Source organism: Falco peregrinus, chromosome 6 (assembly GCF_023634155.1).
Source record: "Falco peregrinus isolate bFalPer1 chromosome 6, bFalPer1.pri, whole genome shotgun sequence".
NCBI lineage: Eukaryota > Metazoa > Chordata > Aves > Falconiformes > Falconidae > Falco > Falco peregrinus.
In genome coordinates this window covers 36646967-36784883 of record NC_073726.1, presented here as the reverse complement: position 1 = coordinate 36784883, position 137917 = coordinate 36646967, and the positions used below count along the sequence as shown (strand labels likewise).

The following is a 137917-nucleotide window of genomic DNA, read 5'->3' as shown; positions in this document are numbered from 1 at the left end:
TAAATTCAGAGTCCTTCATATCACTGAAAAATTTACATCCCCTTCTACTTGGAAATGCAAGATGCTTGCATAAGATATTCAGTTTTTTCTTTTTTTCCTTTTCTTTCCTTTGTTTTAGATAAATATGAAGTAGGATGCTAGACAAAAAACACTAGTCTGAAAACACCTCCAGGTTTTTGCCCTGTCCTGTTCCACCCACCTCCCTTGTCTCCTTAGCGGAGCTAACTTGAAGCCTCTAAAATGCTTCCCCACCGTGCACTTAAAAAGGCTGTATCTACACTGAGACAAGTTCTCTCAAGGGCCACAGATCTTGTGTATTCTATTACAGGTTTGGTTGGCTGGGTAGTTTTAAAGCATGCATGCTGCCTTCTTAATTTCTCCTCAGCCTTATTTCTTTTGCTTTGTTCTCATCTGTTGTTACTCTGAATAAACTTTAGGCAGCATGCAAAGGAAGCGTTTTCTCTGGCGTCATTGCATCTCTCATTTGTCTACACTTCTGCCCTGAGAAAGGGCTAGCCCAAGAGTGTGAGCTGCCGGTGAAGAACTGAACCAGATATTATTTTGTGCGTTAGTCTCCTTGAATTTCCCACTGCGCTACAGAGACAATAGTGCTACGCTTTTTTGTGAGGCTAGGTCAAGAGGTAAATTCTATTAAATATGTCATAGTGACTTAGGATACAATAGTTCCTTTAATATTCTTTTAGTTTTCTGCCATAACGAAGGCTGTTACCTTCGCTTGTGCTTTCATGAATAGCCTCCATGATAGAAGGACAACTTCATTTTTTTTTACATCCCAAACTAAATTTCCTGAGTGACTAATCTACTGTCTAAGGGTCTTCTGCTTGCTTGTGTTCTTGCGTACCCGACCTTCAGCGGGCCCCTCCGCTGTCCCTGGCACAGCTGCCCCAGGCTGGGCTCTCCAGCAGCCTCCCAGAGGCGCCAGGCTCGGCTGCCACAGCATTTTATCATCTTAAGCAAGCTGTGGGACTTGAGGCAACGTCTCGCAGTTCTGAGGCATTTTGTAGCTGTTCTCAGACCTATGCCTTTGCATGCGGAATTTAAATGCTTTATTTCCTCGAAGCACCCCCTTGTAGCTGTAGCCCCAAATACACCCGAGACTTGCAAGCGTGTTTCGGAACTTGTCTACACGAAAAACGCAGTTTGGGCAGTTTTCCTTGTACTAGAGCGCAAGTGGATGAACTACTGTCAGTAGCAGCGCTTTGTGCTGCTAAAAGTAGTGTTTCCCTGCAGTTAAAAAGCGCGCACAGGCCGCGTGGCGGAGGGGGCGGCACTCGGTACCGCTCTGCCCGGGCGGAGCGCTCCCCGGGCTGGGTGCCGGTGTGCCCCGTAACGCTGGGGCCAGCAGTCCGGGTTACACCGGGGGGAACGGGCATAAGTTTGTCACTGGTGAAAACAAACTCCTCGTCGCGCAGGCCGGGAGGCGGGCTGCTCGAGCGGAGCGCCTGAGGAAACACTGAAAACGCATCGCTCGTCCGTCTCTGCGCGATGCGGTAACGCACGCAGCGGTTTTAAAAACGGGGTGGTTTTAAGCTTTGTCGCTGGAGGCAGGATCCTGCTGCCCGGGGACCGGCGAGCAGAGGCGCCGCGGGCTGGGCGGGGAGCCGGCGCCCCCCTCAACACCGGGGCCCGCCCCCGCCCCCGGGCTCCCCCGGCTCCCCCGGCCCCTGCGGCGCATGCGCGGCGCGCGGGCGGAAGCTGTCCCCTCTCCTTCCGGGCCGCGGGCCGGCACTGGCGGAGGCGGGAACGCTCGATCCCGGGCTGCGCCGGGCCCGCGGCCGCCATGGAGAGGTGGGAGCCGCGGGGTGGGGGGCCGGCCCGTGCCGGTGGGGCCTCCCGGGGGGTGTGGTCCCCCCGCGGGGTGAGGTGGGGTGACGCGCCCCCCTGGAGCGGCGTGTACGCGGTGCGGGCTACGGAACGCGGCGAGGCAGGGGCAGTTTTTGAGGGGGTGTCGAAGGCTTTTCTGTCACCCGGGAGCTTTAAATCTGCGTGATTCCTTTGGGGACGTGTTTGTACATTAAACTTGAGTTGTTTATTAGGCCGGAGTCGCTGAGCCGGGCCTTGGCAGGGTGCTGTGCGGGCCGGCCTGCGGGGCAGGCTCAGCCGCGGCCTTCACGGCCCACCTGTAGCTTCTCCTTTGCTTTTTAGTAATTGTTAACGATTTTTTCCTCGTCTGGAAGACATGCGAACTTTCTCGGTCAGAGGTGGTTTTGTGTTTCTGAAGAAAAAAAATCAAACGGTGAAATCACGTTATGCTTTCAATTGAATTATTCAGTCCAAAATTTCATACTGTTGCACCTCTTACTAGCTTGCTTTTTTTGTTTTAATAAGAAAATATCTCTTGTATAGGAGGAACAAAGCATGAGTTTTCAGACGAACTGATTTTTCTAAGCTGATGAGTGATACTAGATGTTCTGTGGAGAAGACTGGACATCAGTACTAGAATTGGAGATGACTTACGCTTTGAGTTTCCCAGTTGTGGAGTTACTTGAAGCAGCAAAACAATCTTGTTGTATGTTCTGCTTGGATTCACTTGCTTACTTTGTGTCTATGTTGCTGTTCCTCTAGAAATGGTTTCGGAGACCCGTTATCCCCCTGTGATGCAGAGGTGGCCAGACCTGGGTGGAAGCAAAGCTCTCAGAAAAAAGTTTCCAGTATCCTTTTTCTGTAAAGGCTATTTGTCTTCTCTTTAAGTGTTGCTTGCAGTGGTCACAAGCTGTGTGTAGTTTTACTACTGCTTTGATTTTGAGCATGTTGAGAATAGTTTTCTAATACACAGCAAGTTGCTCTTTGTTTTATACTCATTTAAAGTGAAGAAGGTATGAATGTAACGTGGAATTGTTATCTGATTTGTGAGGTGTTTGCAGTCAAAATTTTGCTATTGCACTATCTCATATTTTTCCCTTCTGTAGTCTGTTTTCTATATGGTATTTTCATGCCTTAAGAAGGAAAAAACTTCAAAAACAAAACTATGATTGCAGTATCTAAAAAACTAGTAGGGAGAGAGATGAATGACTGACTGAAAGAGTGACTAGGAAATCCAGATGAGTTTCATTAGAAAAATACTCTGTTTTCAAAAACATGGGACACTTCTTAGCCTTTACAGAAGAATTTCGGAATAAGCCAAAAGATGCAATTCTTTGCCTTTTTGTAGAATAGTATTTCCTCTGGATGGAATTTTCTCTTTCCCTTCCTTTTCCCCACATTGTAATATCAAACCATGTCAAAGCTGTTGTAGTGATGGTTCAGAACATATTAGTCAGTAGAACTCAGGGAAGGCAAGAAATTGTTGAAATGCTCGTACAGCAATTCATGACTATATTTAGATAATTACTTTGATTGTGGGTTAAATATGGTTGCAAGGGTATTGCATTGCCTATTCTCTGAGCTTGTGCAGTCACATTTGCATAGTGTAGTGTTTTACAGTTTTTCATGGGCTTATGAACTCAGGTTGACGTCAGCCCAGAGAACTGTGTGAGCCATAGCTGACTTGATCTCAGAGTTTTTGAAAAAAAAATTGAAGTTTTCTTCACTCCATTGTACTTTAATTTTATGGGTTTATGCTCTGCATGTATTATATTATCAGGGTATTGTGTGTATAACTTCCTCTTACTGTTACTGTGGATAGAAGCGCACAGATGTAGATTTAAATACTCGCTGAATTTACACACACACACACACGTATTTACAATAAGAAGAAAATACCATGTAATTTGACAGCTAATGTAATTGTATTTTTCTGGTTATGATAGCAAAGGAATCCAGTATATATGTTTGTCCTTCAGTTTTTTGCAAGCAAGATAAAACTAGTGAGATACTGGCCCTAGTTATGTTGTCCTTAAGAATCGTGGTGTTCTTGGACACTGATATAACATAGGATACTGAAACTTTTATGCAACTACTTCTTAGTAAACCATACCTAGAGCACTGAACCTAGTTGCTGACAAGAAAAAGCAAAGCAGAGCAACAGAGACTTTTTTTGTTAGTCATCAGCACCCTGGAATAGAGAAAGAACTTTTTTTAAAAAATGTGTTCAGTCTCGGGTTTTCTTTTATTTTTATGTAGCATAGTATTCTTTTACTGTTTATGTAGCATAAAGCAGCTCCTTATGGGGCAAAAATACTCTTTTTTGATCTGACTGGTTATGAGGAGTCCCAGATCTGTTGTGCTCATACATTGCAGTGTCCCTTTTAGCCCTTCAGCTTTTAAGTTTCTGCTGAAATGTTTTGTGATCTAATTCAGTCTTATGAATGAGACTTTCTGCTTTAGTCTGAAAGAAAAGATGTGTAATCTTCATAATATTTGAGCTACCGCAAAATATTTTTCCTTTCCAAGTATTGACAATTGTTTTGAATAGAGCCAAAAGCATGCTTAGGAGAGTGTTTCTTAACTTGCTTATTAATCAGTTCTTACATCCCTGGATGACACTGTTGGAAACATGACGCCCAGAGGACAGTTACTTTCCCGAACTCCTTGTTCATTGCTTCGCCAGCCAGGTAAGACTACTTTCTTTCTCTAGTGTTTAGTTAAAAGAATGATATGCTTGGACTTCATAATTGATAACAATGCATAAGGAGAAAGACGCAGATGCGCTGTACTGGGTCCGGTGAAGGACTGCAAAGTTGGTTAGGGAACTGGAGTATCTGACATATGGGGAGAGGCTGCAAAGGGCTTGGATTGTTTAGCCTGAGACAGAGAAGGCTCAGGGGGATCTTGTTAATGTATGTAAACACCTGATGGGAGGGAGTAAAAAGACAGCCAAGCTCTTCTTGGTGGTGCCCAGTGGAAAGACAAGAGGCAGTAGGCACAACAGGACGTAGTGGGAATTCTGCTTAAACGTGAGAATAAGCTTTTACTGTAAGGGTGATTGAATGCTAGAACTGGTTGCCCAGATAGTCTGTGGAATCTCCGTCCTTGGAGATAACCAAAGCTGCCTGGACAAGGTCCTGAGCAACCTTTTCTAGTTGACACTCCCTTGGGAAGGGGGGGTGGACCAGATGATCTCCAGAGGTTCCTTCCAACCTCAGCATGGTGGGTTGGTCCTGACTGGATGCCAGCTGCCTGCTAAGCTGCTCCATCACTTCTCTCCTCAGCAGGACAAGGTAACGCCTTCCTGCCACCCTTCCGTTCTTCCTGAGCTCAACTTCACTCCAGATTTCCCTACCTCCTCCCCTAAGCAGCACATAGGGACAGGAAATGGGGGTTGTGGTCAGTTCATCACACGTTGTCTCTGCTGCTCCTTCCTCCTGACACTCTTCCCTTGCTCCAGCATTGGGATCCCTCCCATGGGAGACAGGTCTCCACAAGATTCTCCACCAGGAGTCCTTCCCACGGACTACAGTTTTTCACAAACTGCTCCAGCATGGGTCCCTTCTGTGGGGTGCAACCCTTCAGGAACAGACTGCCCCAGCGTGGGTCCCCCACGGGGTCGCAAGTCCTGCCAGCAAACCTGCTCCAGTGTGAGCTCTTCTTTCCACAGGGCCACAGGTCCTGCCAGGATCCTGTTCCGGCGCAGGCTTCCTGCAGGCCACAACCTCCTTTGGGCATCCACCTGCTCTGGCATGGGGTCCTCCATGGGCTGCAGGTGGATATCTTCCACCATCATGGACCCCCATGGGCTGCAGGGTCACAGCCTGCCTCACCAAGGGCTTCACCACAGCCTGCAGGGGAATCTCTGCTCCAGCACCTCATCCCCCTCCTGCCCTGACCTGGGTGTCTGCAGAGTTGTTGCTTTCACCTGTTCTTACTCCTCTCTTCAGCTGCAGTTGCCCTTGCACATTCCCCACCCCACGCCCCTTCTTAAATATCTCATTCAGAGGTGCTACTACCATCACTGATGGGCTCAGTCTTGGCCAGGGGTGGTTCCATCTTGGAGCTGGCTGGCATTGGCTCTACGCAGACATAGGGGAAGCTTCTGGCAGCTTCTTACAGTAGCCCTGCCCACACACACCCCCCAAAACCTGGCCATGCAAGCGTGATACACTCAACTAGTTGGTGATTCTGAAGTTAAATGCATTTATAAATACGGAAAAACCCCACCTAGTAGCAGTCAGCATACATGTTCATATGTTACATATTTATGCTGTTAATTAATACCAATGGATTTTTGCCTTTAATTTTTAAACGGTATTTGAACTTAATTTTCTTTTTTTGGCACAAGAGTATGTCCAGTATCATTTCAGTTTCTCTCAAGTACCATGTTGAAACTGATTCTTGCCTTACTAGTCAGCAGTCTAGTTTGTTGTGTTGCCTTTTTTTGCAGTTCTTTTGGTTTTTGCAGTAGCTTTTAGTTCTTCAAGATGTCTGTCACATAGTGTCTCCTCAGATATTTTTTCTGTTGTTTTTGTGTCAGATTAATTCTGTTGCTGACCTTTCTACCAGGTTTATTTATTGGTTGCATTGGTAAATGATTTTCCTCTCCACTAGCAGGAGAGAAATTAGATGGCACACCTCACAGAAAGGCTGTGGTACTGCACACGGTGGCTGGGGTCAGGTTGCCCTGAAACCTTCCAGTCTCAGCCCCTGTGTGTTCTGCACCAGTGGACCCATATTAGGAGTGTGTTGGGGGTTCTTCCCATACTGGCACTGCTGCAAAGATACGAAGTTCCAGAGAGACTGTTTCTTCATGGTTTCTCGGGGTTCCTAGCAATTTCTGTGTAGTCCCTGCTTGTTCTCATTTAGTGTAATACCTAGTGCCTTCTGTTTGGGTGGCCAGCAGCAAGATAAATGATGTTAGTGTCAGCCACCTTCTCAAGCACAAATTGCTTGTGTGTCAGCATTGACAGCTGTCACAGTCAAACTGCAGGTTGTTCTTAGTGTTGACTTGACACTAAACATACTGTGAAAAGGTCTGTAATGCTTTTAGAGCCTCCATCACTGGTTGTGGCTGAAATAATGAAACATGCCCTTTCCTTATGTCTCATTGTCATCACCAAGACTTACCTCCCTTTTCCTTGACTCAGTCTCTTCCTGTAGTCTCTATTTTGTTATCATTCTGGCATTCATATAGGGATTCCTCTTTTTTTGTCATCATCTAGCCAGTGTGTTTTCCGTCAAGCTCCAGGTGGATGGTTGCACCTTCTGCTGCTCCACATCCTCTTTTAAGGACTGCTTGGAGATGGGTGAACTGTTAGTTGTTTTAAGAGAGGAGCATTGTGTGTCATACCGTGATGATCAGATAGCTCTTCAAAATCAAATAGCTCTTGGCCACTTTTATCTTCAGATTGTAACATGTGTATACCATGTTGACCCCTATCTGCCTTCAGCAAAGATCTTTATTTCAATTAGCATCTTGATTTCAGTTAGTGTGTGTGATGGCAAGTTAGCTTGCCATGATTTTGTCACTATGAAGTTTCTGTTTTGTCTATTTTTCAGAAAGCTCAACAGTATAGAATTTCAGTAAGAGGTACCATGCAGTTCGCTTTTGGAGCAGCTGCCTCCAAACCATATAGAGAGTTGATGTCAGGTGAAACTAGAGATTACAGATGCAAAATACTCTGATCAAGAAAGTTTAGTGTTGAGCAGCAGTTCATTTGTATGGCCAGTCAGCATAGAGATGCCACATCAGGAGATGTTACTAGCCAGCATATACTCTATAAACCTACCATCTGTTTTTTAACAGACCTCAGAAGGAGACTTGCTAGTTTCTGAATAATGATTCTCTCTGTAAACTTCCCTAAACACAGCTGACAGCCATCCACATGTGTGGCTATGGTTCACAATAAACTTCCCTGCAACAGCATTATGAGTGGACAGGCAGTCCTTAAAAAGGTTTGCTATTTGATGTTCCTGCACTATTTAATTCAAAGACTTCTTCGTTACAGCTCTGCATCTTTCCTTGGCATTATGGCTTTCTTCTGTTTTACCTCTGCCACAGCATCATCAAATTTTGAGTCACAGGTGTCATCTGGTACATAGGCTAGAGCTACTTCTCTTTCAAACTGTCTGAAGGTTCTGCAACAAACAGAGATCAGCATTTCCACTGCTGTTTCTGTTCCTGTTGTACAGCCCTATTCCTACAGTGGAACATTTAAAGTGTTCTTATGAAGTGCATCCATTATCTCCTCTCCCGAGGAAAAGGTTTTTGCTTCCTTTGATGTCAGTTGTTCCTAATTGTTGATTTGGGGGTATTTGATAACTATTCAACATAGTTCTTTTCTGCCACCCTGTAGTGTGTTGTATCATATGGGTAGAGGGGGTTATAGCAGTTAGTTTCTGGTACCGTAGAGGAGGATGACCCATCAACAATTTAAGTGCTTTGATCTGCAACTTCAGAGTCAAACTGTTAATGTTAGTAGCTGTAATTCTAGTTCTACAGATTGAAAATTGATTTGTCTCTTTGATCTTCAGTATGCCTGACTTTCATGTCTCAAGAGTTTAAGGGAAATTTATTAGTGATGATTTAAGATATGTGCTAATACAAGGACATAAAGCTTGGGACAAACCTTTCATTCTTCAGTTTTCTCAATCTGTGTGAAACTGATGCATGGAAAACTAAATCTACCTGTTGATACGAAGGCTTCTAGAGTCCCTGTACCTGTTTGCAATTATGTTGTCCCCTTATAATTTGGGGGTGTCAGCAATCTGACAAGATACACTCGTGGCAATCTTCAGGACTGGGAGCACTGCAAGAAAGTTCTGTTTACCTCAGGCACTGGGCAGGGAAGTGCCATAGGGATTTGATCTTCTGCTTCCAAACTGCATGGAGTCTGATGGAGACCCAGGGCATGCTCTTTATTTTGTGGTTGTATATGCTGGTGTGGACAGATTCCAGCAGTCCTCAAGTCCAAAGGAAACCATTAATGATCTCAATGCTGATTGAAGTTGCCTTGTTATCAAGAACTGCTGTTGAGGGTCGTACAAGCACTTCTGTCTCCAAATTTGCTAACAAAATGTTGGGACTGTGTCCTTCCTTCTTTACCACTGTTGACACAGCTCCTGATTTGGCTATCACTGTCCTGATGCAACCAATGTTTTTAGATGCTTCGCAGGCTGTTTGTGATTGATAAGGGGACCAAAGCAGCTGTTGTCTTGATGCAAATTCTGTGGTCTTTGGGCTGTATGAAGGTCTGTTGTGCTGTAGCTCCCTGTTGTTACAGGATGTGGCATTTATCATCTTGCAAAGCAGCGTCCCTGTTTTTAACATTGGTCAGATATTCCTGGAACATTAGCCACTGCAGTGATGTGTGGGAGTATCTGGAGCAGATGTAGTGCTTGGTAGAGCAGACTTGTGATTGCCTTTTGCTTTAAGGGTTCAGAGACTAGTTTCCAAGAAAGAGTGACTGGAGATTTATTGCTGTTTATGCTCATGGTGTGTATTTGCTGCTGTAGTTAAACCAAAGGTGTGTCACACATTTGGTGCATATACACACTCGCATTCAACCTGGCTTCAGACTTCTATCTGGAATGCTGCTGGATTTGATGAGGAACTGAAATGGCAATAGGTAGGCTTTGTCTTTAAGTTTGGACATGCCCTACTTGAAAAACTAGGCCTTGAATATGACTCAGGCTTGGTTAACAGGGTGTTTGTATAACTTATAACTAGATGTGTAGATTATTAAGATCCATTATTGATAATTAACCTCCTTCCTTCTAAGTGTCATTGGGCCTAAGACTTGTTTTTCTTTTATAATTGGCATTTGTGGGTTTGGTAAAAGCCGTCTGATGGAAGAAGAATGAAAATGGACAGAAGCAGGTTACTTCTCTATCAGGCTGGTTTGCCTGTTTCTTGTGTGACAGAGCAGGGTTTCCTAAATACTTCAGTCTCTGTTGTAAGATTTCCTTTGGCCTCCTTAGAGGAAAGAAGGGACAAGGGCAGTGATCGTCCCCCTGTACTTGGCACTGATGAGGCTGCACCTCAAATACAGTGTTCAGCTTTGGGCCCCTCACTACAAGAAAGACATTGAGGTGCTGGAGCATGTCCAGAGACAGGCAGTGAAGCTGGTGAAGGGTCTGGAGCACAAGTTTTACGAGGAAAGGCTGAGGGAACTGGGGTTATTTAGCCTGGAGAGGAGGAGGCTCAGCGGGGACCTTATTGCTGTCTACAAGGAAGTTTGTAGGCAGGTGGAGTAGGTGTCTTCTCCCAGATAACAAGCAACAGGACAAGAGATGGTCTCAAGTTATGCCAGGGGAGGTTTAGATTGGATATTAGGAAAAATTTCTTCACTGAAAGGGTGGTCAAGCATTGGAACAGGCTGCCCAGGTAGGTGGTGGAATCCACATCCCTGGAGGTGTTTTAAAAATGCGTAGATGTGGTGCTTAAGAACCTAGTTTAGTGGTAGACTTGGCAGTCCTGGGTTAACAGTTGAACTTGATGATCTTAAAGGTCTTTTCCAATCTAAATGATTCTATGATTTCTGTTCTATGATAGAGCATAGTGGTCTTAAATACTTTTTCTCAGAAAAGGCGCTTTCTCTTTCAGTTACTGCACTGACTCGAAGTTCGATGAAGCAATCAGATGTGTCTGCCCTTCTGGGAACAGGAGGGAAATCTCCTCTGATTCTACCAACTTCTGGACTTTTTGGCAATCTGTCAATGGTAAGATGGTTAGAGGACCTTTTTCTCTTTTGTTCCTGTGAAACTTAGAAGAAACTACAAGTTTACTGTGTTTCAGTGTTGTTTGCACCAATGACAAACTAGGTGGTACAAGCTTGCTAGTACTACTGTTGCTGCTTGCAACTAGTATTATTTATTACTGTGGTGTTCTTTGAGATGATGCAGTGAGGAATAAGAGGGTTTAAAGGGCTTGCTAAATAGAACCATAGAATCATAGAATGGTTTGGGTTGGAAGGAACATAAAGATCATCTAGTTCCAGCCCCTCTGCCATGGGTAGGGAATACACCATGTGTGTTAAGCTAGTCCTTGTAACATCAGCTGGTGACTGCAAAAATCCTGACTTTGCTTGTTTACAAATTCAAAGCAATTCACCAAAAAGGCTGAAAGACAGGTAAATGGTTCTGATTCAAATTGCTTAATTTTTCACAGCTGCTTTACAGCCTAGTCAATGTTACTCTTTTTTTACTTTGAAAGACAAAATACTAAGTAAACATTTAGCGTAATTGAATATGAAAGTTTAGAGTGATTTACTTGTTTTAAGAGAAAAAGTGATACATGGTGTTGTAAAGTAACCAGTCTTATTAGATTAGCTTCTACTTCAGTTATTTCTGAAAAAAAAATAATAAATGATGATTTCCTTTTTCCAGATTAAGATTTACCTTTTCGGAGCTGTTTATTAAAGGCATAGTTGCACCTTATCTAAAGGCAGTTATTTAACTATTAGTTGTTTAGGATTGCTCTGTTTATACGGTTCATATAGAAGGAAAAAGCTTGGAGGTAGGCTTGTAATAGTTTGAGATTGCTATTTATTTTCCTTATGTTGTTCTTATGCATTTAGTTGGATGAAAGTAGCTGGACAATGGCGCTCTCACCTCAGCAGACAGGCATATTTGTAAATCTGGACACATCCAATATGACAGAAGATGTCACTATGAGCGCTGTACTGTTGCGTGAGGATGATCCTGGGGAAGCTGGTGAGACATTCTGAAGTTTTCATAATAACTGATCTATTTTTATTTGTGGGATATAAATATACAAGGTGGGTTTTTTTCTGTGTTATTTGCTGACACTTCTTTGTCAAAACCAGTCTAGTTTAAAGAGTTCAGAAAGTTAATCTCTTGAAGCTATTGGTGTTCTGAGAGTTTGTCTTCTGTGGAAGCTGATGGCACAAATGGGATGCTCTGGTGATCTAAGACGCAAACTGGATTAGTTTTGTGGAGATAAGCAAATGAATTTGTCGTTAAAACTTCTACAGATGACAGGTTTACAACAAAAATTTTATAATTATTTGACTTGACTCGTAGCTTCTGTGTGTCTTACTATTTTAGCTGATAAGTTTGTCTGACTTCATGGGTTATAAATAGGTTCATATCATCATTGTCTTCATTTAGATTTGCAAAAGATGAGATGCCTTGTCATCAGATGTGTTTTTTTGTAGTCTGGGATTTTGTTGTGTTGACTAATACGGGTGTTTCTTCTTGAATCTGTTCTAGCTACTATGAGCATGTACTCAGACTTTCTGCATTCCTTCCTGAAACATACATCAACGACCATTTTTGAACTTGTGGATGAGTACGAAAGTATTTGTAACAGTCAGGTAAGTAGTTTGCTTGGGTTTTTATTACTTTATATTACAGTCCCTACCCAAAGTAGTATTGCTTTTTTTCTTTAAGCTGAGAAGCCTCAGTGCTTAACATAGATACTTTAAATCTTCTGGCTGGTTGCAGTCTTATGAGTCACTCAGCGCTAGCACTGAATAGCATCTCTGTTTCCTCATACACCACTTTGGCACAGGAATACCCATTGTGTAGCTTGCTTAATACTAAAAATGTCATCTGGCTGCCATTCCACTACAAGTGTCAAGTGACAGTAAACATTAGCAGATGTATAGATTTTTTTTGTTAATAATAACATGTGTTAAAATGCACTTATTTCTCTTGCGTATAAATAAAATCATTTTATTATGATGCTTTAAGAGTTCTCTGCTATATTGCTAACAGGCTGGCAGTAGAGGGCTCAACGTTAGCTTTAATGTGTCTCTGCTTTTAGACATGTTTTTTTATTTGATTGGCTATTGACTGACAGTTCAGGATCAGCAGGGATTTAGTATGAAAGAAAGAAATTATGAATCTTCTATCAGTAAGTGTTGATCACAAGAGAGGTGGGCAGGTATTTTTCTTAAGAGACTTCATACCTGTGTCTGTTAAAATGCATTCTTGGTAGGAGCTTGCTCACCCTGTGTTGTGCAAATTTGTTGTTGGGGCTGAGTTGGAGAACACTGAGATCTTTAATGAGACACATACCACAATTGTGTTCCCAAGTGGGAAGCAGACAAGAGAAGGAAAATAAATGTGAAATGTATTGTTTTGTGAGATGGTGGAATTTCCAAGCTGAAATGGAAAAGAAAGTCTGTTCCATTCCTCCTGTTTGAGAATATGGATACTATCTACAAGATCATGGAATACTGGGTGGTTGTTTTAAGCCATGTGGAACTGGGGGGAGCTGACTGTTGCCAAGGACCTACAAAAGCAGAGTGAAAGATGCTGCTCCAAGGATTGGCTTGGATGTTGCTGACAGGGCTTGGGATGGGGGTGGAGGGACAGCCCTGAGCGCTCATGCTGTCTCTCAGCTGTACTCTGAGATCAGCCTCGTGGCTCCTAGCAGCCACAAACTCTTTTCATATTTGCTGGGAAGTAATAGAAGGGAGCAGAGATCATGCTTCTCTCTTGCATCATGATGGTACACCTCATTCTTTTCTCCAAACCTGTTGTCCACCTCTCACTTGAAAACTGATTAATATATTGATGCCTGACAAATTGGGTACTCGAGAAGACTTTATTGTCTAAGTTTTCTTCATAATAAATAAAGGAAAAGATTAGTTTCTTTTTGTTGATACTGTGAATTCTGTGGTAACCCACAGTTTGAGTTTCCTCGTTTAACAGAGCTAGAAAGGAAAGAGTATCTTTTAGGCACTGATAAATGCATAAATGCTGTCGCAAGTACCAGTAGGACTGACTTTGTTTGATAATGATGTATATGGGAGAAAAGTTGGGGTTTTTGGTTGTTTGGTTTTAGTTTGTTGAGTTGGGGTTTTATTTCCCCAGTGGTTGCTTTCTCTCCTTCCCAGTCTTCTGGTGCTTTTAAATTGATCAACATAAGCTGGTTTTATCCTAGGTTTTTACGGTACATTGCAAAACAAAGCTACTCTCTTGGTTTATGGCCTCTAGCTGTGTTAATATTATTTTTATTAATAATTAAAGGAATTGATGATGTGGAGTATCATCTACCTATTTTGAAGAGATGGTAATCAAACTTGGTTGTTGAAAGCGTTCAGGATAGTGAAGAGATTGCTGTAATGGCTTAGAAAAAAATATAATGATGGGCAATATTAACTATGTATAAATTTATTTACCTCAGGTGAATATACTAGGGAAAATAGTTTATCGGGCAACTCCTGGACAGCAAAAGTTTTCAAAAACTGCCAGTGTCTTGTGGCTTCTCAAGCAGGAGATGGTAACTTGGAGACTGTTGTCCTCACTTTATAGGTAATTCTTTTGAAAAACATGTTATGTTTTTGCACTGAGCTGACTTTCTTGGAAATATTTTTTTTTATGAGTTTGTAGATATGGAGTGAAACAATTAAGTGCCTATTAATAATCTGTTTATGGAACTAGGTACTGATATGTCTAATTATTATCTGTTTACAGAAATGAAAGTTGTAAACAGGCCTATTCTTACTATCGCAACTTCTATTATTTTTTAAAAGAACATTTTTGCAAAGGTATTTTGAAGTACTTTCACTTTTGCATTCTGCTGAATTTTCTTAGCTTATTTTAATCATTAGCGTTTTGCACTTTTATTTCTAGAGACAGAATACAGTCTGCACTGGAAGATGAAACTGCATTTGATATCACAGTAAGCTTGGACTATTTGGTTGTTGGTTTTTTTTTTTTTAAGCGATGTAAGAAGCTAAATAAGCTAAATGTTGGGGGGGGTGAGAGTGTGAAACTAGATGATCTTTAAGGTCCCTTCCAACCTAAACCATTCCATGGTTCTAAATACAAGCTAAATGCTTGTATTTTGTTTTTACAATCTCAGTATTGCAGCCACTCAAAATTCAGAAGTGAAAGAATAAAAAGAGACTGATACGATTTTTATCAAGACAGATACTAAAATTATTTCATATATTGTGAAAAGTGAATTTAAATAGTCAGCTCTAAAGAGAAAATGCTAGTGTAAAAAAGTATTATACACTGTACTTCATGTTTTATTAAGTATTCCACATACACTTGGAAAACCAACTAGAAATAACTATTTATTTCGTTTTAAAAGTTACATCCATAGCTGTAATGTTCCCATAGGTCAGAGATAATTCTGCTTTGCCAAAAAGGAGAGCATGCAGTCTCAAGCTGTCTAGGCTTTGCAATCATGATTCCGATTTATCTGAAAAGAAATCCAAATTTTTTAGCATTCTTGTTTCAGCTGTAGTCGTCTTGTCTGTGTCAATACAGCGCTTCCAGCCTTTGCTGCCAGAATATGCTTAGGAAAACAACAATAAGTAAATTGACTCCGCCTTTATAACATTTATGATTGCAGTTGCTTTTTTCTCAGTCATATAATAGTTTCCTCTAGGATTCCCACTGCTACGTTGTTGCTATTAAATTAAACACTGCTGTGCCAAAACCCAATATCCTTCTACCTGTGTTTTTTAGGAAAATTCATCTTCTGTTCTTTTTTTATTGCGAGTCTATTTAAGGCCAACTTAATGCAGGACAGCAGATAGAAGGATCAGGGTTCTGGGTGGGGTATTTTGGGGGGTTTGGGTGGGTTTTTTTCTTCACTTGTTTAAGTGTGCATATGATCTTGAAAAATGTAAATTTTTTTATATATGCAGTAATAAATGGGATTTAGGGTAATATGAGTGCAGTCAGTGTAATCAGTGGATCTACTGTGTAGAATCTTTCTGTGTTCATACATTTGTGAATTATATTTGGAGTCTTATTTTTACAGTTTTTAGTGTCACTGGATGTAAAAGATCACCCAAATAAAACAAATGCATAGCGTCATCCATTTTTAAAGAAGGGGTAGGGGAGATGTAGCATAACGAACTTGTAGAAAGTTCATGAGTTAGTGTGCGTGCAGTTTGGTATTTGTGGTTTTGTGGCAAGTTTTCTTTTCCATGAAGTAATAATAATAATTTTTTTCTTAAACAGGTTTTAACTGCTAGTGAAAAAACAAATGTAGACAACTTGTTTCAGAAAGATTCACTTGTTCGACAAAGCCAGGTATGATGGGAAGTTTGTAAGATGAGAATGGAAATAGGTCAGTAGACAAATATTTATAACACTAATGTTCTACACACTTTTAAAAGATGTTTCTAATACTTATTTTTTTATATTCACTGAAATGTATTATTCTTTGTATGTGTAAAAATAAAGCTTTTTAGTCTCTAAAGATCAGAAATGTTTTTCAGGCTAGCTTGGAGAGGCTTAGGAAGGCTGAGAGCTATTCCCATTTGGAGCATCTGTTACTGTTGATGATGATTAATAAATTATTAAGTAGCACTGTAGTAACTGCAGCATCTAGTGAGAAATAAGAGATCAAGCACCTAAACAACCTTCATATTGGATAGTTAAAGTGGAATAGTCTTCATGGTACACCTTTGCTTACCATGTAGATAACGAGTAGGTCCAAGATGAGAGGAAGGCAATTAAAATATTATTTGTTACCTGTTTGTTTTAAAAATGCAATTTAATTTTATTCCAGCTGGTGGTAGATTGGCTAGAGAGTATTGCCAAGGATGAAATTGGGGACTTCTCCGATAATATTGAGTTTTATGCAAAATCAGTCTACTGGTGAGTTTAGACTTTCTTTGATTGTATACATGCTCCCATAAAGTGTAAGGTGCACAGACAAAGAATTGCTCTGAAAAAGTGGATTTTTAAAAAAGAAAAAATAGATGTAAAAATTAATATTTCCTACCCCTCTGCTGAAGTATATCTTCTCAAAAGTCAGTTACTGCATTTGAGGAGGCAAGAATGGGACAAAAACCATCAAAGCAGCTTAATTTAATCTTTAACTTATTATTTTTCATAATAAGACACAGTAAAAGATGGTCACCTGCTGATCTGTCTGTTATTTATGCTGGATAAAACAATTTCTATTACGTGTTTATCAGGTGGTCACTTCTTTGTCTGGCTTTAATTTTTGCCTGTTAAAGTTCTTGTCATCACTTTGTGTCATTGGCCCTTCACCAGAAGCTGTTATTGTCATCTTTATTATCAGTGATGGGGTTTATGGCAGAAAAGACCAAAGACTACCTACCTTTCATGGTAGATACCTAGAATAAACCTGCTTTTAATGGCCAGTGGATCACGCTTTTCAGACCACATGTTCATCCTAAGCTGAATTTGTGTCCCAGACTGACTTTATAGTGAATGCTAATGAGCAGTTTTGCTCATGCAGAAACCAGTTCATAGTTAAATACATGAATGGTTGAAATAATGGGTGCTTTGGAAAGAAACTGAAGATACGTGAATTGATTCTAATACTGTACTACTTGTGAAATGTTGCATTTTCACAACAGTAGCACAGACCATTGATAATCCAACCAAACCAAGTTTGTCTGTTCTGTAACTGTATTCCATGTAACAAAAAATACATTTCAATATTTGTGTTTTATTGAAAGATGCTTGCCAAAAAAACATTTTTCTGAAAAACATTTCACTGCTTTCAGGGAGAACACACTACATACCCTGAAGCAGCGACAGTTAAATACATACATTGGAAGCTCTCGAGCTTTGGTAACAGAGTTGGTAAGTATTATTTTAAAATAAGGTTTGGTTTAAGGCTGGGTTTCAGAATTGGTTAGAGAGCATATATGATGTTTTCATAGCCTTCCACCAATTTTTAGGTAGTTGTACTATCCAAAAGTAGTTGAATTATCTGAATATTAGTACAGAAATTATGAGGCAGGACACCTCTGGAGTTTGTTTTGGGATAGGTGAACTTCTGTTTTCTTTCAGCAGTCACTTCCATACCCCACCCCACCCCCCATCACAAGTACCTGTGGTCTATTTGGTGAACTAAATGTCTTTATTGGTACTTTTTATGTCTGAAACAAACTCATGTTCCTAACCAGAAAAGCTTATAAAACTGTTTGGAAGCCCTTGCATATAGGGGCATGCTGTCTTTACACAGTAGCTAGTACAATGAAACCAAGTCCTGATGGGATTCCTTGAGAGCTCTATAATTTTATTTTACTTTATTACTTTTATATTTATTAATTTAATACTTTGATTTATTAATAATTTTACTATATTAGTAAAAGTAGTAGGAGGGGAGTGAAGGAAAAGGACTGTCCAGTAGAACGAGGTAATGAACTGTCTCAGTGACAGCAAAGCAGTCATAGAAGATTAATTAAATTGGGGAGTGATCTGAGGTATTGATTGGCTTGAGAAAATGTTTGGATTACACAGAAGCAAGTACAGCTGTTGTGAAAAGCCTTCTTAGAAGGTGGAGGAGGAGAAACAGTCTGATAGGTAGAGAGGCAGAAGGAGAAAGGATGTTTGAAGGTGAGAACTGGAAGATGAGAAGTTCAGGGCAAAAAACAAGGTGGTGGAGTAAATATAGAGAAATTGCAATGGCTCCTTCTGATAGAAGCAGTGACAGAACAGGAATAAAATAAATGAGAGAGGAAAAACAGGGAGCTATCATGCTAGGTATTACATGGGTTGTACAGATTATTGGGCCAATGTGAAAAAATTATGCCAAATTATAAAACGGGGCAGGAAATCATTGGAAGATGCATATAGGCATTGTGTGGGTGGATGGTGAATTATTTCCTTGCAGGATCCAGATGCTCCTATAAGACAGAAACTGCCACTTGATGATTTGGACCGAGAAGATGATGCAAGGTTATTGAAGTATCTCTTCACTCTCATCAGAGCAGGAATGACAGATGAGGTAAGCTGCAGAAAGTTGTAGTATCTGCGTTAACTAGCTTAACCCATTTTAGATCTTGCTATTAAAGTTAATGAAAAGCTGTGTACTAAAATGTCAGTTTAAGTTTGGTTTGTAATGATTTAATTTTCAATATATTATCAGTTCTGACAGTGATGGACTGCTAAATTAGTATTTGAATAAAATCTTGCATTTAGTTAAATAATCTGGAGTGTAGAATAGATGTTATGGAAAAAATGATGTATCTTTGGGGTTTTTTGTTGCTTGACTTTTTTTTACTGTAGAGGCTTGATATTAAATAATGTCAGACAAACACACAGAATGTTTCAAAGATCTTTCTAACTGCATTTATAATGATCAGTGGATTATCATACAGGCTTCCTTCTAGATTTAGATCAGATATTAGGAGGAAATTCTTTACTGAGAGAGTGGTGAGGCACTGGAACAGGTTGCCCAGAGAAGCTGTGGATGCCCCATCCTTGGAAGTGTTCAGGGTCTTTAAGGTGCTTTCCACCCCAAATAATTCTGATATTAGACTGGAACGTGCTTGCAATTTTAATGAGAGAGAGAGGGCTTTTCTTAGAAATAGCATTAAATTAAGCAAACTTCATTGTTCAGCTCCTCTAATGTTCCCTTGGATATATGCTGTGAGCGGAGTTGAGGGAGAGAGTAGGGCCTGTTTTTATCACCTTGTATGAACGTTTGCAATGGCACATTTGGAGGTGTGTCCCGGGACTGAGAGCTGGGGACCAGTGCACCAGCTCCATAGGCTAATACTGCCATCAGAAGAAACAGTTTTTTACAGCAGTTACTCTTAACTAGTTAAAATAACTTTTCTTTCTTGCTTTCTACCCTTTGTTTTCTTACCTTTATTGTTTGGCAGGGTCTTCAGCAGTGAGAACTCTGATAGAATTTATCTGAGTATTCTAGAAAGCACATTATTATTCTCCCTTATCTCTTTCACTGTTAGTCTGCTTGTTCCCCCACCTTAGAGAATATATGATGCATATACTTTGCATTAATCCTTAGCTGAGTAACATCCAGGCAATTTTGGTCTTAAAGCTGTTCTGAATAACAATTCCCAGTTGTGAAGTGGCTTTCATGATTTAATCATGTAAATACTTGTGTTGTCTAAAGGCCTCAGCTGGAAACTGATTCCTTATAATTGGCTGTATGTATATATAAAGACATTAATGAGGGGGGCGGGAAAGGGACTTCAGATTCTTGTGCCCAAGACCTTAGACTTAGGAATATGGTTACTTGCTAGTATTCTGTTCCCATATGGTCTACATCTATTCATTTTCTGATAGTACGGGCACATGAGCACATTGCTACAGGGTGATATGAATATAAATTTGCAGCATCAGTTGTTCTGCATTTGCTGTGATGATGTCCCTACTGTGATAAGTATGAAGTGGGTTATTCACTACTGAAAGAGTAAGATAAAATACTTTGAGTTAACTTTGAATTGAGAATGAACCTCTACTCATTTAATACACAGCAGGTAAGCTAGAACAACTTGTCTGTTCTTTAATTTTAGTGTTTGTCACCATTCCCAAAATAGCTGAAGGTGTGCAGCCTTCTAGTGTAAAAAGAAAAAGATTTAGCTAAACAAAACCAAGACTGCATGTTGCAGTTTCTCTCATACTGTTTTATCAGTCCTGGAACACTACATAATCTTTAGCTGACTCTTTTTTTTTTTTTTTTTTTTTTTTTTTTAGGGTATAGGATTGGAAGAATTGTAGGCAAGCTTTTTTTGTAGTTTCTGTGCTACTTTCCATGCTATTCAAAATAGCTTTGAATTAAACCTGTTTGTACTAGCACACAGACTATTGAATATCATTATGGGAAAGGTGGGATTGATATTTTTAATTAAAAGTGCATGAGGGATTTGGAAGGCAAAGTCAATTGGAAAAGTAGATGTCTGTGTGAAGAGATGGATTATATATCTAAGCAACAAGATGACACCTTAAACGTTTAGATCAGAAGGATGCCTAAAGCTTTTTAAACTAGCAAAGATGAGAGCATATTTCTCACATTACTTTTTCAGTCAGTATTTATAGCAAAATGTTTAGTGAAAAAAAACCCACCAATGATTGTTTTGTTTTATTTACTTTGAGATCTTCCAGTAATTTTGAATTTAATATTCTTTGTGCTTATTTTTTGCATAGTAGCATCTCCACGCAAATAAACTATTACAATAGCGTTCACATTTTTAAAGGAGAAACTGATGGTTTTCCTGCCTTGAAGTCTGTTGCTGAGAAAATCAATTCTTTTTTAGGCACAGCGCTTATGCAAGCGATGTGGTCAGGCCTGGAGAGCTGCAACTTTGGAAGGATGGAAATTGTATCATGATCCCAACATAAATGGAGGTATCTACTTCAAAGTGCATTTGAGACACATGTAAAAATAGGGCAGAGGGCTTTCTCTTGAAGATTTCTCTCTGTGGCAAAGAGAAATAGCTCACTCTTTTCACCTTAAGGGCCTGTTTTGTATCTAAAATATTTTACCATGTCTGTTGAATGTGTAAAAACTAATATGAAATTATTTTAGTTGAAGGTATGAGTTCACTGAATCCACTTAACATTATAAAGTCACTTTCTTTTTGAAAATCAAGCATAATCACTAGGAAATAAATGTCTCTGTATGCCAGTCAGATCTTCTCCACCTCCATATAATATTTCAGTCCGTATATTCTCAACATCTGACTTCCACCACCTAGCAAACACTTTGTTGCTTACAGACTCAAAGTTGGACTCTATATCCAGCTTCAGAAAGGTAGAATAGGACTGGAGTTCAGCAAATGTAAATGCAGGAAAACTACATGCTTTTAAAATATTTGAAAATATTTCTTCTTAGTTCTGGGGTTCCTTGCGCGTGGTCCTATTTATAACACAGTACTTTTCTTTATGCTTAGGGCATTGCAGGTTTTAGCAAAGAATTTAAGAACATGTGGAAGTGTTGTACGTAGCCAGGTCTGGAGGGTTTAATGCTTTCCTACTTTTCAAATCCTGGTAGCCTGTTACTTTTATCTGCATGCTTCACCAGTCCTTGCCTTGTTTTGAGTGTACCTACCTAGCCTGCTCTTAGGTGGGTTTTAATTCCATGCTGCATGCCCTCAGGCAGGTGTGTACAGAACAGCAGCACTGAAGTAGTGACGTTTTTTAAAAGTTTGTATTCCTTAAGATACAAAATTCCTTTTCTCCTTGTGTTTTCCAAATGTAAACATTGTAGATGTGTTATGGTCAAAAACATTATTTCCTTCAAAGCTAGATAGCAGCTAAGCTTTCAAAATATTGTAACTTTAAGATGTGCATTTACTGAACTTCCCAGAAAAGCCACCTTGTGGTCCAGTCAAAAGCATCAAAATGCTTTGGGAAGAATTCCAAAGAGATTGAAATTGGGTTTAATAATAGCGAATAGGCTTTCTCTTGTTACTGGTTTCTCTCATTTTTCAATAGCACTTCTTTTTGGTTGTCTCCCCACCCACCTCTTTTTTTTTTTTTTTTTTTTTTTCCCTTGCATATAGGAAAAGAGCTGGAGCCTGTTCAAGGAAATCCATACAGGTGCATTTGGAAAATAAGTTGTTGGCGTATGGCTGAAGAGGTGAGATAATGCTGATTTGCTTGATATTGATATAGAAATCTGAACTTTTCCAAACTCTGTAATGTGAAATTAAGTTAACCTACTGGCTCTGTTTGCTGCTTATAGGATTTGCAATTAATGTTTCTAAGAGGACTTCTGAAATAACGTATTTATGTCTTGCAGTGAGAAATCTACATAATCAGCACTAATTCTTAGGCCTCGGAAGTGTCTGGCTTTTTTTTATTTGGTTGAAAGTGAAACTGCTGACACTAACTTTGACTTTCATCTTGACTTAATTGAATGGGAAAAGAAAAATGTTGCTTTCTTTCCAGGTCAATATAATTTTTTTCTGGTAAGTTACAAGGGGGTGCCAGTGAAGGGAAAATCACTTGCTATTCCTGTGTTGGCTCCTGATAATGTCCTGTGATTTTTCCAGCTTTTCTTGGAAACTGTTAGATGCAACATTTTCTAATAGATTAATCTCTAATAAAATATAAAGTGACTAGAAAACTTACATGCTTTGTAATTAAAAGTTATAATTTTTTACTGATTATTTTAGGAGCAGTTTAATAGATATGAGAGAGCAATCTATGCAGCGCTGAGTGGAAACCTCAAACAGGTATGCCAAGCCTCCTAGTTAAGTGGTGTTTGGTAGCTGTGCATTTTCTCATATGTGACAGTGATATAATCAGAAATACTGCAATTACTGGACATTGTGCTTTTAAAGATCTAGTAAGCAGGGCAATAGCAAACATTGCTGTTTTAGTAGACGTGTTCCTTGTAGGATTTACGTGCCTTAATTAAATACGCAGTAGATTTTTCTTAATGTTATTCCTGCTGACTTTCAGTACAAACAGTTCTAATGTTGTTGGTTTACTTCTTTTCTAGTTTATTATTATTTAAGAGCTTATATAGCTCTTGTATTCCTGCTTATGCAGCATAGTCTTATGGATGAGTTGCTCTATCCAAAGATTGTTCTGTACACAAATTTCATTATCGATAGGTTTTCTACTGTAAACTTCACAAAAATATACTTTTATCTTTAAGTAGTTCTCTCTTTTTATTACTTTTAATCCTCCAGATGTTTTTGCACTCTCCCATTCCTAATTGATTTAAATGTATTTATTTATTTATTTTTAAGAACAGTGAGCAACACTGCAAACTATCATAAAAATTTTCTTGCTGTTACAGTAATCAGTGGTAAGCTCCTACTTCAGGAGCTTGATTCCTCTCTCCCACCCCCATCTTGGTATGATGTAGTAGAAATAAAGATAATGCAGAAAATAAAAAGAAGGGGAATAGGGAATGTTTTCAGGTTTTATTCATTGAAATTTAAAATCACTTATTTTACAAGAAAAAAAGCATTGTAAAATTATACAGACTTCTAGAACAGAAGATGCTTACCTTCTTGTGACATCACAGAGACATTTAATGAAATGAAGCTTCAGTAATTTCAGTAAAATTCTGTAAATTCAAAATTACTGTAAGAGAGAAGTGTCATGAAATGCAGTGTTTTCTCTGGAACTTGTCTCAGGGTTTCACTGCTGAAAGAGCCTAGCAAGATTCAGAGAAGAACTGGATATAAAATACTTCATATCACCACAGCGGCAGTACTTTTTCTCCTACCCTTCATCACTCGCTACTGCACCAAGACTTGTGCAACCATGACATAAACTAGTAAAGCCAAGTGAACCCGCTGAAAAGTGATTGGGCAGAAAAGTGGATAGTCTTCATCTGGACTGGTTTCCTGAGGTTGTACACAAGAGGGGGGAGTGATGCTGCCTCTGGAAGGAGGATAGGACAATTTGTATTGACTACCTTTGATATAAAATAATCAAGGAACTAGAGCATTATTCAGTGAAAGGACTTTTTTCGTATCCTGCTTTGATAAAGGAAAGGCTGCTGTTGAAGATAGTTGTTAGTCTGCTTTGGTGCCCAGAAATATGATCGTAAATTGCTGTTGCTCTGTTCAGATTCTGATAGTTCTCCATCACTTACAAATTTTGTGGTGTTTTGTGTTTGTTTTTTTTTTAATATGTAGCTTCTTCCAGTTTGTGATACATGGGAAGATACTGTTTGGGCATATTTCAGAGTCATGGTGGACACTCTTGTTGAGCAGGAAATCCGAACTTCAGTAATAACTGCAGAGGAGATGGAAGAGCTGCCTAGAGATTATTTAGAAACAAAGTAAGTTTTAAGTGAAATTATGTTTCTGCACTCAACAAAGTATCCTGTATAGTCTGTTTGGAATATTCAAGGTAACGTATTTTGCCTTTTCTTTCCTATTTGAAGCTGGACCTCTGAAAAAGTTTTTGAAGAGCTTCAGGCAACAGACAAAAAGGTACAAAATAATTACAGTGTTTCTCCTCACTGTTTACCATTTTTAACTATTCACTAGGTTCTACTTTTACTACACTATTTAATGAAATGCTCAAATATGCACAGTGACCAATTTATTTTAGGTTTTCTATGTCTGTAATGTAATTTCTCCATTCAAATAGATGTTTCTATATGCTGCCACCTTTTAATGATGAGAAAGATACAGGTTTTGTCTTTCCCCATATCTGCCAAACTAGCTGAGTGTGCTAAAGAAACAACTGACTGTAAAGTGTTGTCAGACTTACAAAGCAGTCAGAGTAAATCAGCTATTTACAGTTTGATAAAATGTGTAAAGATTGATGACATACCATTTTCTTTATAGGAGGTTTCAGTTTTCCTTATGGGAGGTTTGTGTGCATATTTCAAAACGTTTGAAAAATTTGAAGACATATTTCAAAATTATAAAGCATGTTCGCTTAAACAGAGTGTGTTTCTTTGTTACTTTTAACACCCAGGATACTTACTTCATTTAAGATGGCATCTATAACGTATCTTAATTTTGTAAAGATTAAATTGAAACTATGCTTACTTTTGTTCGATGGAAGACATCTAGCATTTATCACATAGCTAAGACGAAGGCATGTTGAAAGACAGCTTGCAGATTGATGTGGTCAGCCCAGCCGCCTTCGCCTGCCTAGTGCAATCGTCACCATATAGCAACTTTACAGGTGGCATTTGAATTATATTTCATGCATTAATTCCTCTACTGGGGGGAAAAAAAAATTCTTCCTCCTCCACTAAGTTTCACAGGCCTTTTCTTTTCTTTAAGGATTTATACACATGACACATGGTTGCTGCTTCTGTGACTTTGTAGATCTATTCTCTGTAACTTTGTTAGTTATTTTCCCCTTCAGAGCAAAATGCCCTTAGTCTTGGATCTATTCCATGAAAGTATTAACTGCACAGATCTATAGCGTAGTTCTTTCTTTCAGTTTGTCAATATTCTTGTAATTTGACATTGAGATAGCAAGTACCTTTTCTTCTGCTGTTCATGCAGAATACTCTGAAATAGGATAGCTTTTTTTCCCTAAGGAACCTTTGCTTTATTTATAAGTTTGCTTTCTTTACACATTAGGCTATAAGATTTTATTCAAAATTTGAACTTTCTTTTTCTCTCCCCAGAGGGTTATAGAGGAGAATCAAGAACACTATCATGTGATTCAGAAATTCATTATACTGGGAGATGTGGATGGTGAGCTTTTCTCAAAGTGATTTTTTTTAAATGTCAACTGACTACATTATTTCTAGTGACCTTTCCAGAAACTTATATGTGAGTGGATTTTAGAAACACACAGTAGGCAAACCCCACCTAAAAGCTAAGCTGCTGCTTTCATCAAGAACTGTAGGGACTTTCTGCAGTTTGACATACACGGTAGTTTTCAAAGAAATCATGAAATCATGGTAATGTGTCAGAATGTATGAGAGACTATTGCCATAACTTTTTTCTGAGAAATGACAAAATATATACAGTAATTGCTTAAGCCAAACAGCTAAATCTTTCTAAAACTGTTGCTGTTCTGTTTTATTGGGGTTTTGAGGTTAAATTTGATTTGTTGAATGAATGCATAATTTCAAAATATTTCTTAGGTGCTTTTTTCCCCCGTGATACGGCTAATACTGACATTTCCTTGGTGGCTATAGGTTTAATGGAAGAATTTAGCAGATGGCTTTCCAAAGACAGAAGTGTGCTCCCAGGACACCTCCTTCGTTTCATGACACATCTTATTCTGTTTTTCCGCACTTTGGGCCTGCAGACTAAGGTAAGTTCACTTGTATTTGATTTCTTGTCACAGCAATATATAGTCTAAATTAGAAATGCTTGTGTGTGCATATATAAGCTAAATGCAGCGGTGGTACCGGGCTGATGAGGAGCTGCATGCTTAAACAGTGTATTTGTTGCTCTTGGAGCCTAAATAACAACAGTCAAAATTAGAAAAGAGCATCATCCTCTTCCCCTCCAGTTCAGCTTGAAAATTATCTTTCAAGGGTGACTCATTCTACTCACAAGCTCTTTACTGAGAAGGACCTGACTCAAACTTCAATGTAAGGCTGATTCATAGCAGCCAGGGTGCTTTGGATATAACCCGATCTTACACAGAGTGTTTGGAATTGTACCTACTGCTGTAAGCTCATAAATGTTTTTGCAGATGGGTCACAGTCACATAGCTGTAATTACTCTTTTCTGAGGCAATCACAAGTAATTAGCTCTCCTTTTCTACTGTTTTAAAATTTAGAAGTGCTTATGTATCAAATATGTTTCTGAGTGTAACCTATTTTGGCAGAAGACAAATGTATTGTTTTCATTAGATGATTTAAATATGGCTGAGTTATGTTTTTTCATGCCTCTAATCATTACTCCATGTTGAAATTTATTTTGAAGTCAGTTAACATTTAGCTAATTAAGAGGAACTTGTGTGTGTGTATACATATGCATTTTTTTTAGCCAGACTCAAAACTTAATGGGGCAGGTCTTTAAGCTAACGTATGGTAGAACTAGTCATTAGAATATGTTTATAGAGAGGGGACAAAAAAGGTGCAGTTTCCTACATAAATTCCATAGTAGGATTATAAATACCTGGTGATTACTGCCTCTACAATTTTGGAGTACATGAATTTACTTGAAGATTACTTAGTAAACCCTCAGCAGACCTCAGAGGGAAGAGGCAGTTAGGATGTCTTTTATGATGTTCCTTATTTGATGTTTGAGTACAATTCATATAGGTACATGCTTAGGTAAAGATCTCTAATTTTGTTTACACATATAAAACTAAAATGATAGTTCTTCACAGTAATACTTGAATCTTAGCTAAAGCAGTCTCAGGTGCTGACTATATGTTGATTGTTTAGTATAGGCTATTACAGATGAGCCAGGTGATGTTTCTACTCTGTACACGGGAGCTTTAGATAATTTTCTATAAATCAATAGTCCATGTAGCACACTGCAGTCGTCATATGTTCCACTTTTATTTATTAATTAAAAAAATAAGGAAAATATTTGAAAAAACATTTTAAAAGTAACTTTACAGTTACTCTGAAAACTATTATTACCCAGTTGCTGACATAGAAAATCCTTGGAACACTAAATCTTTGAATCAGAAGACCTTTTTTTAAAAAAAATAATTTTCTGAGAGAAAGTTCTTCCAGCTGAGCCTGTTTGAATATGTAGATTACTGAAGCAGGGATAAGCAAATAACCTTGTGTCTCTAATAGTGGTAGCCTGTAAAGTATCTTTCTTTTTGCTTTTTTGCCACATTATCTGACTTAAAATTGAATTTATATTTGTTTGCAATAAGGAGGAAGTTTCAGTTGAAGTCCTAAAGACCTACATTCAGGTAAGCTTTCAAAAATATAGTTTGCTTTCTCTATTAATTTAGACATAAAGGAGGAAGAAAAGGACAGTTAAGGTTACAGGATGGAAAGAGCTACAACGCAGTTAATGCTCTCAAGAGATACATGGAAGCTTGCCTAATGTGCAGAATTTCTGTCAGCAGCGCTTAAGTAAGAGACAGTTTTATTGATCCTTGTTTAGAAGCTGAGAAGTGGAATCTTCCTACATCAGAGCAAAATAATCTGAAATTTGTTAAGCATTTGTTTTAACTTACAACTTGTTCTTATGTGTTTTATGGAATATACATAGGAATATAGTATGTTTCTTTAAACATTTGCTTCTTATTCTGCAGCGGATGATATCTGAGAAGCACACAGATTTAATAGCGTTTTATGTTAGCCATTTGCCCCCAGAGCTAGCTGTTGCTCAGTATGCTTTGTTTCTCGAAGATGTTACTGAAAGTGATCAACGTCACCACTGCCTTGAATTAGCAAAAGATGCAGGTGAGATATGTTGATTTTATATCCTGGGTTATTTTGCCTTTCAGTAGATCTTAATGCAAGACCTAGCTATGAAGGTTATATTGTTTCCTTCCTGTGTCTCTTTACTTTTTGATTAAATAAAACTAATTTGCTGATCACTTCTTCAAGCAGGTATATTGTGGGTTTTAACTGACCTGGGATTGCAGTTCTTTTTCTGATAAACTAAGCATCACTTTTGCTTCTGGATTATGTCTAAACACAGCAAGAAGTAAATGCCACCTGCCTGTCTCAAATACATGCTCTGAAGCTTGACATGATTGTATTATTACTGAAAAGTAATTCTAAAAATACATACCTATTCATGGTTTTAGGAAGGTTATGAGTATCTTAATTTTTTTGTCCTATTTATAGTGCTTTTTCTTAGCCATGGTGGGTTGTTTGCATGAATTGTAAGTTTCCTTCCAGGCCTGTACATCAAACCAAAAGGGAGTGTAGTCAGGCAGCACACTATCCATTGTTTGACAATGTCTTTGTGCCACTCAAAATTCACAAAGCAATAGATTTACTGCAGACTTCAGTGTCTAACTTTTCTCAATCGTTTTTAGTAATTTTCTTTTAAAAACTAAGGGTGAGGTTTCAAAAATAAAACATCCTGCTTAAGCATCTGTAAAAGGACTATTCTGAGCTTTTCCTGGTACGTTCCTTTCAAATCTTAGTCTTGCCATCACAGTTGTAGGAATCAGTGCTATCAGCAAATACATCTGTGTTCCCAGCACAGACAGGAGAACTTGTTAGTTGTCTTACTCTTTTTCCAATGTTTAAGTTCCCTGTCACCTCAGATATCATTATTCTGAAATACCTGCAAGAAATTAGGTCTCTCAAAAGCTTTTAATTTACTCTGACAATGAGTGTAGACAGACTGATAAGAATTACTAGTAATAAGGAATAAGATCAACAGCTGGAGTCTGAAATTCGTTTTGTGGCAAGTTTGAATTTATGATCACTCTTACGTAGTTCTCTCTTAACCCAGGTTTGGATGTTGCAACCATAACAAAAACTGTTGTTGAAAACATCCGCAAGAAGGATGCTGGTGAATTCAGTCACCATGACCATATGTTAGATACAGGCACAACGGAGGTGAGTGTATTTCGTAGGGCAGATACTCCAGTTTGCAATCAACTACAGAGTCTTTTACCATCTATGATCCATATTTATCTTTCAACAATAGTGGAAATTGCCTTGAAAAAGCTTGAGGGAAATACTCTTTCTATGTGACCAAGTGAGGAGTTGAATCACGTGTAGAAACAGAAGTTACGAACTGATCTTGATCTTCTGGGCTGTGGTATATGTTGCTCAGCAGCATGTCTGTATGCAAACAATAAGTGAAGATAAAGTCCATGAAATGACTAGAACAAGATGTGTGGCAGCTGAGATTAGGATACTGTAGCTTCTAAGAATTATGGGGATTAATACTTTGGATCTCAGATATACCTTATCACACGCTCAAGTGACATATTCTAGCTACAACAGATGCTGCCTTTACTGACTGTTTACTTGTCATCACTACTGAGAGTTGATCAGTTGGATCCAACTCGGTACTTAAGTGACAGTGAGGTACTGTTAATAGCTTGCATTCAAAGTACTGTTTAGAAAGCACCTGATAGCTGGCAAATTTGTGGCTTTTTTTTTTTTTTTTCCTGTTCAGTACAAAGTTTAAGCTGTCTAAGCCAAACAGGTAGTTTATCTAACACAAGAATTGGAAAACCATGGTTGCAGGCTGATGGCACCCATGAAGATTATAGCAAAGGCTTCATAAACCATGTTTGTACACTGCATTCCTATTACAGTTTGAGGAAGATGCATGGTAATCCAGAAACATTTTTGAGAGCTGATGTTCATCCATTGGTCTGAATATCTTGGGAATACTTAGAAATGGATTTTTTAATTACTCTAGATTGCAGACTGTTGTCTAAGCTTTTGATATTGAAGTTGTGAATAAAGCAAAGCAATCCTTGTTAGTATGTCATAATGCTATCCAAAGATCCCTAGAGACTTGGTGTATTTCATTGACCAGATTTAATGTGTCTAGTATCAGTTGTATGCTGGAAGTTTTAGTAAATCTATATGTTGTTTTTTACAGGTGGATCGACTGAAAATAGATGTAATTGACTGGCTTGTATTTGATCCTGCACAGAGGGCAGAAGCACTTAAACAAAGCAATGCAATCATGAGGAAGTTCTTGGGTACTAAACTTCACAAATATTGTAGACTTTTACAAATGTTGGTTTTGATCTCATTGGCTCTTGGCACTACATTTAATATAACTTTGAATCTATTTATTAAAAAGCATGGGTATGCCAGTTTTTAAAAATCAAGTATGGAGATTGCAAAGCTGTTGATACTCAGTTCGCATTCTCATAGCATCCAAGAAACATGAAGCTGCAAAAGATGTGTTTGTGAAGATTCCCCAAGACTCTATAGCAGAAATATATAACCAATGGGAAGAACAGGGAATGGATGCTCCACTTCCAGCTGAAGATGACAATGCTATACGGGAACATTTATGTATTCGGGCATATTTGGTGAGTTTCAAATATGCTGTATTCCAAGTTATTACTTAGAAATAATGGTGGCTTTGCCTTGGTGATGAAACTTTAAGCTTTGTCCATTTGGTGTAAATTCTGATTCCTGGATGCACTATAGCTGTGCGTTTAAGGACATCTATGTGAGTCAAAAATGTCCAAACACTATTTCCAATGCAATCCAGGAAGCCCATGAAACCTTTAATGAATGGTTCAAACACATGAACTCAGCTCCGCAGAAGCCTTCTTTGTTACCACAAGCAACTTTCACTGAAAAAGTGGCCCATGAACATAAAGAAAAGAAGTATGAGGTAGGTAAAAGTTCAAGTTATTTACTATAGACTTTCACATTCTTGCTTAGGAGGCAGTCTTAGCTTAATGGAAGTGTAGAAGACTGCTAATTTGTATTGCTTAAGAACTCTTCTAAATTATTCTATTTTTATGCTGAGGGAGTATGAGACAGTAGAATAGTTAATGCCACTGCAAAATAAATTACACTGGTTTTTTTATATGGCTCAGCTTTACAGATTAACATTGCAACATAATAGTAAATACTCATTATAATGTGTTGATTGTTAATATTGTTAATAAATCTGAGTACTTGATTTTGCTATTAACTCTTTATTCTTGTATTTGTCACATTTTTTCTAAAAGATGCTGCCATTTTGTTCATTTTGCAAAAAGAACTTTTGGCATGTCTGGCCGGTATAATGTACAATGTACTGTATTCAATTAATACAAGTATTTGTTTTATAAGCATGGCAGAATAAGTTGTTTAAAATTATCTTCCTGTAGTGGCTTTGCTTCTGAATAACCTGTCTGGCTCTGGACAGAGAATTAAGCAAGGATGAAAATAGCTGTTAGCAGCAGGCTTTTAAGTTCTAGCCATTGGCAGAAGATTCTCATTTGAATTGGAGCTGCACTGGCTATTGCATGATAGGTGAAGAGTCTGTGTTAAAATAGCCTTGGAAATTATCCTGTTCTGCAGTAGTTTATTTTTTCTTTCTTTGCCAGATGGATTATGGTATTTGGAAAGGTCTCTTGGATGCTCTTACAGCTGATGTGAAAGAGAAAATGTACAATGTGTTGCTGTTTGTTGATGGAGGATGGATGGTTGATGTCAGAGAGGTAAAATGAAATTTTATATCATGGGGCAGACCACAAAGCACAGATTGTACCCAGCTGTACCTTTTTAGTTTGATACGCCTTTTTAATTCACTCTGGCCTTGTTGTGACCAGTTACAGATTGCTCCCCCTTCCGTTACCATATAAATCAGGTCTGACAGTCCAGTCTAGGCTGGTTAGTCCAGTTTTTTGCCTCTGATGCTACTAATTATGTGGTTACAGTAAGTTGCCTTTTAAAGTAGATGTTCATAATACTAATACGTTATTTTGCTATGGTAAGGATGCTGAGGATGACCCTGAACGAACACACCAGATGATTCTGCTGCGAAAGCTGTGTCTGCCAATGATGTGCTTTTTGCTACACACAGTGTTACATAGTACTGGACAGTATCAGGAGTGCCTCCGCCTGGCTGACATGGTTGCTTCTGAGCGACACAAGCTTTATACGGTGAGTTAGTGAGAGCTGCAGGCAGTTTAACTTCCATTTAAAAGCTCTGTGGGTTGACTGTGGAAAAAGCTTCTATATAGAGAGGAGGATGCCATATGTTCCTTAACATCATAAGTTTCTTTATCTCTTCCTGTTCGTTGCAATGGTAAAGGTTTCCTTGTATGCTGATTTAAGGAATCAGAGTTAACTTTGAAACACTGAAGAAGATGCCAGTGTTTTGACAAGCAGTTCTTCTGAGCAGTCCGGTTACTAATTTTTGGATGGGAACTATTGAATTGAAATCAGTTTAACAGTTGGAGTTGATGATCTTAAAGGTCTTTTCCAACATGAACAATTCTGTGATTCCAAGTTGGGCTGTAGAACTGCAATTGATTTTTTTTAATTCCATTACCTTTCAGAACATCGTATAAGCAGGTTTTGTTTTGGACCATTTGGTTTACCCCTAACCTCCTTTCACTCCAAAAGCCTGAAAAATAGCCCCAAAAAACATTGTAACTTTAAAAAAAAAACCTCAAACCCAACAAAAAAACCCCAAACCTAACCCACAACACTGCTCCCCCTGAAAAAAAAAAACCCAACCAAGGATTAGAAATCTGAAAAGAGACATCAAGGCTTAGAAAAATACTGTGATGCATTTGCCTGGATTGGCTTGAGATCTTTGCCAGGAATAGCACGAAAATGAAACTTGGCTGTTTACCACTAATCTCTGTAGTAGTTATGAGACACGGAGCTATCTTGAGACTGCCTTCACATTTTGGATACTGCTGCTAGCTTCCAGTCCTTTATTAAACGTCATTCTGAAATGTCTGATGTTCACATTGTCTTAGAAAGAAAGAAAGAAACATTAGTAATCTAACCACCATTTACTTTGATATCAGTGATGTTCCTTGGAAATAAATACAACTTCAGTGTGTGAGGGTGGATTTTTTTGTTCTTAGGTATTTTCAAAAGAAGAACTCCGAAAGCTTCTGCAGAAGCTGAGGGAATCTTCTCTGATGCTTCTGGACCAGGATCTTGATCCTTTGGGATATGAAATTCAGTCATAGGATTTCATGTGGATACTTGCAGAATCTTACAAACATGGACATTCTGGTTGTAAAAAAAGATCAAAACCATGACTTGGACAAACTGTTCTGATCTTTGGGGGGGAAAAAACTCAACCCCTCAGATTTCGATTGCAATTTGAAAAATTCAGACCAACTTCAGAGACAATATTTGTAATACAACCTTTTAATTTTTTTTTTAATAAAAGTGCTTCACAAACAGAACGTGCTTCTTCATTCTAATCTAAAATGTCATTGCACAACTGTGGTGTTTGTATGAACTTCCTTAATGACTGCTACATGCAAGAGTGCTGGCTGTAGACTAGAAACATCACTTGGCAGGAGCAGAATGCGCAAGGGTGCAGTGGAAAGTGAGAGTGCAGGAAGCTGTACGTGGAAAGCAGGGGAGAAGAAAGCAGACGAAGGGGGCTGGAGGAAAGGAACATCAGAGGAAGAGGGAAAGCAAAGGGCTACTGCCAGCTGGGAGAGAAGGGCTGGCTTGCGTCAGGGCTTGTGCTGTTGTCACCTACGTTATGTAGTTGGCAAAACGCTGCTGTAATCCTGAGGCGGTGCAAAGGTGGTTATACCTGGGAGCTCCCAAGTCGGGATTGTTACCGTTTATTCGCAAACCTTGTTCTGGCCCGGTTACACGTGCAAACGCGCAGTGAGCGGCCCGACCCGGGGCGCGATGCGCGCCGCGCCCGTGCTGCCGGCAGCGCCCGGCCCGGCCGCCCGGAGCCCCTTCGGAGCGCTTCGGGCAGGAGCCGCTTCTGCCCGCGGCGGGGCAGCCGGGGGGTGGTCGGGGGGGTCCTGCCCACCGGCGTGGGTGCGCTCGGCGACCGCTGCCCGGCTGCCGTGAGGAGCGCGGCGGCTGAGGGCGGGCAGGGGCGCTGGGAGCGGCGGCTCCGCCCGCGGGGCTGTGCCGGAGCGGGCGGGGCCACCGGAAAGCGCGAGCCCACGTGTCCCGGCGGGGCGGGGGCAGGCGGCGGCGGCCCGGCCGGTGCGCTGGCGGCCGGCGGGGCTGCCTGGGGCGGGGGTGCCTGGGCCGCTGCTGCCCGGCCCCGCGGGACGCCATGGGCTGGCTGCCGACGCAGGGCCGGCTGGCGGCGGGGCTGCTGGTGAACCTGGCCGCCTCCATCTGCATCGTCTTCCTGAACAAGTGGCTGTACGTGCGGCTGGGCTTCCCCAACCTCAGCCTCACGCTGGTGCACTTCGCCATCACCTGGCTCGGTCTCTACCTGTGCCAGGCGCTCGGCGCCTTCTCCCCCAAGAGCCTACAGCCCGCCCAGGTGCTGCCGCTGGCCCTCAGCTTCTGCGGCTTCGTCGTCTTCACCAACCTCTCCCTGCAGAGCAACACCATCGGTACCTACCAGCTGGCAAAGGCCATGACCACGCCGGTCATCGTGGTCATCCAGAGCCTGGCTTACGGCAAGACCTTCCCTCTCCGGATCAAGCTCACGCTGGTGAGCGGGCGGCGGGGCTGAGGGGAGCGGGGAGGGGGCGGGGCTCGGCCGTCGCCTCAGGCCGGGCGGGCGGGGAGGGGAGGGCGGGAGGCGACGGTGGCGGTCCGGCCTAAAACCGCCTGTCCCCCTCGTTAGGTCCCCATCACGCTGGGCGTCTTCCTCAACTCCTACTACGACGTGAAGTTCAGCGTCCTCGGGATGGCGTTCGCCACGCTGGGTGTCCTGGTGACCTCCCTCTACCAAGTGGTGGGTAATGGCGGGGGGAGAGGGGGAGGAGAGGGCGGGAGCCTCGTGTTGGTTGGTCTTCAGGCCGCTGTCCCTTGGTTAGGTCACCTTTAAACAGCATCCTGCCTGCCAGGAAGCCCTCCTTAATTATTTGTAAAAGAAAAAAATAATAAAAAAAAATCAGCAAACTGTGATAATTCACCACAACCCCTGCTAAATTGTTTAAGGAATTGATCGTCCTTGCTGCTAGGATTTGGGGTGTCATCTTTAATGTGCCGTGAGCGTATTTTCAAGGGTTGAAGATTGCTTTATTGCTAAAACTCCGCTTTTCTGGAAAGCCCAGATGATCTCCATGCTGAAGTGAGGGCCTTGCCTCTGAGCCTTTCCCTGGAAAGGCCGTTTTCCAGTAGCTGAGGTTGGCAGGGGCCTCTGGAGATCATCTGGGCCAACCTCCCTGCGCGAGCAGGTGTCTTTGAGCTATTTACCCTTTCTTCTATTTCCACTCTACACAGTCTAAGGTGTTTCTGTAGAGGGTGTGTTAATATATATGCACAATATAACTTTTATGGCTGCTTATGGTTGAAAAAATAGCTATGTCCAAGGACTGCCTTAGCCCCTTCTGCTGCAATGTTCTACTAACAGCTCACTACCGCCTGTAAAAGCCTCCTGATGTAAAGTCCCCTCATGTTGATGTGATAGTCATCATCATCAATTTAAATGTAAATTGCTCTGTAACAGGTGTATTGTGCCTCCAAAAGAAGTGAGGCTCTTTGACCTGTAGTGTGCAAGATCATAAATAATGGTCTTCTGTCCTGTTTTGACACAGGAGGAGGAGGAGAGAGGTGCCGCATAACTTTAAATGACAGGGTTTGTTTTGGAGAAATTTTAGTAGCTGAGTGAAATTATTCTGTATTTCTAAAAAATACTTAGCAAGTTTATATGCTGGAATCCTTGTTACTAATTAACATGATTTTATGAAGTATGTAAGTGTCATTCTTCAGTATAATACGAAGATGCATCTTTTTAGCTATTAACATCTGTCTTCATAACCATAGATAACTAATGTTTCTTAAAGTATGCTACATTGAAAATCCAAGTTACAGTCAATTATACTCAATCCTGAAGTGAAATCCAGTAAATTTGGAATAAACCAGCAAAAGACAGACAAATGTTTACTGGTTTTGTTAGCTTGTGTGTGGAAGAAAATGAGGAGAAAGGAGCAAAAGGAGATCTCTGCTTAGGCGAAGGCACTCTGCTTCATCATAGACAGGATCTGGAATTTGTCTTGAGAATAGAAGGGACCTAGCATTTTCTTCCCAGCTCTGCTACTTTTTTTGTTCTTCCTCAAGTATAATACTTGACCCCCAGGCTATGGGAAAAGGAAGGTTTAGGCACTCAGGGTTTTTTCATTGACCCTGCATGTGATTTTCTCCTTACGTGGCTTGTGTGCTTGCAAGAGACAAATGCATGGGCCTCCAGTTAGGCAAAGGTATACGATGATGCTCAACAGTCTGTTTGTGTAGTGTTGTCCCCATGAGATTCCCTCTTTGTTAGGAGCCAGTTCGCTTTTCTCAAGTTTTCAATTTATGGGGTTTTTTTCCTCACAAGTTTAACAGCTTTCTCTTTTGCTTTTAGTGGGTAGGAGCTAAGCAGCATGAGTTGCAGGTAAACTCTATGCAGTTGCTGTACTATCAGGCGCCGATGTCCTCAGCTATGTTGTTGTTCATCATACCCTTCTTTGAGCCAGTCTTTGGAGAAGGGGGAATATTTGGGCCCTGGACACTTTCTGCTGTGGTAAGGCTTTTATTGACTTTATTTTAATTTAAATAATGATCATTGATTTAGTTAAACTTGTATTAAGATCTGTTTCGTGGTGAAACAGGTTTTTGTGCAGTCATCGACTGTAATGAGGTGAGAGGGGCGTGTGTAAGAAAGAACCCTTGTTGCGTCTGCCCCACTTCCTCTTAGAGGAGTCTGTTGTCAATTGATTTACCTCCTTATTCTAGTTTCTGTTTAGAGGGCATCTGAACAACAGGAAAATCTGACAAAAATCGAGAAGCTTCCCCTAGTGTATTAAATTAAAAATATGTTAAGTGCCCTAGTTCCAGCTCTTACTGTTCAACTCAGAAAAGGGATAAGCATGCTCACTCTTGACACTCTCAGCTCCTCTTCTGCGGAAGGATGCCAACATTGGTTGCCCTCTAGAATTGCTAGTTTATTATCACTAAGAAGGCTGTAATTTCTCTCTTTATCCTTCTGTCCAAAAAAGAGCCAGAGGCATATTCTTACCACTGCTGATTTTGCCGCTCAGTGATGGGTCATTTCTTGTAGTGCTGCAGTTTATGAACGGGATAGCAACTATTCTCAATAATAAAACTGGATATTTTTACAAAATAGTTTGTGTTATGAACATAAATAAGACATTGTCTCAAAGGTAAAGATTACAACTTCTGTGTATGAGTAGCCAGATTTTCCATATCACTCTTGAATGTTTACTGATGGTAAAGGAGAAAAGGCTTGTGGTTGTATCAGTATGTATTTATGGACGTCGTACCCTGAGCTACTTATACATATCACCAGTGTCTGTACTGATTTGAAGCTGTTTCTATTTTTGTTCTCCATATGTTTTTTGTGCCTGATATTTTGCATTTGAAAGGAAACTAAATAACCTGGAACATATCTACAAATGGCCAAAAGCATGTCAGATTACTGACTGTGTCCATTAATCCACAGATAATGGTACTGCTGTCTGGAATAATAGCCTTTATGGTAAACTTGTCCATTTACTGGATCATTGGAAATACATCACCTGTCACGTATCCTTTGTAGCATTAGCTGTTTCTCCTGTTTCCAGATGAATTATGTCAGCATTCATTTGGGCTGATTTACTGTGGGAAAATTGTTTGGTAACCTGCCTGCTTTATCTTAAATGATGAAGTTGGAAAAGCCTGTTCCTATTGTAGTTTATTTTGGTTTTTTGTTTGGGCATTGTGTAGATAATGGTGGCTAACTTACTGACCTGACCTTCTTACCTACAAATAATATTTACCCACGCTTCGGCCACCTTGAGGAAGTGGTGGCGTGTCAGTCAGTTTGTAGTGTATGATGGGTGAAAGACTTTAGGTGGAGGTTAATTCTCATAGCCGCAGAGATGCAGAAAAGTTGAATTAGTTGAAGTCAACGTGACGTACCATTGCATGCTTTGGATGTAATTAATGAAGTTCCCAAGTGTTTGTTTTTACAAAAAATAATACTGAAAATTGCTGTTATCCTTAACAGAGGTCTAGGTATAACATGTTTGGACATTTCAAGTTCTGCATCACTCTCCTGGGAGGGTGCCTCTTATTTAAGGATCCACTGTCAGTTAATCAAGGCCTTGGGATTCTGTGCACATTGTTGGGCATTTTAGCTTACACCCACTTCAAGCTTAGTGAGCAGGAAAGCAGTAAAAGTAAATTGGTTCAGCGTCCATAAAGCAAGAGTTTCTGGAGATTAATAATATTGTGAAGGAAAGCAAGTACTTAAATATGCATTGATTCTGGAATGCACAAAATCGCCTTGTTCATTTAGATCTGTGGGTTTAGTTTAACCACCAGGATATTTATTCTGTAACTAAACCAAACAGACTGAATTATGTAAAATGGTGGGGGTTTGCCATCTCAGTCCGTCCGATCATTTTCATTGAGTTAAACTGGTAACTTAAAAGAGAGGAAGACACACTTCAAATTGCTGTGGAAGGTATACTGAAATAATTACATTTTTTGGATACCAAATGAGATCATGATGGCTACAGTTACCATGCAGAGAGAGAAAAAGATAAAGAATCCTGTCTCTGTGATTGTGCCAGCATTGCTGTTGTGAGGAAACTTGGAGGCACTTTTATGCAGATGTTCGGGTATGTAGTGATGCTTCCTCCTTTTTGTCTGATGAATGATGAAGAGGAAACATACATCATTCAGTAGTTTTAAAAAGGGCCACCAAGTTCATTTCTATTTCTTGTATGCCTTCTTGTGTTTGGCTTCAACACACAGATAGATTTGGGCTGAAGAAAGTACATGAAGATGGAGAGAGATGAGAAGGAGACACTGGAAAACTTGAAGCCACAGGCCAAGCTATAGAAAAGTAGCAATTCAGATCTAAACAATTCACCTTAAACTTTTATTTTGGTCCATCAGGGCATTAATGAAATCATTCATGTTTTAGAGAATTCTGTTATTGCTTTATAATTTTCTCTAATGCCAAAACAAAGGCTTTACATGAGATCTTGTAAATACTCCTGAGCCTAATAAAATCTCTGTTTTTTGTGGTAATAACCAAATATTTTGCAGCCCTTGCACGCAGACACCCATGTTAAAAATAGTTTTTGAGAAACCTTTGGAAAGGTCACCATCTGTAATGGATGTGAAGGTTGCCCAGTTCTCTCTCCTGCCTTCAGCTCCACCTCCGTCACTCCAGCACCTTTCCCCGAGTTACCTTCGGTGGGATCTACAGATTTGTCTGTTCTCGTCGTTCCAGAGCAAGGCCCAGGGGCTGTCTGAGCAGTGCTGGGTAGGCAGCATTTATTTCTTCAACAGACGGTCCCTGGAAATGTGTCAGAGTGACTGAAGAGCACGAGGTGGGACCTGCTTCTGCTCTTTCAGGAATGCTTTGAAAATTATTTTATGACAGTATCAAGCACCGTTTTTGACAACATGGAAGGAAGAAATTGAGTGCTGTTCTATTTAAAAAAAGAAAGAAAAAATAACTGCTTTCAGTAAATCTGGTGAGAACGTATGTTCACTAGATTTGCAGGGTTAGAATTTATTTGCAATGTCTTAATCCTTACATTTTGGGGTTCATTTTATCTTCATCTACCTCTAGCAGATTTGAAGAGGGGAATTATGTGAACAAAACCAGGTATTTAAGTTTTACAGCCACCGGCAGAAATTATATTAGTTCCTCCAAGCGTTTTACAATATAGGTAACAAGTCTTTGTGTAGGAAACAATGCAAATCTTCTCAAGCTTGTAAATTATTTATTCTGTTACAGAGTTCTTGATTTAAGAAAAAGTTATTTCTTTGTGTAACCTAAGTTTACAACATAACACTCTATATAATTTCAGAGTTAGAAATACCTGAATAATTTTACATCTTTACCAGCTGTTTCTTGGACATTATACTGATCCAAGGATAATTTTTTGTATACGTTTTTATAAGTCTATATAATTAGTTTTAAAATACAGCCTGGACTACTGAAAGATATGTTGAGACAATCTATCTCTGGATGCATATCTTTCAGTACGACACTGAGAAAGCCATTTGCATTAATTTGTGCTGTGCACAAGTTCTACTAAAATGTAGATAGACTGCAAAGACTTAGTTAGAAAAGAAGAATTGAATTAGAAGCCTGTGTAACAACAGTATTTGGGATGAGACAGATGTAAATGTTTATAAAGTCCTGGAATGAACAAAACAACCATGTCTGAAAATACAAGACTCCTTCAGGAGAGAAGCAGATCTGCAAGAGAAAGTTAACAGTGTCATTAAAACAATACATTATAAATACAGTCTGTTGCTGGAGTGTGTAAGTCGTGGAGGTCACTTAGGTGACGTGATTTTTTTTCATATGTTCGAGAACTCTCCTTTGAGATTTGCCTGTTGTATCTGACAAAGTATCTTGAACTTGTCATATGGTTCAAAATATTAAATTCAAGAGGCTTGTGTAATCATGAGATAAATAGATATTTGTATGTATTGTTTCTTTGAATACCATGTATAGGGTGAGAATAAATTTTTAATCACCTGACTGATACCTGCTTATTGCAGGGGAGAACAGTTGTTCGTGACTTTTTTCGTCTTCTGCTTGGATTGCTTAGACTTTAGGGGTCTAGGTGTGTATAAGACAAAATGGTGCTACTTGGATTTCTGTCTATATAAATATTTCAAGGAGTTCGCATGTTTTGGGGCTGAACTCATGACACAAATGAGGGAACTTAAATCCTAAGGTAAAATTGGAGTCTTATAAAAATCAGTGGTACTTACCTGGTGGGAAACTTGCTTATTCTAGTTTTTACTACATCCCTTTAATATTTTTTTCCTGCTAATTATGTGTATTTCGTTCAGTTTTGGCTTTCCTGAAAGAGAAATGAGAGAGTGGACATCTTTAATAATATGTAGTCATCACCCTCTGTGTTGCCGTTGCAATTGGAGATTTACTGTACAAACCCAGGTGTTTACTTTTTGCTTTTCATTTTACTTCATATTCTACATATGACTAAACCATGGTAACAAGATGGACCTTGGTCCCTTTCTGCCTTCAAGTGTTTTGCTGCTTATGTTTGCATTCTTTACTTTTAAAAGCTACCATTCATGTAGTTCTGGTGGAAAAGCTAGCGTATATACCAGGGTGCCATTTGAAAATTAGACCAGGTCCATATTACTCTGGTTAAAATGAGTGACTGGTGGAAAGTTCTCTCTGCTAGCCTTGTATCTCAAAGCACTAGAACAACATACACAAGGTTTTCTCATTTTTCCCAAAGGGAGTATACCTTCACTTATGAGATAATCAGTTCAAAGCTTTGTGTTACCGTTAACTCTGGTAACTCAGCACTCATTTGACAGATTTTGCATCTGGTTTTGTACAATTTGCTAAGTTCTTGCAGGCTCTGGGGGCACTGTGCCAGAAGAGTTTTCCTGTTGATGGGTGAAGAGCTACTTTCTCAGGCCTGAGGCTAAAGGAGGGTGGTTTGCTGCTGTGACATGTATGAAAAGGAGGTTTGTCTTGCAGGAAGCCCTACCTTCAGGACAGAGCTGCAGTTCAGCAGGAACGTGTCCTCTCTTGGTCTCATTTTGCAAAATGAATGCCCTGTGATGGCCCAGGGCTGAAGCAACATTAAAGCCTTGTTTGGGCTACCAGTAGTCTTTGTTAAACTTATTTTAAAATACTAGTGGCAGTCAGTGGTGGTTAAGCATTAAGGTCAAAATCTCATTTTTGTAATGTCTTATATAATAGGAGCTTCAGAAAGGTGTTTTATAACATGTTGGAGTACAGCTAATGTCTAGCCCATGTCTAGTTTGTCACATCTGCAAAATCTATCAAAAAATGATGGATTTCATAACTGGCTGTATGTATTTATACAGTTGAGCTGCTGATAAGGGGCTTGCTCTTGAGCAACACTGTGCTACTGAGCACTTGGCATACTGTTAATGTATTTAGCAATGATCTAGAAATATCTAGCCTGAAATTTGCCAGCGTGCTTAGGAAAGGAAAAAGAAGGCTTACTGATAAGTGAGCGAGCTTTTTATCTTCTTGCTTGTAACAAGTGTGAGGCAGAATTTCAAGGGAATTTGGAGAGCAGGCCTTAGTGTGTCCCTCAAATCACCTTTCAAAATAAGATTTTTTTTCTCCCAAGGTCTCTTGTTTTACTCCAAGTGACATAGCTGATGTCTTGGGTGGATTTTAAAAGCAGTGGAGTCTGGATTGCAGACTTACAGGTGTTTGCTGGTGTTTTGGGGTTTTTTTCCCTCTTAAAATTTTATGTTGGGTACGCACAGCCCAGCTTCCCTGTTTAATGAGAAAACAAAAAAGAAAGGAATGTTGACTAAATGAAAGGTGGACTGGGTATATAGTGAAGATACGTTTAGTTTTGCACAGCAGTTTCACTCTTCCAACTGTAAAGATGCAGCTCTATGTTTCTCTAGTGTTACAATCATGTAGCTGCACAAAAGCACTGGCTTTCTGCTTCATACCAATTCACTCTCTTCCTGCTGGTGTGCTCTTTCTGATTGCAGTCTCAGCCTTCCATTTGACAGCTCAGTTGCTGCAAAGATGATTGGGATGTCAGTCGCAGAAGGTTAAGAACATGAAGTGAAAAACTATCAGCAGGAGCTGATATAATTTTGGATAATGAGAAATCCTATTCTAAGACACAGAGATATCTAACCAAAAAGACCTGTGCTGAGCAGCAGGGAGATGTGTGGGTTTATCTCCAGGAGGGTACTGCAAAGAACCCAAGAGCTGAATTGTATGAATTCCCACTATGCTGCAGTAGCTGACAAACTTAGTTTAAACTAGATTTCACTAATATAAAAATCCAAAATCTAAATGCCATGCAAAAAAAATAAATAGCTGTATTCAGACAGTATAAAATCTTTGCCAGACTCGTCCCACAGTGATGGTTAACCTTCCTGAGAGAAGGCAGCTATTGTTCCGCCTCCCCTTCACCCACTGATTCTGGGCTTCGTGAAGGAGCTTTTGTGTTCCTGAAAGCTGGTCTGCTTTTTTTCAACTGTATCAGTTGGTCCAAGGAAAACATATCACCTCTCCCTACAGAGCTTGTCTCGCTGAAGTTGCTCTTCTGCTTTCACCTAACTGACTTGGATCGTGCTCCTGTCTTCCTCCAGTAGCTGAAGGGTCTAAGAGACCCCGGGGTGTAGAACATACTCCATTGCCGCGTGTAACGGCAGTGTCCAGTCAGTCCTGCTGTAGAGGATCCCACCCAGACCAAAGGGTTACAGTTACAGTCTGCAGTATAACAAGAACTAAAGAAAGGGGAAATGAGATCCCCTTTTCATTGTTTTGGTTGCAAGGCAGTTACTAATGCTTTCAAATTTTAGTCTTTTGTCATTTCCCTTTAGTAGGTGCATAAGAAAGCTCCTTTTCCTGTTGTAGGCTGCCCTTTCTGTATAAAGTATAATTATGCCATATTTTAGGGAATTCTGCAATTGAGACAGAAATTGTATTCACTGCTCGTGTAAATATATTGACCTCACAAAAAAAGTGTTGCTTTTTTTTCACTTAGGGACCCTTGATTGCCATTGCAGTCCAGAAAAAAACCTAATTGCTCAAAATACAGGAGTCGTCAGGTTAACTTGAATTAAAAGGTAATTTGTGAGCTCAGGAATTGCATGTGCCTTCCCAGCTACACTAGCTTAGTAACTGACAGGCACAATATGCTGCCTTTAAAATGGGAAGGCAGGAACAGACATGGACAGATTAAATGTAATAAAAGTAAATTACATATTTAAAAGCAAGTAGTGGGGATGATCCAAAGGTTGCCTGAGGATTAGCATTGCAAAGATATATTCTGATTTGTTAGTGGCTTCACTGGAATATGAATACAAGCCTTTCATTTGAAAGCACATGGTTATATTTAAGGAGCTCCAAGAAGTCCAGCGTGGTCGTGTGGGTAACTAGCATGTGCAGGCTAGCAGTGTTGTCGGAAAAGGATTATTTTTAGAACCATAGATGGCTGTGTTGCATCCAGGAAGTGCAGGGAGGAGATCTCTGGTTGAAGCACAGCATAAGAAAGTAGTTTTTAATGACCTTGGCACAGAAAACTGTTGTATTTTTTTTTACTTTCTTACAAAACAGAGTCTGAAAAGCAAAGTTGTTTAAAGGAGCTGCGTTCTGATCTGGCAGAGCATGTAGAGTTAGCATGGCTTCTGGGACCAAAGAACAGAGGTGGCTGTGATTTAAAAAAAAAAGTGAGACTGGATTAAGAGAAAATGAGAGGAGTGTACAGCACCATATACATCTAGGCAGGTTTTAAAATATAAGGTATAAGTTTAGATGCTTATCTCCACGATTAGGCATCTGAATAGCTGGGCCAGATTTGTCAGTGTGAACTTCTTCCATTTCAATTATATTTAATGGAGAATGGCATGTGCTCAACATTTCCAGAAATGAAACTGCATAGTTGACAAGTTTGACATTTTGTTTGGTCTCCAACCAAATGTCATATGCTGTTTAACAAAGAAACTGAGCCCTTGTTCTGCTTCCTTACTCTGTGGTGTTTTTAATCCTCCTTACTCTGCAGAAAAATAAATAATTTGCACACTTATTTTCTGTTGCATAACTAGAGTGACTGAATCGGTTTTGTTTTACAATACACTAGAGTTGCATATAAAAAACTTCTAAGATCTTGGAATTTTTCTACATGTACACATGTTGATTCCACTCAGGTTTCTGTCTTAGAGCTGAATAGAAAAAGCCACTCATATTACACAGCATCAACTGTTGTGAAATAAAGCGCCTCTCCAGGGAGTGGAAAGGCAATGTTAGGGTCTTCTGGGATCCAAAGTGGTATACTTGTTAAATACATTTCTTGTGTTGGTTAGTCAAAACTGATTTTCTATTTGTTAATCCAGTCGAGAGGAGAAACTGACTGTGGTGGTCATATGTCCTTCAGGCAGTTATGACACATTTTGAAAACACATGATCTCACTCTTCTGAGTGGTGAGATGATATTCTGATCAGGATTAACAATGTACCAATGTTTTTAGCTAGTATTATTCCCCAGAGAGCCACTTCAGCTTTTTTTGAGGTGCAGTTTGCATTAAGACTTTGGTCTACAGGTAGAAAAAAAAGGAGACATGTAATAGATACATGTTTCCCAAAGAAAGCCCAAGCAAAACTCTTCCATAAAGGCTATTTTGATTCATGGATAGTTTTGCCTTTATCTGGATGGACACGTAAACCTTGTTTCTACACCCTTAACCCTAGGGTCAAAATGAGGTCCAGCTGACAGCAGTGTAGACAGACACATGGGAGGCTGGCACTGAGCTGGGGTTGCTCAGCACCCAAAGGAAGTTGTTTTTACAGAACTAGATGCAAGATTACAGAACCAGCTGTACTTGGATGTCGTTCAAACCTCATCTTGGATGCCAAAGAGAGAAATTAAAATACAGGTCATTTGAAAATCAGAAACTTTGGAAAACTAGCAGATTTAGTGAAAGACATGCTCTTAGTACACACTGTATGAGATGGCAGAGTCTGTGGAAGGTATGTTACTGCTTAAGGGCATGTCCTGCTCCTCCCCATGAACACAGCTTGGGCACTTGCTTCTGCCCCTGGTTCTGTCTGACCTGAGCGATTCCTCTGGCCCCGTGACAGGCAGCATAGCCCTGGCTGGCTCAGGCAGCGAGCCGATGCCTTACTGTGCAGGCAGGCAGGTTCCAGTGCTGGGACAGGAGAGCAGGGAGACACCGCATGCCTGGAAACAGGACTGAGGGGTGCAGGGCAGGGTGGGAGGCATCTCTTTCAGTAGTCTAGATGCAGTGTCCACATGCCCAGCCTCAGAAGGCAGCTTTTGAAGGAGAAGGTTTTGCACATAAACGAAATAGTGAGAAAGCCCTCTTTCCGTGTACAGATACCAGCTTCTCAGCCAGAAGCCTTCAACAAGTTTCTCAAGCACTCCACAACACAGTTATTTACCTGCCTAGAGATGGTCTTGAAGTCTTTGGGAGACTGGCTGGCTCTGAGCTGCAGTGGCTTGTTGCCCACCACTGTAGCATCTTGTGGACTGGCAACTATTTTGCTTGTCCTCTGTATAAAGGGAGGATCTTGGGAAGGTTTGTATTTTGGTCATATTTTTCAGTGTGCTTTATTTAGCTGGACCGGTCTGTGCTGCATCAGCTGTTTCTGCTTACATGAAGACAGATTTACTCAATTGAGAGTCTATAATAATTCACAGGGTGTCACAAAAAATCAGAAATCATTGGGATATTATTTTTAAAGGCTGGTTAATTTTCTAATCAGTTACTTGTCCCTAAGCAAGACAGGATTTAAATATCTTTTAGGCATGTATTCTCAGTGTTTTCATTGAGTGTAAGAGTAAGATAAGCAGTCCCCTGATCTCCAGAGTTCCCTTTTAAAAACGGATGTAAATCAATGCATACAAAGACACCAAAAAAAATTACTTCAGGATGTGACATCCTTATTGACTAACGGGATTTAACATTTTGGGGGTAGGAATGACTGAAATGAAACAAACTTCTGGAAAGACTTTTCTGCAAAAGTGGCTTGACAGGATTGGGTTGTAGCAGAAGTCAGAGACATTGACATCTAAAGAGGCACTGCTTGCAGTGAAAACTGGAATCAAAACCTAGTAGAAATTGAGAGCTGATAGGTAATATAAAGCATAGATAAAACCATAATGTTTCCTTAGCTACTGCAGTCATCTTTTTGGTCTTGCATAAAATAATTGTATTGCTGCATGGACCGAAAGGACTTTAACTCTTACTCCATGTGCACGTGCTGATGCTCATGTGAGACAGCTACTTCTAGCTTCTCCTCTTCCAGAGAAGATTGTCCTTTCCTGCCTGTGTCAGCAAAGAGGAATGTGTGCCCATGCTGTAGTGTCCATTGGATGCAATCATGTGAGTAACAGTTTAACATGCTAGACTGTGAACTGAACCCACTGAGATGTGAGTAGTAATCCCTCCATCTAGTTGTGTTGCAAGGGCACTAACTCCTGCTAAGAAAGTATCATCAAAAGCAGAGGGAAGTGATGTCTTGAGCTGGAGCAACTTTATTTGGTAGAGCTGCTTGATCAAAGCTGTAATAACAACAGCAGATCATGCATGCTAGTAGACAAATATCAAAATCATAATTTTGGAACTGTGTGAAGAAGAAGCTTTGAAAGTGATGGAAGTATTAGCCACAAGATGAAAAGTGTCTCACCTCTCAGTCTTTTATCAAAAAGTTGCCACAGTAAAATGTATTTGCTATCACAAAGGAAATTCCTTTACTATCTGCACAAGTGGGATGCAAAACACAAAGTTGAAAGGTGCTCTCTACAGATGTTAAGATGTACATTTTCAAAGCAGCTTTCACGGAAGAGAACAGGTTCAGCTTGAAGTACAGAGCAAATGAGCTATAAACCAGAACGGCCTGAAAATTACCATCAGACCTGTTTTCATCCTTACAGTCAACCCAACTCATCTTGCAAAGAAAGCTTGCAGCTCCTTTGCAACACAGGAAGAGCTGGCTAGGGCTAGCTAAAGTCATTATCAGTGGTAAAGTGCACTCTTCTCCCTAAGTAACACCTGAGGGAAAATTCTGGGAATTTGGAGCCAGTTCTATCACTGGAGATACTGCAGGGTCTTATCAACCCAGGTGACAGATACCTCAGGTCACAGTAGAACATTCAAGGTGTGGCTAGATGATAAGGGAAAGACCACCGAAGGAGTTATTTCCTGGTTTCCTTCTCTGATTCAGTTGTGTGTTACCGCTGCTTTCCTTGTGATGTCTCATGTGACTGAATGATAAAGCAAGCTGCCATACTAGCAGCAAACAGAAGTAAATATCCTGCTGTTGAATCGGCTAAATCTGGTCAAATGAGCCAAAGCCAGCTCAAAAATACGTGGCACAGCTACTGGCAAGACCATTGTTTCACTAGGGTATTAGATGGGCTCAGGGCATTCTTTCAGTGGGGTATTGATGGGCTCAGCTGCATCACCTAACGGTGTAAAGTGGCAGAGTCAATCCAACACCACACTGCTTCGAAAAAAAGGTCTTGCCATCACAGCTCGCAGCCAGCTGTGAGGAGACAAGGCACCTCTTTTACGGTGGTGTGCTCTGAAATCAGCCATGCTTTCTGTAGGCTTTGCTTTCGGTAGCGCTGCTGCCTAAGCTAGCTGAAACAGATCTCACCCTTTCTCCTGCCTACCTGGCTGTTACCATTCCAGTGATGTCCTGGCCCAGCCGCGGTGTAACTACTCAGGGCTACCTCAGGGAACCGACAAAATACATTATTTCTCAGGTGTCCCAAATCACTTTATCCACTTTATGTCATAGATGGACAAATATTTGTGCCAGTGTAACAGAAGGGGCATTGAGGATAGGAGAGGTGGATGGGAACAGATCTTCAGGAAGTAACATGCTGATGAAATGTGTGCTGAATCTTCAATATCTCACCAATAAACACAACCATTTTGGTGTGGGTGTGCAGCTAAGTAAGCCCCACAACTGGTAGGTTTCTTTGAGCAGAGCAGGTATAGTAGATAATGTGGCTGATTAGGGGTCAGGAAGAACATAAGACAGGCCCAGGTCAGTGATTCCCTGCAGCTTTACCTATATCCCATCTGGTAACAAAGAGAAAAATAGATATTGTGGCATCTCCTGCATTGAAGGAGGTAAAGATCAGGGTAGGCAATTATCCACCAAAAGGGATGGTCTGTATTCTACCAGACCTTCAGTAGATATTCGGGAAAACAAATGTGCTCATGAATCTTCTTGAAACTCAGTATTTTGGTGCAGAAATCCAAAAGACCTGTACTCTCAAATATCTCGCTGCAGTGCATTTCTGGATGTTTGTGTGAGGCTTGTTTTGCTTATGTGAGGAAACTGCAGCCTATCTCCTGACAGCCAAGTCACGATGCAGCAGTATCTTGGAGAGCCACAGTGACGGATTTGAGATTTTCCCCTTTCGAGTAACACTACAGTGGTGTATTTCTCTCAAGGTGTTCTACCGTGCTGTCCCCGCTCTGGCTTTGGCTTACATCTGAACAACATGGCGTTAAGGTAAGTAAGGTGGATCAGAAGTCAAAGCCTGCATATCTCTCCAGGCAAAAAAAAAAAGAAAAAAGAAGCAGAAGACACTGCCAAGAAAAAGGCACAGACTCAAAGCTACCACAGATAAAAAAATTACTTTTAAACAGGGGTGATCTACACTAAGATGCTAAAATGGACCCTGTGAAACCAGCTGAAGGAAGGAACGCCAGAAGTCCATGCACTTGCTTTCTCTGGAGGCAAAAGATAACCGAGATATTAATACTTCAGTGGAACCAAAGCACAGAATGGTATTTTGCATGGCTGCTTCATCTGCCGTCAGAATTTAATTTGTGTTCTGCTTTTCCAGTGGCATCAGTGGGTTTGTGCAAGTTTTCTCCATTTATTTCCAAGAGCCTTTCTTTGTGGTCTGTAGGTGGCAAAAACCCCGTTTCTCCACGGGATGGCACAATCCCCACAGACCTTCGCTGACAAACCTCCTGACAAGCCAGAGGGCTTGTGTAGAGTTTTAACCCAGCTTGTTGACAGAGGTAATGTCTGTCAGACCAGCTCATGGAGCCGGGGGAGGTGCCAGAAAAACAAGCTCAATGGCACACACATCCTTCAACACTTCCTATACCGTTTGGGTTAATACTTGCGCGCTCTCTCTCTCTCCCTCTCTCCCCCTAAACCTTTCCTTCCTGATAAAAACTGTAAATGTCACCCTGATCTGTATTGCCCACCGGTACTTAGGTTTCAGTTTGTTAGGGCAGTTGGGGTAGGGGATTCCCCTTGCTTTTCCTGTTTCATATTTAGTAAAAAAAAAAAAAAAAAAAAAGTTTTAAAAAATATATTCTGGTAACAAAACTGTCTTATTCAAGTTTCTCTAGTGCAGCTGGACTCATCAGAGTCCTCCTTGGCCTAAAACATGCCACGTACTGGAAACCAGTACCAGATGGCTTTCAGGTGGAAGCAATGAAGAACTAAAACTCTACAATAAAAGAAGAAAGGCAGGGTATGAAATATATGGCTATTACAACACTTTTAAAAAGGAGTAAACCCTCTTGCTATATGCTTCCTTATTGATCCAATTCTACATTTTCACATGTAAGTACCAAAAATTAGGACACATTTGCAGACTAGTTTGCAACCTCTTTGTATGAAACTATTTCTTTATATGTCTAGAGAGTATATATATTAAATATACTATGGATATATTAACAAAATCTGAAAAGCAGCAATGACATGGAGGGGGAAAGGAGACAAAGAATATGCAAGTACAGCAAGAAAAACACCACAAGGAGCAAATGGAGAAATTCTGAGGTGAATGTAAAAAAGAAGCTCAAGACAGTGATGGTGATCCCAACCAGCGTCTGGCACCTGAACTCCAGAATGCCAGAATCACGCTTTCTTAGTGTCTCTAACTGCAACTGTGAGGGTGCAAAACATGTATGAGAGCTTTTCCCTTGACTCAGGAGGAAACATGTGAGAGCCTTCCCCTTGATTTCTATCACTGTCATGTTCCAGGGCTTTGGCACTCAGCTTGGCACAGATTAACCATCAAGGCCGTTGCAGCAGAACTGCCTGCTGCATCTCTGTAGGTCACAGGACTCCTCCTGAAGGAACACCCAGCTATCTCCTTAGCCAGCTCAGTTCCCTAAAGTTGTCTGGACCTTTGGAAGGGCCTAGGTGCCTGTGCTTAACACCTTGCTCCTGGTCTTACAGGTCTTCCACAGAAGGGTGTTATCTATGGTAGATTGCCATTGAAGGACAAATACTTTTTGCACAGAGCTTTAGGGACAGTTCCTGTTCTGTTACAGCACAGAAATATATCCTGCTTTGATCTTCTGTGACAGGAGTAGTCCATTAACTCTGGGAGACGAGGTTTACTGCCTATTTTCTCATCCCTTTCTTGCTAGACATTTGAATAGGAAAAAAAGAGCTGTAAGATGAACTGTGAGTAGCGGCAGAACGGGAAATTGATACAATTGATGCACAGATGGAGCCTTAATGCTGAGCCTTAATAGCCGCTTTCCATGTTTTAGGCAGCCTCTCTGAGAGCAAGGGAGGAACTTTGCCGATCAATAAAAGGAATAGGTTGAACAGGACCATTAAGAACATCAGTGAACAAACAGCTTTTATCACATCCTTAACATTCATTAACATGATTATGCCATATTGGTAAGGTACTTTGACAATCCTGTCAGGTTATTGCCAATGGAAAGCAAGGTGACTAGTTATGTTCTCTTTGGAGATGCAAGTACAGAAGAGCTATACATGTGGACTGGAGGAAATACATCACAAGATCAGCCATAAATAAAAATGAAGGATGCAAGTTCTGAGATATTTCAGAAATCTAAACCCTCCAATTCCAACTTCTGCTAGAAGATTACTCTAGATTCTGCTAGAAGATAACTCAAGATGAAAGTATAATGTGTGGCCCACTACAACTATATCATAACTAGGTTTTCTGGACGTTAGGGCAATTAAAAAAGAACCTCTGTATATGTCATGTGTAAATCTCCTCCCTTCAGATCTTTTTTAAACCAGAGTACTAATATACCACTGGAAACATAATAAATAATTAAAAAAACCAACTTTACTTGCATATTCATTATGCTATGCAAACTTAAAAGATCACAAGACCATATGCTTCAAGATGACTGCCTCTCCAGTATAGCCTGTTTTCTGTGTAAAGCTCAATGTGCTTGAGATGTCTTATGGGCTGCTTTGCCAGCTAGGTAAAAGGAAAACTTGGTACGAGTGTGTAGCTGTCTGGGATTCATTGGTGAATTTATTTTCTACTCTGCCAGCTTGTCATTCTTCTACATACAGACACTGGCTCTTGATCTAGAAAACCTGCCCTTTTCTTCTGTTTCTTTCCCATAAGAGAGTCTTTCAGTCCAACCAAATACAGCCACCATTTTGAAGTGGAAGGAGCAAGAGGACTGAATAACCACTGTCTGAACATAAAGTTACGGAGCGATTTGGGCTTGCCGTTTACAAAGAAAGCAATGCAGTGGATACAAACCTACTATTAGGAGCCCATGGATTCAGTCCTCTATTTGGTTTGGGTCTCAAGTGGAGTTTGGGTTGATTTACTGCCTGTGATTCAGAATGCTCCAGGCTTCTGTGAACATCACTTTATGGGTTTCACCAGGTGGACAAAATGTCAGTTTTGTATGATGCTCAGAAAAGTCCATATCAATATAGTCACTGAGAAAGGACAGGACTAGCACAGATGTAGCTCCCCTCCTAGTAGAACTGCACCAGATCCCTCCCATACATCATTACTATTCCCTTGTTCCAGAGAGAGAACCTTTACTGTTTTGGTGCATGAATGTGTTCCTTAGATGCTGTTGTTTGATGTTTGTGTTTAAACAAGTACTAATTCACAGGCAGGCAAGTGGACACTGTAAAAAATTTTTCTTGCGTGGCAACAAGTAGTTGCATGCCAACTATTAGGTGGTGAGGCAACAAATAATCAGGATCCACCTGAATCAAGAGAGGGCATGTAAAGAAAAACACAGCTTGAGTAGCCAGGAAAGCAACATGGAACTTCAGAAGGATGGGTTAGTAAGGTACATCTGTTTATTTCAGGACGTGTATGGATCCATGCCTGATTTGGGGGAGACTTAATCTGAAGGAAACTCCTCCCCTTGGCAAAGTGGGCTTTGGAATATATATCCAAGACTGATAACGTAGCCCTGTTTGTGATGGCAAGGAACTCTTGGAGGGAAACTACTCAGATCAACCTTCAAGGTTTCAAGTCAAAGCTAGTTTTTATTTACAGATACTAGTAAATGCTCCAAACAATTTGTCTAGCTACTAACGTTGTTTATCTGCACATGCTGCAAGCTGTATGTTAAAAGCTATACTGACAAAGCTACGCTCTCAGAAGTAGAGAGCCATTTAATACCAGCAGAAAGGTGACTTTGTAATTCATCAGCAAAATCAATGATATTAGCAAAAGGAGAGTGCTGAGGCTTTTCTCAGGAATTAATCTCTCATTCTGCATCAAGTAAAATCATACACCGGTCAGTAAAGTTGCATCGAGCAAACACCACGTTGGGGAGCAGGCTACAAGGCAGCCTGCAAGGGAGGATGTTACAGAGACTTTGTGGTCCAAAAGAAAGGATATATTCTTTGTATAACAGGCAGCTAGAAAGCAAGCATGGAAGCATGTGGGGAAGCAGATACACAATCAGATGCATTAAATGGGTCTGAGTAAAGAAGCTGCTTGTGTAATTAAACACCCTGCTCGGTTTTGTTGTTAGTAACAAACAGTTTAAGTAACAGCCAGACAGTTAAAATCATTTTTGTCTTCCCCTCCTCTAACCCAAACTGCAGCCTCACTTTAATAATATTCCAGGCCCGACCTTATCATCGGCTGTAGTTCTGTCCATACAAGGTATCCCAAACCGACTGCATTTGCACCAAATCCTGCATTTGCTCTCAGCCTTTCCCAGATCTAGGTCAGGTCCCTGAATGCATTTCAGTTTCGTCAGGAGCTTCTGAAAGACAGTCTCTCAGTCTTTCATGTGAGTCCTGTTAGCCTGTGCACACCCCACACAACCTTCTGAGCCACTCCCTTGAAGACAAATACATTTTGCACTGGACTGAACAGCACATTTGAATGACAAATGAACACTGAATTAAAATAACAATTCTAAACTGAACTGGGGTAATCGCAGTCTGCTTAAACAAGGCAGATGACCATAGTTAAACCGACGATTGCTCTGATCTAATTACACGCAATCAAGTACTTCTACAGAGAGATAACTGGATTGTTTAATTTTCACAGCTACAGATAAGTAAAGCAGGAAATGGTCAATCTATCCGCATACTTTGCCCCTATTTAACAAGTTGAGCAGGAGAAAAGCATGTTTCTTCACTCAATGATGTTCCTAACCAAAACTACTCAGAGTAAGAAGAGCCTTTTTCGTGAGATTTTTCTCTTTCAGTTCTTCAGAATTGCTCCATGAACTTCTTTCAAAAGTGAAGACTTTAACACAAAACTAGAGGGGGGAAAAATCACCTAAACCTTCCATTCCGTGTTAGATGTTGAGCACTTGTAAGCAGAAGGTCAAGATAATTTGTTTATATTTTTGCCAGTTGTCCTCCCTTCAGAAGACATACACTATTGTTTTGTTTAATTTTGCTTGTGGCTTATAGAGTTGCTACCAAACAGGAATCAGATTTGAGCAGACAGACGGGTAGTCTCCCAGATGCACAAAGAAATGAGTGTGCCAACTAAACAAAAGCAGAAGAACTGCTGTCTTCTGATGTGGGCTTGTTCCAGCTCCAGGTGGTTTTGAAGCAGCTTGTAGTTAAGGCTTTCAAGATCAGGGCCCACCTGAATTGAGTGCCTGCAGGAGGGAGGTAAGAGCTCCCAAGCAGCTGCTAGAAAAACATTTTGTTTGAGACCATCTTTGCTAGTCCACCTGAAGTAATGTTACATTTTCCAAAATAAACAAGGTTGAATCTGGAGTTATGGAAATGTAGGGGACAGCCAATCTCATATCCAAAGCACCCATAAATACTGCTGGTAGCTGAGCCCAGGGTGTGCACACAGGTGAAGCTGCAGAACATCTGCTGTGCCACCCAGTCCGCAGAGCAACTGGGGTTGTTGGGAAGGTCAGTGCAGCCCTGGGCAGCTCAAAGGCACAGCTCCTGCGCACTAGAAAAACACAAGTTTAACAGCAAAGTACAGCTTAGTGTTCCCTGTAAAACAGCTGCAATAGCATCTTTGCATTCCCACTGCTGCTGCGAGCCTTGCTGTTGATTTGTGCTTGTCATTACTGTCTGTTCAAAATTGCCCTCAGGAAGGCCGTGTCCCCTTTTATTTTGTAAAATTTAGGTGTCATTTATAGGAAGAAGTTTCCGGTGTGGTACTGACAGACCTCTTCATTGGGATAGGTCTTAGGAGTTTCCCTGAACTGAATATGCTATTACTGGCATGAGGATTTCTTATCAATCTATGTTTTCTTACACAAAAACCCAGGAATTTTAAGAAAACAGCAAATTATTTCTCCTGTATTTGTACAGAAGTGTCCAGACCCACTGTCTGGCATGTGGTGGCACAGCTCCAGCACAAAGGCCTGGCAGAAAGTCCCATTAAGCCACACGTCCCAGCTACATTTCAGCATCCTTTTTCCACTGTCCTTTTATGTTGTGGTGCCTGGCAATCTGCAGCACATCACTGATCACAGCTTTTTGTGGTACTAATAGAGATGCAGTCTAAGGCTTCAGAAAGGATACATCACCACAAAGTAAGGCCCCAGAGGCTTTTTTTGAATTGTTTTCTTTTTGTCTGGGAGCAGTTGATAGCATGTGAGCTTAACCTGTCTGATAGCAAGAAGCAGCAAATGGGCTGGAGATGAGAGCTGGCAAACCTTGGCTGCCTGTGCCTCTGATCAGCATCTGGGAACTTCAGACCATTTTGTGTGTGTGCTGGATACTGACTAGGTAGCAGCCAGGAAAGTGTAAGCAGGACGTGTTGGGGGAAAAAGAAAAAAAGAATTACAGTGAGGAACAAAAATCTGAAACTGAAGTCTTCAACAGTCCATATGTTCACTTGAGTTGGGCACCCGTGCAGCACAGTGACCCATCTTCCCTCTGGTATATGTGCCTACAGGTAGACCAGATCCATCTCAGAAAATAATTTAGCTTGCAAGCATTAAACAATGAGATGTCTACAGTCAGAACCTGAATTTATATTAAAAAGGGTCTCATACCATGTTAATTAACCACAATGTAAAGTGAGTATCTCCAGTTAAGGCAGCTGGGCTACATCTGCTCTAATTATTTTCTGTAGCATTATAAATAAAATACACAGGTAGGTCTTGCTGTAGCGATGTCTTCTTTTTATGACCTTGAAACAGGGGGGAAGTCAGGTCTCATAACTATATAAGCTTATTACTCACCCTTCAAGTAAAACTTCTTAATTATACTGGTCCTAAATTATCAAGCATAAGAAAATAATTATGCATATTGATGACATACCATGTGCTGTATTAGTGACAAACTAGTGACAAACAGAAGTAGTGCAGCACTGCAGGTCAGAAAATATTCCTCTATCTCCCTAAACAAGTACAGACAGCACATTTTACCTGCTTAAGCCTCCTCTTACTTGAGATTAGTCTGTCTGAGAAAAGAGATAAGATTGTCCTTGAAAACTGATAAAAATTCTAGACAGAAACTGTTGGGGGTTTTGGTTTGGTTTTTCTTTTATCCTTGGCAGTTAATAAATTGGTAAGGGAAGTTATTATTTAAAGGATCCCACTGTAATCTCAAAGTCATTGGTCACAAGACACTTATTGGTTGAGAAGTGGAAAAAGAAACTCACAGTTACCAGTTTGGTAAGTCTTTACTGTAGAAAATTTATTGCTAATTTAAAAAGCACCTTAATTTCCACACAGCGTTAGCAAAATGACTCTGTGGCTTAAAACAAGGCTCATTAATGTCATACAGGTTTGGGAGAACTCCATAAACATTCTGGTCTTGTTTTGCTTCAGTTCAGTAAAATGCATTTTGTATAGGAATTAGATAGTTTTCATGCCACGTCATGACAAGATTGCGCATCAATAATACTGCTGTTCAGTGTTACATCGACTGAATGTAGCCATTCAGTTCCATCCTCCTGTGTTTTTGTGTAGACACAATTTTCTCCTCATGATGAAGCTAGCTAGCTAAGGACCTTTGGAATTGGAGCGGTGAGTGGGAATGAGCAGATATCTGACTTTGCCTGTGGCAGGACATTCCACTTAAACCAGATTTCTGTTTGCCTTCAGAGCCCGGTACTAACAGAAGGTGAGCACACTTTGCAAAATTATGGCAGCTTCTCAGCTGTCCCTCACTAGACCCTGAACTTTATGCTCTACAGGGCTAACAAGCTCATCTTGAAAAGCTGTCATCACACAAATATCTAGATTTAAACCATTGCTGGAATTTTTACAAGGTGCCGTGGTTGCTGAAAATCTGTATTTGGCCAACAAACAAGTCCAGGCAGTTATCCACTGCTTGTTTGGACAAGTTAGTTGTCATGGAAAATTGCCATTATATTCACTCTGCTCTACCGTATCTTTAACACTATCTGCAGCACTCATGTTCTCTAACAAATCTTTTCACTATTCAAATACAATTTTACAATGTCATCTTGAGGAAAGAAAAACCTGAGAATTAGAACAGGGAGTCAAAAAAACCCTAACCAGTTCTACTTGAAGTTTAGCAATTAATAAGTACCTATCAAAATAACATACTTCCAAATACCCTACACTTAAAAGATACTCAGAATTGCAGAATGGAAGATTACAAGATTATAGGAGAATATGACAGCATCCAGGTCTCTTTGGATGTAAAGTTTTCTCCTAGTTTCCTCTCCTAAATATCAGTGAAAAAAGCAACTTAAAAGGCACAAATGACCATTGCAAATCAAACTAGTATTCAAAGGTGTCATTAGGCAGGCAATGAACACTTTTTTTATTCTTGTGTCCCTGAATTTCTGTGGACTATAAGCAAGAGCCTCTGCCTTTATTAACGTTGAAAGAAATTGACCTAAGTTTTCTATCACTAACATATGCTGCAGCTGGATTTGTGCAAGTACAGGGTTGCCATCAGAAGTCTTAAAAGCTGTTTATCTATCCCCCCGAAAGGTCTGATGTTTCAGAACTGGAGCTCACAAACTGGGGGTCCAGAGGGCTGCCACCGGCGGGGACGGCATGGCCTTGCCCCACGCGGGCATGGCTGTGCCTCAGACCTACCACATGAGTCTGAGGGGAAGTCAGATCTGCCTGCAGCCAAAGACGTTTTAATTTTGGCAGAAATGAGGGTCCGTAGGGAATTCATACACTTTTAGACTGTTGGCTTCAGCTCTGTCTCCCCAGTGCTTCACGTCCACAAGCCACGACGTTTTGTTTACCACAACCCGAGGGTTTCCTCGGTCGGGAGGGGTAACAGGGCCGGTGGACAAGAAGAGGAAGGACTTAGACGAGAACATGAAAAGCCACTGGCAAAGCGCTACCCGAGCATCCTACTTCCCGCAGCCCTCGGCGTGGGTGTGGGCAGCACCTGCTGCTGCCTGGCCACGGCCACGGCTGTCCCACAGCCCCGGCTGTCCCACAGCCCCGGCCCGCGGCGTGGGGCGGAACGGAAAACCGCTTCTCCGTTCGGCCCCACGCCGCGGGCCCGGGCTGTGGCTCTCAGGCCCGCGGGGCCCGGGGACGGCGAGCAGGCCGGTGCGGGGCCCGCAGCCGCCAGTGTGACACCGGCGTCGCCTCAGGCCCGCGCGTTGCCCCGAGCCCATTAGGGGGCGCTGGGGAGAGCGCCGGGCCGCGCGGCGCGGCGGCCAAAATGGCGGCGTGGGTCACGGAGCGCGCTGCGGCGTGGTAGCGGCCCCGGCCCTCCGCCCGCCGCGGGCCGGGCAGTGGAGCGGGCGCGGCTGGTGGTGCGTGGGGATCCCGGCTCGCTGGGAGGGCAGGGGCTGGGGGGCCGCTCGGGGGTCGCTTTTCGCGCGAGGCGGCCTCGGTGCTGGGGGAGGGCCGGCTGCGGCGCGGCGGGGGAGCTCGCTGGCGGCGCTGAGGTGAGCGCTCTGGCTTCCGCCGGCGCGGGGGGAGAGGCCGGGGCGGGAGGGCGCGGGGCCGGGGCCGCCGCTCCCCGCCGCCGCTGCCCCCCCCCCCCCGCCCCGTCCGGTCCTGGCGGCCGCGGTGAGTCAGCGTCAGCCCCCGCCCGCCTCCCGCAGTGACTCGGCAGCGCCGTGCCGGGTCATGCTCGGGCATGTCGGGCCGCGGCCGGCGCAGGAGCTAAGCCCCGACATGCCGCCTCTTGGCAGCGCTATATAAGACCCGGCCCGGCCCGACTCGGCCCAGATACCCGCGGCCGGCGAAGGGTGAGTGGGCGCAGGCGGGGTGGCGGCTGCACCCCCGCGTCTCGGGGCGGGGACGGCACGACCCCGGTTGTGTAGCTGTGTGCCGCGTTGTGAGGTTGTTCCCCCCCTTCGTTGCAGGCAAATGTGCAATACCAAGATGTCCTCCCTCACGGATGCCTCCTCCGTCACCGCTTCGGAGCAAGAGGCGCTGGTCAGTAGCTCTGTTGGACGCGCGAGTTTTTCATGCTTTTTGCAGAGTTTCTGGCTGCTCGTTCAGAAGGGCAGCAGCCTCGCTCAGCCAGCGCCGGGTAGCGAAGAGCCAGGAGATCCGCTGAAGATGGGCTGGGTTTGATCCCGTACTTGTGAAGCAAATCTTTCTCGTTCGTGGTTGAGACCTGAGGGTGATGGTTTAGGCCTGGGCTCCGTTTCCTGGAGACTTTTGATGGCCAGGTTGCTTTCTTGTAATAAAAAGGAACTTTATGGTCCGGTTTGATCACGGTAAGTATTTGGTGGTGAGAATTGTTATAGTTCATAACTGAAGGGTTGTGGAAGATCTCCGTTGTGGAAAACGTACGTTGTGAAATAATCTTGTCATTACAACTGAAGGTTTTCGACTTCGGCATTTTCATTTTATCCTCTATTGGAATTCATAAGGAAGTTGTAATAAGAGGCTTCGTTTGGTCTGTGTTTATGACTTTGCGTATCTAGGCTTTCCATCATACAGTGACAGTTCTGCTGTCCTGGCTTTCTGACTAAGTTTTCTTGAGGGTGGAAGCCTGTGTGTTAGACCTGAGATGTGATTTTAAAAAGGCATGTGAATAGCGACGCTTGAAGTGGATTACTTTTTGTAGAAGGGTAAAATTTAAAAATGTAGACCAATAACAACTTCGAAAAAGTGAATAGCAGAACAGCAGACAGTTTGAAGTTGATGTTTTTTTCTCGTTTATTTTTTTTTTAAAGTTGTCATAATGTGATGCTATTGTCAAGAACTTCATACATGCAGGAGTCGGGGAGAGAGGGCTGGGCAGTAAAAGCATCTTGAACCCATGGGTCTGGTTGTGGATTCAGAGATCTGAAACTGTTCTTTGCTTTCCTATGCTCAGCTGTCATTAGTAGTTTAATAAGTTATTGTTTGCTTCCTTTATGAAACTGTAATATATGCCAGACACTCTAAATAATTCAGTACTTAAGAACGGGTGAATAGACATCCAAGGTTGTCCACAAGCTTTATTGTTTTCATTATGTGTAATTCATGGAACTAATCTCTTGTTAATGAACTACAACTTAAACGTTGGTTTTAGCAGATACTTGAAATGGAATGTAGGGAAATTCCCCCCCCCCCCCCCCCTTCCGTTAGGCATTTATTCCTTGTCTTATGAGACTTGATTCACACTGATTCACTTTCCTAGAAAAGAAGCATTTTATACATTTTTTTTTAAATTTTAGGGAATACATTAGGATAGCTATAATATTAGCCTGGTTTTAGAATGGTTAATGTACTGTTAAAAGTGGCAATATTAGAATATACTGCAGTGGGAACCATCAGTGGCTTCACAGGCATTTTGTTTGCAGTTGTGGCAGCAACTGCAGCCTGTTCTCATCTCCTGCCCTCGTACTGGCACAGCTGGTTATGGAACAGTGTAATGAATGGGATCTGGACGCAGCTTGGGCCAGAAGAAAAATAAAAAAAGAGGGCTGGGAAAGTGATTTTTTTTTTAAAAAAAAAAAACCAAAACTTTAAACTTTTCCCTTTTCAACCTCAGAAATTGTCATAGACTGGCCGCACATGTAACTGTGCTAGCACACGATGGGCCATTGCTACGTAGGAGTGATTGAAGTACATACGGGGTGTGCTTATCCTAGTTAAGAAAAGTCTTCAGAGATTTGCAGCCCAGCTGGCAGGCAAATGCAAACCCAGCAACTGTCACAGGAAGAAACGAGGAAAGAGGTGGACCGGTGTTCTGCTTTGTGACTTGCACTCTGGACCTGACAGTCGCAGAGGTCCATTTGCCTTCCTCCATCCCCTTTGGGAGTCACTCACTGTAGTGACTGAAGGAGTGAAGCTGAATTCCTTAGGACCCAGCCGTGTACTTTGAACTACCAAATGAGTCCTGTAGTTCAAGTAGAGGAGTCTTTATGCAGTGGTGAAAGATTAGGGTTTGTGCTGACAGTGTATGAGGACTTCAATATGATTTGGTTCCTGTTATTTTCTTTAAAGTTTAACTGCCAAGTCAAAAAATCTTGTGTGTGGATAGGTTTTAATGTAGTTGTGTGTTTGTATATCGACATAATACAGAAGGAGGAAGCCAGCCTCTAAACAGTGTTTTGTTTGGTGAATAGTTGATGCATTCTGTTTTTCTTCTTCCCCACACAGGTTAAACCAAAGCCACTATTGTTGAAGTTGTTAAAGTTAGCTGGTGCAGAAAAGGACACTTTTACTATGAAGGAGGTGAGAACTTTTAATCACTACAGGTAGATTACAGTGAATACTGTAGATTGTTCTTTTGTTTTGGGTGAATGAGTTCGTGGCTTATCTAGAAGATATTAAGACTAGGTATTGTTTTTATTCTCCTGCTGACATGTTAGGTGGTGTTTGTTTAGAAACTAGTTTCTCAAAATGTGAACAGAAGTATCTGGTGATCTATAGAAGAGCGGAGTACTGGGTGAATGATAGATGAAAATTGTACCTCAAATGGAGTTTTAGGCAATCTATGAGAAGAGCAAATTTCAATGAATTTAATGTGTTTTCTCTCACACTTGAATCAACCTGGGTATTTAATGTCTGTATATGCTATTTATTTTACAGGTAATATTCTATCTTGGACAATATATTATGTCTAAACAATTATATGATGAAAAACAGCAACATATTGTACACTGTGCAAATGATCTCCTGGGGGATTTATTTGGAGTAACAAGCTTTTCAGTAAAAGAACACAGGTAAAATGGGATTCTTTTCTGAGAGTCTGGTTGTGAAATAATGGAGAACGTAACGCGTATGGCCTTTTTTTAACTCTTTGAATCTTCAGAGATGGTAAGCTGTCTTTTGCAATTACATGTAGCTAATTTGCAACATCTCTTTCTTTATCCCTGTCTAAGGAGACTATATTCAATGATTTCCAGAAATCTGATAGCAATCAATCAACAAGGTAAGCTAGTTTGGGGAGGACCTTTTGTTTTGGGAAACACTAGTGGAGAAAATGTAACTAACTTCAATCAATGTATCTTGCATGTAGTGATCAGATAACCTTGATCTCTCCATAATTAGCTATTCTGTAATTTTGTCTGACTAGAACCAGAGCAAGTGTAGAGCTGAACACAGAGGACTACATTGCAAAATTAGTTTCTAATATGACAAAAATAGCTTCTTGAACTTATGCCACTAATGAAGTCGGGGCAAATGCTTTTTGTTTTTTCTGTTAGTAGTGTTGTGTTTCGATTTTAAAACTGCGTGTGGAGTACATTTAGAACTGGTCACTCTCAGCTACACTGAGTCCTATTTTAAAAGGTCTGTACATTTAAAAAAGTAGCTTTGCGATAACTTTGTGGATAGCTACTCCATAAATGGAGAATTTTTTCTTACAGTTATCTTTCCTGAAGTATAAAAATGCTCAATATAGTGGTAATTTTTGACGAATGTGAGGAGTGAACCAGAAGTTAGACAAGGGGAGCTATTTTGTAAATTGGCTTCTAAATCCGTATTAAGACACCCTTTGTTTCTGATTAATCCTAAAGGCAAGTGTTAGGTGCTAAAGGTGGGAAACAGGCTCTCTTTATTATCCCTTATTGTTATACTTGCAGATTTAAATTACCTCACACATTCTTTTCTTGAAAGATAATTTATTAATTCAGGGTCCATCTGGTTGTAAGCATATATAATTAATAACAAATATTTTTTTATTCTAGTTTATGTCTTTTTAATTCAGCATTCCCATAAGATGATAGCTAGTAAAATATACTTTGGAGAGGAAGAAGTGAAAAATATTTCCTGCCTGTGTTCTTTCATATCTGCAGAATCCCAGCTGATGCACAGCCTTCACTTGTCGACATTTATAATAAAATTTTTTGCAGTTGAGGTTTCTTCTTCCTCCCCACTTTCCCACTTCAGTAGTGTCACAGGGAGAGTGCTGCACACACCTGAAAAGCAAAGGAACGGGGTTGATTTTTCCATTTTTTTGCAAAATGTCTGAATTTAAGTTCTAAATAGAATTTACTTTGTAAATGCTGTGTGCAGTTAACTTCTCTCCCTTGCTTTTATTGTAATGTTTTTGAGCCTGAAACTAACTTTTTCTGCTGTACTGTATTATGGTGTTTGGTTTGGTTTCAGACTCTGGGCTTGCTGACACACCTGAAGATGATGACAGATTTCGGCTTGAAGAAGAGAATGTTACGGTGATTTATTTTTTTTTTTTAAATAAATGTTCTGAAAGTATAAATTCTACTTAGTTTTGCATGACAGTGTCTGTGGTTTAGATGCAGGTAGTTGATTCTAGCCTTTTACCACATACTTGTGCTCAGGCTTACTCAGTATTTTGTTAACCAGGAATCCATGCAAGAGTTAGAAGAGAAGCAGACTTCATCAAATGTGACTTCCAGACCAACTACATCTACTAGAAGGAGAACACACAGTGAATCTGGTATGTGCAGATTTATGATGCAGAGCTTTCGGTAGCATGGCCGCTTAGGAAAAGTACATTCTGTTGCCTTACTGACTTTAAAAGATGCTGACATACTATTCATGTTTCTCTGCTTATCTAAAACAAAATGTTCAGTCTGGAAGAAATACACAATTCCTTGTGTTGCTCCAGTGTCATATTGCAGTTTGGATCTCTCAGACTTTTTAGTAACATGATGGAGTAACTTGTTCCACAGATCTGTTAAACTTGCTCACATCAGCAGGACTTAATCAGTTGTGTTGTCTTCACGATGAGAACACTTTTTGTTTATAAGACTGGTGTAGTCAAATTCATTTTAGTTCCCTCTGTAGATAGCCACAAACTTTTACATTTTGTTTGCTCTCTAAAACCAGTTTTCATTGGATTTCAATCGGTGGCAGGTATCAGAGGTCAGGTAGTAATATGGCATGAGTTCAGATATGTTTAGATACCTGACCATTCATTAAGCGCTTTTTAAAACATCTGGTTACTTAAGCATCATATTTGTATCCTCTTTCTCTTTACTGTGGTTATTCAGTAATCGCTGACAAACACATTTTCAGAATCCGTAATATTTCTTCCAATAATCAGCAAATAACAACTGGTCAGCATAAATAACACTGAAGTTTCTCAGTGGAAGTGTTCTCTACAGTTCTACTTAAATGCTATTCTGTGGAATTTCTTAACGTTAGTTTGTTCCATCACTTACCTCTGTTACCTCATGACTTGGTGGTTGTAATTACTCAGGCAGTGATTACCTTCCGTCACTGCATAGAATTCCCTTTTCTTCAGTTGCTTGGGAACATTTTTCAGTTCCTCAGCTTGTGTGTAGTATTTTTTTGTGTTCATCGTCGGCCACTTATGTTGGTCAGTCCAGAAACTGTGCTGCATTGCTGAGCGGTTTGCACTAAATTAAAAGAACATTTTAATGTTGTAACAAAAACTAGTGAAGGGATGGAAAGTCTCAGTTAAACATCATGACCTGTAATATTTAGGCATGACCCAGAGCAAATACGGTTCTGTGTTGTGCTTACTTATTGTAGGCTTGATTATTAACTCTTGTCTTTGCATCCATTTATTAGTTTGTTACAACCTTAAAAGTTCTTTTAATATAGTGTTTTTATATACACTTTTTTTCTAATTTATAGGAAATCTTCCTTTTAAACCACTATTCTTGTTAAATTGGGATGGTAGCGGCTCCTTTGGAGCCGCTTATGTAGTGTATAGAAACCTTGTGGTGATACAGTATCAGTACAGCATGGAGCCATGACAACTAAATGAGGACAACGATGGACAGGAGCAACCCTTGGGCCTGGGGGCACCAAATTTGGTGGGGCTCTCAGGGCGGAAAAAGAAAAGAGAGGGGCTGAGCCAAGAAGCACCAAGGGAAAGTAAGAGAAGTCTCAAAGTATGTACAAGTGTTTTGTTCTCTTTTCTTATACAATGAAAGATTCAAGACTTGAAGACTTGTGGATTGTCAGGGTGTGTTTTCAAGGCAAGGGAGAAGCTGGGCAATAGAGGGTGGGTGCAGAAGGCACCTGTAGGAGGGCAGCAGGCTCTTACTGAGGTCTGTTGGATGAACCAAGGTGTCAGGCCTCTTTGGGGGAGGTTTTCACTCCGCTGCACTTACATACTGGCTTTACAGCGCCTAAAAGCGGAGCTGAATTTTGACTTGCCTACCCCTAAAATGCTGTCCCCCTGCTCCTTACACTGCCATAGGTGGTTGTTTCAAAACATGCTGTATTTTAAAAGCATTGTCTTTTTGCCTTCCAACGAAGCGTATCTAGTAAGCACAGCTTAAAGCAATGCTTTCGAGTTCAGTTTTCATACAGTATGCCTTGAAGATTTTCTTGCTAGTGTGGTGAAAGTCATAACGGTTTGTTACCAAAATCCTGTTGAGTAATTGCATATAATGCAACTATTAACTGATAAATTCATTGAGGTGTCCGAAACTTGAACCTGAACTTACTTATCATGCATAGCATGAGGTTCTTTGTGTGTGTGTTACCTGGGAGCTAGTTGCTGTCTCCCTGCAAATTCTAGGATGAGCTCGGACCCCTCTGAAAGTGCCTTTCTGTCTACTGACTGTAGAGGGATCTAGGACAATTAAGATCCTGACTGCATTTCTTAAAATTACCAGGGGTTTAACATGTCATGTGTGAAGTGGAGTAAAAATGCTTCCAAATTTGCAATTATTTCCTGCGTGTGGAGACTGCCATTTACAAGCCGTACTGATGGGACAAGTGGGGAAAGCCAGCCCCTGAAATCCTGGTTTCAGGAATGTTTCTCTTTTTTTCATGTTTCTCAGTGCTTCTGTGTCTTTTTTAAACAAGTTTTTGGTGTACTTTTTTTCCCCCACAAAATAATACTGAATTACTTTATTTTTCTTAAATTGTTACATAAGTAACATTATATTTTACGCTTCTGTTAAGCTTAAAACTGCACATTGCATAGATGTTTTTTTCGTAATAAAAATTCTTGAATATGCCCAGAAGAAAATTCTTCAGATGATCTGCATAGTGACAGAAGAAAACGACACAAGTCAGACAGCATTTCGTTGACGTTTGATGAAAGTCTCTCATGGTGTGTAGTCAGTGGTCTGTGCCGTGAAAGAAGCAATAGCAGTGATTCAACAGATTCTCTTTCCATTCCTGTAAGTCAAAAAAATATATTTTTGTGGTACAAATTTTGCAGATGCCACAAGTGCAAATTGCATCTTAAAACATAATGTTCTTAAGTAAAAGCAGCAATGCCTTCAATGGTATCTGAGGGAAGAAAAGAGGCTGAAAGAATAGTTGTGTGGGTGGAGTGGGGTCTTTTGTAGATCTGTTGACAAAGCTGAAGTAATTTTTTTTTCATATATTAACTACAACTGTTCTTTTAAAAACAGATTCTTTCTGCTTGGCATGTATTGAAAAAATGCCAGATGTATTTTGTGTTTTAAAATAAGTATTCTGTAGAATGCTAAGAGAAGAAGAGCAGTCACAGACATTCCACAATTTGGAATAGTTGGTAGCTCCAGTACAGATTCCGTAACGGAACGAAGTAGTGACCTGATGATATACTATTCATTTTCCAACCCTTCGCTTTTCTTTTTATTGTCTTCAGGAATCACTGAGACAGATATCTGTGGTTATATTAAGTTACGAAGATCTAAACTAACAGTGTTCATAGTCATATGCTGCACTCTGAATTGACAGAACTAGTAATATATCTTAACTCTTGCTATTTTATAATTGATTAGCTGCTGTCTCAAGGTTAATAAAGTCAATGAGAATAGAGAATGTAATGACATGTAGCCAAAAGACTGCATCTGCTTGCAGTTCTCCCACTTTTTAGGAGAGCCTTTGTGAAACAGTACCTCTAGTCTTCCAAGCTGGCTGTAGGTTGACTGCAGACTCTTATTACAGAACTGACAAAAGGCTTTCAGAACTAGCTTTATTTTTACCTACTTGGTATAGGTTTGTCTCATAAAAGTTGTTTTGTCTAACAGCAGCTGGTCTCATTTCTTCCATAGCTAATTAAACTTGATAGTTCAGTTTTACCATACAAGCTATCTTAACAGGAATGGTTATGGATATGGACTAGTGAGGTTGAGCGTGTACTTTTTCCCTCCCCCCTCAGGATCTTGATGCCAGTTCATTAAGCGAAAACTCCGATTGGTTTGACCACAGTTCTGTTTCAGACCAGTTCAGTGTGGAGTTTGAAGTTGAGTCTATTTATTCAGAAGATTATAGCCATAATGAAGAAGGACAGGAGCTCACAGATGAAGATGATGAGGTATACGATTTATTCTGTTTGGGTTTTTTGTGACTGGGGGGGGGGAGGGTAGTGAGAGGGGGAAGGAAACTCTACAGGAATACTTCATCTTGAGGTTCCAGCAAGAAGTAATACTTCAGGTTTATTTCAGGACTACATGTGCCATGTCACAGATGCACCCAGTTGTTCAGTAAGTCAAATTACAAGACTGTGCAGCTGGGTCACCATTATACACCCCACTAGGCAGTAACCAGAATGGTGCTAAGACTTTCTGCAGGTTGTGAAAAAGACTCTTGACAGTCTGGAAAAGTCTCTTCAGCTTCACACGGTAGCTGTTGGAATTGATGGTAGCATGTCTGCTTGAGTGTATTTCTCCATTTTTAATTATGGAAGTACATGTTGAGCTTTGACAACACTTTTTATACTGAATGAAAACTTGCCTAGTAACCCTTTGCAAAAAGGGGTATTTGTGATTCATTTGCCTTCATGAATATAAATGTTTTATAGAGATGCTGAGGTACAATTTTAGAAACTTCTATTAGGAGGCAAGATAGTAAAACTGCAATTAACATCATTTTCCAGAGATCTAGATACCTGGAATATTAGGAATGAAATGGGAAACTCACCCCACCCCCACCCCCCCCACCCCCCACCCCCCGAGTTACTTTTGTATTACTCCAAAGAGGTGAGTGAATCAGCCTATGGCAAGATTGGGTAAATACCAGAGCCAGAATTCACCAGGGACTTACATGATTGTGATACTTGTCAGGCTGAATGGGACTGACTGTACTGATGTACACTGCGTTATAGTGCTGCAGAGCTGCACCCTGAAATAAGATGGTGATTTGGAGAAAGAAAGGATTGAGGTGTGCCCCTGCTCCCAACAGCATTGTTGAGAATTGGAGAATGGCAGAGGTTGGAAGTGGCCTCTGGAGGTCATCTTACCCACCCCTCCTGGCTCAAGCAGAGCTGATGGCCATGGGCCATGTCCAGAGACTTGAATATCTCCAAGGATGGAGGCTCTGCAGCTGCTCAGGGCAACCTGTGCTAGTACTTAGTCACCCTCACTGAAAAGAAAAGAGAAAAAAAAAAAAGTTTCTCCTGATGTTCAGACAGAGCCTCATGTGTTTAAATTTCTGGCAGTTGCCTCTTGTCCTGTTGCTGGACAGCACTGAAAAGAGCCTGGCTCTGTCTTCTTTACCTGCTCCTTTTAGGTATTTACACACATTGATAAAACCCCCTTGAGCCTTCTCTTCTCCAGGCTGAATTGTCCCAGATCTCTCAGCCTTTCCTCATGTGAGAGCATCTCTAATCCCTTAGTAATCTTGGTGGCCCTTCACTGGACTCTGCAGTAGCTCCGTATCTGTCAGGCACTGAGGAGGCCAGAGCTGGGCACAGTGCTCCAAGTGTGGCCTCACGGGTGCTGAGCAGAGGGGAAGGGGCACCTCTTCTAGGAAGTGGTACCTTCTGTCTGTCTAGTCTCTTCAAACTTACGTGTTACAAGTGTGAACAGAATGCCCCAAAACCAGTCATCAGATTTTGTGGAGTTACTTGCTAATGTAAATTAACGTATTAGAGATCTGTCAGAAAATCTGTTGAATTAAAAATCTGTCATATTTTTAATTGAATGCCAAAAAAACAGTTACATCAATACTTTTTTTTTATTTAAACCAGGTATATCAGTTGACTATTTACCAGGATGACGATAGTGATGCTGATTCGTTTGATGAAGATCCAGAGATTTCTCTAGCTGTGAGTAAAAACTTTACTGGCAAAGCATCACAAGTTGGGTGAACTGACAGAGTAGATCAAGGAGTATAGGTGATTTCTGTTGCTACCAGTGATTTTTTTTTTAAGAATTAAATTGACTTTTTCTTCTGTGCTTAAAGAAAAGATTCCAAGACAGTATTTTAATTGTTGAACATGTGATTATTAATAAACCTTGATATTTATTTTTTATTTAAAATTAGTAAACTACTTAATCCATTAAAAACTTAATTTCCTTCATTTAAGTCAGTGAAACTACTTGGAGTCTAAATCTGACCTTTTGCACAAAATGCAAAAAAAAAAAATATCTTAGTTGCATATGCATATATTTAAAAAAATCTTACAAATCATAATACTTAGTTTTATTGTCAAACCTGAATTAATGTGTAGCATACTGATACGAAGACAAACCTGTTTTCAGAACAGTTAAGTGAGGCTTTTTCTAAATTCTGTGAGACCATTTTTGGTGTGGGAAGAAATTCAGGGGTTTGAGGCAAAGTATGTAGACATATGTGGGGAAAAAAAACACACACTAGAATTAATATGCAGTGTATCTTTTTGTATATATTTGCTTTTCACAGTTGAAGCTTGAATAAAGCTGTTGTCCAAAACTGTCTGAAGTGTTCAGTCCCTTGATGGTCTGTAGGACTGAGGGTGTAGAAGGCAGAGCTAGCCACCACCTAAAAGCATAGCGCTACTTATGTATGGAAAAATATGTTGCTTTTTAGGAATTGAAATTGGTCTTTCAAGCTTTTGATATCACTGATATTATTCAGGACTCAGTGCTTTGAGTCTTCTAAATAGGTTTTGGGGGTTTTTTTTGTTTGTTTTTACTCCTGCTATGGCACGCATTATTTCAAAGGGTCTCCTTAAAAATTAATATTTTCAATAAGATAGTGGCTTATTTTCAGCATAGTGTATGGTGTAATCTCTTGAGAGGGATTCAGCTGTTTTTTTCTTTTTTTTTTTTTTAAAATGGCTGACTTTTTCTATTCTTTAATACTACTGTGTCAGAGTGCCCTCACCCGACTGGTTTGCACACCAGCAGCTTAGCATACCACAGGTTAAACGTCCCTCCAATCTTTAATAGTTTCAGTTTCGGAAGTCTGTTGTTGAAAATAACGGGAATGGTGGCTATTTTATCAGAAGGAAGTTTTTTCATGAGGTTCTCTGAAGACTTTATAGTCTTGTTTCTTCAGTTTTGGATAGGAAATAATAAACCATCATTGTTCTACCTCTATTTCACAAATCTGCAAAAAGAAAGAAAATCAGTCTTTTTTTAAAATCAAGGCTGTTTTAATCTAGAACCATGAAATGGGGCCAAACACTGAATGGAATTTTAAAATTGTAAACAAGTCAGTAGCTCAAGATAGTTATTATTTTGGGAGTAATAAATTGTTTATAATCTCTGAATACTTCAGTTGTAAGCATTCCAAGTAGCTTAAGCTGTTCCAACCTTTAATTCACTAAAGGATTATTGGAAGTGTCCCGAATGTAGCGAAATGAATCCTCCACTTCCACGACATTGCCACAGATGCTGGGCCCTTCGTGAGGATTGGCTTCCAGATGAAAAAAGTAATAAACTGGAAAAGAGCAAATTGGAAAGTTCCTTCCCTCTAGAGTCTGAAGAAGGTTTTGATGTTCCTGACTGCAAGAAAGTGAAAATGACTGAAGATAAAGGACGAGCTGTGGAGGAGAGCGAGGATAAAGCAGTACAAATTTCAGAGTCCCAGGAAAGTGAAGATTTTTCCCAGCCATCAACATCGAGCAGCATGTTTTGCGGCAGTCAGGAGGACTATAAGGAACCTGAGAAGAGAGAGATGCAAGACAAAGAGGAAAACATGGAATGCACTCTGCCCATTACCAGCATAGAGCCCTGCGTCATATGTCAGAGCAGACCTAAAAATGGCTGCATAGTTCATGGCAAAACAGGACACCTCATGTCTTGTTTCACGTGCGCAAGAAAACTTAAGAAGAGGAACAAACCCTGCCCAGTATGCAGACAGCCCATACAAATGATTGTACTAACTTATTTTAGTTAGATGGATGTTGACTGGAAAGCAGCAAAAGGAGCTTCGTAGACTGGTTAAGAGAGTAAGAAACTATTTTTGTATGCTTACTGGAAAATTAATATTTTGAGTCTCTTTGGTATGAAAAGCAATTGCTGAAAAAAATGCACTGGAGGTTAGCCTAATGTTCATGAGTCAACTTGGAAGATTTTTAAATCCGTCTCAATAGAAGTAACCAATTCCTGTAAACTACCTGCCTCTCAAAGTGTTTTATGTTCAAGTTAGAGCACTTGTTTTAGTGGATTAAATACGCTCATTAAAAACCCAAATTCAGTAATTATGAGAGGAGGGACATGTTGAAGAGTTCTTTTGAGTTCCTCCTCTTAAGAAGATAGAAGATTCTCCAAATTCCCCTATCTGTTGCCTGGTGTCTTCACCAGGCTCAGTCAGAACCCTCGCAGAGTCAATTAAATAAATAAATAGAATGTTGTTCTCCTCATTCCCAAAACTTAAATTTCTCCAAGTAAATTACGGGGGAGATCTTAGCAGAAAGTGGGGGAAGATGCAATAGAAAATAATTTTAAGGTTTTAGAAAGAGAAAAGGGTATTGTGTGTCTTTCATTTTTATAGTGTGCGTTGTAAACTTCAGGACTGTGTGTGTCCTGAGAAGTCATTGATCAGAGTTCTGTCTTACAGTTATCTTTTAAACGTCCTGAGAAACTGGCTCTTAAAATGCTTGGTGGGTTTGGAGGTCTGTACTATTCCGATGATTATTTTAGCAGTGCGAGAAAAGACACGAACAGGTAAGATAAATGAAGGAGACGCCATGTAGTCGTCAGGCAATACTAGTGGGACAATCGTATTCTTTTTCTGCACTAGTTTTTGACTTCAGCAGTATAGCGTGCAGCTTGACCGCTACATTTGCTTTAATAAAAACAGTAAGGAAAAAAAGTTCACCTCCATCCACAGAAGCGAATAAGCTGTGTAATTCTAGTTCACATAGACATTCTTTAAATTCAGTACTTTTCCCAACTTAGCTGGTTTTATCTGTATCACAAACACTCTGAAAATCTGTTGCAAGGTGTTTGGCCAACTGAAAACAGGTCTCACTGGACCTGTCCTTTAGTGCTTTTAGCTCTTGTCTCCTCCCTGCACTTTGACGAAAACTTTGTGAAACAGACCAGATCCTTTATTAAGGAGCCTACTAACCGACTCAGTTCTGTAGTGCATTCAGAGTAGGTAGCATGAGCCAGTTTTTGTAAGCTCAGGTATTGTCAGGGTCTAGTTTGATCACTCCTGTGAGCTGTTCTTCAGGTGGAGAGTTTCTGTGCCAGTGAGTTGTATTTATTCCTTTGGAAAACTAGGTTACAAAAGGAGTTGTTTTATTTTAGCACCTTTTAATTTTACAGGTAGGTGCTGATGTATCTGCCCATTAGAGAATGGCAAATCCATAAGTAGACAGGGGAGTGCCAAGAACACAGAAGTTGTGCTGTGCATCCTGCAGGCCGAAGTGAAACGGCTTCCTCACCACCACCGGTACAAAGCAGTTGATGCGTCTGCACAGAGACTCTTACCGCTGTAGCTGCCTTCATGTCAGAGCTAAAGTAGTTAGCATGAAGTGTCTGTAACCCAGGGCTGCAAATGCCTGGAAGGGAAGTCTCTCGGTTTCAGAAAGTACCTAGGAAAGGGACACGAAGCTGTATGGGAGAGACTCGGCCGGCAAAGAAATACCTTCATAGGTAGACTGAATTACTGGGGTCGCTTGTGTCTTGTTCATACATTTGAGCCAATTTTTGAAAAATACTATTAAAAGTCACTGGTGTATCTGAAGTTTTATTATAATTCATTGTAAGTAAACAAAATGTAAAACCCAGTTGCAAGTTTCTTCACATTCTTACTTGCAAATTTCTTGCCCCTTGCAGTTTGAAAAATTGACAGCAGGTGTCTGGAAGTTCTTGAAGTTCTTTGGTCAGCAGAGACCTTTCATGGGATCAATAATCCTTCAGCTCCAGATAGAGAAGTCCTTTAGGCAGGTACTTAATTTTTTTTTGAAGTAGGGATGCTTCCACCAGATGGCTGTCTGCCTTAAGTCACACTGCTTACTATTTATTTTTCTTAGTTTTGGATTTGATAAACAAGTACAGCAAAGCGAGGCTCTTCCATGGCACCTGCAGGTCAGAACCAAACTGGTTGTATTGCAGTCTGGAATCTGCAGCTGAGAGAGAATTGTAGGTGTGTATATTCAGGAGAAGCATTGATCAGTCACTTGGGGACTGTACTTAAAAGGCTTTGTCAGTTGTACTGTCACTTATGCCTTAACACTTTGTCAGCGTGATACCATCTCTAGTCACTGGTGTTTGTGTAACTGCAGGTGGGGGTGGGTGGGGGTGGGGAGCAGGTGCTGTTACCTAGTTCCTGCTGGGACAAATTATACCATCCCACTCTTGGCATTCTCTTTTCAATCAGTCCCCTGATCGAAAAGAAACCCGACCACCACAACCAACAACTCTGCTCACAAAAAGGCATGTATTGTCAGAGCAATGATCCTTGCTGTTCAGTCACTCGGCTTTGGATTTTTCTTGAAAACCAGTGTACTTTCCCGGTAACATTCTCTTTTGTCAGAAGATAAACTGAGAGCACACAGCGTAATCGGCTGTCCCTTTTGGAATCTAAACCTGTACCTCCCTGCATGTCTTCTGCTGTGGAGAATAGCCTGGAAGTACCTTTCGCTCCGTACAATGCAGAGGAAATGGGTCATTTTTATTTCTGCATCTGTGGCTAAACTACCATGTGGGAGTGAATCTTTTGTTTTGAATTACATTTTCTGGCTCGGTATTCTTGAAAACTTGTAGCAAGGCTACAAAGGAGGGTTTCCTTTGTTTTTTTCCCAAAGCATGCCTTACAAATAAGGGAGTGATGAGCTTGGGTGTCTCAGTCCAGTTCAGGTAGGAGACTGTGGCAGGCATGTGCGTGCGCCTCTGGTCTGGGGGTTGTGTGCGTGTGGCGCCGTGAGCCTGGTGCTGTCACCCCAGCCCCAGCTGGGTCTTCAGTCCGGGTGGCTGAACCTTTGGGTCTGCCTCCGCGCCATCGCCCCGGCCTGCGCTCCGTGTGCGTGGCGTGAGTGGTGACCAGCCTGCTGCTCCTCGCCCTCTTCTTCCTGGCCTGTAAATGTGCTTCTGGCCTTGGGTAGCAGCACAGAAGTTAGCCACGTTTTTAGTACAGAAGTTGACAATTGTTACTTAGTGAGATCCTTATTTAATATCGCACACATTTTGCTCTTTAATTTATTTCAGTTTGTAAATATTCTTGTGCTCACAGTTAGTGTCTTGAGCTTTAATTTATTGAACTAGTGTCTTGGTACGTGTGTAGATACATAAACATGCATACTTAGTAAATCAGTCACAAGCAAAATATTTAAGAAATTGTAGCATTACCATAAATACTCAGATCATGTTCAGATTGAGGGGCATGCAAGATCTATGGCTTTGTTTTCTTTTATCCTTCCCTTAAAACAACTTCTGCATTGAACCCAAGCAACGTTTATTAAATAGCGACGGAGGGTGGTGCAACATCAGCGTAGTGAGAATATTGTGATAGTGTTTGTTTCCATTTGGAATGCCATCTCCAAGTACAGCCAAGAAACTGACTGTTTCGTTGTGCTGCTAATGTCAGAGGTGATGGTCTGGAAGATGCAGTGATGTGATGAAGGATTTCAGGGTTCATTTGCAGCTGGTGTTAATTGCTTTTTCCTTTTGAACACGTGACCAAGAAAGTTGAAGGGATGGCAAGATGCTGACAAAATGTGACTGCAGTTTTCAATAATTCTCTTGGTCTGTTCCTTTGTGCACTTCAGGTCGATGGTGTTTATGTACAGATGCTACAAGAACTTGCATTTATTCTTTATATTTTATAAAGTACAATCAACCCACCTTTTGATTAAATACAACTTGTTTCACTACGTAGCTGTTTATTAGTATTGAAATTCAACTTTTGACCTAAGGAAGTGAGGTGCAAGGTGATGTACTTGAGGCAGGTGGCAAAATTGCTTTATTTCTACGTGTGACATTTCTCAGAAAGGCCAGAAGCATTGATATTAAAATATGTCACAACCTTTAATACTGAGTCTTCAATTAAGATTTATTAGTTATGAAGTCTGCTGCTTTTCTCCTTTAAAAAGCTTGCATTGCTGAAACAAGGAGCTGGATTGCTGAGGATACTGGGCACACACTGCAAAGATGCTGCTTTTTATAGAGCAGCGCCCCTTGAATGTTGTGGTGTTCCTAAGGAGCACGCTGGAAGAAGTGTGCGCTCTGCCGTACTGCGCAGGAGGCTGTGGCTGCCACGTTGCTTGGCAGTTCAATTTAGAAAGGGTAAAAGTGCTACAGAATTTTGTATGAAGAGTGCTAGGTTTATTCTAACAGCGTGGTACACTTTTTATGACGGAGTTCTGTTGGCTGTAAATTTGTTTAAATGTCACTGTCTGCAATGTCTGTCTGTGTGGGTATGAAGCTACATGTAAGACTCAGGCAGATTTTCCCCCTTGGAGACTACTATGAAGGAAAAACAATTCCTCATTCTTAGAGAAGCATCAATAAGAATAATTGTTTCAGAAAATTGCAATCTTACAAAAGAGAGATTAGAAAATTATTAGAAGCATAATGGAAATGAATAAGCTAAACTGAATAAATATAATTCATATAGAGGTGAAGAACTTTTCTACCCCATCTTAATCTAAAGCTACTGTTGTGTTAGGGCATAACTTTAGAAGTAGAGTTTATAATTTTAAAGCAGTTAATTTATTCAGTTTGATAACTTGCCACAGGTATGGTGGGGCAGCAGTTACCCCAGGACGATAAGGACATTTTGCTGGCCTAAAAAGGGACGTTTGCTGTTGCAGCACTTCCCTGCAGAAAAGGGCATTGACCGTGTGCATGGGACTTGTGGGAGGGCTGTGGTGGTACCTTTCCTAAGCTCTGCTGGCCGCTCTGTCCTTCGTGGTGCCAGCAAGTAGATGCAGGCTTTGGGTGTACGTAGGGTCACCTGTACTTCATAAGGCGCGTGGTGTAGCATGTTTGTACTCTAACGCACGCCCCCTGCGCTGTACGTCCAGCTCCCGCAGGCCGGCGCTTGGCCAGAGCATCGGCTCTCCCGGCTGGCAGGTGCCTGCCAGCTCCAGGGGGCTTACCTGCCCCACCAACCAAACTCTTCTGCTCTTCCATACCCGAGTCAAAGTCTTACCTTGAGTTACTTGTTTAAAGGTTGCCAAACAATACAAAGCAAAAAAGAAACTCCCCAACCCTGAAACCTGGGTTTAAGGTATCTTTTAATAATGGGCTGCACTTAGTGAACACGAAAATTGCTTTTAACTAATGTATGCTTTTTTTGTATTTAGCACAGATGCACTGAAAGCTTCAAGTGGATCCCTCTTGGTAGTATGTGTATATATGTGTGTGTGTGTATATAGATATATCCTACATGTAAAATTTGTTGGTGGTACTTAAAAAAAGGTGTTGCTCCACTTTTGAGTAGATGTTGCTTTAACTTAACATCCTGATTTTAAAGGACAGTTCTTGGTTTTGAGCTCAGTTAGTGGCTGTTGACATGACGATTACACAATACGAAAATACCAAATAGCTTTTCCAGAAGCCAGGTCTTACTTTGTTGTCCGGCTACTAGCTGCAATGACTGTTCAAGAGACTGGTTTATAGTGAATTTAAATAACTATGCAATTTTGCCACTACTTCTAGGTGATGAACACGCTTTTAAGAGCTTGTTATGGTGCATACCTTCTAGATAACCCGGTGCAAGTACTACCGCAGTCGGTAACCACGAGAATACAAATATCCGCTCGTATTGCACAGATCCATTTATGAGGAGCATTGTCATGTGTATTGAGTTTGTCTTTTGGTTTTCAGGTTTTCCTTTTCTGAGGAAACTAAACAGTATGTTCCATTTAAAAGCTTTAAATAAAGATTTGTGGATACACTCCTTGGTGCTCTTTTTTTCACGTCAGTGACTTGATCATTAGAAGGTTTTTTTGGTACTTGGTTTTCATGTAGATTTTTAATTCTGTGAGCCAACGCACAGGCTCGCTCTGCTCTTGCTCAGCTGCTGGGCCGCTGGCTTCTCACAGGTCTCTTGCTTTTGGGGGATGTTAAACTCAAGGGATCTCTAGATCTTCAGCTGTCACTGAAACTAGCCTCTCTAACGGGATGAGGTTTGCGCCTTGCTGAGCATGCCTGCCAGCTTCTGGTGGGTGTTTGTTAGGCATAACCCAAACCGTGTAGTAACAGGGTTGTGGAACATACTTAAGCCATTGCTGAAACTATTCAGCTTACACAGTTCTGAGATGTATGCGGTTTGTTCCAAACCAAATTCAGTTAAAAATGGGTAACAGCAACAGTATAAAGTTGTCGGTGATTGTTTGCACGTTGTTTTCGACAGCTCTGTCTTAGGAGAACACCAAAGACCTGAGTTACTCTCTTTTGCCTGATGGCACAGATTATCATTAAGCTTCCAGCAACGTGGCCCTTCAGCATGTAGGTACGCTTCATCTCCATCTTCCTGTCTTACAACATGTCTGTGTTACTGGCTTTTACCTTATTTCAGCCCCGAGCAGGTTCCTCTGTCCAGGTATGAAAGACAGTATGTAAAAATACCATTCCTTATTTTTAGCAGTGGCTTTATTACAAGAACTGGGCACTGAGCTAAGCGCTTACAGCTGTGTGGCACAGTAGCTGTTGGTTCAACAAGGAACCTGAGCTTTCATGAAACATTTGCAGTGCAATCCTAGACTTCTTTGAGCTGAGGCAGATTCTTCAGAATGTATTTATACTTTCTGCATCAAAATCCTACAGTTGCCTCCATAGGCTGTACAAAATTTCTTTAGAGTAAAATACTTACGTAGAAAAATATGATAGTCTCTTATAATTAAAGTAAAACATTTGATTGTCAAGCCAGTATTTTACAAAATACAGTAAACACGATTGTAAATCTGAGAATTTGGTTTATAAAAACATACGTTCTTTTGCTTATAGAGTTCCTTGTCTGAAAAGCCACACTTGTGCAGGAAGATTTTGCCTTGCTGTGTCATGCCATTCTTGACTTTATTTGAAAATTACAAGCATAGCGGTCATTAAAACCAAGATATGCAGAGTTGGCTTTGCTGCAGCTGAAGTCCGTTCGAGCTCTTGGTAGAGGGGAGTTTTGGGACACGAAACAGCTGTTGACTTGATAGCGACTTCTGAGAAAGAGAAGTCTTGTTTCAAAGCACTGAAGTTGCCAGTATTGTCAGGTATTTCCACTGTCTTCAGCATCGATTTAAATCCCGGGACAGTAGCCTAGGAGCAAACACGAAAGCTTTCTTACTTGGTTTGAAACGTTGAGTTCAGCTGCGATACTATCAGTGTCTAATGTGTTTATTTAGACTTTTAACATGTAGGAGGAAGTGTTCTGAACAAAATTTTGAGGACATGGAATAAGAAAATAGTAAAGTGTCCACGTTACAGCAGTAAGACTAAACCCCCAAAACTGGGAAGGAAACTGTAACAGAACATTTATTTGTAACAGGGGGCACCACATGCTGTGCAAGAGGGGGAATCCTGCAATTACACTCTAGCCTAAGCCCGTGGCAGGCAGAGCCTGCGCTGCACAGATGTTCTCTGCTACCAGCTACTGCCAGCCTCCACACAGAAGCCATTTCAGCCCAAGGAAATAACTGTCGCTGGTGGTGGTGTTGGCCCGTTGCTGCCCGGGGCTATGTGGATCCCAGCCTCCAGCTCCTCAACACCTCTGTGGCTTGTTTCAGATGCCTCCAGCTAGTGTCACTGTGGACCAGGTGCTCGTCCCAGCTGGCTCCACCACCCAGGTCAGATGAGTGCTTGTCTCTAGACACTGTGGGGACTCGAGATCTTGTATCAGTTTCCCTTCTGCTGACTCATGTTTTAAGATACCATTTTCTTTTAAATCTGCTGAAGAGTTTTTACAGCTCCTGTGTATGACTTGGGCAAGTTCAGCTCATTCTCCATAAGGATGCAGCCTCACTGTGCTCAGGAGCTCAATGCAATTAGAAACAGTAATTTAGCAAGTCCCCACACTTACATTGATCACGTACGTCCCAGGCAAAAGGAGAAGATAGTACTCCCCTTGTTCATTTGTTCTGTAAGGGCAGACATGAGGCCTTCCCTTGGCTTCCACGATGGCATTGGGAATAGGATTCCCATCCTTGTCAGTAACTTGACCCTTGACGCCTGTGAAAGAGGGAGAGGAGAGAAAGATCACAACCTGTAACTGTGTGAGCCTCCTTCTCTGAGGAAGTCAGACTGTTTTGTTGCTAGATGCACCCAAAGGCTACTTCACTGATTTTGAGCACATCTAGTAATATCCCTACTTTATCTTACTGAGGGGAATTTAAATAGAAAATCCTTTGTTGTTGTTAAGTTTACCCTCACATTAAGTTAAAAAGCAGCATTGTAATCTCTGCTTCTAAATCTCATTTGCTGAAAGCATCATGCGTACATTGTATGTGTCTCTTACTGAAGGGCTTCACTCTTCTGTAGTGGTTTAGGGGGGTTTTGCGCCCCCTTCCCTTTCTTTAATTTCAGATAAGCCAGCCTCTTACCTAGTGCTTCCCAATGGCAGAATACCGACAATGTCTGCTTACAAAGTAGTTTCCCTAAATTCTCACACACCACCTTCAAGGCAGCACTGGCATTTTAAGCAAAAAACCAGCAGTCAGACATTCTGAGCAACGAAATGCAAGATAAGCAGCAGATCTGTGCAAACCCTTCACCTCATTGTGAAGTACCGCTGCGCCACTGAGCAGCAGCTCTCCTCCAACTGAAGTCAAGGTCCCACCTAGAGAAGCCTTACAAAAATACAAAATCTGAGCAGCAAAGACCCATGAAACATTGGGCACGTGTGCACACGCACATCCATTTAGAGACCTCTGAAATAAATGACTGCCCCAAGGACTCCCGGGGTGGGAGTTATGTTAATGCAGCCCCAGGGGCCTGTCCCTTTATCCTGCCCCAGTGCATTTTAAGCCCCTCGCACCACTGTAGTAGTGCCCATCGCCCCACACACCTGTAACTTCTCCTCCCTTACCCATCCCTGGCCTTGTAGCACTTGCTATTTAGAAGCGATAGCTCCCAAGTTCATGCCAGAGCTCCTCACCTGTGAGCTCTGACAGTGACCCAGGCTGCTGCAGAGCTCCCACTTTGCCCGCTGGCCTGCTTTAAGCTCCTTCTCCATTTGCATACCCACCTAGATGTACTTGTTTTATATATTCTATCAGAGCAGCTTTGTTGTCTCTCCAGAAGCCTTCCAGTTGGTCTGCTGGAGGATATTTACAGCATGACAGCTCCAATGTAATTTCAAAACACTGTCCCCAGACATAGTTGTAATCTTGCATGCCACCTTGAAAGTGAAATAAAACAGAGTGTTCAGCTGCAAAGCGGCACTGAGTTCAAGCTAGAATAAAACCAGGAGAGTTAAAATGTTCGTACTTGCATCACACCTACAAGAAAAGTAAACCAGATAAACTGTGCCTCAAAGCCACACTTATTTAAAGTCTCCTGTGGGAAACCCACTTAATTACTCCATTGACATGTACAGTGTTGTGTTCTGAAGCACAGTGGCATTTTGGGAATTACTATTATGGCTGAGAACGGTGGGTCTTTGACTTCATTCAAGCACTCCCAAATAAATAGGGACAGATACATTCACAGGCTGGCATCGTTTGCCACCGCCAAAGCCACTGTAAGAGCCTTTTAAGGCTTTGAATTCAGACCGTGAAAGCAAGATGCAGTGCCACAGTACACAGGACCCACATTTGATTTGGCTACACATGAAAACGTTCTATTTCAGTCATCAAATGTTAAAAATAGCATGGTAGATGAACAGAAAATTGGTTTTCCTTCTGAAAGGACAAGACCTTGGTGCTACACCAGTGCATGCACGTGTGTGTAACCTACGTTGCTATGCAGGCCTTAGGAAAGGGCACAGAAGCAGCTGGACAGCAGAGTCTGCCTCAGCGGCTTGTGTAACTGCTGACTGGGAGAGTCTGCAAACACCCAGGTCCTGCTCAGGGAACCCACGTGAATCTGTGGACTTACTCCCCTCATCAGCCCTCTACTCTGGGCAACGTCACAGCCCTTTCATCATCAAAGATGGCAGGAGAAACTGAGAACATCATATCCGAAACAGCTGAAAGAAGAATCACTGACATTCTTACCTTCCAGCTGGTACCAAGAATACCCATTGGTAATGCCTTCTGGAAAGGTCTGTCTGTTGTCACACCCGTTCCCTTTGTACATGCTGGCATGGTTGAAAGAGTAGGTTTTTGCCAGATGAATAAAGACATCATCATCTGGAGACCTGCTGTAGCCTTTCAGGGAGCCAGTAACTGCAGAATAAAGGTAAGCCACCATGTCACTCTCATTACTGGTAAAACACACACGTAATGCTGGCTTACATACAAGATAAACGTCTCTCAGATAGCCATATCAGGCAGTGAATTTTGATGGGGTTTATCAAAGTCTGCCCATCCCAGCTCAAAAGCTGGAAAAGCACTGCAGAACATTTTGCTTTGGTACAACTGGTGTTCCTAAACCAAATGAGCTGTGGAGAAGAGAGTTTGCTGCTAGCTTACCTGAGTTACCATTATCAAAGGTGTAACTGGCAACCAGGGCACCCCCATGCAAGTTTGCTGAAAGAACAAACGTTTCATTTTTTATCCAGTTCATTACTGCTTGAGTCTCAGGCTGGATGCTAGCGTTGTTACTTTCAAAGGCATCAGGAAAATTTCTGTTCAGATCTTGTCCGTTCTTATTGTACCTTAGAAAGAGAGAAGAGATTCCCATTACTGTTTTGCCTACAGACACTTCCACGTTGCCAGCCTCCCAGTACTTAAGGTCTGTGGCATGCTAATGTCTTCAGGACACAGGCAAGATGACCGTTGCAGATCTCAAGCGTCAAGAAGATGGACTTCAGTTTGCTTTCTGGCAGCACTGGGATTTTCACAGGACACAATAAAACAATTCTTCTATTGTATTTCAGGTGGGAACAGTGAAGAATATTTAACGTGCGTATAGTACGCACACACCTACATGTGAACTAGAAAAACCTAGGCCAGATAAGAACGTATGTGCTTTTCCCACTTGTATCGAAGACCAAGGTAACTACCGGGTGGCTGTATCCCTTGTACTGCTGTCACACAGCAAAAATCCTGACTCAACACAGGATGCATCCTCTTCTCCCCGTACCTGAAGGTCTAGCCTGTGCAAACACTTTCTTTCTTTTTCACTCAGGTCAGTACAAGAGCAGACAGGGTGTTTAGTGTCAGCTGTGATAGTTTTTAAATTCTCTTATTTAAACTGTGTTCATTTGACAGTGAGAGGATAAAAAATACCACCCTCCGTAAAAGTCCTATAGTCCTATCTGTTTGCTGAGGAATAAATTTCTTTCCTAATAAAAAGGAGGACCTACACTGGTCACCTCTTAGAGAACTAAACTACCTTTTCACTTGCTTCTGATGTTGCCATGGCCAGTGATTCAAGAGAGCTTCTAGCTCATGAGTTTGCTTTTTCTGCACATTCCAGCTTTATCCCTTTGGCATTTCTTCCCATTCTCTCACTCCCTCCTCTTCTTCCCTCTTCTAGCTTGTTAAAACTTTTCCTCCCCTTGCCTCTGCAATAGTTACATTAAAGAATGCAAAAGTAGCACATGATGCAACGCTAGATTACATTTTCTTCTGCGTAAGTTTTTTTTCCTAGCACTACTATTAATTAGCACAACACCTATTAGCACTATTTTTTCCTAGCACTGCTATTAGCAGAGCACATAAGCAAGCTCTGCTTGCATAACTCCTTCCTCTTACTAGACCTGCATTCAACATGATCTTTAAACACATTTCTAGAAGTCCATTCAACAAGCTTATACACACCTTTTTCTCATTAAAAATGGTTACAGAGTTCTCCAATTGAAATAGGTCCCTGTGGGTGGAGTTTTCCTTCTTTTTTTTGTAGCACCCTAAAGGTCTAAATAGGTAATCGTGCTTCTATTCACAGTCTGAGTCTCCTGCCTAAAAGGTTAGGTCATTACACCATTCTGATCAATTTTCTCTAGCCCCACCACATATAAACACCAGTCTGACTCAGTCTTCCATAAACTCCGTGCTGTCACACTGTGTCTTCAGCCACAGCACCAGCCAAAATTAGCCCTAACACATCCTCTAGGCTATCGTCTCCACCAAGTATGATTCAGTCTCTTGGCTATCTCAAATTATTACTCCCCACTCATTTCCTTTACCTGCTCCCACCCTCCTAAGCCACCCTTACCTTCCTTGTGTGTAATAACAATCAGGCACTTTTGTAGCTTCAAATCCATCAGGATTCATTGTTGGCATGATATGAATCCGGGTATTATTGAGTAACCGGGTAATAACTGGGTCACGTCTATAGCTGGTCACCAGGAAGTCTATCAAATGCAGCAGCATTTCTCTCCCAACAGTCTGTATAAGGAAGCAAAGATTTTATTTTAAGTCTGCTATAGAGGAAGAAGGGGGGAAAAAACAAGACCCACCACCTTGCACTCACACGTTTTTCATACTGGATTACACAGACATATAAGGCATACAAGAGTATTTTGGTCAACGCTGTTTTGTTTTATGCTCTTCCCCCAAATATATGTAAAGTAATTTAATAGATGAAAGTAGTCACTGAACGATTTTAAACCCAGATCAACCAGAGCTTTTTTCGTAATGGGAAACTGACTGTGTCAGCTGCACTGCTTAACTCTGCATGGCTAAGGCATAGCCTTATTAAAAACTAAAACTGCACAGGCTGCCTGTTAAAGATCACGCGCGCCTGGAAACGCATCACTGCGCTACCTCAGTTGCGCTGCAGAGTGACAGCTCTGTGCTGATGCCCAAGGGACCCTGGGCCCTGCACATAAGCGTCAGTGCCGTGCATCACCACTTGGCAGTGATGGTTCAGAAGGAAGGAAGGAGACACCTTCCATGTCTTCCAGGGTGCTGCAGAGCAGGATGTTTTCTTGTTGATCCCCTTTTATAGGAAGTTAACTTTAAGACAGGATCAGGAGAGGCCCCATAAACGCTTCTGTTACATTGCTTTATTTTAATGCCGTGACCACAGGCGCTGAGGAAACCAAACCAAACCGGTACATATAAATCCTTAGAAAAAAAGAGGTAAGGACATTTGGATGCAGACTTTAGATCAAGGAAAGCAGTGGCAGAGAAAAAGCTAAATACATATTTTTGTTTATGTAGAGTTTGGGCAGGTCGTGAAAGCTGGCAGGACATCTCCCTTTAGTCTACTCCATGAGATTTCAGGCAAAATAGTGGCAAGTTCCAGCTCCAGTGAGTTAAGAACAACCCTGTCCTACCCCAGAAACCACTAGCAGTGTTCGCTAGACCATACTTTCCAGGAGCATTTTCTGCACCACTGTGACCCCCGCCTCAAGGGCGCTGTGGGGTTCCTAAGCCATGGCTGCTGTGGGAACAAATCAAGACTTGCAACTAGATGTTCTCTGGAGATAGCTTATCTCTGAGATCAAAGCCTGGTAAATCACTGCAGGCTCTAATTCAGAGCTACAGTGTTTCAGTATCTTATAGAATGAGTCTTGCACCACTGAAGTGGAAATACTGCAAAGAATTTTTTTTTTTTTTTCTATGGAGGGGAACATGGGGTGGCATTACTGGATGAACCTGATGTCATAGATAAACATCTTGCTTTCAGACTGGTACACGCTAAGGTAAGAGGTAGGTGAAACCAGGCAGGGGAAGAGAAATATTTCTCCACAGGCATTTGCTGCACTAGTAATTTGTTGAATTTTCACACTGGTGCATTTTAAGTGGCAAACTGTGCTCTGGGTGTTAAACAGGAACACAGGCACCATCCAGCAGGAGCTCTGCCTGCAGGAGCTGGGTTGGTACCTGATGAGGCAAGGAGGGCTGGGTGTAGCTGCTGTTCAGGTCGGTAGCAAACTATGTCTTGCCAGTTAGCTGGCAATTGCTGTTTATTGCAGGAGAAGCAAACAAGCAAACGACATAGTGCCAAATATGATTCCGCTAAGCTACGGACCACACCGTTCTAAGTATCACACTTGAAGGCAACCAAGTACAAACAAAATGCTGTTCATACAGGGAAAAAGAAGGATCTCTTCCCACCCTGCCCCCCAGCAGATTTGTTCCCAAGTTTTCTAACCTTTGCCTGTCAGCTCCTTCCGGTCACCTGCAGCCACCATCCAGGAATCTCCTACATGAAGCTGCTTTACACAAATACATATACTGTGCCCAGAATTAGGCGGTTCTTTTTCTAGATACTACAGCAAACGGGCTTTGAAAAGAGGGGAAAAGGTACTTAATTTCCTCCATTGCCAGTAGCTTTCAGAGCAGCACCTGAGTACATGAAAGCATACTGCTCTGCAGGTTTGATAAATTTTCTCTGTGAAATTTAAGAAGGGATGCAACAGAACCTGTTTTGTACAGGCAGCTCAGTTCCAACTCCGGGTGATAAGGCATCTTGGGAAGCACGTGGAGCAGGGAAGGGGGGTAAAAGGAAGGGAGAGAAGTCAGCCAAATCATGGCCCTGGGCATAAGAGATAAAGCTAGCAGACTCAGAAGCATCAAGAGCAGGCCTACCACAGAGACAGCTAAACTACAGACAAGACTGGACTGTTCCCTGGAGAAACTGGGGAAGTACCTCTGCTCATACTGTACTTCTCAGTGCCTAACAAAAAGAAATCCAGAAAAGAAAGGGCATAGAAGCAAGAACAAGAAGGGGAAAACAGATAAAGCAGAGCAACAAGAGAAAGTCGTGCAAAAGGACAACGTTTATAAAGAATGGGAGACAGCCAGTTTTCCAAAGATGACATTCTTTGTACTTAAAAGTTAAACCCGGACTTACATATACAGTATCTTAAAAACTAACGCTATTTTGTAAGATTCCTTGTATAGCTATTGTTGTACCTGAGTATTTAGTACATTTTAAAAAACCAGCTAATCTCTATCACAGAGAGTTGGTACTTTGATCACTGCCCAGTGGGGGAAGTGTATTTATTACCGCTCCATTTTGGTGGGATGACAGAGGGGTGGTTTCACTTTGGTCCAGAGTGCCTTGCATTTCTTGAGAAAGCACAGCTGGAGGTCTTTGAGGGGAAGGTAAGGGAAAGTTTTTTGTTTCTAGAAAAGTATAGCTCAAGTTTTGATCAAGCCCTTGGAAGGCATCTGCTGCCCGGCCAAGCTTTACCATGTTACTAGAGGGGTCAGCAGTACCTGTGGACAAAAGTTATGAGACATTTATTTTCACTTTAGAGCTTCAAATAAAGGATCCAGACACAGCGGAGGTAGGTTGCTGGCAGCAAAGTCAAGGGCAGACACTTGAACTTGCCTCTAGTGTAGTATGAAGATGTAGAGCCTTTATGTGCTCTAGGGCTTTGAGAAGACATGAAGAATATTTGGTTTTATTGCAGTATCCCAAGGGCAATGCCCAGGTGCCTTGTTTTGCTGTAGCTCAGATGAGGGGTGACACAAAAGCGAAGGCAAACCCTTTCTCCCCCCTCTAGAATACAGTTAGACATTAAGTTTCTCTGTGCACTTTCAGCTGACAGTTCCGTTGTGTGCCCCAAAGGGAGAAAGTCAGCAGGCCTTCAGTGATCCTCAGGGGAAATCCCAAATGAAGATGCATACATGTGTCAGGGCACGGATCAACACAGCAGAAATGGGTGCGACTGCTGTTTCTACAGACATACACCTCACACTTCTCAACTATCGCTTCTGGCATGGCCGGGTCAGCACCCTGCTCAGCTATGAAGGGCTTACTCAAGAAGCCCTAGCAGCAGCCAGTTAAAAGATTAAGGTTAGCTGCAGTTTCACCTGCACCGTAACATTTTACCACAGCACCCCTTTTTTTAAAAACATTTTTGTTACCATATGATAGAGACCTAATACCACAGGACTATGGGTGGATAGACTCTGCCCATTTTTATCATGAAAATTATTTCCTTAAACGTGGCCTGGTTTTTAGGTTGAACTATGTTGAAAGTAAGATCCAAACCATCAGGTAGGACCTGTTTCAGAGCAACATGGTCTTGCCAGTCTCCTTGCTCCAGCCCCGGCTGCTCTACAGACCTAGCACAGCATACTAGGCACAACCCCACCTAAGGAAGTGGAGTTACAGCAGGGAAACTGATAGTCCAGCCTGGTGTACCACTTAAATACCACACTTACCAGGTGTTCTTTTTTAACACTTGTACAGTGTTAGTTATTACATGCTGCTGTGACACACCCCACTGTGTTTGTCCTTTACTAAAATAAACCAGTGTTAAAGCAAACTCTTTGTGCGCATAACCATTTATTTCTGTAGCGGCAATCACTATGGAAATATGAGAGCCATCACATGTATGACCAAGAATTGCAGTTCTTTGGTTTATCACTGAAGGGAATTGCAACATAAAGCCTGCTTTTGGACTAGTAACTGGCATAAGATATTCCCACCTGGACAAATTCCACAGGCTTCTCAGCACAGGCTCTACCTGGCAGAGAAATGGATCACTTTTCACCCCCACTCTTCTGAGTGGGAAAAGAAAGATAAAGGTAACTGGGGTGAGGCAGCAGCTGTACCAGTGTTGATAGAGAGCTCAGCAGCATCCAGTTTTGGGGTTTTTTTTTTGGTTTTTTGGGTTTTTTTAAGCCTGTTCTTAGCAAATAGATTTGATTGCTTTGCATTTTGAAGTCTCTGATGCTTCTGACCTTTACATCACATCACCTGGTACTGAAGCCAGGTGGAAAATAGTTCACTATACAAGAAACACTTTTTTTATTCTTTTTCTAGAGCACATAATTGTTTCCCTGCCATGCCACTTCCATACTGTGTTGCACAGTACAAAGGATATTGAAATATGTGCCGAAAATTCCTTACAGCAGATTGTGTAGTATGTGGACACAACTCTTTCTGCCCAACCCAGTGATTAAAAAAAGTGCCTTTTTTTGATGGCATTTTGATAGTGTAAATGCAGCTTCCATTTGTTGGTTGTTATTTTTTTTTTTAATGACAGGGAGAAATTCTACACAAGACTCATTAGTTTGGTGTTTGGTTTCTTTTTGAACTCCAGTTATATTGAACACAAATAAGCCTACCCCGGTCCTCAGTCACCCAGGCACTAATAAATCACCATATCTCAGGAGACCCTTCTGTGGATAGGACTACATCTATGATGACAGGGAAAATAGGGTCTAGTTGCTTTAACTTAAATCACAAAATAAGCCAGCAAGATAAATGCATCCTTTCATGCAGGCTAGCTCCAGACTATCAGTACAGGCTCAGCTTCACATAATAAAAGTGCAAAATACTATTACACTAAGAAAAGAAAGTGATCAGAAGTGGTTGATTTAGGAGAAGAGGGTTGCTAGCAGCATTACCATCCTGAGAAAGAGTTTATCTTGTGATGGCCCACTTACGCTACAGCAAGGTAATAGAGCCATATACTTTAATAAATTAAAGTGAACAAGCAGAAATGTACAGGTAGTTCACACTTTGTTCGACATGCTTTTCCCTTAAAGGGCTTCTGTTTAGGAACAGCCTTCTCATTAGAACCTATGGTTCAGTTGTGTAGCTTGGACTTAAGTCACTGGCACAGCTGGTCAAAAGATGATACTTCTGCTCCGTTTGTGACTTAGGAGTGTCTGGGGGTTTGATTGCGGTTGATGTTAAGCGGTATGAGCTCTTCCCCAGAGATGGAATGTGTGAGTGTACACGCTGAGGAAAAGTAAGAGTACGAGCCTGGGACAAGAGAGGCTGCTGCCTAATTCAGAATGACAGCTGCCCCAAAACAGCAGGCAACCTCCCCCCCCACCTTCCTCAGTGCAGACTTTATTAATTTTGCACAGGCTTATGCATTTTGTACCATTAGTAGTGCCATTTTGATTAAGTCTCACATAGCTGCAAGTGACTAATTATGAGTTTTAATTTGGTTTGGGTTACACAAGAAGTACTGCTAAAATGGTGTCCAACTTCATACAGGCACACAAAGAATGGAAAAGGCCTTTTGTTGCATCTCGGGATCTGGGGCAAAAGTTCACTCTATTTGGCAATAGTGATTATAAAATAAAATACTTTAAACCTTGGCTGGTCCTGTCTTCCAGTATTATGAAAAATAAACCTACTTAAGTAGATCTTTCCGGTTCTGAAAAAAATACTCTCCTCCTAATATTGTGTACTCATAATAATATAACTTCCCTGTTGGCCAGCTCTCCAAATAACCTGCGTTTTCATCCAGCAGCATGAGTGAACAGACTGCGCACATGTAATTCAGGCTCTACCACACCCCGCCCCCCCCCCCCCCCCCCCCCCCCCCCCCCAACTTCTAGCTTTCAGGAGCAGTCAGCCAGCTGAGACAAAACAGAAGTGTCATTTGTGTGATTGTGACAGGTTAGAAGGGCAGCATCACCAAACAACACCTGAGAACAGAACTTCTCACTTTGTACCATTTATGGAAAGCATCACTGAAGCATGAAAGACCTAGAGTAGATCAATGAAGACATAATGCCACAATTTTAATGTTATGGAACACTGTGGAACACAGATTGAAGATTTTTATACAGTTAGTGCAAAACTTATCTACTTAATGTATTATAGGGGTAGTCTAATCTTTCCCCAGTGACTAGTCCAGCAGAATCTTAGATTACAGGAAAAAATACTCAAGTTCTCGAATGCTTCTCTATACGAGGAATTCATTTCCTGCCATCTGAAATACATTTATGGTCAGATAGGAAAAACAAACGCCAACTGTGCGTTATATCCATACACAAAAAAACCCCAAACATAAGGCAAAGATCATCATGAGGGCCTGAAAAGGATGAATAGTTCTATTTCCAGAATCTTCCCTAGGTGCATGCTTGGTCTAATGAACAAGCTAGAACACAGTATGGTGTTCAGCACTATATGGTACCTAGGCAGCTCAAGGATCAACCCTGCTCAAACTCAGACACAGTCCCAGATACTTAGAAAAAAATTCTTGCCTTATTCCCTCACAAAGACAATATACAAATTTAGGTCCTAGGCAATGGTCCAGGTTGCCTGACATCCAGCAATTCCTGACCTTACAGACACATAACCAGTGTGTCTCTTCATGGTCAAGGTTCCTTGTGCATATCCGGCTGGGCAGTGATAATAGCAGGAGTGCTTTACTGTGGAGGTTTCAGTAGGAAGAGTCGCCAGCTGCAGTCCGGCGATACTTTTTTGTACTCTCAAATACTGGATTTGAGAGCCAGGTGATTCTGGAGGAGATCATATCCTGCTCTCCATCTCTTTCCCACCAAAGCTGGGTCATCTGTAGCCACAGGTTTGCAGTTCCCTTCAGCAGTCCGCAGGGACTCGTATGGACTCTCACTTCCTAGGCACCCTGGGCTGCCCTGCTGACACACACCAGGTTTTAGGAGTTGCAAACCCCATCCTGGGCATCCAGTAACACGTGCACCCATTTGAAACCATGAACCAGCTTCCTCCCACACAGACTTAAATTCCAAAGCAGTCAGACTCCCAGCAGCACTTTGAGCATGGCCACTGCCAAGCAAGGTGAAACTAGTCTAACTTGGGGAAAATACTTGGCACATACTGCTACAAGTGCCTGTAGGTGTGCTCACACATGATATTGTTAATAGTTTGTGATATGTTAAGCTTTATGCAGGATATACTTCCTGCTACATCTATTTTTCTTAGTTGTGGGAATTCAGTCCAGCATTTATATATATAAATTTTGCTGTTTCTGCTGAATTATTTATACTTCACATTAAAGGCTACATAGAAACATATTGTGTAGTTTAAACTTATCCTGAACATGACTCATATAAGCAGGTAAAGCTAAAGCTTAAGAATAAGGGAAATCGAAAGCAAGAAAAGATGATAGGGAAGAGTGAAGATTTGACTCTTTCCGTTCCAGATTAGTGTACTATACCAGGAAGGCTCATAAGCATCATTTTCTCCTTTATTATAAGTGGGCACTCTTACCAACACAAGTTAATTCTGAAATGGCTTTTTGTTTTGTACTCACTGTGTTCCTTAAGGTTCCCAAGAGAAATGTTCTTCTTTAAATTAACAACTTGATGCTTCACAGCAATTATTCAATCTTAGGATGTATTTGAAAAGTTCTATCAGTCATACTTCATGCCTAGGCAATAATAACATACAAGCAAACTACTGCTTCTGACTCATTGCCAGGAAACTTAAAGACTCTGGGTTTATTCACATGGAGAAGCCAAAGCTCTCTACTTAAGAGAGGTCTTAAGTGTAGGACCTTAGGATTCTTCACTGTGATGTAAGGCCTCCCAGAACGTTATTCTTGGCATTCCTCAAGAAATACACACATATTAGGTCCTCTCTGAGGTATGTCACACCTCAAGAATAAGTAGCACACACCTGAGAGAAGTTCACTCTAAACCTCCGGTAAGCATATTTGGTATAAATGACATTGCAAAAGTTGAAACGTACCTCATCCCCATGCATATTAGCAACATACTTGAACTCTGGAATGCCAATCTTATGATGGGTTGGAAACCTTCCCAGAACAAGAACCCACAGGTCTCTACCTTTAAGAGGGGAAGGGGAAAAGACAAGTTTTTAAACAAGCATAAAATCATAGAAACCTTAGAGAAAAAAAAAAAAAGATAAAAAGAGTTGGTCGTTAAGACCACTGCACAAATTCTTGTATTCCATTGCTATCCAGTCAGTCCTATATATATGGCATATCAGAGTAGACTGGTTTTTTTTTTAATCCTCTAAGTACTTGCTATATTAGTTACAAGAATAAGTGTGTTTTGCCTTTTGACCAAAAGTTTATAGTGAACCCTGCAATTTCAAAAGCTTTTAACTAGTGCTAGCAAACAGTTCGGAGTTTTTTTGTAACAACCATTTTTCAAGTCAAGTTTAGCAAGCAAGATCTTGTCAAGCAAAGTCAACAAGCAACTAAAGAGTATTTAAAATAAAAGACACTCTTCCCCTAAACACATTAGATCATAAGGATTTTCTGAAGTACATAAAAAAGTTTTCATTATCACAAATAAAGAGCATCTTTTTCGTATTAAAGACAACACAGGAAAGCTAAACACATTCATGAGTTACTGCTCAGAAAACAGATCCAGCTCTGCTCAGTATCAGAGACTTATTCCAAAAAAACCCCAAAAAACCCAGCAGGCAAAGAATTAATAGCTGCAGAAAGAGTATTAGTTAGGACCACTAAAGCCGCACAGGAAGCTGAACTTTAAGTAACAAAATAAACAAACAAATATTTTGGAAGTCCTCATTTTGGGGGGAGGGAGGGGGGCGGGCAAGGGAACAACACATTTTTTATTATTATTTTTAGTGATATTTTTAGTGTGGCATTTCAGATCTCATCTGCAAAACTATGCTTCCCACTAGCCTGCTCAATGAGATGGAGAGCTCTAGTTTCGGTAGATGGCAGCAATGAAACTGGACCAGTGCCCTAGTAACAGCAGTCACAGCCTATAGATTCCTGATGCCCAGACCCTGTGTGCATGCTGCCTGTCCCCACCTCTCACACAGGGCTTATTGGGACCCATGAGCTGTCTCGGAGGAGTCCAGCTGTCACAGGAAAGAAGAACATAGGTGCTGCTATAGACAGTACTATAAAAAGCATTATTTCCTAAAATCTTTGTGGATCACCAGATCTGCAGTAAATAAACTCTGGAGCAGAACAATTTCCCAGTGGTAGAAGCCATGACCCTCGTGATACAGCTGCAGTGAGCTAGTCACATAGCTAGAAAAGAAAAACAAAAATGCTGTGGCAACTGTAGTATCTTCAGGAATGGGAGAAAAAAAAAAGTTGAAGAGGTCAGAAGGAACACTACAAGATGTGCTGAAACAGCTGCAAGACATGTAAAACTGAAGATAGTAGTTGCCTAACTAAATTCTTACTTAAACAGGTTCAATCAGAATCTCAGGCTTAGGATCAAGAAGCAACAAGACAGCACTGAGAGCAGACAGATTCAGCAAGGAATGGTCTCAGGATCCCTTCATTTTATACAGCTCCTCTAGAAGACATTGGTGTTCATATATCCATATGCTATGCACACAGCTGTGAGATGCTACTACTGACTCTTTCATTAGAAGACAGTGTGAACAAACAATCCACACTTAAAAATAAGTTCATGGTAAGTACTTTGTAGAGGAAGCTAGTTATTTAGCTTTGTTGTATGCAGAGCCACTCTTTCATTAGAAAAAGAAAATAGTTTGACTTCTGTAAGTCTAGACAAGTTACAGAGTGAAAAAACCAGATATGCTAGCTTTTAAGTACATCCTACTTCAAAAAGGAAGGAGGAAAACCATAAAACCCCGCCACCCTAGCCTTCTCCCCTCCAAAACTTCCAGGTATCCCTTCCAATCTCAACTACCCTGCAATTCTGTGAAAACAGATGACAAGTCTTGCTGCAGTAGTGTTAAGTTTTGAAGCGAAAAAATCCTAGCCATGAATAGAAGTAGCATGTTTTTTCATGATTAAGCATGGACAACAATCTCAATTTTCATCTCTGCAATGTGTCATCCTCTCCATGGTTGTATTCAGGAACAACCTGCAATGAAGTACCAGGGAAGTCCTTCCAGAATGCTCCTATAATTCTTTGTCCTTGTGCCCTCTTCAGCCATTCTGCCCCACTCCCCCTCCCTCTACTGGAAGGGAATTTGAGACATCCCTTCTTGGTTCCCAAGTGCTGCACCAAGAGGAACATACCTGCTTTACAACTGCAATTGCAGCCTTTCTCCCATAGCACAAACTTAAGATGACTACTACAAACCTACAACGTGCGGCTCCCCTAACGAGGGACTCATCAGACCAAGATGCAGTGCCAAAGAGCACATCTAACATCTAAAAGACAGTGGTGAAATTACAAGACTAACATAACAAAGGACCTATGTTCGAGACCTGATGGTGTCCCAGCCCTCTCCTAGATGGAAGTGGATACAGCTAAATTGTACAACACAGTTTTCTACACAGGAGGCATATGCCTTCTATAAGGTTATAAATTCATTCAGCCCTGGGACTGCCTGTTAACAGTGTGAGTACCAAGCACACAGGGCTTCAAAATGTCTGAGCCAACAGGTTCAGTGAATTATGTGTAAAAAGCCCTTTCACTACACGTGAAATAAGTGCTATTTAAAAGAAATAGCTTCCTCAAATTGTTGATTATTTCCTACACAAGCACAAAGTAGTGACCTAGAAGGCAAGACGGTTTAATATCCTGACCCTGCACTAAGCTAACCAATGTAATTCCTAAATTTATATTATCTTTCTGTACACAATTATTATCTAATATATAAAATAACCAATCACAGCAACCAAACAATATTGTAGTCCCTAGAACATGAAGCATCTTATCTCATCAATAACCAGGCATTAAGATTAGCCCCTGGTTTTATTTGAAAGGAAGCAGATCGCAAGGGCTATTTCAAATACTAGCAATGATGACATTCACATCTATTACATCAAGTTTTTTTTTGAACATCTTATGAGCCAATGTAGAACAGTGCCGTATTCTTTAGCCACTTCCCCATAGCAGCACTAGCACTGATTCAGTACTATACATACACTAAAGCAACAAGATTCTAAGTACAGCTAAAACGCTACAGTTATTTCTGTTATTTAAGACTTTCTACAGATGATACTGTAGTCCCATTTCTAGTGCCTTGCCATCAGCAGTGCTCATTCCTGCTGCTATCACTGCAAAATTGCACTCATGGGAAACACAAGGAAGAGCTAAGTATAGACCTAGCATTAAGTACGGATTTAAATTGGTCTTTCCAGCATTAGTGTTTAGACTGTTTATAGTTTGTGTGCGGGCCATCTAAATGATAAACACTCCCATGAACTGAGACACCAATTATTTCCTGGCATTTCCAGCTTGTGAGAAGTATTAAACCTACCATTAACAATTAAAATAAATTCTTGGGTCTGCTCAGCCTGCAGTACTGGATAGTGTACCTATGAAGGATGATGTAAGATTTCTTTCCGTGCAGCAGTAATTTACTGCATATAAAAAGATTCAGCATATAGAGAGTTTCCTTTAATCAGTTAGGCTTAGATAACTCAGCTTTTGTACCTGAAGTAAACAGCTAAGCTACATCCCATGCTTCGAATCAACTCAATGTATATCAAAAAGCCATTTCTCATTGTCAGACTAGAACCAACTTGAAATACAGTTCACTAATCAGTTGAAGCAATCAAGACAAACGTGTGTTTCTAACTGTGTCTCTCAGGACAAGTAACAAGACTTGTATTGGAACAGAGCCAGACCACACAACTTTTAGTAGAACGAGCAGTCTTTTTTAAAGTTCTTCTAGCATTGCCACAGTTCATGCCATAGTAATGGTTTTCTGAACAGATCTACAAAAACTGGGAATTAAGATGGAGAATTGAAACCGATTTCCAGATCTAGTGGGAAAGAAACCAAATCAATTTGTAGAAGTTTCAGTCTGGATTGCCCTCCCTGGTTTGTTTTGTTCTGAAATGTATTTCTACTTTTCTTCACTTTGTTCTTTACAGCTTCATTTACGAAAAATAATGGCTGTCATTTCCAAGAAAGTTATGGCTACAAAATGAAGTGACTGGGCAACGCACCAGACCCACTCTCAGTACTGCTCAGGCTAGGCCACTGATACAAAAGTTCATGGAGGTCCACTTTGACCCAGAAAAAGAAACAGGCTGACTATAGTCCTCCTGGACTGGCTGTGTGTTGCACACTGACTCATGGATAGGAACTGCAGTGATGCTGATCCATGTTGAGACAGTCTCTACCTAGAAAGGTGCAGGACAGAGAGAAGAGGAAGAAAGGCTGACTCTTACACTAATGCAAGGTCCCAGAACAATTTAATCATAAACAATCACAGAATCATAGAACAGCCCAGGCTGGAAGGGACCTCAAAAGATCATCTGGTCCAAACGCTTTCATGGGAGGATGAGCCTAGAGGAGATTATTGAGCACTCTGTCCCATTGCATCTTGAAAACCTCCAGCGATGGGGATTCTGTTACATCCCTGGGGATTCTTTCCTCCAGGAAGGAGAGCCTGAACTCCAGTCTTTCCTCACAGGGCAGGTTCTCCAGCCCTTTGATCATCTTCATGCCCCTGCTTTGGGCCCTCTCCAATTTGTTCACACCTTTCTTGAACTGTGGGGACCTGAACTGGACACAGCACTCCAGGTGCAGCCCGACAAGCACCATGCAGGGTGGTATGATCACATCTTTATCTCTGCTACTAACACCTCTGCCAGTGCAGCCCAGGATCTGATTTGCCTTTGTTGCAGCAGCAGCACACTGCTGACTCATGTTGAGCTTGTTGTCCACTGGGACCCCCCAGGTCTCTTCCAGCAAGGCTGCTCCCCAACCACACAGATCCTAGCCTGTACTGGGCTCTTTGGTTATTCTTTCCTAGTCTTTGTCAAACTTCATACTGTTCTTGCTAGTCCACTCTTCCAGCTTGTCCAGGTCTCTCTAAGATGGTTTACCCTTCTGACTTGTCCACCTTACCACTCAGTTTGGTATCATCATCAAACATGGCGACAATGTTTTCAATCCTATTGTCCAGATCATTTATGAAGCTGTGGAACAGTGTTGATCTCTGGGGACCCCACTTGTGAAAGGCTGTCAGCTTGAGTAAAAATCATTACCATCCTCTGAGTGTGGTCTGTTAGCCAGTTTCCCACCTATCTCCAGGCCACCTATCCAATCTGTACCTTGACAGTTTGTCCAGGAGAAGGCTGTGGGAAACAGCGTCAGAAACAGTTTAGAGCACTGAACATAGCTTGTTCTGACACTGGCTAGAAAATTTATTTATTTAGATGTCTAAATCCAAGCCTCAGATATGAATCTACTTGGATCCATCTGTTACCTATAAAATGCATAAAGCTAGATTGTGAAAAAAGACATTGTACCAAATCAACATAATGACCTCAAAAAATTCACTTTTGAGATTTGATGCAAGCCACAACAATTTATTTCATATCCTCTTCCTTAAAACTTACTAATTTTTACTCTTACTTATCCCATGTTTGGCAACAAACTCTACAGGTCAAGTAGCATATTATCAGGGTAGTGTGCATATTAACCAGAAAGATGTGGCCCTAAGCTGTAAGGAAGGCCACTTAGTAGTAAGAAAAGATAGAGAAGTTGAATAGAAAGTGTAAACTACTTAAAAGCTTTGTCATTATTTTTCAGATTGTTATTGCATTTCCCTAACTGCATTTGGCAACATATTCTGCTGTGTCTTGGGATACTCCATCCTCACTGGCTACTTGTAATACTAGTGTAAATCTACATTATTTCAGCAGTCCTGAGAACTTAGCCTATTAGGGTTTTCTTCTATCATGCTCCATACAAGCTTCTAAAATGTATGCTCTGACCCCCAAAGCATACAATCAAAGCACTGCAAAATAAGAAGGGGGACCAGAAAGACAAGGTTTTATTCAAGAGAATGAAACAGGGTGGTGGCTATGCTTTAGGCATAGCTTGTGTCAATCATGTTCAAATCTAGTATAAGCAGAAGAGCTTCAGCCTAGATTCTATGATGAGAACACCAAGTAACAGTAGTGAAATAAACATACCAGCTGATTTTTATAACAGCTTCCACTGCAAGAGCAACCACTACATAATTATGGTTTGACAGAAGAAAAAAATGATGCAAATAACTAGCATCTGCATTACTTATACAAAATATTGTGGGGAGACAGGGTGGCATGAGAGTCACTCCTTGATAAATTCCTCTGTAGATATACCACAATTCCCACATAATCTCTCATATGCTCTTTAATCTACTTTAACTATGCATACTATTACTGAAAACATTTCCCTAACTGCATTTGGCAACATATTGTGCTATTTCTTGGGATACTCCATCCTCACTGGCTACCTGTAATACTAGTGTAAATCTGCATTAGCTGCTACCATGCAAGATACTAAGGCATCTTTACAGTTTTCTTTTTATTGTAGAACTATGTCAGGGTATCCTCTCAGCTGCATCTGACACATTTTCTGATACTAAGTCAAACTATGCTTATTACTACATAAAGTTCCTTATATTGCAAGGAGAGATATATCAAGAAATCAATCCCAGCTTTATCACTAACTTTTAAATTACATTCATGGTAAGTCTGTTTCCATGCTAAAACAAACCATTCTTTGGCTTTTAGTTTTTCTGATCTGTACTAGTATTCCCTGCAAAGCTCTGTGCTGTGAGCATGTAACATAGGAGTACAATGCCACCCACATGCACGTACATAGGCAAGAAGGTAGAAATACAAAGATATTAAATACTTCCATAACTTAGTATCATATTTCCAAGCTTTGATATGAAGACAAAGTGTTAGTTTCCCCACAACAACAGTAGGGCAACACTGTCTTCCAGCAAGGTATTACCACAGCTAATGAAGGATTTAGGAGCAACTCACTTTCACTAAGCAAGCACCACGAGCATCCTTGGCCTGCGGTACTCGGATTTGTCACCACCAATTCAAGCTGGAAAATCTGAAGCCGTTTTGGAACTTGTCTTCCAAAAGTGGACTGCCCAACAGCACACATGGCTTGATTCAGATTCTAACAGAATTTGAGTTACCAGCACGTTATTTATATAATCAGAAATGTCTAATCAGATTGACCGATACAGTAGCATTGCAGCAGCAGCCTTACAAGCATGAACAAATACGTGAGTTTAATCTAGCAAGACTGTTGAGTAAAGCACTCTCCAGATTACAGTAAGTAATATATATGTATCCTTTGGGGATACTAATTTTGTAAATTATCAGCCAAAAAAGGCAGCTGTCTCCATTCGGAACACAGATACTCTAAATGTCTAGTTTACACTCAGAATAACTTACACACCTGAAGCTGGGATTGGATAGATGTCTGTATGAACTGTAGTACCTCAGGTTCCTCTGTGAGAGTTTATCCTCACTTTCAGTACACCACGTTATCATGGTCCACCGAGACAGAAAAGATTATCTAAAGACTTGCAAGGCCTGTATTAGCATTAGTAATGGACAAAGCTGACATCCCAAGAAGAGCTAGGACACTTTAAACGTAAGAAAAATCTTCAAGGTATTTTGGAGGGTTAAAAAGACACAGATCAATCATACATGCTAACCAGGCGTATCTGGCAATATTCAGCATGGTGCACAGGTAAGCAGAACAGACCTAAAAGAGCTCACAGTAATGTTAGACTGCAGGTCTAGCACAGTTACCCCCTCCCCTCCCCACCCCCCCACCCCAAACTGACAGCACTTCTTACTTAGTGAGGGGAGCAAAGGTTTTATTATTTGTTTTGTTTCCCCAAGTATCCTGCTTAATGGAGAGACTGTAAAGGAGGTCATACTTAGCAAGAACTACTCTAACCACACCGTTCTTAATAAGCTATTGGAAGGAGTAAAAATCATTGATAAAGATGCAAATGCTTGTTTGAGGATAACAGGAAGTGAGGCCAATCAGTACAGTACCTGCGTAGCATTTTTTATTTTCATTTCAAAGTGTTAGGACTATCCTGTGCTCTGTATTTCTACTCATCAACTTTCTGAGTGCTAGTACAGACAATTCCATCTCAGCCAATTTGTGGTATTTCCTGTCAGCAACAGACGCACTACCGCTGACACAGTTACGATGCTGGAGCCACTGCTTAACTTAATATTTCTGCTCTCTTCCCATGTATCCCTTATTACAGGTGTAAGCCTACCTCTCTCTCTCAGGAAAAAAACCAAAACCCACAACACAAAGTTTCCCACTATTTAATAAATACTTATCTACTTCCAGAGACTATGCCAGCCAATCCCATTTAGAGTTGGTACCTTATAAGCAGAACTGTAGGAACAACCAATAACTCTCTAAAAAAAACCCTAGATACTGTTTATTTGTAACCAAAGCACTTGAGAAGGGAAGGGAATCAAAACAGTTCATGGTTCACATGCTTGCTTATCTTCCTAAAGGTCTGGTTGATTGCGAAGTCTATAGTTGCTTTAGATATTTTTGTAAGAGTTGCATCTTATGAGAATGACAACCCTTTCTTTCCTAAATATATGTGACTCACCACACTGTACCATTTCCAGTTCTCATGATCGATCTGAGCAGACTCTTTATACACAAAAAGATAAAAAGTTGCCAATCCAGAGCACAGTCTCTACAACAGCATCTTATAGTTTATTTGAACACAAATCAAGAAATAAAAATAAATTACAAGAATCCAAATGAAAACAACCCAGAAGGGAAGGCTGTTTTAAAATTAACATACACTAACCTTATTCAGTATTGGTTACTGAGAACAAGCACCTAGAATTATCCTGAACTGGTTTCCCCCACCATTTCCACCAAGTGGTTTCATATTCACTCCCAGAAACCAAACAGACTATTTTTCCCTTTTCACTAGCTCTTGTTTCTATTACCACAGGGGTTATAAATCTAGTTCTAGAAATATGTGCTTTATTTTCTCAGAAAGGTGTGAAACTGGTATGCATCTAATAATTTTCAGAAACACTACTGTATACATAAAAGAAAGAAATATTACACATTCACAGTAGTAGTACCATTGGATCATCATGAGCAAAGAGATTGCTTACAATGCAAGCCAGGCACAAGGTTTGTTTTTAAGTGCAGTTTATCCAGATTCAACACTTATTTGGCCTACCCTTTTACCACCGGAGGCAGAGGATGCCAAAACCCTTTCTGCCACTTGAAGACGCGAGAGGGAGTAGAAAACCAGGAGACTATAGGTTGTTGCTGTTGCATGGCTGAGGAGTTACACTTTGAGGGTTTCCATGCATTGAAGTGCCTCATCAAGAGACTTATTATGCATATTCTGGAAAGATCCTTGGCAGATCCCAGACATTATGTTTGCTCAAAGAATAGGAAGCTCAAAACAATACACATATCAACATTGGGAAGCAGAGTTCTACAAAATCAGACAGTAAGCAGTTTCCTCCCACCCCCTCTTTTCTTAAATTGGCTGGAAGGGGAAAGAATTGCAAGATAGATTATCTTTCAAAAAATAATCCAATCCTTATCATCAACATCATCTGTTTCTGGTTTAGTTAACAAGCTACATTAGTTTGACCAGTTGCTTCCAGATCCTCTCTCAAAATGGATAACAAAACATCTCCTTAGAAACTTTAGTGACTGCCTTTTAGGAAAGGCAACAAACACTACAAGGAACTAAAATTCAGATAGTGTTACTACCTACAAACAGAGTAACTTTGTCCTTTGTCTCTTCAAGAAACATGTTCCGGTGGCCTTTGTTTCCTCTTGAATTGAGATCAGCCTAATGCAATTGCATATCAAAGCAAGTTTTGTACTCTAACCTACTTTAGGCCAACCATGGTTAAGAAATATGCTTTGTCAGAAACAGCCAGGTTGCACATTGCTGGAAATGCATACTTGGGGAGGTATCTATCATGCTGTGCCTACCCTATTCCTAGAATTTTTTCTAGCTGTTATTGGGGGGGAAAAAAAAAACCCCTGGATCAGACTGTAGTTTTGAACTGACACAGTAGGACTATACTTAGTGAGTACACAGCTTGCTTTTTTAGGATGTGTTACTTTTCATTTGCGAAAGCTCTGCTTAAATGCCCCAGGTAACTGCAAGACCCATAGATGGAGAACACATTGGCTAGGAACAAAGAGGAAACGTATCTCAACTGTCCTAAATCCACTGTGAACTCAGCATGTTACACAGCAGCTACAGCAATTTAATTAAATAACTCCAGCTGCCATGGTCTGACCTTTCCCATTTAAGCTCTACACATCAAACTGCAGGATCATCTTCTAACCTCCTCACATCTGATCCACTGCATAGATTACAGGAGTTACTCTGCCAGAAGTGGAACAGTTTACAGGGAGGATGATCTCTCAGCTGTGAGAGGAGAGCTACAGCTGCCCTATGAATTATTTATTTCCATCTCCAGTATCTACCTAATTCATAAAAAGTTCAGAAAGCAGAACTAGCAGTCATGTGCACATCTGGCTTTCAAAGAAAACACCCAGCCTTAAAAAAATATAAAGATCTAGCTCTCCCTTGTATGCAAAACCATGTGTAGAACAACTGCCTAAGGAAAAAATGCTTCAGGGTAAGAAGTCACATCTTGTCTATCAACTAATTAACACGTTATGAGTAGGTCTCCATTTGTACTTACGTGAGCTAGCTGAACACCATATGCCATACCATAGCAACATACAGTAAGGCTTTAATTAGGCAGCCCTGAGAACCAGCAACACTGGTAGCTCCAAGGATCCACAGCCAGAGGTCCTGGGCAGAAAGGCCATCCAGAAGGGATGAAAGGCACACTGCCCTTCTTTTGTCAACAGAAAGCTACTAGAAACACTTTTCTACTAAAAAGCTTCATCCCCTGGAGCTGGGTAGGAAGGATGTATTACTGTGCTCTTGAGTAAAAGGAGAATGTAGACAGATTGACCATCTGGGTGAAACACAGGCACAGGGTAAGAGGTTTATTTCTTTTTAATTAAGTTTTCCATTACAATAAATCTAAATATTAACAACATTGTACTGAAATTCACCTAATTTTCCGTATTTCTAGGGAAATACAGGCCTTCTAGCATGACCCAAAGACCAGCAAATGTAGGCTGTGACAGGTTAATAAAGAGACCTAATCTGGTGGTAGAAGACCCTTAATCAAAGGCCATCTCTTGATTAATGGTTATGTTTTCTCTTTTTTTTCTTTACTGGAGAATCTTTTACTGTGCTACTCTAAGTCATGCAAAAAACCAGCAGTTTGAGGAAGTGAATACTTGAAGACCAGTGTAAGTCAAAACAGAGTTACATATAAAAAGTAACCTGAAGTGAGCATACAGGTTTAATCTGCCCCTTGCAGTCAGCAGACCATAAATTACAGTTAAATTGTCGGTATAGTTATGAGCTATATAAAGGATCACAAGCCATGTTTCAAGATCACACCTCTTATTGTATCTTTATGTACAATGCTCCAAAAAGCAGGTTCTTGAAAAAAACCCAGTAGTTTATCTGTCCATTGTACACCATTCTTAGTATCCTGAGCTCTATGTTTTTACATTTGGTTGGTTGTAGTTTATTTAAAAAAACAAACAAACAAAAAAAAACAACTACATACTTACCTTCTCAACACCAGCTAAAGGATACGGAGACAGACAAAAATCAAACTGTACCCACCAGCTGCAACTGCCAATTCTGTGTTACATGAGCTCCCCAGCTTTGCTCACTTCACTGACATGAATTACAATATCCAGTGTCAATTCTGCCTACTTGTAAACAAAGATGGAAAGCTGTGAAGTCTTGTTGAGGGAAACAGAATGGCTGCAGGCCTAAGACCTTTACTGCTCTGAAGAAAAGCTTGACAAATATATGCTGCAACTAGGTAACCACAAAGCAAGGGGTAGAGATTTTTGCCACAACACCAGTTTTAAATAAACGCTACTCACAGGAGCAGAGGACTATTTCTAAATAGATCAGAACTTTCCATTTCAAAGTTAACAACATAAAGATTCCATTCCTAGATAACAGTTTTTATGAGAAGTGTTTGATCTATGTTGCTAGGATAGGTTCCCTTCAAACAGTTGTTTGAAATTTTGTTTTTAGGCTGAGACAGAAATCTCTGTTAGGGCAGGTTTCACAGGAAAATTCTTCCCACAAGATTTTCTGTAAGAACTGTATTTAAGTTTAATTTGTGTGTGTGTGCACATGTGCATGTATGTAAAAGAAAACTGCAACAACACATACAAATACATACACACACTTTCATTATTATTTCTAATTGTAGGAGACAGCATGGAAGTCAAGACAAAGATGACTGAACAATTCACAGCAAGCATGAAGATTTAAGCGAATTATTTTACTTTCACTGCAAGAAAATAGGAACATGCTCAGAGTCAGCGACTGCATCTTTAAGAGTAACATCTTAACTTGTCAATCTTTTAAACATCTGACATTGACCAAGCTATGTACTTTATAAGTTTAGCCATACTGACAGGAAAGCAATGTTAAGCCATGTTATCATTGGACAAAATCTTAGTACTTGGCTATTAGAAGACTGCACACAAGCTACCTGTGTCACATCACAGCAGTCAAGCTATTATCACAGGAGTTCTATGGCTTTTCTCCTATAAGTAAACACTCACAGTATTCACATTTAAACTAATTCTGTAACTAAATTGCTAGAGGATGCAGTCAGATGAAATATGAAACTACATTTCAACATTTACAGACTTTTTAGCTTCAGTTAGGACAAAAGGACTTTAGAAGTTGAAGCTAATGCAGGATCAGCGAGTTCCATTTAAGTACATGGTTTACAGCAAAGCTCAGTTGGAAGCCAAAGATTTTTTAAAAATACAGGCTAATACTTCTTGTTTATATGTCATAGTTTAGCTTTGACTAGATAACTGAAGGAGCCAGTCTTCCTCCTCCTGTTTTTTTTCCCCTTCCTATCACAGCGACTCAGATAATACACTGCAAACAGAGTTTACAAGGCTGTTAAGATCAAGCCCATCCATGAACCAAAACACCCTTGCAATAATGAAATGAACATATAAACCTACCTAGAAGCTCGTTAACGTATCTTTACATGCCACAAGTACTGACAAAGACTACAACAAAGTTGGTTATGAAGAGACCAAAAAGAACAAGTGCCACACAAGTGGAAAAAAGTTTCCGAAGAGAAGCAGGCAAGAATGGGTAAAAGTTTAACTATCACGGTAAGTTTTGGAATGCCCATTTTTAAATGAAACTCTGGACATGAGCCAAGTGACTTTAGTATGCTTTACACGAGGCCCACCGAGTGGGAAGTGTCTCATTCATTTTTGTTTCTAAAAATGAACACTTGAAAATCTCAGTGCTTATATTATCTACATATGCCATGCTTGCATGATGAGCCTGTAATTCACAGTACTGAGGAAATTTGTGGGGTTGGAGATGGGGGGGAGGGAAGACATTATCAAGGACTGGAGACAAGAGGAAAGCCATTTGCAGCAGTCACTCAAATGGAACAAACAGAAGGTAACAGTCTCCTACACAAACATACCTCACATCATGTAACCACAGAAAAAAAATAATTGCAATACTCTCTTTAAAGAAATCACATTCCCTGTGGGTTTTCCTCTACACAGTTTATTTTCAAGACAAAAAAAAAAAAAAAAAAAGGTTTTATCACCTTTTTCTTCCTTCCTTCTTTTTAAATACACTAGTACTTACTTTTAGTTTGTACAAACATTTAATAATGAGTAACACTGAGAAACTTACCTTCAAGTACACTGGGCTATGTATAACCTTTTCATTCTATTTTTGTACAGTGCCAGGACCCCTGAAACTAACCTGGTAAGAACAATTCCAGTAAACTACAAACATTTTATGGATATTTCAGTTTTGTTTTCTCCAGCAGTAAAACTTGTTTTCTAGTACTTTAAAACAAAGTAAAACCATCCAGAATAAGTGTTTCTAATGTAAATTCAATAAAATTTACAGTGTGTTTTACTATTGATGGTAGTAAGCCAGGCTCCTTTCATACTGTATCACAAGAACTGTCTTAAAATAAGATCTTATTTTTCCCCAGGCAGACATCATCTTCCAGCTACATACACAGACTATCAATACATAGACTAGATAAGTACAATACCTGGCCTTCTACTACTAAATATTTCCACTGGAGTGCAATGAACCTGAAGTTAGCACTCTCCTGTTCAACAGCTGCCCATAAATGCCTAAAAGTATCAATTGCACTGTATCAGAAAAGTCAGGAGATTTAAACTGATCTCTGGCATATCTTGGGCATGTGTTCCACCGATGTTTGTGCAGAATGATGTCAGGGACACGTTAATTGCCTATTAACCCTACTAACCAGGCAGGTGCACGCTTCCTACTGCAATACCTAATCCCTAGTGCTCCCTTTTGCTGAAGTCACAGCTGCTTATCAGATGGAAACCTAGGCATATGCCACACCCTTCTGTTTTCTGAGGAGGGAAGCCCATGAATGCAAGGCAGGAAGGAGACATAACGAGCTCCAACAGGCACCAAGCCTGAGCCACTGAGAAATCCAGCTTGCTGGGAGCCCTGCTGACTACACCTTCCCTGTAGTACATGGTATCCCCTATGCATACAGCCATGTGGAAGCCCTGCATGAACTTTAGAAACCAAACCAACCAACGAACCACTCACCCTGCATGCTTCAGCCTCTCTCTTTGTAAAGCTGGGATAGCAGAATGCTAGCAAGTGAGTTGTTGGGGTTTTTTTGGTGGAAAGTTAGCAAAGTGCTTAAAAATAATGGATGGAATGTGCCAGTTCAAGGGCAACAGAGAGAACAACTGAATAGTAAGCAGCAGAATAGGATTATTAAACCACATGGTTCTCACCTAAAAAAAGTTTTCAGAACAGCTGTTCTGCAAGAAGCTTTTCTGAAAATTTCTAATGAAACCACAGTGAATTCTGGTCAGTTTTTGGTCTTTCCAATGACAGAATCTGCCAAAGAGATGTTAATCTATGAAGTCAGCTTTAAAGCTCTTCATTAGGTAGACAGAGGTACTTTAACCATACATAACTTTTTTGCTCAATGAGCAGGAGCTGGCTTAAGGACATTTATAACTGTTCTGATTTGACTGAAATTCTAAAAATGCAGACTGGCCTCCAGAGAAGCTAGATCTAAACCAAGCTGTAATTGGCATGCTATCGCTATCAGAATCCAGAGCATATCTGAGAAGACTTTTTAAAGAGTGTGGATCTACTACAAAACTCACTCAGCTCTTTCAACATTGCTTGCCCTTGCTCTCCTAATAAGGTCATCAGGTCTATCTAATAGAATCCTTAAATCTGCTTCCCACCACTCTCATTTTCTTCCCAAAGAAGAACAGCACAGTACCTTGAACAATGACACACCACAGATCATACACTTACATAAAATTTCTTTTTGATAATACACACTAAGGTCTTCTGGTTAAAGAATCAGTCTGTTTTTCATTGGGGTAGGTTTAGGCAGGACAGGTTAATATGATTACACCAGGTCCCATCCTCCAGACTGACGCAGCTCTGCAGCCTCCTCTGTTATTATAGAGTGCTCATACTGTACTGAGGTTGGATATTGTGTGTATTAGAAAACAGAACTCCTGCCAAACATCTTTTATGAGCTTATTCAACACCACATCTGAAGCAATATAAAAGAATCAAGGTATTTTCTGGGCCATCACATGTCTCTGCCTACCTGTTTATAAGATCATACCGTGTCTCTCACAAACATACAATTCACCCACAAATCCTGAGGGATTTGAGGTTACCTACTAAATTAGGCCAAACAGATAACACTCAGTTTTGTCAGCCAATGGGCTACATCATTTTAAGCTCCCTTCTCCCCTCATTTAAGGATGAGATGCATAATTAAATATCATAGCTTCTAAGTGTACTGACCTGAAGACTAAAAAAGCCATTCCCAGTCTAGAACACATTCTTCCCAGTAATCTGGCAAAGGGGTGGTGAATTTCTCTATGGTAATGTAAACCACCACAAACAGATTGGACATCTTTTAGTTTGTTTTCCACTGGGGTTCTTGATGCTTGTTCTGTTGTGTACGTTGCTGTTAAAGTCTACATACATCAAGTAAACACACTTTGTAAATCTCACCTCAGATTTATCCATGACAAATCATACTTGACTGCTTACCTTTTATGCAGAAAACTGGCTTAGTGGGAGAGAGGAAAGCACTATTTCTTTAGTCTTGACCTTAGCAAGGCTTCCAGAATCACAGAATCAGTTGGAAGGGACCTCTGGAGATCACTTGGTCCAACCCTCCATGCTCAAGCAGGGCCACTTACAGGACTGTGTCCAGATGGCTTTTGAATATCTCCAAGGACAGAGACTCAACAACCACCATGTTAATTGGTAGTGAGATACTAGCACACTGGTACACGTAAGCACAGCTGCATACAAACATTATTGTTTGTATCAGATAACTGAGAAAACAGGAAGACAACTTCAGCCTGTTAACCCAAACTGAAACTTCACTTTCACCAAAATTATTTAACCCCTGTTATCACAAAACTTTCTTCTACTATGAGCAAAAAAAAAACAAACACCCAAACAAAAAACCAAACACTAATTCAGTACCATCCCCTACCATATTTCAGGGGACTCTAAAAGCACATTTCTTAATGGCAGTAGCTTAACATTTAGAAAAAAATAATAGAGAAGCACTAAGCATTTTTCACTGGCATTCTGCTTTATGTGGCACTGAGGAAGTTTTGACTGCCCACCTACTCCATCCAGAGGAATACTGCAGGCACACTGAACATGCAGAAAGCATAAGAGATCACTTTTCTGTGTATCATGACACATAGCCAGAAGCACAAGGGAGAGCTCAGGCAGTTCTCTTTTCTCACGCAGTTTGGCAAAGCAGAAGGCAATACACCAAGTTCTGAATAAAGTTTCAGTGCATTCCTCAACCATAATCAAGAGATGATGCATTTCCCATTTCTATGCTGATGCAACTCAGAGAAGTTGAACACTTGATGTTATCAACTTTCAGATGTCTAGATATGTAAAAAGCCAAATTTTCAGTCTCTCAAGCTGGATTAAATGTTTTGTCCCACCTGCAGGAAGATAAACCAGCAGAGTTCCTGCCAGAAAAGCCAGAATTTAGTCCTATCATTAAAACATTATCTAAGTCCCATCAAGGCAGGAAAACGAAGATGTGAATAATCACGAGTTTGTACCGGAGGGGACTGTACTTAAGGGGACTAGCCTTCTCTTACGCAGATGACTAACATAATCCAATATGATTCTGGCTGTGATGAAACCAAGAAGAACACAGCTTAAATAACTTTAAGATTCCTTGGCTACTTTGGGTATTTCCACAATGCCACTTTCTAAAGAAATGAGTGCAGACATGCACAGTGACAAGATCATGTATCCATAGCAACATGGCAGCAGTTTGATACCTCACTGAAACAGAGCCCTCTTTTCAACTAAAAGTTATGTTCCAGACAAAAAAAGTCAAAACATACATGGTAAGACAAGGAAGGAGGTATGAAAAGAAACTACTAGCATTATTCATGATTACCCAGAAGGATGCAGCTTTTATTTTTTTAAACACAAGCACAGATTTGGTAATAGATGCTACAACTGTCTCCTTCCAGTGGTATTAGAGGAACACAAGTTGTTTCTAAAGAATGAACTTCTCCATCTATTTTTATACCTCTTACTAAAGTAATTTAATTTTCTGACTTGAAATTACTGAAGCTTTTTTTGCTAAAACTAGATAGATGTACATTATTTATATGCTAATAAACACTAAACCTTCTAATCTCTCTAAACAAATGAAAAAACTCCTTTTCCCCTATAAGTTTATTTTAGGGAAGTACCGTCATAGAGAGAGAAATTCAAATATCTGCATAAGGCCAGAAAGGTGATTATTGATTTCAGTACATTTTCCTGTGGGGTTTAAAACTGAAATCCCATTCTTCATTGAAATCACAAGACCTTGAATCAGTATGGAATTTGAAATACTTTTTGTAGTCTGCCCAGATCTACCGGAATAATTGGTAAAGCCAAAAGAGAAGATATTTTTAGCATAGCCATATGTGAGAAAACACACACTGCTATTAACAGCCCCACCTAGAAGGGGCACTTGGCAAACAGGGTACCATTTTAAGCTCTTTAGAGACAGCCCCGTTTCTGAAACTGCCACTCAGGAGGTTTCCAATTCTCAAGAAAATAGGTGTTGGGAGAACTTCTACCCTAGCTGAAGGGCGTCACCAGAGCTTGTTATTCACGCTTAAGCAAGAGGCGGAGGAAACTTCCCAGAGCAGTGAAGCAGACAGGCACCCGGCACTCGCCATCAAAGCAGCCCCTCCGCCAGCCAGCGCGGACACCGCAGCCACCTTCACCCACGCTTGTCCCAAGTTAAATGTGACAGAAACCCTTCGCTTCCCACCCACCCCCCCGCCCCCCTCCGCCCCTACCTTCCACCGAGCGCCCGATGCTGTGCAAGTGGGTGAGGGAGGGGTACGCGCCATGGACCCCCTTCAGGTACGCCTCCAGGTCCCCGGCATGGTGGTACTTGAAATCCAACGCGGCTACCACAGAAACCAGGCAGAGGGTGCCCACCACGTCCTGGAAAGAAACAGATGAGCCAAACCGCCGCGGGGACCGGCGGGCTCGCCGCCCTGCCCCGGCTCTGCGCTGCCGAACGCGGGGGGATCCTCCCGCCTCTGCCCGCCTCCCCTCGCAGGGAGCAGGTGCCTCCCCCGCCGCCCGCACCCGCCGCTCCTACCCCGGCGGCCGCCCGCATGGTGCCGTCGCTCTTCCACAACTGGAGCCCCAACGCCGGGCGGGGACCGCCATCCCCCGTCGCCGGCCTCGCCCTGCCCCTGACTGACGCGGGCGCCATCCACTCAGGTCCCCCCGGCCCGCCCAGGGGTCGGCGGGGGCACACCCCCCTCCCGTCTCCCCTCCCTGCTGCCCGCCTCGCCGAGGGCGCTCACCTGTGCGCGGCCCGGCTCCTGTCAGCGCGGCGGCGGCGCAGCCCTCGGCAGCCCCTGGGGGTGAAACCCACCCGCCTCCTCGTCCTCCGCCTGCGCCTCCGTGTAGGGTGAGGGGAGGGAAGCGGCTCCGGCGCTCGGCCACGGCGGCGGGCGGGCGGCTGCCCGCGCTGCGGGGCGGCGGCCTGAGGAAACGGCGCGGCCGGCTGTGGCGGGTCGCTGCTGGTTTCACCTCAGTTTTCGTCCCGGAGACGGTGAGGGGTGTCAGGAGGGAAAAAAGGAGGGGTTGGGAGGGGTGAGCGGCGCAAAAGTTCACGTTTTGACTTTTGGTGATTTGTTTTCATTCACAAGAAGGGTTTTTTTAAAAAAAAATGGGGTTTCTTTGTTTTAATTTTTAAATAGGAGATGTGACAGCTGCCCGGCTCCGGCTGACATGCACTGTTCGTACCGCTGCTCTTCCTCAGCTCTGTGTGGTCCTGGGGTGTGATCAGACTGACAGCACCTGGGGCCCAGAGACAAAACCTGCTGCGTGCAGAGGAACTCCTGGTAGAATTTATCTGCCCAAATTAACAAAATCTCTGACTAGCACTTTTTGTAAGATGAGTTTTGAATAGGCTTATATTCACTTACTGAAAGGACTGGATTCTATCTACAGAATTAAATGCTTTTCTTGGTTTTGCGCTAACCACATTGCCTTGGGGATATCCTAGTCTTGGGATTCACCACAAAGACTTTTTCATCACCTTTTATTGTCTTTAAGATTGAAAAGGACTAAGAGGGAAAAAAAATGAAGCTAGCCTCCAGCAACAAAAACTAGGATAGCATCTACATTTATTTAAAAATATGAATGTGGATATAGCTGTTAGAATACAACTGCTTATAAATTCTGTATAATTTTTCTGAGAAGGAAAATAGCAGTTTTCATTATAACCAGCAGCAGGATTTCATCTGCTGCCTTCTGAAGTTTGCTACATTGCTCATTGTCAAAAAAAAAGGGTATTGAAGGAAATGTTTGTATGAGCCAATCCCAAATAACAAGTCCTGCATTCCAAATAGAAGATGCTGTATTTAATAAAATGTTCTTGTTAAATAAAAAGTTACTGTTAAATTAAAACTACCATTTTTGTAAGAAAGCTTTTTAAAGAAGCTTTAAGAAAAAACCCAGATTTTATGTTTTTAATGCAAGTATCTGTATATCCCAATGTACCAGAAGCATATACGTCTAAAAATGGTGGTAAGATATTTATTTTCAGTACCCTCAGGTATTCTTAGTTCATGGGAGGGACTTCCATATGACATATGACAAGGGATGTATGCAATGTACAAGGCTACTTGGTTAAAAGAGATATGTAATATTACACTTCTGTTGAACAGTGTTCCTTCTAGCATGGCATTTTGGGGGAGGGGACAGCCCCAGAGCCTTTCTCCCATGCTCTGATTCCACCATATTTTAACTCTCATAACTTGACAAGACCTCCTCTCACCCATCACAAAATTCTTGAAGAGCTAAATAGGGATGTCTTTTACCTTCTTTATAACAACATAAACTCCAAATTAATAATTGGTTAGATTTGCTTGCATTTGCTACACGGAACGGGAGCCGGAGGAAGGAGTCAAGTATGTGAGCTCTACATCTGAATTTGTGAGGCTTGAATATATATATTTAGGCTCCTTGAAAGATGATCTGGAGACACCACTTGAGTAAGCAGGAAAGAAAATACCCTCAGGTGGTAATCCAACATATACATCCTTGGAAACTGTCCCAAGATAATCCCATGAAATCAGAGAACTCTGACTCCAAGACAGAGTAGGGTGTTGGCAACATAGCAAAAATCACAGGGGGCTGTAGAAATTTATCTCAGTGAAATGACTAAAATCACCTTTGATACTAGGTAATCACACAGCATTATCTCTTTGGAAATTACACCAGCCTTTAATGTAGTCAACACAGTCATGGTTAAATGAGAGCATTACTGTATTTAGGAATGTTCAAAATGATAGATTGTTTCCATGCCAGGTACTCACAAGTTAAGACAAGTCAGCCTGTTTGGCAATATTTGAGTTACATGTGACAGAATAAAACTTTTTTTTTTTTCTTTCTTCCCCCAGCCCTTCTTCCCCAGTCAAAGATACCTGCTGCTCTTGAATCACTTTTAAGAACACGAGTTTGATTAGCCTGGGCAAATAATATTCTGGTATATGCAGTTGTGGGTAAAAGTCAGCACCAAAGACCAAATCCTGTATGAAATTAATCATAGAATCACAGAAGGGTTTGGGTTGGAAGAGACCCTGAAGATCACCTAGTTCCAACCCCCTGCCACGGGCAGGGACACCTTCCACCAGACCAGCTGCTCACAGCCCCATCCAGCCTGGCCTTGAACACTTCCAGGGATGGGGCAGCCACAGCTTCTCTGGGCAACCTGCTCCAGTGCCTCACCACCCTCACGGTGAAGAATTTCTTCCTAGTCGGCAATAAATCTTCCATTAGCATCAGAAGTTCAAAATCAGGGACTACAGGTCTGAACCTGATGCAGCTATTGTTCTCAGCACTGCAGTGGGCAACGACGCTTATGAAGAAGTGATCATCTTATGAAGAAGAGAACAGCATGGATTGTTCTCCTCCTCTCAGTGTCGTTCCGGATCGTCCAAAAGTATCCAACAAGTAAGTATTAAAGCTAGCACCTGAGCATGGGGGTTGTAGGGAAAAAAAAGCAAACTTTGACGTGAAATTCGCACCCGTGGAGCTCAGCGGATTGTTGATTGGAAGCATAGCGGGCTGGTGTAATGACGTGGGTCGCTGTGCTGCCCTCTAGTGACAGGTAAAGAAAATGCTGACGCCAGCAACAGGTACGAAAAACGCTTCACGCAATAGTTAAGTGGCACCCTAAGACTGACACTTCACAGACACACAGCTAAGATAGGTATCAGCAGTATAAAGATCTTCTGGAAGTTTTTGTGATTTTCTGGACCGTTCACAGAGGTGATCTTGGAATATGAAATCTTACTCAGTGTTGTGTCATCTTTTGCGCAGGTTTTCTGCACTTTCCAAAGATCAGTAAGAAAAAATGAGTGCCTCACTCATTTGGCAAGAAACACAAAAAGGTCACTAACAAGGATTAAGTTTTTTAAGGATCACTGCTGCTATTAAACCTTCCTCATTTGAACTCATGCTTTAGGCATACAGACTACAGCTCCACATTCCTTGCACCAATGTAACACCAATGACCTGACAATCAGATTTCTGGTGTGGGAAAAACATGAGATAAAGGCTTTCTCAAGTGAGACCAGACAAGTGAGTTCAGTACAAGTGATGACACACATGAATTTGATATGACAGCACAGTCTGGATTATCCTAAACCCAGATACCAATCACCTGAATAAAGAGCAATGAAGCCATTCTGGTGTATAAAACCCACACTGATGGATTAACAGGCTGATAGTAGCATGGTGAAAGATAGATTCCCTGCATGAAAACACAAAAGCACCAGAAATGGCTCAAGCATTCACCAACTTATTAGTTGTCCCTACCGCGACAGACAGTTCTCAGCTCAGGCTTGCATATTTGGTTCATAAATCTCGTCCCCTCCATCCCAGCACAAGGATTACCCTTGGAGAAGAAAGGGATGCCCTGCTGTGTCTGGTAATCTGCAATTAGAAAATGATCCCGAGGGGGACTGCTAGCAGCTGGTACAGTTTAGAGCTGTCCAGACAAGCACTGAATTAGCTGGAGAATCTGGAACCACAACTAGCTGCCTGACAAGCCTCTCACTCATCCCATTTTGCAAACAGCAAAATCTCCATACAGCAGAGATTTTGAGCTACCATTATGACAACACGTTGTCCTGTGCTACGGTGAAACAGGTTAGTGCTGATTCGCAGGGGCTGGAAGCATGGGAACATGATCTTGTTCAAGACAAATGTCTCGAGTGTTGTGTGTTGGGTATTCTAATACAATTGTAAAATGTTTATGTTTTACCTTTCTCCTCTTAAAACAGCTTATACTTGCCCTTTCAGCAGTTCACACAGAATTAGATGTAATTTGACAACTAATTATCCCTAGAATGGCAGAACTGAATTTTGCACCTGTGGCATAATGGGTCCCTGGGTAGGTAAGAACATAGGACTAAGAATGGGGAAAGCCAGGAAGGTTTGATGGGAAGTTCAGTGGGCTGGGGACCAATGGATTTCAGGGAACTAAATGGAAAGAAGGAAGTTGAGGAATGTCTATGGAGGTCTTGAGAAAGTGGGAGAAGTGGAGGACTTGGGGAGAAGGGTCTCGAAGGTGGAAGGGTTATAAGATACTGTTGGGAAAAAGCAGTTGAGAGGATTTGGCACGGGTGGTTCATATGGAAAAGGGCTGGGACCAGTCTTTCTGCTCAATAACATATTGCTAATCTGACCCGAGGATAACAAAATTTGAGAGATTTAAGATGTTGGCACAACATCTTGTCAGGTCTGCTAATTTGTATATGAAATGCATTGCAGTTAATAGCATGGAAATTACAGAGATTCTTCATAGCTGATTTCTTGTTGATATTAAGCAATACTTTTGAGTAATCTGAAATTTGTCTCAAGAACTGGACTCACTTCAGCTTTCAATACTAGGAAAATTCATCAAGCTTTGAAACAGCATTTTGCCATTTTTGCTAATTACCCTCAGATCAAAATATCTTTCTAATTGCCATTGTCAAGAACAATGCAACACTCTTAAAATGACAGCTAGTCTGTCTCCTTAAACCAAATTCTTCCAGGACACTTAACATATCTGTTTCAAGTAAACAATGGTGCCATTTCCTGAACAAGAAATTAAGACATTTTTGGAAAACTTCATTCTGTAATAAAACAGTCTTCTATTTCTCTGCACTGATTTATGCATAATGGGCCTCTACACAGACAACCAAGTAAACAGTATGTGCTGAAATCTCCTATCAGGGAAAATGACACATTGTGATGTTTTGAACTAACCTTTTTCTTTTGGTAGAGAAATGAAAAGGGAGCTTTCTAGATATACAATATCTATGAATTTGCTAGTCAGCAGTTTAAAACTGAATGTTTAATGGTACAATAAACAAACATGTCACTTGCTTGACCTCACTGAAAGCAGCTGGCAAGTCTTTTCCTGAACCAATCTGTACTGGCTGTGTGCTGGTTAAAAGTTATTTATTAAGCCACATGGCTCTGTGAAGGCTCCATTTCTCTGAAGATATGGGTATGGTTCTGTGGCCAGCTAAACCCACCTAAAACTGAGCTGTGCCTGAGAGAGGAATTCCTGCACCCAACCCTGCTGCCTCCCTTTTGCCAATGTGCGCACTCAAGCAACCATGTGGTCAACTGGTGTATCTGGAAGCTAACTTGAACACACACACGCAATCCAAAAAAACCCTCTTCATTTTCACCTGGCTTAGTTCCCTGATCCTGCCCATATAAGCCAGTGCCTTGGCTGAGGGAGCAGAAGGGCTAAAGGGCCCATAGAAAGTGAGGATGAACTGAGAGTGAACTGCTGGCTAGAGCCAGGTAGGTATGTGATACCACAGGTCAGAAGATAGTTTCCTTAGAAGAACAAGCTGCGCTTGAAGACACTCTTGTGCTCTGCCTCAGTTCTGGCAATGGCTTGTTCCTTAGAGAGAGGTTGGACATGAAATCCTGTTACTCTCCTACCCCACTAATGATATGGGAATAGTAGTGCTGATTTTAACTGTAGGTTAATTAGTGATTGTCAAGCAGCTTTGTAAGGCCACTTAAATAAAAATCAAAGAAAGAGAATGCTCTTTCAAATACGGGAACCTCTGTTAGGCTTAGTCTGATAATGTTGCTTGTTCTGTATAGAAAGTGATTACGGACAGTTCCTCCAGCCAAATGAGGCTTCTAAGTCAACCCTTCATGACAGAAAGCTTATTAAAGTTATCTTGATACAATCAGTATTTACAATCACAACAGCCTGCGCAAAAGAACACTGGAAATAATTACTTTTATTCATAAATGTTTGTAAATCCATGGAGAAAAGCTACTTCCATGGTGGTTACAGAGGCTGGCTATAGAGCAGCCCTTAACAAGACTCAGCCTGGAAAGAAAGAGTCTTCCAATCCTCAGGCTTTGAAGGTAGTTTAGTGAAGGTCATGCATAACCTCATCAGAAAATTAAAAACCAGGATGAAAAAAGTTGTTGCTGACACCAGAGGACATTTGGGTTGGTTTTTTTTTCCTAGTTCATGTTTTATGGAATGTTTAGAAAACTAGAAAAGTAGTCAAGCTTTGATATGGAGCAAGAAAGACCAGGTAAGTTTTAATTTTGTCTTGGCTCCTTGAATTTTTATATGATTAAGCTCTTCTAATACTTATTTACAAAGACTTTTAAGTGATTTCTTGCTTCAGAATGCTTTGTACCTAAACAAAATCATGTAAGAAGAATCATTTTGCTACCACAATGCTTCCCTAAGAGTAACCACTCAGCAAATTTTCCCGTCAAATCCATGCTTAGAGAAGGTGTGTAGGATAAGGGACGCTCTTGCATTCTTGCCACATCATTGGAATGGATGTTTCAAAACAACATACAGCACAGCAGTCTGAAGCATGATTGTCAGGCACCAAACTGACATTTGAGCAAGCCCCATATTTCAACAATTTCCTGTACCAGCTTCAGAAGGAGACAGATCTTGGAGGTCAAATGTCTTAATTTTTATTCTGTTTATATATGACTGTGGAAATACAATATAAAATTCTCCATTGGGAATGAGGATTTCAAGTGTTTAGAGAAAGAGTAGTCTCATCTCATTTGCATGAGATACAAATCCACTCCTCCTTGGCAGTCTCCCACACAGGAAGCCTGAAAATACACAAGAAGGAAAACATGAATTCCCCAGAGAGCCTGTGGTAAGGAGATCACTAAATTAAGATAACTTGAAGGATGCCCTGATTTCAGGACATCTATTCAAATCTCCTTAACAGATAGCAAGGCTGAATGTTGCATGCACTGCATACCAAAATCTTTTCTGTAGTCAATTGTTTTTCATGTAATTTTAGTTATAGTTCATCCTACAGGATTTTTAATGGACGATTATGGAGCTTCAATCTGCCCTTTCCATTACACTCCGAGTACCTTTTCTGAGACTCTCTTTTACCATGACTGCTCCTGTGCAAGCCTAACTAAAGAAGGATCCTGTCTTTGATCAAAGATTGGGTGTTTTAGAGAATCATTTGACTCTTAAAACTATCTTGTTGTGGGCTAATATCTCAAATTGCACTACATATTACAAAAATTTCCATAGATTGCCATGGATAGATATCTCATCATTCAAAAATTTCTGCTTCCCATATCTGCCTTCTCTGAACATAAATTATTTCATCTTGTCCTAATACTCATAAATTTATTGTGCTCTTACACTTTGTATTATTTCAAAGTGTCTGTCACAATCATAAATATATTACAATATAAGCCTAATGTGATTGCTAGCTTGCAGACTCATGGTGCAGATCTCAGCTTCATGGTAGCAGATATATGTTTTCCAAGACTGGAACATTAGCCAGTTCTTATGTGAACTGAAGAAAGTTCTTAACTTTACCTATAATAATTTTAAATAATGGACTAAACGTAAGGAGAACCTGAGTTGGCAGACCGTGCATCTTCTCCTGATCCTATGATGTAAGCTATATTTATGTAAACTCATATTTTTTACTTGATTCGGTTCCTTTACATTCACATTTTATGAGATTGGACCTCTAAATTTGGCCCGTTAGTCTAAATGTAACCAAAAAGAGTGGTCACTATACTAGGTCATTTTATCAGATTTCTTTCTTTGTCTTTAAACAAAAGATTTTTTTTTTCCCTGCATGTGAGAAAAAGTCACAAAAGGTATTATTCTTTGCATAAGTTTATATCTAGAACATTATTCCTTACAAAAGGACCAAAATTTATTTCTTCCTCTCCAGTCAGTGTTGTCCTAGTTACTCTCAGTATTTTTGGTACTTTTCTCTAGATCTAGAATTACAAAAAAGATCTTTATCTCTATCTGTTGTACAGCCTTACCCAACTGCAAATAGAGACTGAGCCAGTAAATCACACAACCATATGTTCAACAACTTTAAACTTAAGCCAAAGTCTCTTGACATCAATTACAGTTAAGCATATTATTAAGATGACGTGTGTGGTATCTTGTAAGAGATGGGATAGGCTTGGGATCTTTCATAGTTGAGGCTTCTACTGTTCTGGAAATGTCTGTCTTCATTAGTCACTCTAGAGTTTACATTACTTTATATAAACCCAAAGCTGATCCATGGACATACACATCTGTAATTTTTGTTGTGTCTTAATGACTTGGGCTCAGAATTTTGGCCATCATTAATTCCTCTAATCCAATTTTGAAACCAATTTTTAATGAGTTGCTAGGCCAATAGTGATTCATGAACTGTCCCTGTCCCATATGGGTGTTTTATCTGGTTAAAATATGATATTTTTGTTTACTCTTGTTTGAAGATCTTTTCTTCTGTGTGTTTATGTTCTATTCAGAACAGATTGATATGGAAAAAAATCTTACTCCAGCCTCCTTGAAGAATTAAAGAAGTGGAAATTATTCCTTTTCATGCTTCATTCAAGATTCTAAACTCTCTAGACTCAGTTTTGCATTGCCCTGTGTTGTCATTTATGTGTAGAGTAATTGAAAAGTGCAAAAGTGATAAATTAGCATTTTCGATACATTTGGCATTGATATATTGATTGGGCCATGGAGAATAGGCCTACTACCATTTGATATTCTTCAAAGACCATGGGCAAGTATAATGAAAACAGCTGCTTGCAGAAGCTTTGTATTCGTTTAATTGGTGAATTATGTCAATAGGGTTAATTAGAAAGTTGTGGTGCTTGTACTTCTGTTGACTTAGCTGAACTTGAGGTAGCAATAGCTCATTCAAAAGGTTTATTGAAAGTAAAAAATACTCTAAAACCAAGGCAACGATGCACATATCATAAACATGGTAAGAACACTGGTTCATGTTTATGAAGTCACTGATGTTGAACTAGCACCTGCATGACCTTCCACAGAATACGGAGGCTATGGTAAATGATCTTTGCTTCCAGCTGCTGGAAAGCCAAACACCACCACATTATTATCTATGTATTCTGTGACAATCGGTTTTATTACTGGTTTTACTACTTGCCACAATGCTGAGGGACTGTTGCAGTATCTGAATGAACTTGAGACCAGAGGGACTGGAGTCCCTGGTCAGTGGGAAGGGCAGGCCTCAGAGATGATGGAGCTGAAGTAGACAGCTGAAATAGTTATATTTCCACTAACTATTTTTTCTTTAATGAGGCAGAATACACTAATAAGCTCTGAATTTAACTAATTTTAATGGAAGATTTTAGTTTATATTATCCACACTGTTCTGTAAATCTCAGCCATAATTCTAATTTCAATATGGTTAGAAGTACAAAGGAGTAGTTTTTAATACAACATTTTAGTTTCTTCCTTTGAAATAGCTTTTATTTATGAGTTCATAAAAGCTTATGTAAAATGTCTTACTATATATAGGATTAAGTTATTTGGGGAGAATTGATAGTGTTGTTGATCTCAGTTTATGTAGTGATCCTCTACCTGATGTATACACAGAATTAAAAAAAAATCATAGAGTTATAAAATCTAGCATAGAATAAAGATTTTAAAAATAAATTTAGCACAGAATAAAGATTTCTGGCACAACAGTTACTCTGATATTTTGTGCCTGTATTATGATATTTATGATATGATCTTTTTTTCTGTACCCAGGACCTCTGTTCTTGTTAGAGTACAGAATAGGGCCATTTGATGAGGAACTATTTAATTTTTTTTTTAATATTCATTTTTCAGAGGGTGGTCTGTTTTCATCTAAGAGATCAGTCAACATTCAAGATCTTGTGAGTGTTTCCTTTAACAGGGGAGAATAGTGATGGAATCAAGCATTTTGTTAATTCAGTCCCTTTAATTTAGAAAGAATGGACAGTCATGAAGTGATATTTTGCTGAACTCAGTAGGAGTCAGACAAGAAGCATTTTCTTTTCTTATGTTTTCAAGCAAAACTAGCATCAATTCTGCTGTTGTTAGTCTCTTTCCTGCTTCCACTGGCATCTCCATCAAACAATAACTAGTCCCTCCAACTAATGTTCATCTAGACAGGAAGCTCAGCTTCTGACCAACTTTGTATGTAATCTATATTTATAGCTGACTTACTTTCAAAAGAAGTGTAATCCTCCTATTTTTTATTCAGGGTGATCTTTAAAAACAGTTTTATTTACATGATACTGGGACATTTCAATAAACCACTATTTTAACCACAAAAAAACATCAAAAACCCTGTTAGAAGGACAAATTGTTAATTTCCTCAGATTTTTTTGCCATGTTCAAAAAAATAGAATATGAATAATTCATGAGCATTAACATATATTCATAAGTCTCTCTGAAGATTGATGTTATCCCCATTTTACAGATGAGGCACTGGAGCAGATTAAAAATAGGATCAAAAGTTTTCCTCTGTCTTAGAAGCCAATCTGAAACACCAGCAAACTGATTTTTGGGGACAGTTGGCATCGTATTACTTTTTTTATACTTAGAAGAAAACTTTAACTGACTTCCTCTGCAGCTGTAAATACTAGAGGCTCTTACAAATTTGACCCTTCTGTATCAGTCTAGGTCCCCCAAAATAAGGTACATAGCACACCTGGTCAGTAATTTTATGAACTGTCATCACATAGTAGAGGCAGAGACATAATACTGTTCAAGTGGACAGTATTTGCAACCTTAAACACAGAGCTATTTTCTTTGTGCAGACCATGGTCTCAGATAATCCCTTCCAGCATCAGTGGGAGATGAGGCTCGACTCAGCTATGACCCTTATTTACAGCCTAAACTCAAGTGTCAGTTAGTAGGTCTGTTACAGGGCCTACACATGAAGGAGTCAGCAAAAGGACACATGGATGTTCTACTTCACAATTATACCCTTTCAGTGAAGAGACTCTGTATCTAATCTTCCACATGAAAAATTCAAAGCAAGTAGAACAGGTATTCAGTCCTGTGAGATGTTATCCTCTATACGGTTCATGAACAAGGTTGTATTTGCTTTCTGGCAGTTGAGCTAATAAGACCAGCAATGGTTTATTATTTTTTGTGTCAACAAGTACATCTGGGACCGTGCCAGCACCTTTCAAAGATATTTGGTGCCATCTGAGGTTTGGGAACCGCAGAGATCTGTTATTGGCTTAAAGGAGGGCACAGAAGCTGCTTGTACCCCGCTTGACTTGTACCCTCTGCACACTGACCTTTTCCAGCATGATTCATCCTGGTGCTTGGCTTCTTTTTCCCGGTTCCATTTTCTTTACTCACGAGATGTACCAAAGACATTCCTAAGCACAGTTTGCCTCCATTTACCTAAAACATGCTATTACTTCTATATTGTTTCACCCTTTGTACTTACTGACTGGCTGTTAGCTGTTTGGCGGATATAGAGGAGAAGCTGCATGCCTACAGCTGAAGCTGACGCTGAGAAACTCAAACACTAAAAGTGCTCGTCTGCCTCAAGGCTATCCCTGTGACTTCTTTTCTGTACAGACAACAGCACCAAAAAACATCCTCTCACTTTCAACTTCATCAGGCCTAACAAGATATATTTCTATCCCAGCATTGTATTCAATTGAGTACTTGAGGAATGCATATAAACTGAACTCCTGTACCCCTGGAATGAATATAACTCTTGCCTGTCATGTCAGGCAAATCTGGACAACACTGAAATGCTTACATGCTGTCATTTTCCACAGTCAGGGTCCCTAACATCAGCCAGTCAATTTGCTTGTTTCCTACCACCTCTGTCTGCCTTATTTATATTAGCTCAAGTGAATTGCACAAGTATTTGGCAACTGCTGTTCTCTTTGTAAGATGGACTATCATTTTACCGTATTTGCTAAAAGCCTAATGATCTGCAAAGACAGCACTGTGAAGACTGAAAAATGAACTGAACCATTTGCTGTGGAATCTCCAATAGACTGTTCTTCCCCTTCAGTGTGATTACCAAGCATCACGAGGTACCCAACAGGTCATAAGGGCACTCTTCGGATTGCTCTTAAAGGCTACAAACATTTTTTTCTTTCTCTCCACTAACACCGGGGAAAAACTGATGGCCTTCTCAGTAATACTTAGGAAGCAGTCGAGGTCACAGCACACCAAGCCATTCTAACCATTCATCGATCAGCAGCTTCTCTTCTTTTAGATATCAGTGTGCCTTCATGTCACCAGTGGCCACAATGTCTCAAGTCTTTAGTGACTTTCAGTTCTGTCATTTCTATTTTAACTGCTTGCCCCCCTAATAGGACTGTGACAATAAGGCAATAAGTCATTAAATGCTTTGTGGGTTTTATTACTATGGAAAATACTTAGGAAATTAGGAAAACATCAGAATAAAATTTCTACTTTATGTCAGGTTTTCAGGATAAAACAAAAATTATACTGGGACTTCTAAGAACCCTGGCTTTCTGATCTAACAGATGACACTGATTTTCCATGTCATGCCAGCTACTAATTTCAACTTTAACATCTGGTTTGAAAGGAGTTGTGTGTTTTCATATACCACAATATATGAGTTCTTATAAATCTAATGTTGTTTTCTTTTTGTTCACGTGATTTTCCCCTTTTGTTGAACCTTTTTCTTGCTAACATATAGAAAAAAGTTTGTTCATAAAATATAAACAATTACACAACTATACAGATAATTAAGTGGATAAGTGAGCATTACCTATAAGAATAAATATTCCTAAGATTTGCAAAAATACTTATAAAACCTGTTTAAACTGTACATTCAGTAATAATCACAACATGATACGTTAACATCCAGTCACAACACCAAGTAGGATGTTTAAACAGAAAAATGCCCTTTGTTATGTGAGGCTGAGCATTACACAGAATACGTATTTTTCCAAAGTTTATTAGCTATAGTGCTTTTGGGATTTAAAATTTGTGGGCTTTTATTCTAGCCAAAAATACTCGGGGATCTTTTTTTTTCAGAATTCACTAGATGCCTTTCTCCCTGCATCTTTAAAATTGGTTAGAAATCTTTCTTTCAGTAATTTTTAACATTCTTTTGTGTTACTTCGACTAATACAAGAAGTATCAGTCAAATGCTTAAGTTGGATGGTTTGGATTTTAAAGAAGAGTAACATTAAACCTCATTGATATCTTAATTTATCTGTTTCCTTAACTTGGTGGGAATGGCCAATGTGTACTGGAAGCTTCAGTCAATTCTGATTACTTCTGTGAAAGAGATAAAAGTGGGGGGAGTCAGGAGAAGCTGTTTGAAAGGAGTGTGCTAACAAGCTTTGAAAGCTCAAAAACCACCTAAATGAACCTGGGGAGAGCAGACACGTTCATTTAAAAGGATAAAATATCAGCAAAAAAGAGGAAAGAAGAAAATTTGAGTTGGAAGTGCTCACTGATAATACACAGAGTGTTTTCTGAGCATAGTGTGAATATATCTCTCCCCACCCTTCAAAATCCAACTATTTTCACCTTTTTTATCCTCCCACCTATACCTGGAGTTCAAACACAGAGTTCTGATTAGTGGGAGACCCATGTAATTGAAGATGGCAATCAGGCTGCTAATCCAAGGATCTCAGGTTCTGATGCAATGCCATTCATCCAGCAAAAAAAATCTGAGCACTTGAGAGTCTTATCAAGAAACCACAAAATACATGAATTGCTAAGCAATTCATGGATATGAAGTCTTTGATCTATTTATGTAACTTCAGTGAAGAAATAAGTCCAATGGATTTTGTGTAACTAATGACATGATTCATGGCTAATGTAAGCTCCTTGTTCCTCATTCCTTATTCACAAAGCAAACAGTGGGTCAAATTCAGGTTTGCATAAATAGATGCAAGTACCTTCAAGTTCCTGGGAGATATATCCACTTATGTAAGGCTGAATTAAGTCTAAATATATATATAGTTAAAGATTAAATGTAAGTTTCATAAAGAAAAAGATATTGGAAATAGAAAGTCTTAATATTAAGTATTAGAATATAAAGAATGACAAGACATACACAAATAAATTACATTACCAGGACATTAAAATAAAAATACTCAAATATTAGTGAAACTGAAATATTAGGGTACTGAAACCCAAGGCAAAACCACTAATTTTTTTTGTAAAGTCATAGAATCCAGACCTTAAGACTAAATCTAGACTCCAAACTGACTACCTTGACTCATACTTTTCTCTGTAAAAAGGACAAACCCAACACTTCATACCTGGAAAAAGACTCAAAAATCAAAAAATCAGTTTCATCTCTAGTTGAAACACTCGGGCTGTGCATGAAGTAAATTGACAGAAGGCTCATAAATGCATTTAATGCAAAGTCAATTTAAAAATAGTAAAGGCAGAACAAAAGAGCCTTTCACTAAAATTTTCTATAACAGATTCTCATATTACAGAAGGATACTGTCACTTCATTATAATCAGAAAAGGCTTTAAACTGAATCATCACATAAACTGCTTATCCTGATAGTGTAAAATTGCTCCAGGGCACAGAACAGAGTTTGCAGCTGCCCTGTTGTACCTTTGGCTCTTTCAACTTGTACATGTAAGCAAAGGCTGAAATCCAGCTTCCTGCTGTTTGCTTAAAATGAACATTTTATGGACATTTCAAAATTATATGCCCAATGCTTTGGGAAAATTAGGCACTAAATTCAAAACCACAAGAAACATATAGTGAATCTGCAGTTACACCCTGCAAATAAACACAGAAAAAGAGGGTAGGTTTACGATAGAGCTGTATGGACTGCTGAAAATGCTGCTATTTTGCTTAAACTGCCATACATTCAATTTGGTCTTATCTCACAGGTGCTCTGCACTTTATGCTATAATAAATGCTGTAGCTCCACTGATGTTAGTATAGCTCTGCAAACGGTAAGTTAAGGTAAAGAAACGAAAATGCAGACAGGAGATTTAAAATGTATGAACATATTACTCAGGAGGATTTAACCATTTAAAATGTTACAGTCGCCAGAAAGTGTTGTTACAATTGAGAAGGCTATTTGCACTGTAGTACAGGTTCAGGCCTTGACACAGGAGTCTAAGGCAACCCTTCAGTTTTACTGGGAAATAGTTAGATCCACTGTTACATGATTCTAAGACTGCTGAGGCTAATTTGGAAGCACCAGGCTCTTGCAAACTATGGTGTGAATAATTCTGTGTAATAAATTCGTGAGTGAAGAGTCACACAACAGTCACCCTGTGTCAATAAATGATCATCTCTCTCTGTGATGGCTTGTGTGGCTGCCACAAACTGATATTGGGTATTGCATATCTTTGTAGTGACGAGGACTCTCTAGATAGGTTTTTGAACAAGTTTCCTGAGAAGACTCACACGTCAGGCTCCCTTACCCCTCACTAGCACTCTTTTCAAAATCACCCTGCTTTGCAGGGGTATTTTCCTACATTCTGAAAGATTTAATATTGTGCGTAAGCCACTAACACTGCACTGTTGCCATCTGGTACGGGCTGTTACTGTGTTCGTCTTCTGTATTCATGGAAATAAGCTACAGTAGGGCTGTTGTCCTGCCTTTCTGGGATGCACATCACTCTGAGCCAATTTTGTCCTTTCCCTGATGGTATCTGGACTGTTCTGAGGTCTGGGACACTGCAGTTTTGTTTCTGTTTCTCTGACTATATGCTTTGTGATGCTGTTTCCTACCAGCATGCCCTTTCTGTACACAGGAATTTGGCCCCAGAATCTCTTTCTTCAGTTGAAGGGAAATTTCTACAAAATCTGTCCTGTTGCATCACAAACTTACTACTCTGGAAAGCAAGGAAGCTCAGCGAAGTGTTCTGTGGCTCCAGGAGAAACTACTTCAGGGTCAGCCCATGAAACCTGGTTCACTGTGGCCCGTCCTACAGCAGGTATTCTTTCTAATGTTACATGCACAATATAACAGGCAACCAAAATCTCCCCTTCCGATAGTCTGCAAACTGCAAGCTGTATCATTCACAAGAACAGAAAAGATATTGCAATCACCCTTTGAGCTACAGCCTCCTGATCAAGGTTGAACAAATGTTCTTCTAGGAGTCATCTACTATTTCCTATGCAGTCCCGCCTCGTAATGACAGTTAGAGGCCTGTGGATGGCCTGTAATTCACAGCTTTGTTGTATTGCAGTAACTCATTTTGCTAAACGTTTCATTTTTATAGCCCAAACAATTTGCACAGTTAATAAAATCATTAGAACAATTAAAATCGCTACTGCAAAAGGGAAAGCCCCATGTGAAAATGCCTGTAGCTGTGGGAAGCCACCATCAGGAGGAATTCCCACCGTGGCTGCAATATGAGTAATCTCCTTGTTATTCTAACAGACTAGGAAAGCTACCTAGCTGACAAATCCAGTGAAGGTAGGGTGTTTTAGCATGTACCTCAGTAGTTTAGCAGGTACCTAAAGGCACTAGTTTAAAGCTCTGAAATAACTGCCTTTACATGATGGAGTTTGATGGTCATTACTATGCATATCACGTAATTATAATAATGACCTTTCATGGAGATTACACTACACATACTTTATGCACTGAAAAGATTTACATGCACAACCGACCTATTTCTAAACATCTATAAGGCCATATATGATTAAATTAAAATATAAGCAATCATCTGATGGCTATAGGTGCAGGTCTTCCCACATTTTTTGCACAGGCTGATCTGCAATTTAAGCTAGCAATATCTGGACAGTAAAACCATACAGAGAGTATTCTCTTGCTCTAATCTATCTTGACTGATACATAGCAAGGTTAAAACAGAACATATTTTGGATTACCACTCCCTGAGTGAGCAGGTGGATTTGCAATTATACACACCCGTGGCAACATATTATTCTTTTAACATTGTTGTACATTTCTAACATTACCTAGTGGGCTCTTTTAGCAACAAAACCTCTTTTTCATTAAATCGGAATGCTTGCATATTGTATACATACAGCAAGTTTTGATTATCAGTCCCCACAAATGACAAAACTCTGGTTCTGACCATATATTTCCTTTCCATCAGTTTCCTGCCATAAGCATTTAAAAATATCCCAAATCCAGCCCTGCACACAGTGACTTCTTTTTCTAACCTCAATGCTGAGAAGTGCACATGATCCTACACAATCTTTCAAAGTACTTTTTACCACAATAGCATATCTATACTTAATACTTAACCGAGTCACCTTTCTTTTTCCTTTGTTGCTCAAATTTTGCCTGCTCAACATTGTACAGACATGAACTCACATCTACCTATATGTACTTTGTTACATACACTGACGTTGTTCATTATGTACTATTGATCTTAGTCATGACTCCTATTAGTAACAGATGTACATTTATCTTCACTGAGAGAAACAGCTTAATGTGTTTGGAGATGGAGGCGTGGTTAAAGTGGGATCTATTCCTCCACGTTACCTCAATTTGTTAATATTTTTGTCTTGGTTTTAAGTTCAGCTATAGCAATCGATCTGATAATAGTATTATATCTCTTCTCTTTCATTTGCATATGTATGATAACAAAATCAGAAAAAAAGCCAGTTAAAATAAAGCTAAGCAACCTCTCTCTCCACTGGTGAGTTTCTGGTGATTGTTTATCAATCTTTACTTTTGTGTGTGTTATACATGGCTTTCATCTATTCTCTGTAACAGAAGATTAACTTGATGTCTTAACTTAAATCAACAGTTCCTCTTTACATAATCAGAAAAACTGGCTTTAAGACATCAGTTAGAAATGCACACTTACAGAGGTGACTCCCAGCTTTCAAAGCCAACCGTCTCCCTCTTCAAGAAGAATATAATTCATTCTCTCCATCTCAAATCTTCAAATACAAATACTAAACCCAGAATTCTCTCAAATTTTAAACACTTCAGTACCAACAGTGCTTGCTCAGGTTCTCATTTTAAATTTCTCCTTTTTCTTTTATATCCACTGCTTACTACGCAGCCCCTATACACACTCCTCCAAGATCTTGTTCATGCACGTACTCACATATTTACTTGAAAACGCATTACTAATTTTCATAATATTACTGTCATTAAGCCTGAATTGTTTTTTATCTTGATACCTCTTAGATTTGTTTCTCTTGAATCCCTCATTTTAATTGCCTTAAATTTGCTAACAATTGAGAACTCTTTTTTGTATAGCTGTCTTTTATTTCTAAAACTTTCTGGAAGCCATGTTAGAGATTCCATGAATGTGAAAATAAAACTGCAAATGAAAAGATGAAAAAAAAACAAATGAAAAACTAAAAAAACCCACAAACCAAGAAAAGCAAATGTTTGGGGTTTTTTCTAACTCATTTTTTTTTCTTTTCACCAGAGTAGATACCTTCTATCCAGGCTTCTTCATTATGCTGCTGGATATGCCAACATTTGGCAGCTAATATCAAGCAATATCTCAATATCCAGCAGCCTCCAAGAACTTCTTGTTCCCCTTTCACCCCATAATCCCACCAGAATGGTGAGCCTTTCACAGTGGTCAAATTGTAATTTTACGATGAAGCCCCAGGAAGACCCTTTGTATAAACTCTATATCATCCCTTTTGCTGGTCATCTTTCTTTCACTTGGTCATCTTTGTCCAAGTGGGTACAGATTTTCTTATTCCTGTTGATAGTTTCTGCCATGGTTTCTCTCTTATGCCCTTTAGGAATAGGGAGTAGAAAATTCATTTTCTTCTTTTGGAAGGTCCATGTGTTTAGTGGAAGACAGCAAGCTGGTCAGCACGGGAACAAACCTGGTTCGTATGAACTACTTTTACCAATCACTAGGTGATTGCTGCTTAGCTGTTATCTTGTAAGTCAGAGTTTGTAGTTTATTCCATCAGCAGCGATAGGGAAGACAAACAAGAAACAGCTTTCTAAAACTCATAGTCTTCATAAATTACAAAATACATTTTTAATAGATTTTTAATAGATAATTGGAATGCTCAAGTGTTTTTTTTTTATATGTAGAGATGTGCTTTAATTTGGACATCTGTAAAAAGACTGTTTTGGATTTCAAAGCTAACTCTATCTCCATTCAATTAGGATATTTTATTATTCATTCTCTCTCTTTCAAAACTTCAAATACACATGCAGAATTTGTTTCAGTGCCAGGACTTTATTGGCTTGGTAAGGAACAAGCACTCAACTTAGTTCAGAACTAAAGACCTCCTCTACTCTCTGGACAACATCTGGCAATCTTCTCCCGATAAATCTTCCTCTTCTATTTTGTTGTCATAAAGCACTCAATTCACAACAATGAGGAACATATGGTACCATTTTTGTTGCTACATCTCCAGTTTGAAAAGTTCTGACAGCAGGTATAGATGAAACTGTTCCCTGTGTCGCATTGGAAATAAATTATAATTGATAAATTAATTAAGATTTCCAGTCTTACTGGAATGCTAAGCAGCATTTCAGAAAAAAAATATGATATGGGATTTGCAATTAGGTTTAAAAACCAAAACCAAAGTGAGGGCCTATTTTTGTTTAGTGAACAGTTCCAGGTCTGGATTACAGCAGTTCCACATGTTGATGTTGGAGTTACGAGAAGACCTGCCCATGCAACATTATCCAGTCATGACTGCAGCTTATTTACTCTTTTTAATGAAATACATATAAAACGCAATCTCAGACAAACAAACTTGATGAAGACATAAATAATTTAAATCCTGCAAAGTGATGGTTTTTCTGCTTTTATTTGAAAATATGCCATGAACTGTGCTTCTGTGATCACATATCTTTTTGGTTACCAGATATCACCATTCCAAAATCATGGAGGTAAATCTAACCCACAAAGACTGTGAAGGCTGTTTCTGCTGTGTCCTACCAGCAGTACCTGGGCAGGCTTGTCTTGGTTTTGTTTGTACTGGAGCTTTGCCATGCACATTCTGGGTGTGCTCAAAACGCAGCAGTCCTTGTGTTTACTTACAGATCTTTTATTCCTTTTTCAGATCTTGACTGCTAGATGACCTCCCTATAGTGTACATACATAGCTCCTTCTAACATACAGCAGTGTTTTGGGTATCAATATGGTGACCTAGCTGATGGGGTTATTCTGTAATGCCTGACGTGACAGTAGTGATTCATCAGCGAAACTCCGGCCAAGAGAACGTCCTCTAACTGACAATAAATAGGAAATCATACACTCAGGTAGTAAAAGCTGCCCTTAGGCTGCTGCTACACTTGGCAGCAGAAGCAAAATAAAGCCACCTTCTGTCTAATCTGTTATCCACCCTGGGGAGCACAGCTGGAGGGACCCAGGTCGGCCATGTGGCCCGAGGGACATACTCTACCAGGGCCAGATGTCTCTGGATACCCACTTACCTCCACGGCTTCCATCCAAATCCTCGGGAATAAAACAGTGGCTGCCTCAAAACTTTTAAAGATACCATTGCAGAAGTATCTGGCAACAGAAGACTGCTGAAAGATGAGAAGAATGGGGAATCATTCTCTCAAACAAGGTGGCTGCCAACAAGAGCACCGAGGCCCAGCTGAGAAAAATTACTGTAGTCACTTTGGAGATTAAAATCACAGTGTCCAGCAATACTGTTAGATGCTACTTCAATTAGTTCTTCTTGGCAACACTGGGACAGGCAAATGAACCTCAAGGGAGATATTTGTGGTGGAAGATGAGGTACAAGGGATCCCTGCTCAGATCCAGAAAAGTCTTTGAGACAGATATATCTGCTGTACAACTGAACTGGCCAAATCCTGCAGCCCACAAGAAAAGACAAACCCTTAAAGCTTGTCTTCTTGTTCCTGGTAGATGTCTTTCCAGATGTCTGGTAGATGGTGAGTTTAATTCAGGAAAAGCTCTGCAACTCCAATTGCAAATATCGTGTACTGATATTTATACATCTCAAATCAATTATGAGAGAGGAAAAATAAAACTCAGTGAAAAGAATCCTTTTGGGGATGCCACATTAAAAATTAATCATTTTCCACAATTTAGCAAAATACATTATTGGACTGTAATCACCCCTTTTAAAAGTAGGAAATCTGCCAAGTGGCAAGGACTTAAACTTCTTAATGAAGTTTCCAGTTCAGCTCTATTTCCAGATCAGTCAGGAGATGCACCTCTTCCAAAAGCTACTCTAGTCTTCAACTTTTAACAGCTCACCTTCTGTTCGCTGGAAACGAGTTACTTCTATTCTCAGTAAGGCATCATGAAAAAACGTCGTGATAGCTCTAGCAGTCAACAGAGTGTAAGAAGAGTTCAGCACAGGATGATTCACATCATCTGTATAACAACTCACTAACCCGTTCCCATTCTTCATCTGCCTGTACATTTCCTATCTCCCCTCCCTTCCTCCCTTCTTTCTTCCCACCCGTTCTTCCCTCCCACGGTTTCCATCACCCCACCCTCCCTTTGATTTAATCCCTCATTCTCTATGCCCCTTTGCTCAGCTTCACGCACCACATGAATCCAGACCTCCCATGCATGAACCTGGAGTGAAAAGCCTGTAATAAAGAACCAGTCACTGGAGTTAATTGTCTGTGCTTTTTGCTGCAGTTTACAATTTGTCCCAGCAGCTAGATTTTTTCCCCTGATAGTTGAATGTTTGCTTTGAATGGGGGAAGGAAAGAGACTGCCTTCTTATGAAGAATGGGGAAGGAGGACTCTGACGAACCCTCCCACTCCCCCAGCACATAACATCTCACTGAGAACACAAGGCTGTTGATGAGGGCATTCAGTCTGGCAAATGATAAATGAGAGAGCCAGCGTAACAAGACAGACACATCCTCAGCTGAGGGGCACGTTGGGCGAGTGTGAATCTGCTTGCACAGCGTGCTCACTGCTGAAGGGCTTGGCTCCCAGCGGTGCAGGCAACATCCAAGGGCAGCAAAAATGCCAGCGAAAGGCTGAGTGCTGCCCAGGTGGCGGGGCAGTCACCTCAGCTCCGGCATCTGCTCCCAGAACAGACATTTTTGGTTTAATCAGTGCTACAGTAAGTGGCTTTCACTGATGCTGCCTTCCTTGAAATGCAAGTCGCTGACGTCCTTCCTAGTCACCACCTCCAGCCACACTGTTGTCTGTTCATGGAGACTGCAAGGACCAGGGGGATGGGGAGGAAGATGGGCACACTCTTCCCCCAGCTATACCTTCTGCCTCCTTATAGTCACTTCCAGTTGCTTCCAGTTGCTGCTGGTGGCCCCCTCTCCAGTGTCCTTCCCAGCTTCCTCCTGCTGTCCCACTGCTGTCAGTGGCAAGTCTCAGCCACTGTCTGGAGAAACAGCAGCAGCTGGTGGGAACTGGTCTCTCTCCAGTATCACAGGAGCTGCCTCCAGGGCACGTCCTCTTCCCATACTGGCCTTATTATGGCTCCTGTATTGCTCATGTGCAGCGAAAAGACCAGTATCATGCTGCCCACAAAGCCAGGCTCCATCTGGGGATTCCGTCAGGCCTCAGAAATTGTTAATTCTTTTCTTCACAGGGGCAGAGATTCAACATGAAGGTGGAATAACTCACAGATGAGGTGTTAGGCCAGTCTCTGAAAGAGATGGGAGATGTGAAATAGGAGTTGTTAGTGTTCCCAGGCAAAGTAGAGACTGCAACTCTGGGGCAGTTCTGTGAAAAAGGAGTGGCGGTGCCACACTAACCACACCATGATTCAAGTGGAATAGTAGCCTTCGAGACTGTCCCTGCTGGTGCAGGAGAGAGACAGATTTTGAGACCTCCTGGAGCAGACCACTGAAGACAATTTGGCAGAGAAACCCTTGTTTCTGAATTCTGAGGTACATGCACTACATGCCACATGCTGAGCCCTGTCCAAACAGAAATGTTTCTGCACATGTCCAGAGGTTTAACCTTCAGAACCTTTAAAAAGCCAAGGATTTTAGATGCCTCTCAGCTGAGGTCATATATAAGCACTGGTCTGAAGGGTAACAATTTTGGGTGCTGGTGTTCACAATCCACTGTGGGCATCAAAGTCCTTTACGTGATCTGGTTTTTCAGCCTTAGGAACAGTTGTGATCATCAATATATGGTGTTTCAGATGTGAAAAATCCAGGCCAAAGTACAACAGCACATTTGAACCGCATGTCAATCACCAGTGAAAGAATATGTTCCTGCCACAGAAATTAGGTATAGTTTTGGACACATTTTGGCTTTGCTGCTGCGTCCTGTCTTGCAGCTCTGCTTCTGTGAAGAATTCTGGGCTTGCTCAAGACATTTGGACACTCTTTGGAGTGTATGGCATTTAGCAACATACATCAGCTGCAGGCTTTGGGTTTGCTTTTTAAACTGTTATTCAAAAATAATCAATAGTAATAATAGCGATTACATGGGTAGGGTATACGTAGCTTATGCTTATTGGCACCTAGGGTTTTACGTGCCAGTAAGAGATTTGGCACAATGATTTAAATACCTACTTACTGAATATATTAACATGTAGTTTGTTCCTCACACAAGGCCAAGCCTATATCTAGCTTCAGTTTCACATTCGTAGCTCACCTGGACAAAGATGAGGTTAGCCCTGACAAAAAGTCCATGCACTCTCCACTGCCATGACATTTTCTGTCTTCATCTAATTGTAAAATCATAGCTGTACTGTCACTATGTGACCCTCATCAAAGTCCTGAAATTTGTTATAGGTTCTGCCTTTTAAAAAATCACCTTTCGTATGTGGAAAATTGCTAATACATTATTTCAATTACTTCATATCTGCATTCTGTATTGAATGTTCAAGAAATTTGTTTAAAGACACATTCAGCATTCCCAGAATTCACTTAGTTTTATAAGGACCGCCAGCAGCAATCACCTGATTTGCACGTTAGCCATAATTCCTCTCTCTTGTCTCTCGTAAATACTAATCCACAAGACTGATTTTGTACTTTTGTGGATTTGGGAAGCCAATGAAGTATGCAAAGATTTATGTTTTACCCCACGATTCATATAGATTGGTGTTTGCAATTCCACCTTTCTGTCATAAAATATGAACTTTGGAGGGAACACAAGAAGAAAACAAGGACTGATTTGAATAATTTCATGAAACTGATAAACCATTTGACCACTAGTTTAGCGTTGGCCATTTAATTGCCTGACCCACTCTTAATTTCACAGAAGATTCTTATGATCTAGTCCCTGAAAATTGTGATGTCCAAAGATTACTGGATCAGGTAACAGACATAGAGACCTATAGCACCCGTGAAGGCTTACCTACCCAAGCAAGTTCAGTACAGGACAAGGTATGCACTTGAACAAATGTAGCACATGTCTTTAAAATTTTGTCTTTAAAAATTACTGTGTATGTGTTTGAGTCATACTGAAGCTAGCTTAAATATGTGTTGTCTGTTCAGGTGCTATTATAACAGCATGATCAGTAACATTTTTGCACTTTCACAAGATTTACTATTGTCCAGATGTTTAGTAAATTAAAGAGGAAAACTTGAACTAGAGTTGCCTGGGCTCTACATTTAGGATTAGTGTATTTAGAAGTAAATGGGACTTTCTGATTTCTCATACGTAGTCATTACAAGCACAATGAATAAAGATGTGTAAGTGAAAAATCTCATGTATTTCTAGTCAAAGTTAATAGTTAACAATTAGAGTGTTTGGGTGTATTGAGACTTGTGATGATTATTTCCCATATCTATACCTTTTGGAGTTTACAAAAATAAAGAGCTATGTTAAATTTTTGGAATTCCATTTCCAGCACAGGCTGCCAAATTTGCCACAGTTTCTAAGGCTTAAATGGAGTATACATACTCTTAAGGCATCTCTAAGAGTCCTTCAAAAATCACCAGTCACCAGATTGCTTCATTGACTTCTGAAAACATGGTCAGAAAATAAAGCGCTACAGGGGTTTGTTATTGGGTCAAGGTTTGGTGAGAGAATGCAAGTTAAAGAGTGTGGAAATGAAGGGTGAACACTGCTCTTTTGGGAGTAATGCAGTGCACTTGGAAATCAATGGGATTTTCCCAACAACTTTCCTTTGCTCTTAGCTGCACTTAGGAAGGAGTTTAGGAAGGACGGTGCCTCCTGCACCACTGAGACTGGCACCAGCAGAACCACAGTTTTAAGCATGAGGTTCTTGACTCTCTTTTACCCGCCTTTCACAGGGATAGTCTTATCAGTAACTCAATCTACATTTTTATGTCAGTTGCTTTCTCTAAACAAAAGACTCCCAGAAATATAGCTGAAAATTGTGCTTAACTTTTGCTTTGCTCAGAAAAAATAAGATGCATATTTGAGTGCATGGATGGATGGATAAATGGATTGATGGGTAGACAGATGCACTAAATGTTTCACCCCATACTTGAAAGCTAGTGGAACATAAATTTTATGGCTTTGACAAATTAACAGAGCAGAGCAACCTAGTTTTATATATCACAATCTTATTATTTCCTGTTTTTCTAGTGAGTTTTGGCCTGGAAAGCAGTCAAGACTTGTGCACAGATGAGTAATGTGTTTAGCTTTAGATTTGGCCAGAAAAGAAAACCCCGGAAGATCTTTCTACTCAGATGGAAGTAATGTATGTTACTCTGATGTTACTCTATGGGATTCAGTTCTGCTGCTGCTTTTATAGCTGATTGCAATGTGCTGATGTGACAGGGCCAAATCTCAAAAGACTTAGTGAAGCCAGTGGGAGTTTTGACTGAGGAAAATTTAAATGGTATCTGAAGAAGGATGTTAGGACTTGGTTTGTCACAAGATTTTCACCAGCACCCTAAAACCTTTAGGCCCTGAAAATAAAGAGAATTATTATGGAAGAGTCCTAAACACTCTGTAACTGAGATGGGTTCTGGAGCACCAGCAGGCGCTAAGGAAAACAGCTGTAGGACTGTCTTCCAGTAACCCCAACCGAGTCACAGTGCAAACGGCATTGCAAGGACAGAATAGAGGACAGTATATCAGAAATACAGTTGTAGCACACAGCACTGATACCAGGCAAGCTCCTAGCCCAAGCAGGGTACCATGCAGAAGACAGTCCATGTCAGACCCATCCGTCTTCTCATGCTGGCCCCATTATGTTACTTGGGAAAGAGGGATGATCTATAGGGCAGGATGAGGAGTTCAGAGTTTCAGAAGGCAGCATCAGTTTTCTTCTCTCTTGAGCTGGGATGTCTGTAAAAAAAAGCAGAAACTCATGCCTTAGGTTTTGTGGGTTTAATGATCATCCTGCTGTAGAAGGTATTAACCTGGTTGGACTAAAACTCCTGGACCTGACTCTTACCAAGGCCCTTTTGCAGTATAAAGGCCCTGTTCATCGGTATAAAGCCAAGCTCATAGTTTCATTGGATTATGCAACGGTCTCAGTTGTATTTATTTGCTTTTTAAGTAGTTCCATTTTTCAATAAATTTCAGGCCCGTGCAGCCAGAAAATGTGAACTACATGGATTTAAAACCAGCATACCATCAAAAAGAACATTCACTATTTTTACCCCCCCCCCCCCTATTTTTAAAATAATCTCATGAATCATTAGGTTCTGTCTCTGGGGTTTTGATTCACATCACTTCCCAGCTCCAGGGGTGAGAACTGTTCAGTGTTCTCCTCTCCTTGACATTTCCATTAAGTATATAGATCAGTGTATACTGCTATGACAGTTTTGTAATCAGAACTTCCTTTCATGAGAAGCTGGCTGGAGCACCAGATGATTCTTGTATTACATATCATAAAATACTCACCTGAATGTACAAATTCTAGCCTTTTTTAGACGTTAATCTGGTTTGGGTGTTAGCCAGCTGGGCATTTTTGAGGTGCTCTGTTTAATCAGCAGTCTTCTGTGTTCTCTTTAGCCTTCCACAATTATATACATTTACACACACAGAGCATGGTTAAAAAACATAATTCAGGAATCCTGGTATGAATATTTTGAAGTACTGACATGAAACCCTTGTATGCTGCTGATCTGTACATCTTCCTGAAGAATAATCTTGGCTCACTGGCATACGCCAGCATATACACACACATTT

The 137917-nt window shown here is 40.7% G+C and overlaps 4 protein-coding genes across 9 annotated transcripts; 3 read left to right on the top strand and 1 right to left on the bottom strand.

Moving 5' to 3' along the window:
* Nucleotides 1–1724: 1724 nt before the first annotated feature.
* NUP107 (nucleoporin 107) lies at nt 1725–33732 on the top strand. Its single transcript, XM_055807636.1, has 28 exons — nt 1725–1809; nt 2587–2672; nt 4425–4514; nt 10439–10554; nt 11412–11547; nt 12067–12170; nt 13991–14118; nt 14440–14488; nt 15787–15858; nt 16340–16428; nt 17310–17388; nt 18425–18538; nt 20817–20907; nt 22065–22141; nt 22680–22739; nt 24162–24307; nt 24413–24461; nt 25622–25691; nt 26141–26259; nt 27793–27831; nt 28180–28330; nt 29340–29446; nt 30450–30552; nt 30731–30891; nt 31077–31202; nt 31906–32019; nt 32297–32464; nt 33403–33732. Exons 1-28 carry the CDS (start codon nt 1802–1804, stop codon nt 33508–33510), a joined length of 2760 nt encoding a protein of 919 aa, XP_055663611.1. The 5' UTR covers nt 1725–1801; the 3' UTR covers nt 33511–33732.
* Nucleotides 33733–34454: 722 nt separating this feature from the next.
* On the top strand, nt 34455–40979 carry SLC35E3 (solute carrier family 35 member E3). Its single transcript, XM_013303006.3, has 5 exons — nt 34455–34970; nt 35106–35216; nt 36831–36989; nt 37929–38011; nt 38483–40979. Exons 1-5 carry the CDS (start codon nt 34581–34583, stop codon nt 38667–38669), a joined length of 930 nt encoding a protein of 309 aa, XP_013158460.2. The 5' UTR covers nt 34455–34580; the 3' UTR covers nt 38670–40979.
* Nucleotides 40980–58735: 17756 nt separating this feature from the next.
* MDM2 (MDM2 proto-oncogene) lies at nt 58736–77488 on the top strand. 4 transcript variants are annotated; one of them, XM_055807399.1, is made up of 11 exons: nt 58736–58890; nt 59449–59521; nt 61685–61759; nt 62117–62250; nt 62410–62459; nt 63638–63702; nt 63854–63947; nt 66461–66618; nt 67590–67745; nt 69399–69476; nt 70964–77488. In XM_055807399.1, exons 2-11 carry the CDS (start codon nt 59453–59455, stop codon nt 71531–71533), a joined length of 1449 nt encoding a protein of 482 aa, XP_055663374.1. In that variant the 5' UTR covers nt 58736–58890; nt 59449–59452; the 3' UTR covers nt 71534–77488. The 4 variants fall into 4 exon arrangements, with proteins under 4 accessions (XP_055663374.1, XP_055663372.1, XP_055663373.1 ...); XM_055807397.1 differs by having other exon boundaries at nt 66458–66618; XM_055807398.1 differs by lacking the exon at nt 58736–58890 and adding an exon at nt 59085–59331 and having other exon boundaries at nt 66458–66618.
* Nucleotides 77489–78165: 677 nt separating this feature from the next.
* On the bottom strand, nt 78166–111209 carry CPM (carboxypeptidase M). 3 transcript variants are annotated; one of them, XM_055807401.1, is made up of 9 exons: nt 110792–110892; nt 110481–110631; nt 92008–92105; nt 83839–84011; nt 82152–82336; nt 81735–81905; nt 80765–80917; nt 79601–79749; nt 78166–78840 (listed from the first exon to the last, which is right to left on the bottom strand). In XM_055807401.1, exons 1-9 carry the CDS (start codon nt 110807–110809, stop codon nt 78607–78609), a joined length of 1332 nt encoding a protein of 443 aa, XP_055663376.1. In that variant the 5' UTR covers nt 110810–110892; the 3' UTR covers nt 78166–78606. The 3 variants fall into 3 exon arrangements, with proteins under 3 accessions (XP_055663376.1, XP_055663378.1, XP_055663377.1); XM_055807403.1 differs by lacking the exons at nt 92008–92105; nt 110792–110892 and adding an exon at nt 111003–111209; XM_055807402.1 differs by lacking the exon at nt 92008–92105 and having other exon boundaries at nt 110792–110898.
* Between the last annotated feature and the right edge of the window lie 26708 nt (nt 111210–137917).

What these genes read in the sequence shown, in the direction of transcription:
- NUP107 (XM_055807636.1), top strand. An exon ending in CTTTGGGCCTGCAGACTAAG is followed by an intron (nt 26,260 to 27,792) that starts GTAAGTTCACTT and finishes GTTTGCAATAAG; the next exon opens with GAGGAAGTTTCAGTTGAAGT. An exon ending in ATAAAGAAAAGAAGTATGAG is followed by an intron (nt 31,203 to 31,905) that starts GTAGGTAAAAGT and finishes TTTCTTTGCCAG; the next exon opens with ATGGATTATGGTATTTGGAA.
- SLC35E3 (XM_013303006.3), top strand. Translation starts at nt 34,581, where the DNA reads ATGGGCTGGCTGCCGACGCAGGGCCGGCTGGCGGCGGGGCTGCTGGTG. An exon ending in TGACCTCCCTCTACCAAGTG is followed by an intron (nt 35,217 to 36,830) that starts GTGGGTAATGGC and finishes TTTTGCTTTTAG; the next exon opens with TGGGTAGGAGCTAAGCAGCA. An exon ending in GGAAATACATCACCTGTCAC is followed by an intron (nt 38,012 to 38,482) that starts GTATCCTTTGTA and finishes ACAGAGGTCTAG; the next exon opens with GTATAACATGTTTGGACATT.
- MDM2 (XM_055807397.1), top strand. Translation starts at nt 59,453, where the DNA reads ATGTGCAATACCAAGATGTCCTCCCTCACGGATGCCTCCTCCGTCACC. An exon ending in CTTCGGAGCAAGAGGCGCTG is followed by an intron (nt 59,522 to 61,684) that starts GTCAGTAGCTCT and finishes TTCCCCACACAG; the next exon opens with GTTAAACCAAAGCCACTATT. An exon ending in ACACTTTTACTATGAAGGAG is followed by an intron (nt 61,760 to 62,116) that starts GTGAGAACTTTT and finishes TTTATTTTACAG; the next exon opens with GTAATATTCTATCTTGGACA.
- CPM (XM_055807401.1), bottom strand. An exon ending in CATCGGGCGCTCGGTGGAAG is followed by an intron (nt 92,106 to 110,480) that starts GTAGGGGCGGAG and finishes CCCCTCTTAAAG; the next exon opens with GTAGAGACCTGTGGGTTCTT. An exon ending in CTGGGACGTACGTGATCAAT is followed by an intron (nt 78,841 to 79,600) that starts GTAAGTGTGGGG and finishes GTTTGCTCCTAG; the next exon opens with GCTACTGTCCCGGGATTTAA.